Source organism: Chrysemys picta, chromosome 4 (genome assembly GCF_011386835.1).
Source record: "Chrysemys picta bellii isolate R12L10 chromosome 4, ASM1138683v2, whole genome shotgun sequence".
In the NCBI taxonomy this organism is placed as follows: domain Eukaryota; kingdom Metazoa; phylum Chordata; order Testudines; family Emydidae; genus Chrysemys; species Chrysemys picta.
In genome coordinates this window covers 63,531,682-63,635,829 of record NC_088794.1, presented here as the reverse complement: position 1 = coordinate 63,635,829, position 104,148 = coordinate 63,531,682, and the positions used below count along the sequence as shown (strand labels likewise).

At 52.0% G+C, this 104,148-nt stretch overlaps 2 long non-coding RNA genes and 1 pseudogene across 2 annotated transcripts; 1 reads left to right on the top strand and 2 right to left on the bottom strand.

Moving 5' to 3' along the window:
- Window positions 1-5,894: 5,894 nt before the first annotated feature.
- On the top strand, window positions 5,895-91,395 carry LOC135983070 (uncharacterized). Its single transcript, XR_010600551.1, has 2 exons — window positions 5,895-6,798; window positions 89,619-91,395. It is a non-coding gene; the product is annotated as an uncharacterized LOC135983070 (long non-coding RNA).
- LOC103307195 (zinc finger protein 850-like) lies at window positions 8,983-35,243 on the bottom strand (annotated as a pseudogene).
- Window positions 91,396-92,859: 1,464 nt separating the features above from the next.
- LOC135983071 (uncharacterized) lies at window positions 92,860-98,651 on the bottom strand. Its single transcript, XR_010600555.1, has 2 exons — window positions 97,692-98,651; window positions 92,860-94,245 (listed from the first exon to the last, which is right to left on the bottom strand). It is a non-coding gene; the product is annotated as an uncharacterized LOC135983071 (long non-coding RNA).
- Between the last annotated feature and the right edge of the window lie 5,497 nt (window positions 98,652-104,148).

Sequence of the window (104,148 nt, the reverse complement as noted above, 5' to 3'; positions counted from 1 at the left end):
CCTTCTTGTTACTCTTAACATCTCTTGCCAGCTGCAACTCCAAGTGTGATTTGGCCTTCCTGATTTCACTCCTGCATGCCTGAGCAATATTTTTATACATCTCCCTGGTCATTTGTCCAATCTTCCACTTCCTGTAAGCTTCTTTTTTGTGTTTAAGGTCAACAAAGATTTCGCTGTTAAGCCAAGCTGGTCGCCTGCCATATTTACTATTCTTTCTACACATCGGGATGGTTTGTTCCTGCAACCTCAATAAGGATTCTTTAAAATACAGCCAGCTCTCCTGGACTCCTTTCACCCTCATGTTATTCTCCTGGGGATCCTGCCCATCAGTTCCCTGAGGGAGTCAAAGTCTGCTTTTCTGAAGTCCAGGGTCTGTATTCTGCGGCTCTTCTTTCTTTCATGGTCACTGCCTCTCAGGTTCCCATCCACTTTTGCTTCCCCTACTAATTCTTACCTGTTCATGAGCAGCAGGTCAAGAAGAACTCTGCCCCTAGTTGGTTCCTCCAGCACTTGCACTAGGAAATTGTCCTCTACACTTTCCAAAAACTTCCTGGATTGGATTGAGAACTATATTGCTCCCCCAGCAGATATCGGGGTGATTGAAGTCCCCCATGAGAACCAGCGCCTGTCCTGTGATCTAGTAACTTCTGTTAGTTGCCTGAAGAAGGCCTCGTCCACCTTATCCCCCTGGTCTGGTAGCAGACTCCCACCACGACATCACCCTTGTTGCTCACACTTCTAAACTTAATCCAGAGACTCTCAGGTTTTTCTGCAGTTTCATACTGGAGCTCTAAGCAGTTATACTGCTCTCTTACATACAATGCAACTCCCCCACCTTTTCTGCCCTGCCTGTCCTTCCTGAACAGTTTATATCCATCCATGACAGTACTCCAGTCAGGTGAGTTATCCCACCAAGTCTCTGTTATTCCAATCACATCATAATTCCTTGACTGTGCCAGGACTTCCAGTTCTCCCTGCTTGTTTCCCAGGCTTCTTGCATTTGTGTATAGGCACTGAAGATAACTCGCTGATCGTCCTGCTTTCTCAGTATGAGACAGGAGTCCTCCCCTCTTGCGCTCTCCTGCTCATGCTTCGTCCTGGTATCCCACTTCCCCATTACCTCAGGGCTTCGGTCTCCTTCCCCCGGTGAACCTAATTTAAAGCCCTCCTCACTAGGTTAGCCAGCCTGCTTGCGAAGATGTTCTTCCCTCTCTTTGTTAGGTGGAGCCCGTCTCTGCCTAGCACTCCTTCTTCTTGGAACACCATCCCATGGTCAAAGAATCCAAAGCCTTCTCTCCGACACCACCTGCATAGCCATTCGTTGACTTCCACGATTCGATGATCTCTACCTGGGCCTTTTCCTTCCACAGGGAGGATGGACGAGAACATCATTTGCGCCTCAAACTCCTTTATCCTTCTTCCCAGAGCCACGTAGTCTGCAATCAAGTGTCAGGGGGTAGCCGTGTTAGTCTGTATCCACAAAAACAGAAGTTTGTAGTCTGCAGTGATCTGCTCAAGGTCATTCTTGACAGTATCATTGGTGCCCACATGGAGAAGCAGGATGGGGTAGCGATCCGAGAGTCTCGGCAGTCTCTCCGTCACATCGTGAATCCTAGCTCCTGGCAAGCAGCACGCTTCTCGGTTTTCCCGGTCGGGACGGCAGATAGATGAATGTAAATATGATGTAACCGGAATATGCTTTATGCAAAAGGTCTCTTGTAAGGTATCATAACAAAGGTTATAACCTACTGAATATATTCCTCCTATTTGTATGCATGTATCATTCTTATATCTGAAGCTAGAAATATGAAGTATAACTCAGAGGTCCTATTGTAATTATGCAAAGTGTGGGCCATTAATGGTGGTTTAGAATCGTGGTGACTCTCATTGACCCAGACAATTGGTTGTAAATGGTTTATTTACCTGCAAACCTTCCTGTGTATGTGTGGGCCAACCCAGGAAGAATGGAGACTAGGGGTCTTACAGTGACATGTGACCATGTCACATGATACTGGAATCCATCTTAATCCTTGTACTTTTCCATTGATGAGGCAGGGGTGGGGACAAGCACAGACAAAAGATTCCCACCTTGTGCCAAAGTTATAAAAGGTGGTGGAGCAGGACAAAGGAGGCTGACAGTCATGAGAAAACCCCAGCTTAACACCTGAGATGTCTGCTGGACCTAACAAAGACTGTACCGGGGAAAGGACTGGGCCCAGAGTAGGAAGGAGGCTGGTCTGTGAAAGAAACTTATTGGAACATCTTTGAGGGCGAGATATTACCTGTAATCAGTTTCTTAATGTATTAGGCTTAGACTTGCGAGTTTGTTTTATTTTGCTTTGTGACTTACTTTTTGTTCTGTCTGTTATTAATTGAAACCACTTAAATCCTACTTTTTATACTTAATAAAATCACTTTTGTTTATTAATAAACCCACAGTAAGTGATTAATACCTGGGGGAGCAAACAGCTATGCATATCTCTCTTCAATCAGTGTTATAGAGGGCAGACAATTTACGAATTTACCCTGTATTCGCTTTATACGGAGTAAAACAGATTTATTGGGGGGGCTGGGTGTCTAGGTGTGGGAGACAGGTAACTTGCTGAGCTGTTTTCAGTTAAGTCTGCAGCTTTGGGGGCATGGCCCAGACCCTGGGTCTGTGTTGCAGCAGGCTAGCGTGTCTGGCTCAACAAGACAGGGTTCTGGAGTCCCAAGCTGGCAGGGAAAATGGGCTCAGAGGTAATTTCAGCACATCAGGTGACAGTCCCAAGGGGGTCTCTGTGACCAAACCCCCATCACACCTCCCTACCCCCATCCCACACAGTGCAGATGTGTTTTACCATTTGTCTCTCTCCTCCGGTTGTTATTTTTTAATAAATAAATTTGTTTGGTTTGAAAGCAATCTTTATTACATTAAATGAAAGCAAACATAGCCATGCAAAGCAACAGGCATTTTTCTAAAGTTATCTCAGTGTATAGTACGGAACAATTGCAGTCACCTACTAGCATTACAAGCACTGCACTCCTGAGCACAGCAACAAATATTACTGGCTTTCAGCTGCTCCTTATGGCCCAGCGCTGCGCCCCTCTAATAGCCCTGGTTTTTGGCTGTTCAAATTCAGCCTCCAGGTGCTGAGCCTCCATGGTCCATCCCTGAGTGAACCTTTCACCCTTCCTGTCATAAATATTATGGAGGGTACAGCATGTGGCTATAAGCATAGGAATGTTGTCATCGGCCAGGTCCAGCTTCCCATACAGACAGCGCCAGTGGGCCTTTAAATGACAAAAATCACACTCAACAGTCATTCTGCACTTGCTCAGCCTGTTGCTGAACCGCTCCTTTCTGCTGTCAAGGCTCCCTGTGTATGGCTTCATGAGCCATGGCATTAAGGTGCAGGCGGGGTCTCCCAATGGGCATTTCGACTTCCCTTACGGTGATCTTCTGCCAGGAAGAAAGTCCCGGCTTGCAGCTTCCTGAACAGTCCAGTGTTCTGAAAGATGCGTGCATCATGCACCTTTCCGGATCAGCCTGCGTTAATGTCTGTGAAATGCCCACGGTGATCCATAAGCGTCTGGAGAATCATCGAGAAATACCCCTTGCGATTAATGTACTCGGAGGCTAGATGGTCTCGTGCCAGAATTGGAATAAGCATGCCATCTATCGCCTCTCCGCAGTTAGGGAAACCCATTTGTGCAAAGCCATCCACAATGTCACACACGTTGCCCAGAGCCATGGTTCTTTTAAGCAGGATGTGATTAATGGCCCTGCACACTTCCATCAACACAAGTTTAACGGTCGACTTTCCCACTCCGAACTGGTTAGCAATTGATTGGTAGCAATCTGGAGTAGCCAGCTTCCACAGTGCAATCGCCACGTGCTTCTCCATGGGCAGGGCAGCTCTCATTCTCGTGTCCTTGCGCCGCAGGGCTGGGGCAAGCTCATCATACAGACCCATGAAAGTGGCTTTCCTCATCTGAAAGTTCTGCAGCCACTGCTCATCATCCCAGACATACATGACGATGTGATCCCACCACTCAGTGCTTGTTTCCTGAACGCAAAAGCGGTGTTCCACTGTGGTCAGCACCTCTGTGACTGCCACAAGCAATCTCGTGTCGTAGCTACTATGCGTGGTGAGATCAACATCAAGTTCCTGTTCACTTCCCAAAACACTTAGCGGCAGAAGAGGAAGAGATGCTCCATGGGATAGCTACCCAAAGTGCACTGCTCCGAATGCCAATGCAAGTGCTGCAAGTGTGTTTGCACTATTGCACAGGCAGCTGACCATGTGAGCACACAACAGTGGTTTCCCTGCAGTGATCTCTGAGCGTCGCTGTAACTGCTGGCAATGGACATTTGCCAGTGTAGACAAAGCCTGAGGCCATGTCTACATGCGCAATTGAACAACAAAACTTTTGTAGTTAAGAGGTGTCAACTTCCCCCTCCCCTCAAAAGAGAAAAGTTTTGTCGCGGCAAGTGCCAGTGTAAACGGCATGTTGTTGGCAGAAGCACTCTCCTGCCGACAATGTGAACTCCGCTCATTGGGGATGGAAGTATTTTGTTGGCAAAAGAGCCGACAAACAGCGTCTAGGCTGCCCAACTTTTAGCGACATGGCAGTGTCGCCAAAACTTGTGTAGTGTACACATGGCCTTAGACGTTTTAGTGTTTTGTTTGATTTGCTTGGTAATCTGCTTTGTTCTGTTTGCTATCCCTTATAATCACGTAAAGCCTGCCTTTCATAGTTAATAAACTTGTTTTTTTTTAATTAAATCCAGTCTGTGCGATTCATAATGCGGCGGGGGGGGGGGGGGGGGAATTGTGCACATCTTCCTCCATATTGAGGGAGGGGGCGAATTTATGAGCTTATGTTGTACAGATTTCTCTACAGTGCAATACAGTATTTTGGGTGTACTTTCCAGAGGGGAGCTGCACTTGAGTGCTGAGTCTTCTCACAGAGCCCTGTTTGCAGACTGTGAGATTCTACAGCTGTGTGCTGCCAGAGGCTGCAGAGCCTAATTCAGCCAAACAGGGAGTGGGAACCCAGGCTAGTGGAGTAGGCAGGCTCAGGGAAATCCCAGTACACCAGGTGGCATCCCAGAAGGGGGGAGGGGGACAACCTGTCACATCATCTACTGGCTCATATCCGGTCAGTAACCTACCTCCACATGTTACTTTCCGTGGGCTCTCTGCCATGCGCTCGTTTGTTCAACTTTGCATGACTCCACGCTTTTTCCATCAGCACCCGTAGCGGTCTGCAGAAATGTCCATCTGGATGTTAGAACAGCATCGCTATAGAAAGTCTCTTCCCACGCCTGGATTTCTCTGTCCTTGGATAGTAATTCATCAGTCATATACAGTGATTTGACTCAATTGCGTGATCTGTGGCGAGGGTTGTCAGGTGTCTCATTTTTTTACCAGAAAGTCCAGTCAAAAGGGGATCTGCAGAGTTTCTTATCAGATCTACTGTCTGCACTCCAAAAGTCTGGTTACCATGGATGGGGGCACACGGAAGAGGGTCATCAACCCACGCCAGCCTTTGCACACTCAGGGCCACCTCCTATCTGTATCTTGTGGGCAGATAGTCTCCACGTCGGGGCTGCAGCTCCCATCTCATCCCCGGCATAGAGAGAGCTCTGATGGGGAAGAGTGATGATTGAGTGACAAGAAATGCGGTGGGAGGGGAGAGGGGAAAGTGCGGGGAAGGGTTGGGGCATCAATGAAAGAGGCAGACCAGGGGCCAGATCCTCAGGGGGAAGAGGTGGGGCAGGGGAAACTTCCAGCGCTCTTGCTGTAGTGTCGTTTTCAGAAATTAGAAAGTTGGCAACCACATGGCCAACAGGGGAGTACAGTTAATGAAAGAACCCTAACAGATCTACGCACCTCTGTGCCAGGGCTTGATTATTCCCTACATCTCATGGATAACACTGTTGGGGTCCACTAGGCATAGCTACCAGGTAACTCGGGAGAGTGGAAGGCCACAAGTGCCGATGAAGCTCTTTTGCTCTGGGCCTATCTGAACCACAGAACTCCATCTTGGGAACTCTCACCTACTTCTATGCTAACTGCTTACATGCTCTGAAGTAGGCTGAAGCAGAAATGTATTGGTCAGCGTTTTTAGCAGATGGCTGCAGTTTCACTCACACTAGCAGAAATAATAGAGATAAGAAGCGGGGTAGTTAGTTTGCAGGCGTCTAACTCAAGGTCGCAAAGATTGAGAAAGTTTTCTCACAAGCTTATGTAGAGCTTATTGTAACAGTTGTCTGGAAGGGAGGGGTAAGGGGGAACAGCCAAACAAAGAGATGTATGTAAACAGTTTGGAGTATAAAAGGTAAAAGTTATTTGTATTTGTTGCACTGGATTTGAGACATGCTGGTCTCCTAGTGCCATTTCAGAGCTCTGAAATAAACTTGGCTTGCTTTCTCCCCTCGGTGTCTTTATTGGTGCCAAGCACACCGGGCGACGGACCATTGTTGTCCCCTCGAGCCCTTTAGGGCAGGCAACAGTTTTGGCGTCCCTGGGTGGGCTCGAGGCTGAAATTTAGCCTTGCCCGGATCCCTCCTGGTGGCCGACGGATTACAGCAACGACCGACGCCCAGCGCGCACCGGTGACTTCATCGGGGGCCTCGGCGGAGACGTGGTTTGCTCGACCCCGGAGGGCACAACGGTGCAACGCACACAGACAGTGGAGAAGCAGCTGCGGGCGACGGTGAGGAACCGGTCCCGTTGATAGGGCGACGGTGGGGAACCGGTCCCGTTGATAGGGCGACGGTGACGGTGCAGAACCAGACCCTTGGATAAGGTAGGAACAGTCCAGTGGGGACTTGTCTGTTGTGACCTGGGGACGCCCAGAGTCTGCCTGTTGTGACCTGGGGACGCCCAGAGTCTCCCTTGGTATGGGGCAGGGACAGAGTACAGCCGGCAGGGTACAGTGTACACCTTTAGAATGCATTCTGGTGAACTGGAAGGTGTTTGGATCTGATCAGTTGATTAAAAGTAAATTGAAAAGGTTCTGTACAGTTGATTGGCCTCAGTACCAGCTAGAGTGCCAAGAAAGGTGGCCACCGGAAGGATCACTTAATTACAACACGATCCTTCAATTGCTTTTGTTTTGTCAGAGAACCGGTAAATGGAATGAACATCTCTATGCGTATACGTTTATGGTGTTAAGAAATAGGACTGATATTTTGCTCAAGTGCCATTTGACTCCGACAGGCTCGGTAGTAACGGCTGCTAAACCCCAGAACCCTCCCACTGTTGTAATGCCAGAATCGGTGTCCCCTTCGGCTCCTCCACCCCCACAGGCTTCAGAGAGTACCCCCCCCCCCCGTGGGATTGTATCCGTTGATTACTGAGAGTGTGGTAGCCCGTCCAGGAACTCAAGAACGGCCAGCACAGATAGTATCTGTCTACTCGCATGTACCTTTTAACCCTGTACATCTAGCTGCTTTTAAGGCAGAGGCAGGAGAATTCTCAACGAATCCAAGCAAGTTCATTTCTATCTTTGAAGGATGTCTAGCTAGTCATAAGCCTGACTGGGATGATTGTAATATACTTATGAGAACCCTGTTGTCTGAAGTGGAGCGGAATCAGGTTATAGCCAAGGCTAAGGATGAAGACAGAGAAGGCATTTAAGGTTTAAAGGGAAAGCTATTGGACACCAGAGGTTGTACAGAGTGGAATCCTCAGAAGTGAGTGTGCTCGTCCTGGTTTGTTGCTTCAAAGCTCTGCACAGAAGTTATGTTACGGGAAAGGTGTATGATGGCAATGTGTATGTGTTAATGGTTGGAGAAGAGGTGTATGAGTGAAGAGTGGAAGGTTCCTTTGGAAGTTAGAAGAAGCCGAGAAAGGGAGAAGGAAAGAGAACAGAATGAGTTAACTGAGAGGAAAATACAGCTAGCAGGCCATCCAAGGACATTGTTCACAGCCAAGACTTGGCTGACAACCAAGAGAAAGGGGGGCCTGAATGTGCCCAAGCAACTGTGAGATCTGCAAAATACTGCAAGGCATAAGGAAGACAAACGCAGGGTTAAAAAGCAGCTTTGTTGGACAGTATTGGCTCAAGGATTTAAAAATTCCCCCACTCTGTTTGGACAGGCTTTGGCCAGAGACTTGGAGGAGTGGGATAATTCAGACAGAGCCCTCCTGCTGCAATATGTAGATGACTTGTTGATTGCTGCTGTGGGTCTAATCCCTTGTCTCAGAGCTACTGTGAGTCTCCTAAACTTTATTGGACTGCGAGGATACAGGGTATCTCAAAGCAAAGCCCAAATTGCTCTTTCAGAGGTTCAATATCTGGGATTTCACATCAGGCAGGGAGAGAGACAGCTCTCAAACGAAAGGAAGGAGGCTATCTGCCAAGTTCCCATCCCCAGCAACCGTAAACGGCTTAGGGCATTCCTGGGCATGGCAGGTTTTTGCAGCATATGGATTCCAGAGTTTGGACTGTGGGCTAAACCTCTGTATGAATGTGTTAAGGGAGCGGATCATGACCCCTTTCACTGGTCCCCAGAAGCGGACAGGGCATTTAAAATCTTGAAAAGGAAGCTAATGGAAGCTCCAGCCCTGGGTTTGCCCGATATATCTAAGCCGTTCCAACTGTATGTGCATGAACGAAAAGGGGTAGCTTTGGGAATGCTTACCCAGCTATTAGGTGCCTGGAAACGTCCTGTGGCATACTTTTCTAAGCAACTGGATCAAGTTTCAAAGGGATGGCTAGCCTGTTTGAGGGCGGTCGCAGCTACTGCTCTAGTGCTTCGGGAAGCTGAGAAGCTGACACTGGGAGGAACTGTGCAAGTGTATGTTCCCCACATGGTCCGAGCCTTGCTGGACACTAAGGGTGGTCTTTGGCTCACACAGGCTCGGGTTGCTTGGTACCAGACGAAGCTGTTAGAGAATCCTGAAGTCACCCTGCAGACCTGTCCCTCCCTTAATCCAGCTACACTGCTACCAGAGACAGGAAAGCAGGAACATGACTGTTTAGAAATCATAGATGTTCAGTATTCTAGCCGCCCAGATCTAAAAGATCAGCCACTCCCAAATGCTGACTTGGAATGGTATACGGATGGCAGTAGTACTGTTGTGGATGGGCAAAGGAGGGCTGGTTATGCTATTGTGTCTCTTCATGATACCGTGGAAGCTGAGAGTTTACCGGCAGGAACATCTGCCCAGCTTGCTGAACTAGTGGCCCTGACTCGTGCACTCGAGCTGGCAAAAGACAAACGGGTTAATATCTTTACTGACTCAAAGTATGCTTTTGGGGTATTGCATGCTCACGCTGGTTTGTGGAAGCAAAGGGGAATGCTAACAGCCCAAGGCTCTCCTGTCAAGCATGGGGCTCAAATTCTCCGGCTGTTAGAAGCAGTACAACTCCCCTCAGCAGTAGCAGTGGTGCATTGCAAAGCCCATCAAAGGGAAGATCAAGATGTAACCAAGGGTAATGCCAGAGCAGACAGGGAAGCTAAGCGAGCTGCTACCCTGAAATCAGCAACTGAGGAGAATGCCCAAATGCATGCCCTCATCCCATCAGTGGGTGAGCTTGCAGCCCCTCAGTACTCCCAAGAGGACAGAAACCTGGCTGACAGTCTCGGTCTCCAGGAAAAAGAGGGATGGCTTTATTCCACAGAGGGAAAAATCCTCCTGCCCAAGGGCTTGATTCAACCAGTGTTGCAGAAACTGCATCAGACCACACACGCAGGCAGAGAGGCTCTTACCCAGCTCATGAATAAATATTTTCTAACCTCCGGACTTAAACCCCTAGTATCACAGGTACAAGCTGAATGTTTAATCTGCCAAAAGAATAACCCTCGACCAGGAGTAGCAGTGCCACCAGCCACCCTGGAACCTACCCCAGGCCCAGGATTGGTGTGGCAAATAGACTTTACTGAGTTTCCCAGAACCCAAAGGTACAGGTACCTTCTCGTCTTAGTGGATCGATTCAGCGGATGGCCTGAGGCCTTCCCATGTCGCAACAACACTGCCAAGACAGTGGCTCTTAAGTTTGTCAAGGAAATCATTCCTCGCTTCGGCCTTCCTCAGTGGATGGAATCTGATAATGGAACACACTTCACATCTCAAGTGGTTCAAAAGATATCAAGTGCTCTGCAAATCCCCTGGAAGCTCCACACACCCTGGCGACCACAAGCCAGTGGAGTAGTGTAACGCACAAATCAGACACTCAAGCGACACCTCTCAAAGGTCTGTCAGGAGGCCTCTCTTAAGTGGCCTGATGCCTTGCCCCTTGTGTTACTTCGCATTCGTGCTCTCCCTAAGGGTAGGATAGGGCTTAGTCCCTTCGAGATTATGTTTGGAAGAGTATGGCCTATGAATGGTACCCCAGTTCTGGCAGGGGAATGGGAAATGGGGTGTGGTTTCTTGTCTCAGTACATGTGCTCTCTGTCTGCTGTTCTTTCTTCTCTTCACAGGTATACCAAAGATTCACAGCCTCTTCTGCTGGATACTCCGGTCCACTCCCTGCAGCCTGGTGACTCCGTTCTCGTGCGAACCTGGAAGGACGAGCCTCTCCAAGAGAAGTGGAAAGGACCCCACACCGTCCTGCTTGTCACCCATACAGCGGCAAAGGTCGAAGGACACAAGAACTGGATTCATCACTCTCGACTGAAAGCAGTGCCCGCTCCTAAACAGTGGACTGTCCAGCCTGCAGAGAAGACTGCTAACGACGATTTGGGACTTAAGCTGTTATTCAAAAGACAGTAAGGGTCGCTGGGAATGCGTTGTGATCTTTCTGAACAGTCACAGCATACTCCCCACGAGAACCCTGAGCATTGGTTTTATTTTCTCACAGAAGGCCGACCTGGCCTATGTATTTGGTCTTGTTATTTTTTGACTTGTTTAGTGTCAACAATTCTTCTTATCTTCTGGGCATTTGAGTTGTTGTAATTGTATGTGCCCTTATTGGAGAAGAGTGTTGTACCTATGTCCCAGAGTTTTCACAGGACATTAACAAGCACATCTTGTCAGCTGAACGGGCCTTTAACCAGTGGAAGGCCCAGGAAGGAGAACCCACTATTTTGGATTCCCTTTGGGGTTGGATACCTGGTTTAGGAGAACTAGGGGATATAGGGGGAAACATTGTTCGCATCTTGCTCACAGGTGTTGTGGTATGTTTTGTTCTTGTTCTTTTGCTCATTTGCTGTAAAGTGCTCATACGTAAGATTTGTACCTCCCATACCCCAGAAGTTCCCTTATACCCTCTCATTGATAATCCTGATTGCATGAAGCTTAATCGCATTCTGTCTTTAGAGTATGAGAAAACTCTGACAAAGGTTTGTTGAGTGTTCTCAAAGGAGGGATTGTTGGGGTCCACTAGGCATAGCTACCAGGTAACTCGGGAGAGTGGAAGGCCACAAGTGCCGATGAAGCTCTTTTGCTCTGGGCCTATCTGAACCACAGAACTCCATCTTGGGAACTCTCACCTACTTCTATGCTAACTGCTTACATGCTCTGAAGTAGGCTGAAGCAGAAATGTATTGGTCAGCGTTTTTAGCAGATGGCTGCAGTTTCACTCACACTAGCAGAAATAATAGAGATAAGAAGCGGGGTAGTTAGTTTGCAGGCGTCTAACTCAAGGTCGCAAAGATTGAGAAAGTTTTCTCACAAGCTTATGTAGAGCTTATTGTAACAGTTGTCTGGAAGGGAGGGGTAAGGGGGAACAGCCAAACAAAGAGATGTATGTAAACAGTTTGGAGTATAAAAGGTAAAAGTTATTTGTATTTGTTGCACTGGATTTGAGACATGCTGGTCTCCTAGTGCCATTTCAGAGCTCTGAAATAAACTTGGCTTGCTTTCTCCCCTCGGTGTCTTTATTGGTGCCAAGCACACCGGGCGACGGACCATTGTTGTCCCCTCGAGCCCTTTAGGGCAGGCAACAACACCAATATTGTTGCTTCATATGCGATATTTCTGGAGGAATATCTGTCCTAGCTTAGAATTCATAGCCCCTTCAGATTTCTTTTCACCTCAGAATAATTGATTTCAATGGGGAAGCACTGTAATTACACCTTTTGCCCACTAGGGGCTGCTGTGGCACCAAAAGAGAGGGCAGCTGGCTCACAGCTGGAGAAAAGGGAGGTGGCTAGAGGCTGCATTCTTCACAGCATACTGCCCATGGGGCCAGGTGTGGAGGCAAGCGATGTGGGGGGGCAAGGAGGGGATGGACACAGTGAGGCATATGGGGCTGCTGGGGATGGGGGTGGTCACAGGAGCTAGTGGGGTGACATTGAGCCAGGGGCTGAATGCAAGTGGGGATGCAGAGACACATGGGGACAGGATCAGAGGTGTCTGACTGAATGGGTGAGGTCCAGGGTGTGACAAGGTCTCCATAAGGGAGGTTCTCCAACTCTCTAACAATCACCCTCTCCCTCACCCCCCCCCCCCCCATTACAAAACCCTGTTCCATACTTCTTCCCCCACACCCAACAATTCTCAAAGTTCACTCCAGGTTCCTTCCCAGCAATTACTTCCCTCTCCCTCAGCTTCTCCATGACCCCGGGCTCCCCCAAGCCTTTGCACTGCTTCTGAGGGGTGCGGGAAACACATTTCTACATTGTAGTTTAAATGAATTATTACTCAATGTTCTGTGTTAATAGGTCTAGTAAGGAATCTATTTGTGAAAAATCACTTCCTGAATCTTTTTTAGTTGTTTGTACTGTTATAGACACAGTTGCTGACAAGTATTTTGAAATAAATTAGAAAAATAATTGAAATTAGCTTAATTCTATTGTATTATTTTGACAAATAAAATATGCAGAATTTTACGTTTTTAATTTTTTTTAGCATAGAATGGGAAACTCTTTGTGCAGCTGCCAGTCACATGGTTCACGAGGCCTCGTGTTCAGTTAGGCCTTAGAACATTTTGGTTGGTTCATCTTAAAGATTTACACTTCACAGAGGCTTTTCCCCATGACATCTGAAAGCATCAGCTTCTTTAATAGCAAAGAAACACCGGGTTAGACAGACCTTTGTTACACATTAGGTACGTAGTTCTTCTTCATCCCATTTCTATTTAAAGTAGACGGCATGAGCAGTTCCTGAGTCTCCTTCCAATCACACGCACTGGGCTGTCCTGCCCCACTCCTCAGTCCAATCTATGCTGAGACAGGACTGCAAATCCCACCTCTAGATGTTGCCCAAAAGTCACCCCCAGCTGGAACCAGGGTAGGTGTGGTGGAAAGATCCTGGCTGGGTCCCATCTAGATGGGGAGGTGGGGTATGTGTCTTGGCTGCATCCTACTTAGATATGTGTGTGGAGAGAGACTTGGCTGGATCCCAGCGAGATGAGAGGAGGGGATATCCTAGGTGGATCCCAGCTAGATGCAGGGGTCCCTAATGCAGTAGGCTGTGACCATCTGCTCTAAAATCCCCCCACCTGTCTGCTCTTCCCCACACTGCTCAGCAAAGTCCTCTGCCCTGCCCCCACAGTCTCTCTGCTGGGCATCATGGGGACAGGACCACTCCCTGGTCTGCATCTGCTCGTGCTGGCCAGGCCCATCGGCTGCCAGAAGCCCCTCTGGCCCTGGCAGTTACACAAGGGTGTTGGTGTGAGTGACCTGGTGCCGGGTGAGATTGCCCAACTGAGAGAAGCATTTGCCACAGTCAGCACAGCTGTACGGCTGCTCCCCGGTATGAATGCGCTGATGTATTTTTAGGTATGAGCTATGTGCAAAGCTTTTGCCGCAGACATTGCACTGGAATGGCCGCTCCCCGGTGTGCGTGGTCTGATGTTTGGTCACTGCATGGGCGCTGCTGAGGCTCTTGCCACATTTGGGAAAGCTGTATGGCCGCTCCTTGGTGTGCACGCGCTGGTGTACTCTCAGGTTTGAGATATATTCAAAGCCCTTGCCGCAGTCAGCACAGCAGTGTGGCCGTTCCCCACCGGTGTGCGTGCGCTGGTGTCTTCTCAGGTATGAGATCTGTGAAAATCCCTTCCCGCAGTCAGCACAGCGGTGCGGCTGCTCCTCGGTGTGGGTGCGCTGGTGCTGGGTCAGCTTGTCAGTACTGCTGAACTTTTTACCACAGTTGCCACAGCGGTGTGGCCGCTCCACGGTGTGCGTGCGCTGGTGTACGGTCAGCACACTGGCACTGATGAAACTCTTGCCACACACATCACAGCTGTATGGCCGCTCCCCAGTGTGTGTGCGCTGATGTCCTCTCAGGTCTGCGAGCTGTGCAAAGCCCTTGCCGCAGTCGGTGCAGTGGTATGGCCGCTCCCCAGTGTGTGTGCGTTGATGTATTCTCAGGCTTGAGTTGTGTGCAAAGCTCTTGCCACAGTTGGTGCAGTGATACGGCCACTCCCCGGTGTGCGTGTGCTGGTGCATTCTCAGCTGTGCGATCTGTGCAAAGTCCTTGCCACAGTCAGCACAGCGGTGCGGACGCTCCCCGGTGTGCGTGCGCTGGTGCATTTTCAGCTGTGTGATCTGTGCAAAGCCCTTGCCGCAGTCAGCGCAGCAGTGCGGTCGCTCCCCAGTGTGTGTGCGCTGGTGTATGGTGAGCACACTGGCACTGGTGAAACTCTTGCCACAATCATCACAGCGGTATGGCCGCTCCCCAGTGTGTGTGCGCTGGTGTGTTCTCAGGTGTGTGAACTGTACAAAGCTCTTGCCGCAGTCGGTGCAGCGGTGTGGCCGCTCCCCGGTATGCGTGCGCTGATGGACTCTCAGGTATGAAATCTGTGCAAAGCCCTTGCCGCACTCAGCACAGTGGTGTGGCCGCTCCACGGTGTGTGTGCGCTGATGGACTCTCAGGTGTGAAATCTGTGCAAAGCCCTTGCCGCAGTCAGCGCAGCGGTATGGCCGCTCCCCGGTGTGTGTGCGCTGGTGTATTCTCAGCTTTGAGCTCGCTGCAAAGCTCTTGCCACAGTCAGCGCAGCGGTATGGCCGCTCCCTGGGGTGCATGCACCGATGCTGGGTCAGTGCGGAGGGGTTGCTGAACCTCTTGTTGCAATCGATGCAGTGATGGGGACGCCGGCCGATGGGGAGTCTCTGGTGTGTTGCCACATCTGGTCTCTGGCTGAGTTTACCCCGGGGATGGACTGCGTCCTGTGCATGGATCCTGCTGTGGGCCGTTGGATCCTGCGTTCCTGCCATGCTCTCCCCACACTCAGACTGTGTCCTCGTTCCCCCCAGGATCCCGAGCCCTGCTGGAGAGAGCAGAGGCAATCCCCGTGTTATCTCACGGTTAAGGCTACAGGTTTATCAAGGATGGGGAAAATGTCACAGATGGAGTGATTTCCCCATTTGCCCATGACTGTTTTTTAGATGGGTGCCTCACCCTGCAATGGTGGCACCTGTCCCACAGGGCGGGACCAAACGCCTCGCTCTGGGAATTGAGACCTGGTGTGCAGGGTTACAGCGCCACTCAGATTTGCCCCTCCTTCCTGTCATTATGGTAGGGGAATGAGGCCAAACTTCAGTGAATGGCCTTACCACTCAGATCCACTCTAGCCCACCCCAACCCCTCCGCACCAGGCTGGGGTCAGGGCTGCTGCGCTGGGGGACCTGCTGGGCGGTTGGTGCACCCTGGGCAGGGCGAGGAGGAGGAGATTTTATTAAAAATCATGGAGCCGTCTCAGTAAGTTTAGTGACCTGTGACTTTTACTACATTTACTGTAACTGCTCTAAGAAGCAACAGAGAGTCATGTGGCACCTTTAAGACTAACAGATGTATTGGAGCATAAGCTTTCGTGGGTGAATACCCACTTCGTCAGACGCATGTAATGGAAATTTCCAGAGGCAGGTATAAATATGCAGGCAAGGTAACTGCTCTGTAATTTCTGATACGAAATGCCGTAACAAATCTGCCGCCTGACTCAGGGTGGTTCTACCCTATGTTGTTTGTGCAGCACCTGGCACCTGTTCTCATGTGCGCCAAGCACCTCGTGAGTCTTGTTTTGTGCTTAAACTGTAGTCTGCCCAGGCAACGGGCAGGACCTGGAAAAAGGGGCCCTGATCCAGGACTTGGGCCCCTACGTGCTAACACAGTTGAAAATGTGTCCCTGGTTTATTTTCAATCAGAGGTTTTTATTTTCACAGAATCATAGAAGATTAGGGTTGGAAGAGACCTCAGGAGTTCATCTAGTCTAATGGTTTTTAAACTTCTTTTTTCATGGATCTCTTGAAAATTCCTGAGGGTCTTGGTGGACCACTTAATGATCTTTCCAAATGTTGTTTGTGCCATTAGCTAACTATTGTAAAGCACTTTGGATAAAAGCGCTATATTAAAAAAAACACCTTAATAATAATTAACTATCTCGCTTGCATGCATATGATCTGCACACATAGTTCAGCTTTAAGATGCTAAACAAATCTCTGAGTCAACTAGAAATATTCATGTTCTCATCGCAAATATTAATACAATATTTTCTGATACTGAAAAAGGGAGTAAAAGCCATTTGCTCAGGCTTATGCAATTTCTCTGAGATGTCCACTGTAAATTTGACTAATACATCACACGCACCGAACAGTAAAAATAAATAATGAAGTGACACAAACAGCAAAAACAAAACCACAAACAAACAAGTGACAACACTGAAAATACAAAGGGAAGTAAAATATCAAGTGTCTGGTTATGGGTATTTTAAATGAGTGTTTAGGACCCACGCTGTGCAAATGCAACAGAGCCTCGTAGAAACAGGCAAAGTTCTCCTGGTTTCACATTGTGTTGTGTGTGTCACCAACTCAAAAACTCTCAGTGCACTCGTTGAGTTTTTATAGGCTTTGGACCACATTAACACATGGCTTGGAGTTTGCACACAGATCCCTGCCTCAAAGAACTTGCAAATAAGGTCTTTATCATACAAAACACCAAGCAGTAACACCACCAAACCTAGTGCTGCTTACTACTTAAGAGTCAACGGGAATACTCTTAGGTTTAAAGGGAACTATCCACGGACCACCTGAATGGAGTTCGCGGACCACAGTTTGAGAACCTCTGATCTAGTCAAGTCCAACCCCCTAGTCAAAGCAGGGCCAACCCCAACTAAATTTTACATGTTGCTGGTTCTTCACTTTCTCCTCCTTTATAGCATGAGGCCTGGTTTACCAATTTTTGTGCTGTTTTAACTATATTGCTTTGAAACTACTTAGCTGAGGGGCTACAATCCACTCATGTGAATGCAGTGAGACCAGTTTAAAGCTGCTTAGAACAACGTAGTTTATTCCTCTGTGGGGAGTGAGTCCTTTTCTAGGAATTCCTTCTAAAGTCATTCACCTTGGGCCTGATGTTTCATTCTTTGTGCAAAACTAAAAGTAAACTAAAATCCTCAAGAAGGTGGGGGGTTTGGGGTGGTGGGAAAGGGGTTAAGGGCATGACAAGTCACTCAGGATTTGTGTGATGTAACAAGCAAAACATGTCTGTATTGTTTCACGACCCAATCAGTGACACTGCTGAGGTGGAAGGAGTGAATGGCTGCCACACAGTGGGCCTTTGATCTACAGAGAGTCACAGCATGTGTTAAGGCTGAGGGGTGTCTAAGCATTGACACTGAAGCAATGTAAGTGACAAACATTTCATGCCACTGAGACAGCAGGAGGAGAGGGGATGTGAGAAAGGCCATTCCATCACCCTCTCCCTCACACCCAGCCCATACACTACAGTACTCCAAGGGGTGGCCTGCAGGATGATTTAGTCTGGCCTGCAAATATGTTCATTGCCCCAGCAGCAGCTGCCTGGAAAGCGGGACAGTTTTAGAACATTACAGTGAAACGCCCATACCTACTATACAGAAAAATCTACAATATATCACCTTCTCATACCTACTATAGGGAAACCTACTATAAGGTGGTTGCACAACTGGTTGGAAAACCGCATTCAGAAAGTAATTGTTATGGTACACAAATGAGCTGAAAGGGCATATTGAGTGGGTTCCCTCAGGGATCTGTCCTGGGTCTGGTTCTACTCCATATCTTCAGAAATGATCTGGACAGTGACACAGAGAATACACTCAAAGTTTACAGAGGATACCAAACTGGGAGGGGTTGCAAGCCCTTTGGAGCACAGGATGAGAATTCAAAATGATCCTGACAAACTGGAAAAATGGTCGTAATTAAATAGGATGAAATTCAATAAGATCATACGCAAAGTACTACACTTAGGTAGGAATAAAGAATTACACAAATGCAGAAGGGGAAATAACTGCCTAGGAAGGAGTACTGCAGAAAACCATCCAAGGTTATAGTGGATCACAAACTAAATACGAGTCAATAATGGAACTTTATAAGGAAAAAAAAAGCAAATATCGTTCTGGGATGTATTAGCAGGAGTGTTGCAAGCAAGATGCGAGAAGTAATTCTTCCACTCTACTCAGCACTGGTAAGGCCTCAACTGGAGTATTGTGTCCAGTCAGGGCATCACATTTTGGGAAGGATGTGAACAAATTGGGGACGTCCACAGGAGAGCAACAAGAATTATTAAAGGTGTAGAAAACATGACCTATGAGGAAAGGTTGAAAAAATTGTGTTTGTTTAGTCTGGAGAAGAGAAGGGTGGAGGAGGCTGATAACAGTCTTCAAGTACGTAAAAGGTTGTTACAAAGAGGAGGGAGATAAATGGTTCCCTTTATCAACTGAAGTCGGGACAAGAAACAATGGGCTTAAATTGCAGCAAAGGAGATTTACATTTAGAGATTAGGAATAACTTCCTAAGTGTAAGGTAGTTAAACACCGGAACAAATTACCTAGGGAAGATGTGGACTCTCCATCATTGAAGGTTACTAAGAACAGGTTAGACCAGGGGTGGGCAAACTACGGCCCGCGGGCTGGATCCAGCCCCCCAGGGCTTTGGATCCGGCCCGCGGGATTGCCACGCCTGTGGCGCCGCGGGCCCCATGCTACTCCAGGAAGCGGCCAGCACCACGTCCCTGCGGCTCCTGGGGGGGGGGGGGCGGGGAGGGGTAGAGGCTCCGCGCGCTGCTCTTGCCTGTGGGTACCTCCCCCGAAGCTCCCATTGGCCGCAGTTCCCCATTCCCGGCCAATGGGAGCTTCAGGCGAGGTACCCACAGGCAAGAGCTGCACGTGTAGCCCTGTGCCCCCCCTCACTCAGGGGCTGCAGGGACGTGGTGCTGGCCACTTCCTGGAGCAGCGCCAGGCCAGGGACAGGGCAGGCGGGAGCTGCTGCCACCCCGGAGCCACTCCAGGTAAGCAGCGCCGAGCCGGAGCCCACACCCCGAACCCCTCCTGCACCCCGCACCCCAACCCCTTGCCCTGAGCCCCCCGCCGCACCCCGCACCCCTCCTGCATCCCAACCCCCTGCCCTGAGTCCCCTGCCACACCCCACACCCCTCCTGCACCCCAACCCCCTTCCCTGAGCCCCCTCATACGCCCCGCACCTCCTCCCACACTCCCTCCCACACCCCATCCCCCTGCCCCAGTCCTACATTCATGGCCCTGCATGCAATTTCCCCACCCAGATGTGGCCCTCGGGCCAAAAAGTTTGCCCACCCCTGGGTTGGACAGACACCTGTTAAGGATGATCTAGAAAGATAATACTTAGCCCTGCCTCACTTCAGGGGATTGGACTAGATGATCTACCAAGATCCCTTCTAGGCCTACAATTTTATGATTCATAGATATCAAGGCCAGACAAGCTCACTGTGACTCCAAACTCCATCTTGCTGCTGTGATTTTCCACAGTAAAAACAAAGGGGTCCTTCTACATGGCAGAGGGTATAAAAGACCCTGGAAACCTGGAAAGTAGGAATGCTTCCAATCCTTATCTCCGGAGTAACCTCTCTACAAGTGAAGTTTTGAACAAAGGACTGAATGACCCATCCATGCATTGGATGTAATTCCATCAAGCCTGAAATAAGCCTGAACCAAGCCTTTGCAATTGTTTTATGTATTTGATTCCATTTAACCAGTTTTAACTCTCATTTGTATTTCTTTCTTTTTATGAATAAACCTTCAGATTTTAAAGGATTGGCAACAGGGTGATTTGTGGGTGAAATCTGAATTGTATGTTGACCTGGGTCTGGGGCTTGGTCCCTTGGGATCAGGAGAACCTTTTTCTTTAACTGGGGATACTGGTTTTCATAACCATTGGTTCCTATATGGAGTGCTACTGGTGGTGATACAAGGGAACTGGGCTATCTGAGGGAACTGCTTGTATTTGTCTTGGAATTGTCTGGTTAGCCAGTGGGGTGAAACCAAAATCCTCTCTGTTTGGCTGGTTTGATGTGCCTTAGTAGTGAAGGACCCCCAGCCTTGGGCTGTGACTGCCCTGCTCCAAGCAGGTCGTCCTGAATTGATACTCTCAGTTGTGTCACCCAAGAGCACCCCTGGTTACACTTCTACATTAAGGAGCCCTCTGCTAACAGCTGTGTGAATCAGAAGGGACTGGATTATTATGACTCACCTGAGGAGGGGCTCTCAGGCCCTGAGCTTTCCCTGGAGCTCTCGGCATCCCTGATCCAGAGCACTGCCTCCCCTATCTCGATCCGGTGGATTAAGTCTGGTTTGGAATCTGAATGGCCTGTTTTGGGGGAAAGAATCCGTTTTTCACTAAAGTTTTAGGGGCAGGGATTCATTTATATGTTGGTGCAACCCAGCACAACAGGGCCTGGATCTCAGTCAAGGTGTGTCTGCGCAGCGCTGGGTGTGACAAGGCCCCGATGTCGGTCAGGGTGTGTTCGCACAGTACCTGGCACAGCGGGACACTGCACGCAGCGACAGAGGAAAGCCCAAGAGATCCCAAGCAGAAGAAAAATGATATAAACCTTCCTTAGAGGAGACTTCTTCCCCTCTCCCACCAGGCAAGTTTGGTTCATACTCTAAAGCTATGGAACCTTCTCAATTTGCTTTGGGGGCTGAGTCACGTGGCACAAGGTGGCTCCATTACACAGACCTATCAGTTCTTTTGCTTAGGATGCAGCATTGTTCAATTGTATGGTTGTTAAATTTACGATGTTCATTCTTTTTGGGGAGGTGTGAAGCTGTTACAAGCAGCAGGAGAGTTTTCTTCCTGCCTTATTTGTCTAACTAGAGTCAGTTCCTGAGGCAGAGTTGCTGCCCTCTGTGTCTGGGCTGGGATTCCTGGAAGCGGTTGTTGCTCATGTGCTGTTCACAACCACCTCTGTTGCAGGACTGAGGTACATAATGTTAGAGTAAGATTAAATCCGGGCTCTGTAGCCCTGATTTCTTCTTTAACAGGAAATCAGCCTGAAAGGGGCTGACATTTGCCACCACATGGCAGCTGAGGCATCAAGGAAACCTGCCAGAACTCAGAGCTGTGAGTAAAAAAAGGGAAATTAGTCCTTACCCAAGGAAACAAGGGCCTGGTAATTCCTCAGCATCTGGTCCCGGTACAGCTGTTTCTCTGGCTGGGATAAGAGCCCCCTCTCCTCCTGGGTGAAATACAGAGCGACGTCCTCGAACGCCACCTGGAGCTGCTGGCACAAGCGTTACACACTCAGCACCTTCCGCTCCAGCCCCCAGCCCGGAGTCTCAGCAGGGGACGCGGTTTCTAGGGGAGCGATTCCCAGGGACCCCCCGGTCCAGCAGCTGTGACCCAGGGAGACTCCCCCCCACCCCGCACAGCTCCCCGGGGACTCGGGGCCCTGCTGGCCGGGGACAGGAGTCGCTCTCGGCTCCCCACGGGGCTCTGGGGCGGGGCGCTGGGCGGGGCCCAAATCCCAGGGCCGGGAACAGGCTCCTCCCCCCCCGGGCGGAGTCCCGCCCCCGCCCCAGGCCTGTGCTCAGCCCCGCTCCCGCCCCAGCTCAGGCGCCTCCGGGCTCCTCTGCCCGGCCGGGGCCTCGCTCAGGGGAAGGGGCCGCACCCGGCTCCGCGTGTCCGCCCGGCCAGGGCCCCCCCGCCCCGGGGCCCCAGAGCCGCCCCCCGGCCCCAGCGCTCCGGCTGCTGCAGCCCCCAGCCCCGGGGTCACTAGCGCGGGAGGGACCCGGGTCCTGGCCCCCCTCAACCCCCAGCCGGGACCAGCCAGTGCCCGGCCGGGGAGTCCCTGCCCCGTGTCCTACCTGCGCCGGCCCCGCTGCAGCCATCGCCAGGCTCGGCCCCGGTCCCGGCCGCTTCCTCCGGGCAGCGACTTCCCGCCCCGCGGCTGGTGCCTCCCCGGGGCCGCCTCCAGCCCGCTCCCCACCCTGGGGCTGCAGCCGGGATCCGCCCTGCCTACGGGCCGGGCTGGGACCCAGGTGTCTGGGCTGGCCCCGCTCCGCTCCAGCCCTGCTGCGCCCCCACTTGGCCCCGCGCCTGCGCCGCCTTCTCCAGCAGCCGGGGGAGGCCTCAGCGCAGGGACCTTCCGGCCCAGCCCCCCGGACGCCTGGGTCCCGAGTCCGGCCGCCGGCGGGGTTCACTGCACGTGGTGCCCGGACGGCAGGAGCCCGTTACAGGACAACCCGGTCCACGCCCCTGGGTTGTGAGGGGGCGCTGCGCCGTGAGGAGCTGGCTGCGCGGGGTTGGGAGCCCGGACTCCTGGGTTCTCGCTCGGGGAGGGGAGGGGGAACTAGTGGGGCAGTGTATGCATAGAAAGACAAAGATCGGGGCTGTGTAGTGTGTGTTTGTTGCTAGGCTGTGTGATGTTGGTGCGTGTGTCACAGGAGATCACCCCCCCAGGCTGTGTATGGTGTGTGTGTGTCAGAGCAGCGCTCGCTCTGTGTCTGTGCGTGTTACAGGCAAGGTGCGGGAATTGAGCCCTTTGTATCGTGTGGGGTTCTGAGAGCCAGTGAAACAAACCGTAAACCCTGTATGGATTGGAAACCACTTCAAACCAGGGGGTCACACAGCACCCCTAATTCTAGCCCCTGTGGTTTCAGGAGCTCTCACATGGATGTATTGTGTGTGTGTTTCAGGAGAGTTGTGCTGTGCTCTGTGTGTGTGGGTGTGTTATAGGAGCTCTCACTCAGCCATGTAATGTGTGTGTGTTTCAGGAGCTCACACCCATGTCCCTGCCCAGCACCATGGGGAGGACATCTGCCCCATTCAGATGTTGTGTTCCGGCCTTGGTGCTCACACCCCGGCTGGCTACCTCTGGTCACCGCCCATTGGGCCATACCCTGCACACCACAGATGCTACTTATGCCGGCCACAAGTGGTCCAAGGTCAAATACATCAAGCGCCTTCCGGATGTCCAGCGTAGCCGGTTCTTCCAAAAGTTCACCCTGCTGTGCTTCGTTGTGAAAGCTACGGTGGAGAAAGAAGGGATGAACTGTGTGTGTGACACAGCCCCAGCCAGAGGGGACATTACAGAGCCCTGCCAGCCCTGCTCCAGCTACAGGGGGTGATGGAGAGACTGCTGGGACCCCCAGCACCCCATGGACCCAGACCCAACCAGAGGGGGCGCTATAGAGCCCTGCCACCCCAGCCTTGACCACTAGCACTGACTGCTGCCCCTAACCTCTGTTAGCCCAAGGCCAGCACCCTCCCTGGCTGCTGGAGCAGAGGATGCTGCTCTGTGGGGTAGTGTTTCCCCTTCTCATCCTTTCTCCACTGGACCTTTCCTCTGCCCCAGAGCACCTCCCTTAATGTGGCTGGGTATCTGCTTCCCGGGGGGGGGGGGGGGCAGCCCAGTCCCTGTGGTTCACGCAGCTGAAGAGGGGAAGGGCCTTGGGACTGGTGGTTTGCGATAGGGAGGGTCTCCAGGGGCCTCAGGGTTCTATCCCTGGCTCTGTGAGGGCAGGGGAGGCTGGTGGGTTATAGCAGTGGGGGCTGGGAGCCAGGACTGCCCTGGAATGGGATCCCAACCATGTCTCCCCCTCTCTGTCCTATTTCAAAGGAGGGACCCAACCCTGATCTGAACACCAACCAGGTCAGCATCATTGAGCAGTGCCCAAAGCGTCAACTGAGGTGGCCATCAAGGGAGGGGTAGCTGGGTCCTGTCAGCCCAACTCCTGGGGCAGAGAGGGTCATGGGCTGCAGCCTTGCTGCGTTCTCTGGGCCAGGCCAGACCATGCCGAGGGGCATTCGGAGCCTTGAATGAGAGAGCGAGGCTGAGCTTGTGGCTACGGGGCTGGGCTGGGCTACAGGATTCTTGTTTTCTATTCCTAGCTCTGCCACTTGCTCCCTCTGTGACTTTGGGCAAATCACTTAGGTCAGTGGTTCTCAACCAGGGGTACATGTACCCCTTGGGTATGCAGAGGTCTTCCAGGGGGTACACCATCTCATCTAGAGAGTGGCTTAGTTTTACAACAGGCTACATAAAAAGCACTCGCAAAGTCAGTACACCAGCCGGAGTGGACCCAGTTGTGCTGTCCGGCTGCAGGAGTACCGCACGGCCAGATCAGTCCCAGACACGGCACCCGGCCGGAGCAGCGCTGCCCGGCCGGAACAGCACCATCCAGCCAGAGAAGCCCCAGCCCGATGGACCCCAGATGCTTAAACAGTTAACCATTTAAATGACATTTTAATCATTTAAACGGTAACTTTTAAAACAGTATTTACATCCCTAGCAGAAATTTCCATCTAGAAGTTCCAACAATCTCTATGGAAAGTCTCTTTCCACTCCTGGATAGCTCTGTCCTTGGAGTAGTTCACCAGAGACACATACAGTGATTTGATTCATTTGCGCGGTCTGTGGGCATGGCTAAGAGGAGAGAACAGTTGATGAAAGAACACTAACAGCTCTACGCACCTCTGTACCAGAGCTTGATTTTTCCCCACACCTCAATGATTATGTCAGTGATGTCACTTCATATGTGATACTCATGGAGGAATTCTGCGCCACTCCACAAACACAAACTTCATGTGCTCCACATATTATTTTTCACCCCAGCCCAGAATAATTGATTTTGAAGAAGCACTGCAATTACACCTATTTCCCTCTAGGGGGTGCTGTGGCACCAGAAGAGAGGACACTGGCTTATATCTGGAGCAGCCAGCCAGAGAAAGAGGGAATCAGAGGATACTTCACAGTTCTCTGCCCATGGGGTCAGCTGTGGAGGGAAGGAATATGGGGGAGATGGACATGGGGCTCCATGTGTGTGTGTGTGTGTGTGTCAGGAGCTAGTGAGGTAACATTGAGCCAGGAACGGAATGCAAGTGGGGATGTGGGGACACATGGGTGTGAAAGGGGGGCAGGGACACACAGGGATGGAGGTGATGCAGGGATACACGGGGATAGAGAACAGATGTGCTTGACTCAATCGGAGAGGCCAAGGGTGAGCCAGGGTTCAATAGGGGAGGCTCCCCAAATCGCTAACAATCACTCTTCCCCTCTCCCTCGAAAACCGCCTCTTCCATACTTCTCTCACCCACACCCAACAACTCTCAAAGTTCACTTCAGGCTCCTTCCCAGCAATTACTTCCCTCTCCCTCAGCTCCTTCATTACCCCTGGCTCCCCCAAGCCTTTGCACTGCTTCTGAGGGGTGCGGGAAATACGTTTCAATATTGTAGTTTGAATGAATTATTACTCAAAGTTCTGTGTTTAAATGTCTAGTAAGGAGTCTATTTGTGAAAAATCACTTCCTGAATCTTTTTTGTTTGTATTGTTACAAACATAGTTGCTGATAGGTAATTTGAAATAAACTATCAAAATAATTGAAACTAGTGTGATTATATTGCATTATTTTGACAAATAAAATATGCAGAATTTTAAAATATGGTGTGCAGAATTTTTTTTTGGGGGGGGGCATAGAATTCCCCAAGGAGTAATACAAAACCCTCTGTGCGCACCTACCAATCACACAGTTCATCAGGCATCATGGTCAGTCAGGCCTTAGTACATTTGGGCTGGTTTATTTTAAAGATTTACACTTCACATTGGCTTCTCCACACACCATTCAAATGCATCAGCTTCTTTAATAGCAAAGAAACACCTGGTTAGACAGACCTTTGTTACGCATTAAGTACGTAGTTTTTCTTCATCACATTTCTATTTAAACTAGAAGGCATGAGCAGTTCCTGAGTCTTCTTTCAATCACACGCACTGGGCTCTCCCGCCCCTCGGACCAATCCATGCTGAGAAAGGACTGCAAATCCCATCTCCAGATGTCACCTAAGAGTCACCCCGTCTGAGAACGAGGTAGGTATGGGGGGGGAAGTTCCTGATTCAGTCCCATCTAGATGGGGGGTGGGGAGGGATTGTCCTGGCTGCCTCACAGCTTTATGTGTTGGGGGGAGTTTGACAGAAAGAGAGACCTGGCTGGATGCCACCTAGATGTAGGGGGACCCTAATGGAGTAGGCTGTGACCATCTACTCTAAAATCCCCCCATCTGTCTGCTTTTCCCCACACTGCTCAGTTAAGTCCCATTCCCTGCCCTTCAGTCTCTGCTGGGCATCATGGGGACAGGACCACTCCCTGGTATGATTCTGCTGGCACTGTGCCAGGCCCGCCAGCTGCCAGAAGCCCCTCGGGCACTGGTGGTGGCAGAAGGACGTGTAAACTGGTGAGTCAACTGGTTCCAGGTGAGGTTGCCCAAGTGAGCAAAGCATTTGCCACAGTCAGCACACCTGTACATCCGATCCCCGCCATGAATGCACTGGTGTATTCTCAGGTATTGGCTCTGTGCAAAGATTTTTCTGCAGACAGTGCATTGGAATGGCCGTTCCTTGGTGTGTGTGCGCTGATGTCTTCAGAGGTTTGAGCTGCGTGCAAAGCCCTTGCCACAGTCAGCGCAGCGATTCGGCTACTCCCCGGTTGTGCATGCACTGGAGCTGGGTGAGCTTGTTGGCATTGCTGAACCTGTTACAACAGTTGGCACAGCGATACAGCTGCTCCCCGGTGTGTGTGTGCGCTGATGTCTGGTCAGCGTACTGGCAATGCTGAAGCTTTTCTTGCAATCGCCACAGTGGTACGGCCGCTCCCCTGTGTGCGTGCGCTGGTGTATTCTCAGGGTTGAGCTCTGGGCAAAGCCCTTGCCGCAGTCGGTGCAGCAGTGCGGCCGCTCCCCGGTGTGCGTGCGCTGGTGTGTTCTTAGTCTTGAGCTCTGCGCAAAGCCCTTGCCGCAGTCAGTACAGTTGTACGGCTGTTCCCCCGTGTGCGTGCGCTGGTGTCTTTGCAGGTGTGCAAACTGTGCAAAGCCCTTGCCACAGTCAGCACAGCGATATGGCTGCTCCCCAGTGTGTGTGCGCTGATGTATTCTCAGCTTTGAGCTCTCTGCAAAGCTCTTGCCACAATCACTGCAGCAATATGGCCGTTCCCCGGTGTGCGTGCGCTGGTGAATTCTCAGCTTTGAGCTCTCTGCAAAGCTCTTGCCACAGTCACTGCAGCGGTATGACTGCTCCCCGGTGTGCATGCGCTGATGTTTTCTCAGAGTTGAGTTATGTGCAAATCCCTTTCCGCAGTCAGTGCAGCAATACGGCCGCTCCCCGGTGTGCACACGCTGGTGTATTCTCAGCGTTGAGCTCTCTGCAAAGCCCTTGCCACAGTCGGTGCAGCAGTACGGCCGCTCCCCCGTGTGTGTGCACTGATGTGTTCTCAGACTTGAGCTCTGGGCAAAGCCCTTGCCACAGTCAGTGCAGCTGTACGGCTGTTCCCCGGTGTGCGTGCGCTGGTGTCTTTTCAGGTGTGCAAACTGTACAAAGCCCTTTCCACAGTAAGCACAGCGGTGCGGCCTCTCCCCGGTGTGCGTGCGCTGATGTATTCTCAGATTTGAGCTCTCTGCAAAGCTCTTGCCACAGTGTGTGCAGTGATACGGCCGCTCCCCGGTGTGCCTGCGCTGATGTGTTCTCAGGGCTGAGTTCTTTGCAAAGCTCTTGCCACAGTCAGCGCAGCAGTACGGCCGCTCCCCGGTGCGCGTGCGCCGGTGCTGCGTCAGTGCAAAGGGGTTCCTGAACCTCTTGTCGCAGTCGACGCAGTGATGGGGACCTTGGCTCATGGGGAGTCTCTGGTGTGTAGCCAGGTCTGGTCTCTGGCTGAGTTTACCCCGGGGATGGACGGTGTTCTGTGCATGGATTCCCCTGTGGGATATGGGATCCTGCGTTCCTGCCATGTTCTCCCCACATTCAGACCGTGTCCTTGTTCTTCCCGGTACCCCATGCCCTGCTGGAGAGAGCAGAGACAATCCCGGTGTTAGCTCATGTTTAGGGCTGCAGGTTTGCCAAGGATGGAAAATGTCACAGATGGAGCGATTTCCCCATTTGTCTGTGACTGTTTTTGGCGGCTCCTGTCCGACAGGGCGGGACCCAACACCTTGCTCCGGGCACTGAGACCTGGCCTGCGGGGTTCCAGTGCCACTCAGATTTGCCGGCACCTACAGTCATGATGGTGGGGGACAGGGGGGTCAAATTTCAGTGTATGGCCTTGCCACCCAGATCTTCTCTACCCCAGGGGTTCTCAAACTTTTTCTTTCCGAGGCCCCCCTCAACATGCTATAAAAACGCCATGGCCCACCTGTGCCGCAATAATTGGTTTTCTGCATATAAAAGCCAGGGATGGCATTAGGGGGTAGCAAGCAGGTCAATTGCCTGGGCCCCCAGGCTATGGGGACCCCCACAAAGCTACATTGCTCAGGCTTCAGCTTCAGCCCTGAGTGGCAGGGCTCGGGGACCTGGGCTTCAGCCCCATGCGGTGGGGCTTGGGCTTTCTGCCATGGGCCCCAGCGACTCTAATGCTGGCCCTGCTTGGAGGCCCCCCTGAAACCTGCTCAAGGCCTCTTAGGGGACCCCAGACCCCTGGTTGAGAACCACTGCACTACCCCACACCAACCCCTCTGCACCAGGCCGGGGTTAGGGTTGCAGCTCTGGGAGAAGGGAGCTTCTTTGGGCAGCAAGTTCCCCCTGGGCAGGGCGAGGAGAAGGGCAGGTGTTGTATTTGGGGGGGGGGGCGGGGGGCGGTAGTACACCCAGCCAGTCAGCTATAAAAATCCTTAGTAGCTGTTCCCTTTGCCTCACCTGTAAAGGGTTAAGGAGTCTCACTGCTATACTTAGGTAAGACGAAGTGAGTGGGCATCTGGCCAAAAGAGCCAATGGGAAGGTTAGAAATTTTTAAAATTGAGTAAAAACTTCCCCTTTGTCTCTCTGTTGTTGTTCTCTCGGCTGGAGAGACAGGGCAGCAGCTGTGGTGTAAGAAGCTTGGGGCCAGGTATGAAAATCATCAATACCCATACCTAGACTTTCTCATTTGCAACTACAGCGATGTAAGTAGAACAGGAAATGTTTAGTTAGACGCGATCGGGTTTAACTCTTTATTTTGGGCTTGTGGAGGCGTCTGTGCTAACAGGTGCTTTTGTTTTGTTTTTGTAACCTTTAAGCTAGACCCCAAGAAAGCCATTCCTGGTGTTTAATCCTTGCAGTTGTTGTTTTTTTAAATATCTAACAGCAGCCTAATCTTCCAGATGTTTTTTCTTGCTTTTTTTTTCTTCAATAAAATTTACTTTTTTGTAGCTTATTCCTGTGGGGGAGTGAGTCTGTTTCTAGGAATTCCTTTTGAAAAAATCATTTACTGTCGGCCTAAGGTGTCAGTCTTTGTGCACAACTAAAACTAAACTAAAATCCTCAAGAAGGTGAGGATTTGGGGGGGAGGTGTGTGTGTGGGAAGGATTTGAGGGGATGAGCAGTCACTCAGGGTTTGTGGGATGTAACCTGGAAAACATGTCTGCATTGTGTCACAACCCGATCCGTGGCACTGCTGAGCTGGAAGGGGTGAATGGTGCCACCCAGCCTGTGGTCTACAGACAGTCACAGACGCATTAGGGCTGAGGGCTGTGCTAAGCACTGACACTGAAGCAATGTAAGTGACAAAGGTTTCATGCCTCAAAGAGCAGAAGGAGAAGGGATGTGACATAGGCCATCCCACCACCCTCTCCCTCACACCCAGCCCATACACCAGGGTACTCGAAGTCATGGCCCGCAGGACAATTTAATCTGGCCCCCAAATGTGTCCACTCCCCCCACAGCAACTGCCTGGCACGTGGGGCAGTTTTAGATTATTACAGTGAAACACTGCAAGTGCTAGAGATCTGCTCTACTCAATGGCATCCTCTGCGTGGCATCACCTTACACTAGTCATATGTGACTGATCCTGCCCTGTGTCATTCCCAGCTTTCTCCTTGGACAGGTTTCTCCAGTCTGAGAGGTCATGTGCGAAGTGAAGTGGCAGAGAGGGGGTGGGGTGGGAACCTGGAGAGGACAGCACCTTCTCTGCCAAGGGCCAGTGACTCTGGGATGCTCTTGCAGGGGGCAGAGGCATGAAAAGCCATCTGAAAAGTCTCTAGGGTGCCCCTTACGTTGGTATGATTTTCTGAGGTGTGAGAAGTCTAGAAGGTGTTGTGGTCTATGGCTGCACAGGCTTATCTTTCTACCCAGGTGCTTGTTTGCCCCCCAGCAGCCAGCTCACACAGTCTCTCTCTTTCTCCCCTCCTCCCCGCCACTAGTCCATGTACCCCGTCTCCTCAGAGTGAGGGCAGGGGAGACAGGGCTCAGGAGAGCTCTCAGTGAATGTCTTAGAGACAGCACACAGCGTCTCTCAGAAATTTCACCAGCAGCCAGCACACAGACTGACTCTGTGTGGTACACAGACACACACACACAGTCTCTGGCTCTTTCACACTCATCTCCGAACACATACTTGTTGTATTATTGTTACTTCTTGATACTTCCTATAATGCACATATATTCTCTGCAATTTTATTCTTCCTAAGTGTGTGTGACTTTAGTGTTTTGACTGATCTATGCATTTCATGGTTTTTATTTCTCTTGCACTTAAATTTAATTAAATTTAATTAGTGAGTTCTCAAATACCTAACGTCTCCTGGCTGGAGTAATTATCCCTATGGTAACTTTTAAAATATACACATTATATCTAGTTTTTTTCTTTCTACTGGTGGCGCACATACCTCGGTGCACATAACAAAATGTATTCTGCAGATGGATGGAAAAAATGAGAGGGAACATTGCTCACAGCCCCAATGCCCTTTCCATTACACAGCTGGGGAACCTGAGGCATGGTGGAGCTGTACTGATTCGCTTCTAGAACTGAAGCGAGATCTTCTGAATCTTACTGCACTGTCCTACCCACTAGATAAATGAGACCCCAAAAAACTTCTCCCCACCATGGAGATCTCTCTCGTTCCCTCAGCACCCCTCAAATGAGGCCCCATCATATGTAGGTCAGAGATTACCAATGCATAGAAGAAATAGGAAGTATTTTAAGAGGCTCCCCTGGCTTAACCAGGAGATTTTCAATGACCTGAAGTTCAAAAAAAGAGTCATACAAGAAGTGGAAAGTAGGTCAAATTACAAAATGAGTATTAAAAAACAACATACAAGCATGTACGGAGAAAATTAGAAAGGCCAAGGCAAAAAACAAAACTAAACTAGTAATGTAAAGGGAAAAAAACTAAGCATTTTACAAATACATGGGAAAGCAGAGGAAAACAAACATAGGCTAGGCCATTAGTGTGTCCAGTTCTGGGCCCCACACTTCAGGAAGTATGTGGACAAATTGGAGAGGGTCAGAGGAGAGCAACAATACTGATTAAATGTCTAGAAAACATGACTTATGAAGAAAGTGAAAAAACTGGGTTTGTTTAGTCTGGAGAAGAGAAGGTGGTGGGGGGGAAACCCCTGATAACACTCCTCCTGGACATAAAAGATTGTTACAGTGGAGGGTGATAAATTGTTCTCCTTATCCACAGAGAACAAGACAAGATGTTATGGACTTCCATTGCAGCAAGGGAAATAGAGGTTAGAGATTAGGAAAAACTTCCAACCTCTGAGGGTAGTTAAGCACTGGAACAAAATTATCTAGGCAGGCTGTGGAATCTCCATCATTGGAGGTTTTTAAGAACAGGTTAGACAGACACCTGTCAAGGATGGACTAGGTAATACTTAGTCCTGTCTCAGTGCAGAGATGATTTCTAAGATTCATAGCTATCAAGGCCAGACAGGCTCATTGTGCCCATCCAGCCTGGCTTCCTGCCTATCCCAGCCAGAAACTCTCCCCCAGTCATTCCTGACTCCGGCCCAGTAACTGCTGGTGGAACAAGAGTGAAGCTTTGAGAGAGAGTCGCCCCATCTCCACTGACAGACTCCCAATGAGGGAGAATCCACCCTGTCCTGAGGGGAGCTCTCCCAGTGGTTTATTCCCCCTCCCAGATAAACACTGGCCCCTAATTCCCAGCTTCAATTTGTCTCTCTTCAGTTCCCAGCCAGTGACTCTCGCTCTGCCTTTACCGTCTACATCAAGAAGCGCTCCGCTAGCAGGTGTGTAAATCAGAAGGAACTGGATTATTATGACTCACCTGAGGAGGGGCTCTCAGGCCCAGAGTCTACCCTGGAGCCCTCGGCATCCCGGATCCAGAGTTCTGCCTCCCCTATCTCGATCCGATAGATTAAGTCCGGTTTGGAACCCAAAGAGCCTGTTTGGGGGGAAAGTTTTATTACTTAAATTTTGGGGGCAGGGACTCATTTATATGTTTGTGCAGCACCTGGCACGACAGGACACCAACTCGCAGGCTGCTTTAGAGGAAAGCGCAAGAGATCCCAAGCAGGAGAGTAATGAAATAAACCTTCCTTAGAGGTTTCAGAGTAGCAGCCGTGTTAGTCTGTATCCGCAAAAAGAACAGGAGTACTTGTGGCACCTTAGGCCTTGGCTACACTTGCGAGTTACAGCGCTGTAAAGCCGCCCCCAGCGCTGTAACTCACTGACCAGCTACACTGGCAAGACACGTACAGCGCTGTATCTCCCTGGGTATACTGCTGCAGTTACTCCACCTCCCCAAGAAGCATAAGAGATACAGCGGAGTGGCTGCGACTCTCCCCTGCGAGTGTGTACCAGGAATCAACCTGCAGCGCTGTACTGATCACCTTGTCAAGTGGCCAATCCTCTCCATTGTTGTGACTGGCTGAAGGAAAATGGAAGTGCTGGTTTCAAAGCTCATACCACAGAGAAAAAGCAAACAGTTTGCTGTTTGCTTTGACTGAGTGAATGAATGAGCAGGGGGCTGGGCGTTTGGAACTTGCAAAATAGAGTGCTCCAAAAAGCACACTCTCTCCCCCCACACTCCCTGTCACACTCCACCCCCCTCTCCCCCCGTTTTGAAAAGCACGTTGCAGCCACATGAATGCTGGGATAGCTGCCCATAATGCACCGCTCCCAACACAGCTGCAAATGTTGCAAGTGTGGCCACGCCACAGCCACTGCGCTGGCAGCTGTCAGTGCCGACAGACTGCAGCGCTTTCCCTACTCAGCTGTAGGGAGACAGGTTTACCTCACAACGCTGTACAGCTGCAAGTGTAACCAAGGCCTTAGAGACTAAACTTTTTTTTCCCCCTCTTACTTAATTGGCCTCTCAGAGATGGTAAGACAACTCCCACCTTTGCTCTCTGTATGTGTATATATATCTCCTCATTATATGTTCCATTCTATGCATCCGATGAAGTGGGCTGTAGCCCACGAAAGGTTATGCTCAAATAAATTTGTTAGTCTCTAAGGTGCCACAAGTATTCCTGTTCTTCCTTAGAGGAGATTTCGTCCGGTCTCTCACTCGTACTCTGAATCAGCAACGTCTACAACCCCCGTCTCACGTTGCAGTGCGGGCCGAGTTTAAAGCCTTGCTGGGCTAACTCTAGCTGTTCCATAGAAATATCCCATTCTGCAAACACCTTGGCCTCTATGCTATCCTGTGTCACTATGTTCCATAGGACAACTGCGTGACATGGATTTCCTTTAACCCACAGAAACACCAGTGAACACCCATTCGTCTCAGATTAAGAGACAGAGTAAATTATTTCACTTACCCAACTGTCTCCTGAAACATTTCTCATGGGAAAGACTTTGGAAGAAGGGAACGTTGCTCCTTTGCCATCTTATGGCTGTTGAAACGTTTCGGGCATGTCATTAAGGCACATCAGCCACAACGTGTCATGGCAGGTGTCACCAGGCGGCGCCGTTACACAGACATTCCAGTTCTTTTGCATTGCTCAACTGTACAGTTGTTAAATTTACTATGTTCGTTCTTTTGGGGGAGGTGGGGAGCTGTTGCAGCAGCAGCGTTTTTTCCCTGCCTTATTTGTCTAACTAGAGTCAGGTCCTGAGGCAGAGTTGCTGCCCTCAATGTCTGGCTGGGATTCCTGGAAGAGATTGTTAGTCATGGGCTGTTTGCAAACACCACCGATGTGCCCTGACTGAGGTAGGTAATGCAAATAAACAAGTTACACTAAGATTAGCCCCAGGCTCTGTAGCCCTGAGTTCTCCTCCAACAGCGAGCTGACCTGAAAGGGGCTGGCATGTGCCACCACTCAGTGATAGGTGGCACATGGCAACCAAAGCCTCGAGGGAACCCAAATGTTTTACAGCTGTGAATAAATGAAGGGAAATCAGTCCTTACCCAGGGAAACGAGGGCCCAGTAATTCCTCAGCATCTGGTCCCGGTACAGATGCTTCTCTGGCTGGGATAAGAGCTCCCACTCCTCCCGGGTGAAATACAGAGCGATGTCCTCGAACGCCACCTGGAGCTGCTGGCACAAGCGTTACACACTCAGCACCTTCCGCTCCAGCCCCCAGCCCGGAGTCTCAGCAGGGGACGCGGTTTCTAGGGGAGCGACTCCCAGGGACCCCCCGGCCCAGCAGCTGTGACCCAGGGAGACTCCCCCCCACCCCGCACAGCTCCCCCGGGGACTCGGGGCCCTGCTGGCCGGGGACAGGAGTCGCCCTCGGCTCCCCACGGGGCTCTGGGGCGGCCCCCCCTCGGCCCCCAGCCGGGACCAGCCAGTGCATGGCCGGGGAGTCCCCACCCCGCGTCCTACCTGCGCCGGCCCCGCTGCAGCCATCGCCGGGCTCGGCTTCGGCTCCGGCCCCGGCCGCTTCCTCCAGGCAGCGACTTCCCGCCCCGCAGCTGGTGCTTCCCCGGGGTCGCCTCTCGCCCGCTCCCCATCCTGGGGCTGCAGCCGGGACCCGCCCTGATCCAGCCCCGCTGTGCTCCCCGCTCGGCCCCGCGCCTGCGCCGCCAGCTCCAGCAGCCGGGGGAGGCCCCGGACGCCTGGGTCCCGAGTCCGGCCGCCGGGGGCGCTCGCGGCACCTGGAGCCCGGGCGGAGGGGACCATTACAGGGCAGCCCGGTCCCTGCCCCTGGGCTGTGAATGGGGCACCGCTGCGCCGTGGGGAGCTGGGAGCCCGGACTCCTGGGTTCTCTCCCGGCTCTGGGAGGGGAGCGGGGACTAGTGGGTACAAGAGGGCCCGGCCAGGCTGTGCAGTGTGTGTGTGTGTGTCACAGTAAGACAAGGGTCTGGTTGTGTGGTATGTTTGTTGCTAAGCTGTGTGATGTTGGTGCGTTTGTTACAAGGGATCACAGCCTAGGGTGTGATCCCCTGTAATGTGTGTGTTAGCGGAGGGCTGTGTGTGTATGAGTGTTACAGGAGCTCATACATGGCTGTACTGTGTGTGTATGTGTTTCAGAAGCTCACACCCATGGCGAGGGCAGGTGCCCCATTCAGATGCCGTGATCTGGCCTCGGTGCTGGCACTGAATCAGCTGCCCCTGCCCCTGTCCCCCGCTCATTGTGCCGGGCCCTGCACACCTCAGGTGTCACCTCCGCTGGCCACAACAAATGGTCCAATGTCAAGCGCATCAAGGGCCTCCGGGTCGCCAAGCGCAGCCGTCTCTTCCAAAAGCTCACCGTGCTGCTGCGCTTCGCTGGGAAAGGTACCGGGTGGGGGGGGCGGGAGAGGTGGATTCTGTGTGTGATACAGCCCCAGCCAGAGGGAGCGCTACAGAGACCTGCCAGCTTCCCAGTGCCCCACAGGCCCGGTCACAGCCAGAGGGGGCACTACAGAGTTTTCCCAGCCTCCCAGTACCTGACAGGGCCCAGGCAGAGGTTGTGGCTACATAGCCCTGCCAGCCCAGCCTTGACCACTAGCACTGACCCTGTTGCCCCTAACCCCAGCACCTCCTAACCTCTGTTAACCCAAGGCCAGCACCGTCCCTGCCTTCTGGAGCAGAGGATGCTGGTCTGTGGGGTAGCATTTCCCCTTCTCATCCTTTCTCCACTGGACTTTTCCTCTGTCTCACAGCACCTCCCCTAAGGTGGCTGAGTCTCTGCCCATCTCTCACAGCTGTTTCACATAAAAGGCGGGCAAGCCCAGTCTCTGTGGTTCAGGCGGCCTAAGATAACAGCTAAAGATGGCTGAAGACGGGAAGGGCCTGGAACAGGTAGTTTGGGGCAGGGAGGGTCACCAGGGGCCTCAGGACTCCTGGGTCCCATCGCCAGCTCTGCAAGAGGGATAGTGGGTTATAGCAGGGAGGCTCAGAATCAGGATACCTTGATTCTATCCCTGGCTCTGGGAGGGGTGTGGATCATGGTGGGTTAAAGCAGTGGGGGCTCGGAGTCAGGACTGCCCTCGAGTGGGGTCCCAGCTGTCTCTCCCTTGTGACGCTCCATCTCTGTCCATTGCAGCAGGGGGACCCAACCTTGATTTCAACACCAACCTGGCCAACATCATTGAGCAGTATTGGAGCATGGTCTTGACCAAATCATCCACTGAGGTGGCCATCAAGGGAGGGGCACGTAGCTGCGTCCTGCCAGCCGGGCTCATGGGCTGCAGCCTTTTTGAATCTTCTGGGTCAGGCCAGACCATGCTGAGGTGTTACAGGGAAAAATTAAAACCATTATAAACCTATATGTTCCCCCTTCAGGGGAGGCAGGATCTTGTACCTGATATCAGGGTCTATCGCTGTGGAAGCAGCTGGAGATGTTGGTCCCACCCTCCTTCCAGTGTTGTGCAAGGAAAGAAGACAGAGACAGAAAGACGTTCCAGAACAAAAGGTAAGTGTATGAAGGCTGGTTTACAATAACTGGGATAACGGGGAAAAGGAAACAACTGTCATAAAACCTGAGCAAACTGGGATGACAAAACAAGGAGCTTGAAGCAAACTAAAATAATAAAATCCCCTAAAGTCCTGCTGCTGTCGGATGCTTTCTCTGGCCAGGCCGGGCGTTGGAGTGCGTCAGAGCCAGGACCTACTACCCCCAGACCTGGTGATGGCCTGAAGGGAGGAACGCTGGATCGTGCTGAAGGTGGACTCGGAGCCAATGGCAGGAGTACGGCCAGGAACCCTGGATGCGGCAGGTACGTCGATGGTATGGATGAGAATGAGCTGTCTTTCAGGATTCACTGACTTGTGATCTGAGGGGCTGGACAGTCACCTCCCAGCAGGGCTGGTGAGTGTGGCTGGGAGGCAGGGCGAGGGGAGGGGGTCTCTGGAGGGTCGGGGGGGGTGCTGGGCTGTTAGGGGGAGGGAGGATCTGTGTGTGCTGGGGCACTAGGGAGTGCGGGTTTGGGGGGGTGCTGGGCAGTTGTGGGGCTGTGGGCAGAGGGGCACTGGACAGGGGGTGCTGTGCATTTGTGGCAGAGTCTGGGGAGCGCTGGACATAGTGGGTCTGGGGGGCTCTGGCCATAGGGAACCAAGGGGGGTGTTGGATGGGAGGGGCTGTGTGGCGCAGCATGGCCTGCCCCAAGGGGAAGGGGCACGCTGACAGCACATGGCCAGGTGGGCCACTGTGTGTCTGGCAACTGCTGGTTTGTAAATAGTGCCCTCGCTCTGGGGACTGACCTCCCCATGCCATGCTCCATTGCCCCCACGGGGGCCCACAAATATGTTTTGCGCTGGGCCCACAAAAGGTTAATCCGGCACTGGATGGGCTCAGTGGTACCCCAGTGCATCAGGTGGCCCCCAGAGGGTGGGGTCGCAACCCGACACAATGACATCAAAAGTAGGTCTAGAAATCAAAACTCCTTTGTCGCTTGAGTACCTGCCCTGAACCCTGCAGCACACCACCAGAACCTTTCCATTGTGCCCTTCCCCGCCCTCCCACTATCAGCACTTACCAGTCACCTCTCACATCATCCATTTTAGTCGCCCAGAGGGTGTTAACTCAGATATGAAGCAATTAGCTTAACACAACTCAAAATGACTTTTTTGTACATATTGGTTGGAGCTGGCATGGAGGTGATTTCTCTAGCTCAGCTTCACCGTTACAGTGACTGGTTCTAGAGACAGCGAGGGAGTTCATTCAGGTGATTCACTCAAGGTGTGTGACAGCCATAAGCCTGTTCTCTGGGGGGATTTCTCAGCGGTTGCCCAAGACCGGACTTTAAAATCCAGAGTCAATAGGGTGCTTGACAGCAACCAGACTCAAGTTGTTACCCAGCAGGGGGTGCTCTCCCTGACCAAGCAATGCTGGTCCCACTCACGGCTCCTTCATGCAGACATTGTGACTTCAGGAAGCGACGTGCTGAACAACATGGGACATTTTATACCATTTCTGTTGGATCGTGCGGCCTGGTCACTCTGCTGGGCAAAGCTGGCCTGGGCCAAATCAGGAAATGACCCGTACTCATGGCAGAATCTTGGAACATTCAACCAGAATAGGAGTTGTGTCCATTCTCATTGTCCAACGAGACAATGAGGCTATCGCAATCCAGGGTGTAATCCCGAACATTGGGGGAGGGACAGTGTCAGCATCTGCCCTGTAACCTGGGGTGCCCAGTAATGCTTTGCTGCGTCGCTCCCAACCCGGACCACTCACAAACAGCCTCCAGCTTCCGGTCTTACCCCGAGTGTCTGTGTATAGCTCAGCTCACACTCTGGCTTTCACAGCCTGGGTTATTACTGCAGTGTGATCCCAATACACACACAGTCCCAGATTTCCCCCCAGAAATGTGTAGCCTGTATTGTCCAGCCCTCTCCTGGACCGTCCTGATACAATAGGTCCGTTCCCCCTCCAAGGGGAGCAATATACATACATTTTCCCACCCCAAATGGAGTTACCCACACAGTTCACTTCATTTCAATTAAAGAAGAAAACAAATTTATTTAATACAAAGGTAAGGTTTAAGTGGGTACAAGTGATGAGGCATCAAAGTCAGAAATGGTTTCAAGAAAAAGAGAGAGAAAAACAGTTCCTAGTACTAAACTGAACAATCTAGACATGGTGCAAAGTGAAGTCCTTTACCCAGTGATGAGCTCCCAAAATCCTAATAACCAGTTCCCTACCAGGTACTCGGCAGCACTTCGGCGGCGGGGGGGTCTTCACTTGCTCCGGGTTTTCGGCGGCGGGTCCTTCACCCGGAGGGAAGGACCCGCTGCCGAAGTGTCGCCGAAGACCAGGTAGGGAACGGCGCGGTGAGTACAAGCCTAACATGCCTGTTTCCCCCTCCCCCCCGCACCCATCCGACCCCAACCCATGTCCTGCCCCCGACTGCCCTCCTCAGAATCCGCAACCCATCAACCCCCCCCCACTCCTTATCCCCTGACCACGCCCTCCCAGGACCCCCCCCTACCCAACCTCCCCCCCCGTTCCCCGTCCCTGACCGCCCCCCCCAGAACCTCCACCCCTTCCAACCACTCCCTGCCCCTTATCCAACCCCTCCTCCCAGCCCCGGTCCAGCCCCCTTACCATGCTTGGGGCGGCACCTGGAGGGTGGCGAGCCCAGTCGCGGCCCCGCTCTCGGGCCGGGGCGCCGCCGCCCTCCAGGTGCCGCCCCAAGCACATGCTTGGTAGGCTGGTGCCTGGAGCCGGCCCTCCATACAGCACAGATTTGTCATGCCCTTTCTGTTTCCCCAGCAGGGGTTTCTTTTCAATAAATGAATTTTTTGGCTTTGAAAACATTCTTTATTGCATTAAGGAAAAGATACCATAACCCAGGAAAGCAACAGGTACTGCAAGTCAGTGCATCATACGTAGCAAACACAGATGCCTACTAGCACTGGAGCCACTGCACTTCACTCCCGTGCAGGGCACCAAACATTACTGGTGACTTTCAACATTGAATTGCTCTCTCGAGGCATTCCTAATCCTTACAGCCCCACGCTGGACCCCTCTAATAGCCCTGGTCTCTGGCTGTTCAAATTCAGCCTCCAGGTGTTGAACCTCCGAGTTCCATGCCTGAGTGAAGCTTTCACTCTTCTCTTCACAAATGTTATGGAGGGTACAGCACGTGGCTATAACCGTGGGGATGTTGTCATCCGCCAGGTCCAGCTTCCTATACAGACAGCACCAACGCCCTTTAAATGGCCAAAAGCACACTCAACAGTCATTCTGCACCGACTCAGCCTGTTGTTGAACCGCTCCTTGCTGCTGTCAAGGCTCCCTGTGTATGGTTTCACGAGCCACGGCATTAAAGGGTAAGCAGGGTCTCCAAGGATCACAATGGGCATTTCAACTTCCCCTACAGTGATCTTCTGGTCTAGAAAGAAAGTCCCATCTTGCAGCTTCCTGAACGGGCCTGTGTTCTGAAAGATGCGTGTGTCATGCACCTTTCCAGACCAGCCTGCGTTAATGTCCATGAAATGCCCACAGTGATCCACAAGCACCTGGAGAATCATAGAGAAATACCTCTTCCGATTTATGTACTCTGAGGCTAGGTGGTCTGGTGCCAGAATTGGAATATGCGTCCCATCTATCACCCCTCCACAGTTAGAGAAACCCATTTGTGCAAAGCCAGCCACAATGTCATACACGTTACCCAGAGTCACAGTTCTTCTGAGCAGGATGCGATGAATGGCCCTGCAAACTTGCATCAACACAATTCCAACGGTCAACTTTCCCACTCCAAACTGGTTAGCAACCGATCAGTAGCTGTCTGGAGTTACCAGATTGCAATAGCCACCCGCTCCTCCACCAGCAGGGCAGCTCTCAATCTCGTGTGCTTGAGCTGCAGGGTGGGGGCGAGCTCAGCACACAGTCCCATGAAAGTGGCTTTTCTCATCCGAAAGTTCTGCAGTCACTGCTCATCATCCCAGACTTGCATGACAATGTGATCCCACCACTCAGTGCTTGTTTCCCGAGCCCCAAAGCGGCGTTCCACTGTGGTGAGCATGTCCGTGAATGCCACAAGCAATCTCATGTCATATGCGTTATGCGAGTCGACATCGTTGGACTCCTCACTGTCAGTTTGTTGCTTAAGGAGTAACTCGACTGCAATTCGTGACATGCCTGCGAGACCCATCAGCATATTCCTCACAAGTTCAGGATCCATTCCCACAGACCGAAAGGGAAGACAGAGTGCGCAGTACAAAAAACGTTGAAAGATGGCGCCAAATGTGGATGGAAACACAGGGATTGCTGGGATGCGAAGCAATGCATCATGAGGCATTGGGACAGGACCCAGAATGCCCTGCACCTCCCTGCCCCCTTCCCACAAGCCACAGCGCCAGAATGGGAAGAGGTGCTCTGTGAGATAGCTGCCCATAATGCACCTCTCCCAATGCTGCTGCAAGTGCCGCAAATGTGGCCACGCCACTGCGCTTGAAGCCGACAGTTTGAACACATGGCAGTGTTTTCCCTGCTGTGCTCTACGAAGGCTGGTTTAACTCAAAGCGCTCTACATCTGCAAGTGTAGCCACGCCCTTACAAAAAGCAATGGAGAGGCAGTGAGACACACACCTAAACCCCTGGGATAAGGATGACAGGATTAAGGAAACATTTGCATCGAAGATGGGACAAGGAAGCATCTCTATTAGCATACAGAATGGAGAACAGAGATTCCAAGGCAAGAACCACATGGAACTCTGGGACCAGAAAAGCAGGGAAGCACTGCATCATGGGGGATCTCTGCTCCAGATGTTAATAAACTCACGCCTGCACACACCCAGCTCAGTAGTTATCAGACCAATTCTAGCAATAAATTCTTTATTGGTATCCAAAACAGTGAAGCTCCCTAATTGCATTGTGAGCTCCCTCCAAGGAACACCACCCATAGCCAGGAATGATCAGCTCCCATTGTCTAGCCTGAACAAAACAACTTTGGTATACTCCCTTGAGCCATCAGTTTACCCATAAACAAATCTAGTGTTCTCCCTTGAACCATTGTTCTTTCTCTACAAAAACCCCTACCCATGCTCAAGTAAGTGCTCTGATACCTGGATCTAAAAATCTGCGTCAGTTCCACTGGGACTTCATCTTCTCCTAACTGATCATGCTGGGGGCTCTGCCTGTCTCCAGCACTCCGGACCCTCAGGTACCACCACCCTCTGGGACCCCCGCTCGATTCAAGCTTCATGGAGTGGTGAGAACCCAGCTCTCTGTCTCCCCTCCCCCCCGTGGGTGTTTTGGCTTCCCCATTCGCTCTGCAGCAACGCTCCTTGTACCTAAGCTAAAAGATCTCTGCAGCACCCAAAAATCCTGTGGGGTTTGCTCATCAAGTGGGTTACTCCCAGAACAATTGTAATGTGAAAGTGGGGATAAAGACGTGCTGAACCTGGGACATATGAGGGTAGCAGCTTGGAAGTGCTTCTCAACCCAGTCTGCTGAGTCCAGGGGCATGTGAGGGTGTCAGATTGAAAGTGCTGCTCGACCCAGCCTGCTCAGGCGTGCTTTATTCCGGTGCGGTATCCAGGGCCTATGAGGGTGACAGCTTGGAGGTGCTGTTCGACCCAGCCTGCTGCATCCAGGGACATATAAGGGGTCAGCTTGCGAGTGCTGATTGACCCGGTCCTCTCAGACGTGTGTTTTGTGTGTGTCTGATTCTGGGGCTGGAGTAACCGAGCCCTGGGGAACTGAGGTCCTGCAGGATAGCTCCATTGGGAGGGAACTTACAGTAGGGAGAAGCAGAGCTCTGTATGAGAACACAAGTAACACATGCAGCACATTGATAGAATTACAGAACACACCCCGTCCCAGAAGAGTAACCCTAATAAATTAGCGTACCCCAAAGTTACAGGCAAAGCTGGTAACAAAACCACAAACTGGATTGCAAGCCAACCTAAATTCCACATCTAACCCTAAGTCAAGCTTTGAATCAGTTTCCAAACCAATCCCTACTGCACACTCGAACCATGAGACAAACCTCTCATGAAATCCCAAACTAACTCCTACTCCACACCCAAACCATCACCAAACCTTGAACCAGATCTGAACCCAACCCCTACTCCACACATGAATCAGCTGAACCTCAAATTAGATTCCAACCCAAATAAAACTCCACACCAGAACTATCAGCCAAACTTCAATCCAAACTGCAACCCAACCTATACTCCCCACCTGAACCGTCACCCAATCCTCAACCCAACCCCCACTCCCAGCCCAATCTCGAACTGAATCCCACCCCAACTCCTACTCCACATCTGAACCAGTAGCCAAACCTCAAACCTGACAAAACCCAACACCTACTCAGCACACAAATCATCAGCTAAACCTTGAACCAGATCCAAACTGAACTCTTACTCCACACCCACGCCATCAGCCAGACCTCAAACTGAGTCCCAACACAACCACTGCTTCTCACCCAAAACAGTAGCCAAACCTCAAAGCTGATCCCAACCAAACTTCTCCTGTACAACCAAACTGTCAGCCAAACCTCCAACTAGATTATAACCCAATCCCTATTTGTAGTGAGCCGGTGTGGCGCCCCTCCGTCTCTGACAGGGCCAAGCTCCCTCCAACCCCAGCGTGGGCGGAGCCACCGGGTCCGGGGCCCGCCCCTCCGAGGTCACGGCCCCAACCCGGAAGTAAAAGCCCGCCAGCAGAGCTCAGTGGGAGCCAGACCGCCAGAGAGAGCAGACGTCCCGGGCCGAGTTCCCGCTGGGGAGACAGCCGCAGGCCGCCTGCAGCCCCCCGCGCCGGTCAAGCCTACCTCTCGCCAGGTATCCCGAGGAGGACTGGCCCAGACTGCCCCGGACCCATTACCCCGAGGAGGACTGGCCCAGCCTGCCCCGGACCCGTTACCCCGAGGAGGACTGGCCCAGCCTGCCCCGGACCCGTTACCCCGAGGAGGACTGGCCAAGCCTGCCCCGGACCCGTTACCCCGAGGAGGACTGGCCAGGCCTGCCCCGGACCCATTACCTCGAGGAGGACTGGCCCAGCCTGCCCCGGACCCATTACCCCGAGGAGGACTGGCCCAGCCTGCCCCGGACCCGTTACCCAGAGGAGGACTGGCCAAGCCTGCCCCGGACCCGTTACTCCGAGGAGGACTGGCCAAGCCTGCTCCGGACCCGTTACCCCGAGGAGGACTGGCCAAGCCTGCCCCGTGCCAGCTACCCTGAGGAGGACTGGCCAGGCCTGCCCCGGACCAGCTGCCCCGAGGAGGAGGCAAGCCTGCCCCGTGCCAGTTACCCTGGGGGAGAGCTGCCGGACCGGCCCCCAAGCCCCGCACCCGAGGAACCGATGCTCCTGGACTGGCCCGAACCCGGCATCACCAATGAGGTAGGCCCCAAGGGGGAACATGGAAGTAGCCCAGGGGTAGCCGACCCCGGTCAGGCGGCAGAGGCCTGTGAGCCGATGTCAGTGTCTTTCGGTCAGGATACCCCACTGACCGGCAGCGGCAGTAACCGCTCCTAGGGCCCCGGGCTGGAACGCAGTGGAGTGGGTGTGTTGGGGTTACTATGCCTGCCTGAGCCAGAGTTCTTCCATGTTTAAACTCTGTCCTTCCATGTTTAACTCTAATCGACCTTAACAACCAAGGACAGGAATTGGAATGTGTAAATAGCCAGTTAGCAATTACGACCTTGTTCATTTCAGGTACCAAACAATAATGATGAGGTTTGCATGTTTCTAACTGGGGAAGGGGTAATAAACTAAGGGTAAACAGGACCAAATAACTGTTTAGGGAGAAGTTACTAACAAGCTAGATTTATAGCCCTAGAATGATTTAGTTGCTTAAATGTATACACCTGCCTTCGGTAGAGAGGGGAGGGGGAGAGAAGGGGGCTTAGTTGTAAAGTGTATAAAGAAGAGAGAAACTGTTTTTGCTGGTGTGCTCGATTTGAGACTTGCCTGTCTCCTTGCACCACTTTGAGATCTCAAATAAACTTTGATTGTTTCTCCACCCCGGTATGTTTATTGGCGTGAAGCACTCCGGGCAACGAACCTCACTGTTGCTGTTCTCGGGCCCCTGTGCCGGCAACAGTCTTGGCGTCCCTGGGTGGGCTCGAGGCTGAAATTTAGCCTTGCCCGGATCCCTCCTGGCGGCCGACGGATTACGACAACGACCGACGCCCAGCGCGCACCGGTGACTTCATCGGGGGCCTCGGCGGAGATGTGATTTGGTCGACCCCGGAGGGCACAACAGTGCAACGCACTTGATTAGTGGAGAAACAGCTGTGGGCGATGGTGCAGAACCGGACCCTTGGATAAGGTAGGAACAGTCCAGTGGGGACTTTACCTGTTTTGACCTGGGGACGCCCAGTGTCTCCCTAGAGTATGGGGCAGGGACAGAGTACTGCAGGCAGGACAAAGTGTACGCCCTTAGAATGCATTCTGGTGAACTGGAAAGTGTTTGGATCGGATCCGTTGACTAAAAGTAAATTAAAAAGATTCTGTACAGTAGACTGGCCTCAATATCAGCTAGAGGACCAGGAAAGGTGGCCACCGGAGGGATCACTTAATTATAATACGATCCTTCAATTGCTTTTGTTTTGTCAGCGTACGGGTAAATGGAATGAACATATGTATGTACAGTTGTTTATATTGTTAAGAGATAGATCAGATCTTTTGCAAAAGTGTAATTTGACTCCGACAGGTTCGGTAGTAACTATTGTTAGTCCTCAGAACCCTCCCCCGGTTGTAATGGCAGAGTCGGTGTCCCCTTCGGCTCCAATACCCCCACCAAAGATAGGTGCCTCAGGATAGGGTGCCTCAGGTCCCAGAGATTGCCCCCTTGGTGGGATTCTATCCATTGATTACTGAGACTCGGATAGCCCGTCCTGGAACAGACAATCGCCCAGCCACTACAATTCAGGTTTATACCCATGTGCCTTTTAACCCAGTGGACCTAGCAGCTTTTAAGGCACAGGCAGGGGAATTCTCTACGAATCCAAGCAAGTTTATCTCGGTCTTTGAAGGGTGTCTGGCTAGCCATAAGCCTGACTGGGATGACTGTAATGTTCTTATGCGGACCCTGCTGTCTGAGGTGGAGCGTAATCAGGTTGTGTCTAAGGCACGAGAGGAGGCACAGCTTAGACATGAGGCAAACGCAGCAAACGTTCCTGTTGCTGCAGTTCAGGTCCCTACAGCAGACCCCCGGTGGAATCCCAACGTGCCGGCAGATCTCACCTGTCTCACTGTATACAAGGAGCTCCTATTACATGGTCTCCGACACTCAGCTGTCCGACATAACAATTGGGCTAAGCCATATGAGTTAGTACAGGAGCCAAAAGAGAGTCCGGTTGCTTTTCTGCAGCGCATTCGGGATACCATCAGGCAAACTACTAATGCAAACCCCGATGATCAGGCTACTGAGGCAATTATGAAGGGTATCTTTACCAGCCGTGCCGCCCCTGATATTAAAAGGAAACTGCAGAAAAAGGAGGATTTGATGGGCATGACAATGGCACAGATTTTGGAAACTGCAAACAGGGCTTACAGCCTTAGGGAAGGAGAAAAGGAAAAGAGGCAAGTGAAAATGATGGTTGCCGCAGTACAGGCTGGTGGCAGGGGAAGATTTCAGGAAGGTGGAAGGGGCCGGGAATGAGAGGACGTGGGCGTGGGCGCCCTGGCTCACAGGAAAGGCGTCTGGGTCACAACCAGTGTGCCATATGCCGAAAGGAGGGAAATTGGAAAAATGAGTGCCCCGAAAGGGAAGGTACCCCTATGATGGCAGCGGAGGATCAAGAATAGGGGTGTCAGAGGAGACGGACTATCCTGCCCCCGGAACCCCGAGTAAAAATGCGGGTGGGAGATTCAGACATAGACTTTTTAATAGACTCTGGAGCTGCACGAACTGCTGTAAACCAACCCCTTCAGCTGCCTGTGGCAGATTCCCTCACTGTGGTGGGAGCCACAGGGAAAGGAACTAAGTGCCCAGTATATGCCCCAGCGGAATGTGCTTTGGGAAACAGAACTCTATCTCACAGACTGGTTTACCTCCCCGATTGTCCAACGCCACTATTGTCCACTATTAGGACGGGATCTGCTTTGTCGCTTAGGTGCCACCCTGCATTTCACTCAAGATGAAATAAGCCTCACCTTACCTCCAGAGAATGCCTGGATAATGACACTTGCAATTGAGCCCTCAGCCATGCAAGCCCCAGAGTGGAGTCAGTGGGAGAAGCGGGTTTTTCCTCTGGTATGGGCATCAGGGATCCCAGGAAAGGCAGCCCATCATACTCCTATTACTGTTCAGCTCTTGCCAGGAAAAGGTCCAGTGCGAATTAAGCAGTATCCGATCAAAAGGGAAGCCAGAGAGGGATTGCAGGAAACTATAGACCAGTTCCTAAAGTGCGGGGTACTTCGAGAATGCCAGTCAGCTTGGAACACTCCTATCTTGCCTGTACAAAAGCCCAATGGCACATACCGGCTGGTCCAGGACCTGAGAGCAGTTAATGAGCGGGTTAAGACTCTACACCCCCTTGTTCCAAATCCGTATACATTGTTGGCCTCTATAGGGGGGCAGTACACCCATTTTTCAGTCCTGGATTTAAAGGATGCTTTCTTCACGATTCCGGTTGACCTCCAGTCTCAGGAGATTTTCTCCTTCGAGTGGGAGGACAAAAGGAGGGTTAGAAAGCAGCTTTGCTGGACAGTGCTGGCACAGGGATTTAAAAATTCCCCCACCCTTTTCAGCCAGGCCCTGGCTAGAGACTTGGAGGAGTGGGACAACGAGGACAGAGCCCTCCTCCTGCAATATGTGGATGACTTGTTAATTGCTGCAGTGGGTCTAACCTCTTGCCTTAAAGCCACTGTGAGCCTCCTGAACTTTGTTGGACTCCGAGGATATTGAGTAGCACAGAGTAAGACTCAGATTGCCCTTCCAGAAGTTCACTACTTAGGGTTTTATATAAGGCAGGGGGAATGTCAGCTTTCAAACGAAAGAAAGGAAGCTATCTGCCAAATTCCTGTCCCAAGCAATCGTAAACGGCTCAGGGCATTTCTGGGTATGGCAGGCTTCTGTAGGATATGGATCCCAGAGTTTGGACTGTGGACTAAACCCTTGTATGAATGTGTTAAGGGAGCAGATCATGACCCCTTTTACTGGTCCTCAGAAGCCGACAAGGCATTTAAGGTTTTAAAAAGGAAACTGATGGAAGCTCCAGCCCTCGGTCTGCCAGACCTCTCTAAGCCATTCCAATTGTATGTCCATGAAAGGAAAGGAGTGGCCCTAGGAGTGCTTACTCAGTTATTAGGCACCTGGAAACGTCCCGTGGCATATTTCTCTAAACAACTGGATCAAGTTGCTAAGGGATGGCCAGCATGTTTGCGAGCGGTCGCAGCAACTGCCCTAATGCTTGGGGAAGCTGAGAAATTGACACTGGGAGGAGCTGTGCAAGTGTATACTCCCCACATGGTTCAAGCCCTGCTGGATACTAAAGGTGGTCTCTGGCTTACACAGGCTCGAGTTGCTCAGTATCAGGCAAAGCTTGTAGAAAATCCTGAAGTTACCTTACAGACCTGTCCCTCCCTTAATCCGGCTACCCTGTTACCAGAGACAGAGGAGCAGGAACATGACTGTTTGGAGGTCATAGATGCCCAATATTCTAGCTGCCCAGACTTACGGATGGCAGTAGTACAGTTGTAAATGGGCAAAGGAGGGCTGGCTATGCTATTGTATCTCTCCATGAAACTGTGGAAGCAGAGGGTTTACCTGCTGGGACATCAGCCCAGCTGGCTGAATTGGTAGCCTTAACTCGTGCACTTGAACTGTCAAAAGGGAAAAGAGTTAACATTTTTACTGATTCCAGATATGCCTTTGGAGAACTACATGCCCATGCTGGTCTATGGAAGCAACGAGGAATGTTGACAGCGCAAAGCTCTCCTGTCAAACATGGACCCCAGGTTCTCTGGCTTTTAGATGCGGTACAGCTCCCCACAGTGGTAGCAGTGGTACACTGCAAGGCTCATCAAAAGGGAGATCAAGATGTGGCCAGAGGTAATGCTAGGGCGGATAGGGAAGCTAGGCGAGCTGCTACCCTGGAACCACTGGAAGCTGAAGATGCCCATATGCATGCCCTCATCCCATCAGTGGGGGAGCTCCCGACTCCTCAGTACTCTGGCGAAGAAAGGGATCTGGCCGACAGATTCGGTCTCCAGGAAAAAGGGGGGTGGTTTCACTCCCTGGAAGGAAAGATCCTACTACCAAAGAGCCTAATTCGGTCAGTGCTGCAGAAACTACATCAAACCACTCATGCAGGGAGAGAGGCTCTCTCTCAGCTAATGGGTAAATATTTTTTAACCTCTGGACTTAGGCCTCTGGCCTCCCAGGTGCAGGCTGAATGTTTAGTCTGCCAAAAGAACAACCCTCGACCGGGAGTGTCAGTACTGCCAGCCACTCTGGAGCCTACCCCAGGCCCGGGACTGGTGTGGCAAATAGATTTTACTGAGTTTCCCCGGACCCAAGGATTCAGATACCTCCTCGTCTTGGTAGATCGATTCAGCGGATGGCCTGAAGCCTTCCCATGCCGTAATAACACTGCCAAAACAGTGGCTCTTAAATTTGTTAAAGAGATCATTCCTCGCTTCGGACTCACCCAGTGGATGGAATCTGACAACGGAACACACTTCACATCCCAAGTCGTTCAAAAGATATCGGATGCCCTACAGATCCCCTGGAAGCTTCACACGCCATGGCGACCGCAGGCCAGTGGGGTAGTGGAGCGTACAAATCAGACACTTAAGCGGCACCTCTCAAAGGTTTGCCAAGAGGCTTCCCTTAAGTGGCCTGATGCTTTGCCCCTTGTTCTGCTCCGCATTCGCGCTCTCCCTAAGGACAGGTTAGGGCTCAGTCCCTTTGAGATTATGTTTGGAAGGGCATGGCCAATGAATGGTACACCGGTTCTGGCAGGGGAGTGGGAAATGGGGTGTGGCTTCTTATCTCAGTACATGTGCTCTCTGTCTGCTGTTCTCTGTTCTCTCCACAGGTATACCAAAGATTTGCAACCTCTCCCGCTGGATGCCGCCCGATCCACTCCTTGCAGCCAGGCGATTCCGTACTCGTCCGGACCTGGAAGGACGAGCCTCTCCAAGAGAAGTGGAAGGGACCCTACACCGTCCTGCTGGTCTCCTATACAGCAGCAAAGGTTGAGGGACACAAAAACTGGATTCATCACTCTCGTCTGAAAGCAGTGCCTGCTCCTGAACGGTGGACCGTCCAGCCTGCAGAGAAGACTGCCAGCGACGATTTGGGACTTAAGCTGTTATTCAGACGACAAGTGTCTGCTGGGAATGCCCTGTGATCTCTTTGGACAGTCACAGCACACTCCCTGCGAGACCTCTGAGCGTTGGTTGTGTTTGTTTTCACAGGACCGGCCTAACCTGGTGGCCTGGTCCCTTTTGTTTTTAATCTGCTTACTATTGGTAATTGTTATTTTGTGGGTATTTGGGGAATTGTGATTGTTAGGCCCTAGGATCACCTGCCTAATATGAGTTTAGATCCAGGGTCTGCCATAGTGGTGCTCTTTGCCATAGGGACACTCCTCTTGTTAACTCCCGTTTCCGCCCAGGCACATGCGGGATGGAAAGGAATCCCTACTAACTTAGAGACAAACACATATGAGTCCCTGAAGGTTTGCTTTGCCCAAGAGTTTAACCTCTCCAACTGCTGGGTATGCTCCCAAATCCCACACCATGCTGCAGGGTTACCCTGGAGGGTGGTTCCCCAGAAATCCCAGCATACTCTCTCATTGAGAACCCCAGCTCCATGGCACTCAATCGTATCTTGTCTACAGAATATGAGAAAACTCAGCCAAAAGCTTGTTGAGTATTCTCAAAGGAGGGAACTGTTGGGGTTACTAGGCCTGCCTGAGCCAAAGTTCTTCCATGTTTAAACTTTGTCCTTCCATGTTTAACTCTAATCGACCTTAACAACCAAGGACAGGAATTGGAATGTGTAAATAGCCAGTTAGCAATTATGACCTTGTTCATTTCAGGTACCAAACAATAATGATGAGGTTTGCATGTTTCTAGCTGGGGAAGGGGTAATAAACTAAGGGTAAACAGGACCAAATAACTGTTTAGGGAGAAGTTACTATCAAGCTAGATTTATAGCCCTAGAATGATTTAGTTGCTTAAATGTATAAACCTGCCTTCGGTAGAGAGGGGAGGGGGAGTAGGGGGGGCGGTAGAGAGGGGGAGAGAGGGGGGCTTAGTTGTAAAATGTATAAAGAAGAGAGAAACTGTTTTTGCTGGTGTGCTCGATTTGAGACTTGCCTGTCTCCTTGCACCACTTTGAGATCTCAAATAAACTTTGATTGTTTCTCCACCCCGGTATGTTTATTGGCGTGAAGCACTCCGAGCAACGAACCTCACTGTTGCTGTCCTCGGGCCCCTGTGCCGGCAACAGGTGGGCCTGCGTTCCCCCCTGCCACCCCGCACGGGTGGCAGGCTTCCCCCTCACCCAACGCTCAGGTGGGAGCCTGGGCTTATCTTAACTGCTTGTTTGCTCAGCCCCTGCATCCAAGGGCCTGAGCTGTGATTGTTTGTGCCCCGCCCTGACCCAGGGCCTGGGCTCCTGAACTGCTTGTCTGCTCAGCCCCTGCACCAGAGGGCCTGAGCCCCTTAACTGCTTGTTTGCTCAAACCCTGCCCCAAAGGGCTTGAGCTGGGACTGTGTGTGCCCGCCCTGATCCAGGGCCTTGGCCTGCTTAAACTGTTAATTAGCGCTCAGCCCCTGCCTAAGGGCCTGAGCTCCTGAACTGTGGGCCACTCAGCCCCTGCGTAAAGGGACCTGAGCTTGGACTGCCTGCACTTTAGTGAGCCGGTGTGGCACCCCTCAGTCTCGGAGGGTAGAGCCCCGGCGCAACCATACTACATTACTCCATACCCGAACTGTCTGCCAAATGTCAAACATGTTCCCAATCCCATCACTGCTCCACACCAGAATCATCAGCCAAACCTCAAACCAGATTCCTACCCAATCACTACTCCACACCTGAACTGCCAGCCAAATCCTGAATAGAATCTAAAACTAACCCCTAGTCCACACCCGACCATGAGCCAACACTTAAACTCGATCCAAACCCAACCCCTACTCCAAACAGCCAGAAAAACCTTGAACTGCATCACAACCCCAAAGCCGAATCAGTGGCCAAACCTTGAACCTGATCCCCATCCAACACCTATCATACACCCAAGTCATCAGGTAAACCTTGAAAGTCATCCCAACCCAATCCCTATTCCACACCCAAACCGTCCACCAAACCTCAAACTAAATACCAAAACAACCCCTATTCTACAACTGGAACATCAGACAAACCCCAAACCACATCCCAATCCAATCCCTAAGCCACACCCAAACCATCTGCCAAAACTCAAACTGGATCTGCAACCAAACCCCTAATTCTCAACCAAAACATCAGTAAAAAATCCAATTATATCCGAATCCATGTCCTCAGTGGTGAGCTGGAACCGGTTGTTAAATTTAGAAGCCGGTGTAGAACTGGTTCCTAAAGGGGCAGACGGGTGAGCAAACTCCGCTCCGCAGGCCACATCCAGCCCGCGGGACCGTCCTGCCCGGCCCGCCTGACCTCCCGGTGGGGAGGCTCCCCCGGCCCCTCCCCCGCTTCCTCCCCCTTGCAGAGACCCAGCACGCTGTGCTGCCAGCACCAGCGCTCTGAACGGCATGGTAAGGGGGCTGGGGCTGTGAGCTCCAGCAGGCACGCGACATCCTTACACAGCAGCATGGTAAGGGGGCCTGGGCTGGGAGGAGGGGTTGGATAAGGGGCAGGGAGCGGTTGGAGGGGGCAGAGGCTCTGGGGGTGGTGGTCAGGGGACGGGGCACGGGGGGGGGTTGGGTAGGTGTGGGAGTTCCGGGGGGTCAGTTGGAGTGGTGGTAGATGGGGTCAGGGCAGTTGTTGTACTTAAAGTACTGCACAGGATCTTTTCAGGGGGAATAAGGCAAAACGCCACATTTATTAGTAATACATGTATTCATTAACCCTGTATTATATGCATATAATATATTACACTTACACTCACACACACACACACACACACACACACACACACAAACACACTCCGTCTTGTTGTTACCAATTAGTTGCTCCCCTTAACTTCACTGGCCAGGTGAGTTAGATGGGGGAGGGGGTGGAGCCGGGCTTCTGCCGATCCGGATCGATGCTCCCATGTTGACAAGACGAGACCCGGGGTCCTCTGCAAGACACCTCACTTTTATAGCAGCTTTCCTCTTATGCAAATCTATACCAGATTCAAACTCTGTGTCTGTGTCCATTGGTCCTTTGTGCTGCTTTCTTCTGGGTGTTGTCCCAATGCTGCAAAGAGGGTGTTTCCAAAAGAAGGTGCTTGCTTCTAACCCCCGAGGCCATCGGTATGTCTGCTTGTCTTTAATGAGCCCACTTGACACGTTTTATTGTCCTTGGGTCTGGCTCCCAGCCCTTCTCCAACAGTTGAGGCTGTCTGGAGGTGCTGCCTTCCATGCCTTGCTCATCCACATCTCATTCATTCAACAGGGCAATTGATTAAGAGTGGGGGGGGGAGAGCTCTTGTTCTACTGCTAGCAAACAGAAAATTTTCTTCTATCTTATTCTATCCTTAGGGGCTATAATATTATACCAAGGGCAATGCAAAGTTTCTAAATGAGGCTTTGATACAAAGTTCCATGAAAACAGATGTCACACGTGGGTAGACCCACCACAAGGTTATATGAAGAGGCACAATGTAAAGTCATATGAAAATTATCAGAGATTGATCTACACAGTCAGGGGACAGGGAGCGGGGTGAGTTGGGTAGGGGATGGGGTCCTGGAGGCAGTTAGGGTGGGGGGCTTCGGGAGGGGGTAGTCAGGGAACAAAGAGCAGGGGGGGGGTTGATGGGTTGCGGGTTCTGAGGGGGGCAGTTGGGGGAAGGACATGGGTTGGGGTTGGATGGGGAGGGGGGAAGACAGGCATGTGGGGCTTGTACTCACTGTGCGGTTCCCTACTGGGTCTTCGGCGGCACTTCAGCGGCGGGGGGGGGGGGGGGGGCAGCTTCACTCGCTCCGGGTGAAGTACCTGCTGCCGAAAACCTAGAGCGAGTGAAGACACACACACACACCCCACCGCTGCTGAAGTGCCGCCGAGGACACAGTAGGGAACCAGTTCTTAGGATTTTGGGAGCTCATCACTGCACGTCCTACTCCTCCCCAGAACCAGCAAAACTACAAGCCTGATCTCATTCCAACCCCTACTCCACAACCAAACCATCAGGCTAACCACGAATTGATCCCAACCTAAAAATTCTACTCCATAACCGAAATATCAGACAACCCCTCATACCAGATCCAAACCCTACCTCTAATCCACACCCAAACCATCAGTCAAACCTCGAACCAGATCCTAACAGAAGCCCCACTCGACATATGAACCGTCAACTAAACCTTGAACTGGATTCAAACGCAACCCCTACTCCACACACAAGCTGTCAGCCAAACCTCAAACTGGATCCCACCACAGCCAATACTTCTCAACTGCACTGGTATCCAAACCTTGACACTGCCCAGCCCCTAATCCACATGAAGCCATCAGGTAAAACCTAGAACCTGATCCCAATCTACCTCCTACTGCACAAACTGACATCCCAACCTCAGATTGGATCCCAACTCAACCACAAATCCACACTTGAACAGTTAGACAAACCTTGGATCCCAATCTAGCCCCTACTTAACACCCAAATCCTCAGTCAAGACTTCAACTACATCCAAACTCAAACCCTATTCCTCACCAAAACATCAGCCAAATCTCAAACTGAATCCGAACACAACCCTACTCCAAAGCAGAAGCATCAGTCAAACCTCAAACTTCAACCCCTACTCCAACATCTGAACTGTCAGTCATACCTCCAACCAGATCCCAATCCAACAACTATTTCACACTCAAACCATTAGCCAAACATCAAATCAGATTCCAGCCCAGATCGTATTCCACAGCAGATCAGCCAAATCTCAAACTGGATCCCCAACTCAAACCCTAATCCTCAACCAAAACATCAGAATAAACTCCAATTGTATCCCAACCCAACCCCTCCTTCTCCCTAGAACTGTCAGCAAAATCACAAACCTGATCCTATTCCAAGTCCTACCCCACAACTGAACCATCAGTCAAACGACAAACTGAATCCCAACCCAACCCTAACTCCACATCTGAACTGGCACAAAAACCTAAAACTGGATCCCAAACCAAATCCTACTACACACCCAAACCATCAGACAACCCTCAAACCACATCCCAACCAAATGTCTACTTCACATCCAAACTGTCAGTGAAATCTCAAACTGGATCTCAGCCCAAACTCTACTCCACAGCTGAACTGTCAACCAAACCTCATACCAGATGTGAGCACAACTCTTACTCCACACCCAAACTATCAGCCAAACTGAGAACCAGATCCCAAGCTAATCACTACTGCACACCGAAACCATGAGCCAAACCTCAAACCTGATCCCAATTTAGCACCTACTCCACACTCGAACTTTCAGCCAAACCTCGGCCCACATCCAACCCAATCTCTATTCCACACCCAATTTGTCCACCAAACATCAAGCTTCATCCCAACCCAATCACTTTTCCACACCGGAACCATCACCAAATCTTAAACCAGATTCCTACCAAAATCGCTACTCCACATCTGAACTGTCAGCGAAATCTCAAACTGGATCCCAACTGAAACCAATCTTGACACCCAAATCGTTGTCCAAACCTCGAATCTTATCCACATCCAGCCCCATCATACTCCGATGTTATCAGTCAAACCTCGAACCAGACCCCAACCCAAATCACTACTCCACACACGAACTGTCCAAATCTCAAACTAGATTCCTATCCAATTGCTACTGAACATGTGAACTGCCAGCCAAACCTCGAACTTAATCCACACCCAACACCTACACCACACCCAGATGTCAGGTAAACCTTGAACCTGATCCCAACTCTATCCATTTTCCACACCTGAACTGTCCAAACAACCTCAAACTGGATAGCAACAAAAATCCTAGTCCACATCCCGTCAGCCAAGCCTCAAACTACATCCCAACCCAACCCCATTCCATTCCCAGAATGGCAGCCAAATCTCAAACTGGATTCCCAATGCAACACAACCGAAATCTCAGAAAAAACTACAATTGTATCCCAATCCAATCCTACTACTCACCAGAACCATCTGCAAAATCTCATATCTGATCCAATTCCAACTCCTACCCCACAGCCAAACTGTCAGCCTAACCACAAACTGGATCCCAACCTAAATCCTACTCCATATCTGAACCGTCAGTCAAACTAAAACTGGATCCTAACCCAACCCCAATACCGTATCCAAAAGGTCAGAATAACCTCAAACGGAATCCCCAACCAACCTCTACTCCACACCCAACCATCAGATAACCCACAAACCAGATTCCAACCCAATATGGACTCCACACCCAAACCATCAGCGAAATTTAAAACAGTATCCCAACACAACCCCTAATCCACATCCTAACCATTAGCCAAACGTCAAACCAGAACCCAAACAAATTGCTATTCTATACCCAAACTAGCAGCCAAAGCTAAAACCAGATCCCAACCTAATCCCTAATCCACCCAAAACTGTCAGACAAACCATGAACCACATCCCCACCAAACCCCTACTCCACAACCGAACCAGTGATGGAAAGTGTTTTGTAATTACTGTAGTAAATCCACTGCCTCCAGAGAAATCTTCTGTTGACCTAGCTGCATCTACAGGTGGGGTCAGGTTGACCTAACTACATTACACGTGGTACAGAATTTTTCACAGCCCTGAGGGATTTAGCTAGGTCAACCTACATTGTAGGTTTAGAGTGTGCGAGACAGAACTTTCACAGGGGCTGGACTTGGACTGTCAGCCAAGCAGCACTACTAAAGATTCTGCTGCTTGGACTGACTGCCCCTAGAGATAAGATGATCACAGGCATCACCATGCTCATGAGCTTCGCAGCTGACTCTCATTTTGACTTAGCTTTCCCCCTTCATGAGTTGTATTCTCCCACTCACACGCACTTCAGCACCCACTCACGCACCACAGAGCACAGGATGACCCTATAAACTAACGAGGCTGCAGGAGGGGAGGCGAGAAAGGGGAAGATTGTTGCTGTTTCTTGCTGGGTGTGAGAGAAGGGCTCTGATCCTGTGGCCATGGGTGCTGGATTAGTGATTGACTGGCTGGCACAGACCTGCTCCAGCTTCCGGTGTCGTTTCCTCAGCTCCTCTTCCAGATCTGTCAGAGGCCTCTGTGACTCCTGCTGCTGCTTCAGCTGCTTGAATCTCCTGGTCTCCAGAACCTTCTGGAGCTCTGGTTTGTGTTCTGGCAACAGCCCCCTGTGGAGAGGGATCAAACAGGCTTTACTGAAGTGGGGGGCTTCCCTGTTTCTTCTGCACCTGCCCTCTCTCACTGCCTCCCTTCTCCCTCTCTCATTCAGTTGCCCACCCTGTTTCCTCCGCTCCCAGGCCCAGTCAGAGCCTGCGGGATGCCATGACAGTCCCCCCGGCAGCAGAGCTGGCCTGGTTGTATTCAGGGCCTTGCATTTGCTCTCCTGGGGATAATTTATTCATTTTCCAAGCTCCCTGCCCCCAGGCCTGGCACCATTCTGCTCACGTCCCTGCCCCCAGAGCAACCAGTACAGGACACACGTCCCTCTCAGTGTCCCCTTCCAGCGGACTCTAGGAAGCTGCCCAGGTCTGTGAGGCATCCATGCTGTCATGGGAGAGACTGACCTCAGGAGCATTCTCAGGGACTCCTGCTCCCGGCCCGCTGATCCAGGCCTGCGGAGGGAACCACAGCCCATAACTGGGGACACCAGCACTGTTTGGCAAATTCAGGCAGACTGCGGGAGGTGCCTGAGGATCAGGAGTGCCAAGGAGCTCCCACATAAAGTAGGAAAGGCCAAGGACCTGGCACTGCCTCATTGCTCCAGCTGGAGTAACTCTTCCCTTGGCCCCATTCCCTCTGGGCACCCAGCAGCATCACTCACCTCCTGTGGCTGAACAGCAGCTCCCGATGGAGCTCCTGGTGAGTTTTGGACTCTCTGACTGGGTTCGGCAGCTTCTTTGGCTCAATGAGGCCATTGTTGCTACCTGCTGCGAGGTAAGTGCCAGGGTCACAGCCCCTGCTGCCTGCCTCTGCAATGCAAAGATGGGGTGAGTGAGGCAAGCCATAGAGGGCAGGGACCGGGGTCCCACCATTCCTCACCGTGCTCCACTTCCATGTGGGCACCGCAAAGTGTCAGGCCCCTCCCCCTTGGAGGGGAGCACCACAGCCCCCCCCCCCCATTGCTCTCAGATGGCTTACATGTCCAAGTGGAGGGGGATTTCCTCCAAGATCCCTGTGGAAACCAAGCAGCTCCCTGCTGAGCATGGCACCCCCTCCATGGTGGGCTTCTCTCTCGCGGGTCCATGACTGTTCCACTGCAGATAAATATTTCAGCAGTCAGTGGGCCGAGAGAGAGAGAGAGAATGATTCTGTAGCCCAGTGCTTGGGCACCACCAGGAGGGAGCCCCGAGGTCCAGCCCCCTGCTCCAGTCACCCTTTCATTATTTACCCACCGTGGAACAGCTTCCACAGGAGAGCCTGCAGGAGCCCCTCATCTGACTGTCCCCTCACCCAGTGGTTAGAGCACGCTCCTGGTGGGGGGGGAGACCCCTGCACAAAGCCTCTCTCCCCTTGGGCAGAGCTGGGGGGTTGATCCTGGGTCCCCATCCCCGGGACGTGTTCTATCTCCTGGGCTTCCAGTCAGCAGGCGGGCTGCACAACCCCCTCCTCCACCAGCCATTCGGTGTGGAGCAAGAAGGCCCCTAACTCAGTCCCGCCAGGGACACCTTAGCTACTTACGCCACCTGGCTCCAGTAGCAGCTTCCCATTGGCCGATCACTAGGAGAGCGAGGCACCTCCCTGCAGCCCCGACTCGGGTGCCTATCTCGGGGGGGAGGGGCTTGGCACATTCCTGGCGTTGGCATCTCCCATTGGCTAGTTCAGGGGCTCCCCATTCAGCACACTGCCTTCTGACCAGACTAGGCCAGAGACAGGGACCCAGATGACACCAGCACCTCTATTGGCTCTGACTAAATCCCAAATACCATCTGGGATGTCAATCTGCCATTGCCTGCCCCGCCCCACCTCCCCGTGTGTGATCTTTGCCTTCCCCACCTTATTTCTTCTCTTTCCCCTAGCTAGAGACATGAAGGGTAACAAGAAAACATTCTACAAATACACTAGAAGCAAGAGGAAGACCAAGGACAGGGTGGGCCTGTTACTCAATGGGGGAGGGATAATAACAGAAAATGTGGAAATGGCAGAGCTGCTTCATGACTTTTTTGTTTTGGTTTTCACCAAGAAGCTTGATGATGATTGGACGTTTATGTGAATGTTTACAGTGAATGTCAGTGAAAATGAGGTAGGATCAGAGGCTAAAAGAGAGAAAGAACATGTTAAAAATTACTTAGACAAGTTAGATGTCTTCAAGTCACCAGGGTCTGATGAAATGCATCCTAGAATACTCAAGGAGCCAGGGCCGGCTCCAGGTTTTCTGCCGCCCCAAGCGGCGGCGGCAAAAAAAAAAAAAAAAAAAAGGCGCCACAGCAGCATGATCGCGCCGCTCCACTCTTCAGCGGCAGGTCCTTCACTCCGAGAGGGACTGAGGGACCCACCGCCAAATTGCCACCGAAGACCCGAACGTGCCGCCCCAATAGCGGCCGGAGTGCCGCCCATTGGTATTGGCTGCCCCAAGCACCTGCTTCTTTAGCTGGTGCCTGGAGCCGGTGCTGCAAGGAGCTGACTAGCCAATGAGGGTCTGGCTGGAGAATCTTGCCTACATGCTCGGGGTTCTACTGATCGCCATATTTGGGGTCGGGAAGGAATTTTCCTCCAGGGTAGATTGGCAAAGGCCCTGGAGGTTTTTCACCTTCCTCCGCAGCATGGGGCAGGGGTCGCTAGCAGGAGGGTTCTCTGCCAATTGAAGTCACTAAAACACAGGATTTGGGGACTTCAACAGCAGAGTCAAGGGAAGGGGTAGGGACGGCTTTGTGGCCTGCATCATGCGGGAGGTCAGACTAGATGATCATAATGGTCCCTTCTGACCTTAAAGTCTATGAGTCTATGAGACTGAGGAGATAGCTGAGCCATTAGCGATTATCTTTGAAAAGTCATGGAAGACAGGAGAGATCCCAGAGGACTGGAAAAGGGTAAATCTAGTGCCCATCTATAAAAAAGGAAATAAGGACAACCTGGGGAATTACAGATCACTCAGCTTAACTTCTGTACCTGGAAAGATAATGGAGCAAATTAAACAATCAATTTGCAAACATCTAGAAGATAATAAGGTGATAAGTAACAGTCAGCATGGATTGGTCAAGAACAAATCATGTCAAACCAACCTGACAGCTTTCTTTGACAAGGTAACAAGCCTTGTGGATAGGGGAGAATCGGTAGACATGGTATATCTTGACTTTAGTAAAGCTTTTGATACTGTCTCACATGACCTTCTCATAAACAAACTAGGGAAATGCAACCTAGATGGCGCTACTATAAGGTGGGTGCACAACTGGTTAGAAAACCATTCCCAGAGAGTAGTTATCAGTGGTTCACAGTCATGCTGGAAGGGCACATTGAGTGGGTCTGCAGGAATTGGTACTGGGTCTGGTTCTGTTCAGTATCTTTATCAGTGATTCAGATAATGGCATAGAGAGTACACTTATAAAGTTTGCAGACAATATCAAGCTGGGAGGGGTTGCAAGTGCTTTGGAGGACAGGATTAAAATTCAAAATGATCTGGACAAACTGGAGAAATGGTCTGAAGTAAATAGGATCAAATTCAATAAGGACAAATGCAAAGTACTCCATTTAGGAAAGAACAATCAGTTGCACATACACAAAATGGGCAATGACTGCCTAGGAAGAAGTACTGCGGAAAGGGATCTGGGGGTCATAGTGGACCATAAGCTAAATATGAGTCAACAGTGTAATGCTGTTGCAAAAAAAGCGAACATCATTCTGGGATGTATAAGCAGGAGTATTGTAAGCAAGACATGAGAAATAATTCTTCTGCTCTACTCTGCTCTGACTAGGCCTCAACTGGAGTATTGTGTCCAGCTCTGGGCACTACATTTCAGAAAAGGTGTGGACAAATTGGAGAAAGTCCAGAGAAGAGCAACAAAAATGATTAAAGGTCTAAAAAACATGACCTATGAGGGAAGATTGAAAAAAAATGGGTTTGTTTAGTCTGGAAAAGAGAAGACAGAGGGGACATGATAACAGTTTTCAAGTACATAAAAGGTTGTTACAAGGAGGTGGGAGAAGAATTGTTCTTAACCTCTGAGGATAAGACAAGAAGCAATGGGCTTAAATTGCAGCAAGGGTAGTTTAGGTTGGACATTAGGAAAAACTTCCTAACTGTCAGAGTGGTTAAGCACTGGAATAAGTTGCCTAGGGAGGTGGTGGAATCTCCATCATTGGAGATTTTTAAGAGCAAAGTTAGACAAACACCTGTCATGGATGGTCTAGATAATACTTAGTCCTGCCATGAGTGCAGGGGACTGGACTAGATGACCTCTCGAGGTCACTTCCAGTCCTATGATTCTTTCCTCTCTCTCTCCTTTTACCTTTCTATAATGAGAGTCTGGCTCAACTGGCCAAGACGTATATTTTACACCACTGCTGTGAGCCTGTGAGCAGAAAGAGGCAATGCCCTAAACAGCCCGATGCTGGCACAAGTTGCCAGGTCTCAGTGGGTATGTCTACACTGCAATTAGACACCAGCGGCTGGCCTGTGCCAGCTGACTTGGGCTCAGGCTGAGGGCTGTTTAAGTGGAGCATAGATATTCACGCTCAGACTGGAACCCAGGCTCTAGGACCCTGCGAGGTGGGAGGGTCCCAGAGTTCAGACTGCAGCCTAAGCCTGAATGTCTATGGCCTTGGCTACACTGGCGCTGTACAGCGCTGCAACTTGCTGCACTCAGGGGTGTGAAAATGCCCCCCCCCGAGTGCAGCGAATACAGCGCTGTAAAGCACCAGTGTAATCAGAGCCTGCAGCGCTGCACGCTCACTCGCAGCGCTGCAAGCTATTCCCCTCGGAGAGGTGGAGTACATACAGCACTGCGAGAGCTCTCTCGCAGTGCTGGTGGTGCGACTACACTCGTGCTTGAAGTCCCGAGTGTAGCCAAGGCCTATGCTGCAAATAAACAGCCCCTTAACCCCAGCCCGAGTCAGCTGGCACAGGCCATCCGCAGGTGTGTAATTGCAGTGTTCGTGTAGACGTAGCCAGAGTGGCTGATCAGAGCGTGTGCTGGGCCTGGGTTTTCCCAACACTGTTGTAGCAAGTAGGGCCTTGGCTACACTTGGGAAGCATGAGTGTAGTCGCGCCGCTGCAAGTACTCCACCTCTCCGAGGGGAATAGCTTGCAGCGCTGCGAGCGAGCGTGCAGCGCTGCAGGCGCTGATTACACTGGCGCTTTACAGCGCTGCACTCACTGCGCTTGGGTGGGGGGTGGCGTTTTCACACCCCTGAGCGCAACAAGTTGCAGCGCTGTACAGCGCCAGTGTAGCCAAGGCCTGAGAGTCAACCCCAGAGACAGAAGCTACATTTCCTCTCCTGGCGGTTCTGTTCTCCCCTCTTGTGGGTGTGTGTGGGGCTGGGTTTGTCTGCTAGGGAACAGGATCAGACTTTAACAACCACAGCAAAGACAGCTCCAGCCCAGCCCAGCTAACTTCTGCTCTTTGCCCCAAATGGATAATTAATACCAGCTCTGATACCATCTAAAATTGTCAAAGGGTGGCTTCTGTCTAAAGACTCTCCAGCTAAAGGCAGTGAGGGAGGTGTTACAATACTTTACATTGCAAATGATTTATCTGTCTTCCCTGTAGCTTTATTAAAGAATTAAAAGATGTTTAATGGTTGAATGCCACAGGTGCTGAGCAGGCTGAGGTCTCTGTATACTAAACCCCAAACCCGGCTTACCAGCCCTGTCACTGTGCAACATGTTAACACCTTCGGCTCTTTGGACTCACTGATTCCATCTAAATTAATGAAATAGCTTCCCCCCCTAAAATAGCCAATAGTCTGTTATTAGGGCACTCACCCAGGAGGGAGAAGACCAGGATGTGAGGCTCAACTCTGAATCAGGCAGAGTGGGGATTCAAACCTGGTTCTCCCACAGCCCAGGGCGTGCTCTGAGCCTGGGGTAGATGGAGACCATGTCTGCAGTGAGATTTTTTGCAAGAAAGGGCTGACCTGGCGTAGGCACTAGACAAAGGGGAGGGATAGGTCAGTGGTTTGAGCATTGGCCTGCTAAACTCAGAGTTGTGAGTTCAATCCTTGAGGGGGGCCATTTAGGGATCTGGGGCAAAATCAGTACTTGGTCCTGCTAGTGAAGGCAGGGGACTGGACTCAATGACCTTTCAAGGTCCCTTCCAGTTCTATAAGATAGGTATATCTCCATATATTATAAGGGTCCATGTAGGGTGACAAGCTAGCAAGTGTAAAAAAATCAGGGGCCTCGGGTGGAAGGGGTGGGACTGGGGCCTGACTCCCCCAGCCAGCCCTTCAGCACTGCCCAGCCCATGCCGCCTGGGACTACAGCAGCGATTTAAAGGGCCCGGGGCTCCGGCCACTGCCGGGAGCCCCGGGCCCTTTTAAATTACCGGGCCGCAGGGAAGCTGCCCCTTTCCCCCCCACCCCATCAGTGGCCCTACCGGCATGGTGCTTAAAGTGCTGCCATGGCAGCGCTTTAACATCAGCTGTGTACTGGCCCGTACCAGCGGCCACTTTCTTACCGGTACGCCTTATTTTCACCTCTGGCTGGGGGGACTGCAGGGACAGGTTAGCAAGGTTGGCAGCCCTTTGAAAAGGGGAGCCCGAGGGACCGCTCTCAGCTGGGGGCCACACAGCTTCTCCACGCAGTGGGAATGAGCCCCTCATCAGTGGCCCATGAGAAAACTTGCTGGCATGGAAAGAGGCAAAACTCAATCCCATGCCCAGTCCCATCCCCAAAACAATTGGCTCTCCTGGGTTCTCATTCCCTGGGCAGCAGGGCCTCCCTGCTCTCTACTCCAGGAGAAGGGACTCATACCTGGGCTCACGCTGCTCTGCTGGGCTTTGAAGTCACCCTGGAAAATGAAAAGTTTGGGTTCAGAGACAGGACAAAAAAAAGCATATGAAATAAAAATGCATTCCTGCCCCAAGGGCAAGGCTGGGCCTGGGTCCTACGAACCTAGGCTATGCTGCTGTGGCCCAGTGCGTGGAGTCCTGCCCAGAGCCTTGCGCTGTATTCCTAGCTCTGGTGCATGAGCCCCTTCCCCCTCTGTGCCCGTTGCCCCATGCGTCAGCCGAGGGTATTGACAGTGAGCTGCCTTTGTAAAACACTGAGCCCTCCCGGGGGAAAGTGCTCCAGAAAACCTGGGCATTTTACAAGTGGCAAAGGGGCTGCAGGGAAGCCAGCCATGCCATGCTCAGATGCCCAGATCTTAGCAGGGGATACAGAGAGGTCTGCAAAGACCCGAGCTGACTCTGACCTCCGAGTTTGGGGGTCTTCGGATGCAGGTTTTTAGTTCAGGCCCAATTCTGATTGGGGAACTCGGCTGCCAGCTGCGGAGTCAGTGCGCGACGTCCCCCAGCACTAACTCCAGCCCCGGCTTAGCCAGCAGGGTGAGGGAGATCAGGAATGAGCCAGGTTGTCACTGGACTTAAAGCGGCTACACTGGAGAGTAGGGTTACCATACGTCCGGATTTTCCCGGACATGTCCGGCTTTTGGGGGCTCAAATCCCCGTCCGGGGGGAAATCCCCAAAAGCCGGGCATGTCCAGGAAAATCGGGAGGCTCGGCCGGGGCCTCTTTGTGCGGGGCCGGGGTCGCGGGGCCGGGGGCATGGTGCCGGGCTGGGCGTGCGGTGCCGGGGGCCAGGCCGGGCCAGGGTCGCAGTGCCGGGCCGGTCCCGCGGGGCCGGGCCGGTCCCGCGGGGCCGGGAAGCCGGGCCCGCGGGGCTGGGAGCCGGGCCGGGGTCGGGGAGCCGGGCCCGCGGGGCTGGGAGCCGGGCCGGGGTCGGGGAGCCGGGCCCGCGGGGCTGGGAGCCGGGCCGGGCTCGGGGAGCCGGGCTCGGGGAGCCGGGCCGGGGTCGGGGGGCTGGGAGCCGGGCCCGCGGGGCTGGGATCCGGGCCGGGCCCGCGGGGCTGGGAGCCGGGCCGGGCTCGGGGAGCCGGGAGCCGGGCCGGGGTCGGCCGGGGCCACGCCTCCTCCCCCCCACGCCCCCCCCTTACCTGCTTCAGGCTTCCCGCGAATTAAATGTTCGCGGGAAGCAGGGGAGGGGGCGGAGACTTTGGGAGGGGGCGGAGTTGGGGCGGGGCTGGGGGCGGGGCCGGGGCCCCCGGGAGTGTCCTCCATTAGGAGGCACAAAATATGGTAACCCTACTGGAGAGCTTACAGTGGCACAGAGCCTTACAGTGCAAAGCACTTCCCCTCCCCCACCAGCTGGCTTGCGGGTGTGTGTGGTGAAGAGAGAGGCGAGGGGAGCAGGTTTGGAGACAGAGTGTTCCTGTCAGCCAGCACTGCCAGGGGAGCGCTCTGGCTGCAGCCACTTTTGGGAAGCTGTAGGCCGCATGCTGGAGTGGCACTGAGAGGCTAGGCAGGGGGTGCCAGGTGTGGTACACACAGCAAGACACTCCTGCCCTATAGTGCTGAACAGAGACTTCCCAAGTCACAGCAAGGCAGTGGCAGAACCAGGGACAGAACCAAGTTTGCCGAGTCCCCAGCTGTGGCTTATCTCATAGGCTGTATTGCCCTCCACAGCATGGCTTCAGTAGGGAGACTCCAGCCCGCTCTGCTGCAGCTCAGTCAGGCATGGCCACGGAGGGGTTCTCAGTTTTTCCCGTGAATGGGGTGACTGGTGCTCCGGAGGAGGCCCACATGAGCTAGCATTGAGACAGGTGACTGCCTGCAACCCTCCTGTTTCTGTCCCCGCAATGATATGTAGGACTTGTGGCTAGTGCAGAGGACTGGGAGTCAAGACTCCTAGGTTGGGTTGCCAGGCTGAGAGGGGAATGGGGTCTCGTGGTTAGATCAGGGAGGGGCTGGAGGCCTGGCTTCCAGCCCTAGCTCTGACAGAAGGTGGTTTGTGGTAAGAGCCGGATCAGAGTTCTCAGCCTTGGGCTCTAGTGCCAGCTTTTCAGCTGGCTCAGTCCTTGGCCCCGGTCTGTAAAACGGGGATACTGACCGACCTGTGTAAAGAGCATTAAGACACACAGCGGAAAGGGGCCAGATCAATGCAGCTCACTATTATGGGCCCTGCACTGTCTGCAGCGTGACACAGCAGTGACCAGTGCTGCCCATATTAGGCCCTGGGTGTCCCATCCCACTGTAGAACTGACCCTTCTGTGCCAACTGCCAGGAGTTAGAACAGCAACCAAAGTGAGGGACATCCCCCAAGAACAAGAGGTTGTCATCACAGCCAGGTCAAGGGCAGCCAGACCTATGGGTCTACGGTGACCACCCACCCGAATTGGGCAGGACAGTCGTGAAATGCAGACTTCAAGTCCCGTCCTGGACTGAATGACTCCAGGACAGCATTTGTCCCAGATTCCCTGAGGTGCCATTCTGCCTGCCTGAGGCTCAGGGGTGACGCCAGCCTCTTCCCATGAGGCCCTACCCCTGGTTCCTTCTCTTCCTCGCAAAACCCCATCTCCTAGCCCTGCCAGAAACCACAGCCCGTCTGTGGTAGGAGCCACACAGGGAGCCTGGGCTGCTGTGCTGAGCCCCGGACCCTCCACCTGCCCTTGGCAACACCCCCCCAGGACAGTAGGGACCCAGGCAGGGGTCTGCTCTCGGGCACCCAGGCCCAGGGGAGGTGGAGGGTCTGAGTCTCCCCACAGTGGCCAGGGCTCCCTGAGTGGCTCTTAGCACTGCCTGCAACACAGCTCCAGCTTCCGGCCTGGCCAGGGAGTGGGGCTTCAGGGGGAAAAAGAGGAACAGGGGGTTGAGGCCACAGAGTGTGGGAGGCTCCTGCATGTGTCCCACTTTTGCCTTTTGAAAAGGTGGTTGCCCTAGTCAGAGCCAGCGTCTGCAGTCATGAGCCAAAGTCAGGGCTCAGCTGGGTCAGGAGGATATCTGGAGGTCAGAAGCAGGAGACACGCTGGAGATCAGAACCACAAGTCAGGAACCAGAATCAGGCCAGGTCAGGAGACACATTGGAAATTGCAACCAAACGTCAGTTGCCAGGTCAGGAAGCCAGGGGAGCAGAGAGCACACAGTCCAGAGCATGGTGGAGCCCAGTTGTCCCGATAGCTTCCCATTCCTGGTTTAAGTAGGGCCAGCGGGCCCATCAGTTGCTCTGGGACTCCGCCAATAGGACTTCAGGGGCAGAGCCTCAAACTGGGGCTAGTCTTCATGGGTCCCAGGTAAGCAATCATCAGCAAGCTGCCAGGTGGAGGGTACACAGCCCAGTTGGCTGAGTTCTAGACTTGGATTTCACCAACCAAGTGTGACCTCCTCTACAACAGCAGCCTTATCAGGGAATCACAGGCAGGCCCCTGGGTACTCAAATTTATCTTGCCACCCAGGTGAGCCTGCCTGTGTGATGGAAGGCCCACCCTCCACCCGTCCCGGCTGCTACTGCAAAGGATCCCAACAAACCAAACTGTCTATTCTGCCAGTGGAATTGTGCATTCATCCCATACTGCCAGTTCTCCCCTGACCCTTTGGCACACACCCTGCATGCCAATCTGATAGGGAGACTGACTGAGACACTACAAGGATAGCGTTCCCCTCTGTCCATTCCTGAGTCCACATTCTGCTTTGCTAGTTCATAAGGCATCTCAGCTGGGAAGGTTGATTCTGGCTCCCTGCCATGCTTTGGAAGATCAGATTTTCTATCTCTGAGGAGATTTCCCTTCTAATCCTTCCCAGATTAGCCTGGAATCCTGTCCCCATTACATTAATGGGAATACAAAGGATCCCAAACTGCATACACACAAGAATTGCTAAAATGCAACCACCTCTGAACAGGGTCAGCTCTAGGCACCAGCAAAACAAGCTGGTGCTTGGGGCGGCACATTTTTAGGGGCGGCATGGCCGGCGCCAGAATGCCGCCCCTAAAAATGTGCCCCGGCCGCCCTAGCTCACTTCCACTGCTGCTGCCACGGCGCCCGAAACAGCTGATTCGCGCGCCGCTACTCGCCCTCCCTCCCAGGCTCTCAAACCTGGGCGGAAGGGGGAGATCCCGAGCGGCCGTTTCGCGCGCCGCTGCTCCCCCTCTGTCCCAGGCTTGAGAGCCTGGGGGGAGGAGGCAGGGCTGGGGATTTGGGGAAGGGGCGGAGTTGAGGCGGGGCCGGGGGTGGGGTAATTAAATAAGGGGGGGGCGGCCAAAATTGTTTTTGCTTTGGGCGGCAAAAATCCTAGAGTCGGCCCTGCCTCTAAAGCAAAATATGGCAGCTGTTTAATAGTCCCAGAGACAATGGGTGATTACTCAGCACCTGTGACACACTTTGAATCATCTCAGTACATAACACACATTCACAAGTCATCCCTCCCAGCACCCCAACCCTGTGCAAAGTAGGGAAGTCACCTTCTTTTTACAGGAGGAACCTGTGGTACAGAGAGGTGACAGTGGGGTTCAGTGAACACACAGAGACAAGGTGCTTGACAGCGATCTGCTTCAGTCAGTGTCTCAGTTCCAACTGCCTCCGGGTTGCAGAACATGAACCTCTTAAAGGTACAGTTCCCCACAGTTTCCTTTCCCAGCCAAACCTAACAAACAACAACATTTATCTAACACAGAATTCCAAATACCTAGGACCAACCTACTAACTCCGTTTACTCCCAATGAGAAGCCCTGCGCTGCTGCTTGGACTTGCAGGTCTCCCGTGCGATATCAGTACCACCGTTGTCGGGACAGTGAGGCCTTTGCTCCAATAATGCCACATCCTCAGGCTCATCTCGCTTAACCTGCTCTGTGGCCAGACAGGTTTTTCCTCAGATTGCTCCACTGCTCTTCTGGGAAATGCTCTAGACCAGTGGTTCTCAAACGTTTGTACTGGTGACCCCTTTCACATAGCAAGCCTCTGAGTGCGACCCCCCTTATAAATTAAAAACACATTTTTATATATTTAACACCATTATAAATGCTGGAGGCGAAGCGGGGTTTGAGGTGGAGGCTGACAGCTCGCGACACCTCCACCCCCCATGTAATAACCTCGTCACCCCTGAGTGGTCACAACCCCCAGTTTGAGAACCCCTGAACTAGACAGTGTCTCTGCGGAGTTTGGGGGATGTATGGGGGAATTGCCCCCCCCAAACTGCAAGCCTTGGGCAGCCTGAATGTGCAATGTAACCAGTTCTGCAGAGAAGACAGGAGACAGCTCCCAGTTTACACCCCTGAGGCAGGGAGTCAGAATTTTGTTTATAAAGAGTGATTAACAGGGGATTAAGATTAGAAAACATCCTACCAGCCTTTTCTTAAATTAAGTGATCTGTTCCAAGCTTCGTGAACTGCAAAAAGTGAATAACCTAAATGATAAAAAGTAATTGTAGATTTTTCTACAATCGTTTCAATTGTTGGATTTAAGAGGTAGTAAAAAATTTACTAATATCTTTCTTTGAGACGGTAACTGATTTTTTAGACAAAGGAAATGCAGTAGATCTAATCTCCCTGGATGTCAGTAAGGCATTTGATACAGAAGCTGGGAATGGGCAAAATAAGAACGGCCATACTGGGTCAGATCAAAGGTACATCTAGCCCAGTATCCTGTCTTCTGACAGTGGCCAATGCCAGGTGCCCCAGAGGGAATGACCAGAACAGGTTATCATCAAGTGATCCATTCCCTGTCGCCAGGGGACTCCTTTAGCAAAAATCCTCAACAGCTGGAGACAGGACACTAGATGGGGAGGGCTCTGAGGCCTGGTCTACACTACGAGTTTAGGTCGACTTTAGCAGCGTTAAATTTAATTAAGCCTGGACACGTTCACACGACGAAGCCCTTTCAACCGGTTTCTTTACTCCACCTCCGACAAGGGGATTAGCGATAAAATTGGCCTTAGCGGATCGGAATTGGGGTAGTGTGGATGGAATTCAACGTTATTGGCCTCCGGGAGCTATCCCACAGTGCTTCATTGTGACCGCTCTGGACAGCACTCTCAACTCAGATGCACTGACCAGGTAGACAGGAAAAGCCCCGCGAACGTTTGAATTTCATTTCCTGTTTGCCCAGCGTGGAGAGCACAGGTGACCACGCAGAGCTCATCAGCACAGGTAACCATGATGGAGTCCCAGGATCGCAAAAGAACTCCAGCATGGACCGAACGGGAGGTACGGGATCTGCTCGCCATATGAGGAGATGAATCAGTGCTAGCTGAACTCCGTAGCAGTAAACGAAATGGCAAAATATTAGAAAAGGTCCCAAAGGCCATGAAGGACAGAGGCCATAACAGGGATGCACAGCAGTGCCGCGTGAAAATTAAGGAGCTAAGGCAAGCCTACCACAAAGCCAGAGAGGCAAACAGAAGGTCCGGGGCAGAGCCGCAAACATGCCGCTTCTACGCAGAGCTGCATGCCATGCTAGGGGGTGCAGCCACCACTACCCAAACCGTGTGCTATGACTCCATCACTGGAGAAACACACAGGGAAGAGGGTTCGGGGTACGAGGAAGATGAGGATGAAGATAATGTAGATAGCTCACAGCAGCAAGGAAGCGGAGAAACCGGTTTCCCCAACAGCCAGGATATGTTTATCACCCTGGACCTGGAGCCAGTAACCCCCGAACTCACCCAAGGCGTGCTCCCAGACCCTGAGGGCACACAGGGGACCTCTGGTGAGTGTACCTTTGTAAATATTACACATGGTTTAAAAGCAAGCGTGTTTAATGATTAATGATTAATTTGCCCTGGCAATCGGGGCCAGTATAGCTACTGGAAAAGTCTGTTAACGTGTCTGGGGATGGAGTGAAAATCCTCCAGGGACATCTCCAGAAAGCTCTCCTTCATGTACTCCCAAAGCCTTTGCAAAAGGTTTCTGGGGAGGGCTGCCTTATCCCATCCGCCATGGTAGGACACTTTACCACGCCAGGCCAGTAGCACGTAGTCTGGAATCATTGCATAACAAAGCATGGCAGCGTATGGTCCCGGTGTTTGCTGGCATGCAGACAACATCCATTCCTTATCACTCTTTGTTATCCTCAGGAGAGTGATATCATTCATGGTCACCTGGTTGAAACGGGGCGATTTTATTAAGGGGACATTAAGAGGTGCCCCTTCCTGCTCTGCTGAACAGAAATGTTCCCCGCTGTTAGCCACGCGGTGCGGGGGAGGGGTGAAGTGATCATCCCCGATAATTGGGGGGGGGGGGAGGGGGGTTAGTTGGGTTTGTGCTGCATGTTAACCCGGAAACCCCAGCCCCTCCTTTTACATTGCAAACCCATTTTAAATGGCCAACCCAACAGGTGCTTGGTATGGGAAATGAGGGCGCTACTGTTTGAAACCATTCCCACATGTTATGAAGGTTAAAAAAGCCAAAAGACTGCGGCTTACCATGGCTGCCTGCAAGCCGAAATCTGTTGCCTGGCACTGTGTGAGTGATCTCTCACAGCAAACCGGCAGGTCCTCAATATAAGAGGAAAAATGCGACCTTGTAACGAAAGCACATGTGCTGTGTAATGTGAACAGCAAAATTTAATGTGAAAGAGTGTACCCATTGTTCTCTAAAATGTGTCTTTTTCAACCACCTCTCCCTTCTCCTCCACCAGCTGCAAATATTTCTCCTTCACAGAGGCTAGTGAAGATTAGAAGGAGAAAACGGCGGACTCGGGATGATATGTTCACGGAGCTCCAGATGTCCTCCCACGCTGAAAGAGCACAGCAGAATGCATGGAGGCAGTCAATGTCAGACTACAGAAAAGCACAGTATGAACGAGAGGAGAGGTGGCGGGCTGAATCGCGGGATGAACAGAGCAAGTGGCAGGCTGAAGATGATAGGTGGCGTCAACTTGCAGACAGAAGGCAAGAGTCGATGCTCCGGCTGCTGGAGCATCAAACTGATATGCTCCAGCGTATGGTTGAGCTGCAGGAAAGGCAGCAGGAGCAGAGACTGCCGCTACAGCCCCTGTGTAACCAACAGCCCTCCTCCCCAAGTTCCATTGCCTCCTCACCCAGACGCCCAAGAACACGGTGGGGAGGCCTCCGGACACCCAGTCACTCCACCCCAGATGATTGCCCGAGCATCAGAAGCCTTGCCTTCAATAAGAGTTAAAGTTTTAAACTGCAGTGTGTCCTTTTCCTTCCCTCCTCCCCCACCCATCCCGGGCTACATTGGCAATTATCTCCCTAGTTGTGTGATGAATTAATAAAGAATGCATGAATGTGAAGTAACAATGACTTTATTGCCTCTGCAAGCGGTGCTCGAAGGGGGGAGGGGAGGGTGGGGTGTCTGGTTTACAGGGAAGTAGAGTGAACCGGGTGGGGGGGGCGGAGGGTTCATCAAGGAGAAACAAACAGAAATTTCACGCCGTAGCCTGGCCAGTCACAAAACTCGTTTTCAAAGCTTCTGATGCGCACCGCGCCCTGCTGTGCTCTTCTAACTGCCCTGGTGTCTGGCTGCGCGTAATCAGAGGCCAGGCGATGTGTCTCAATCTCCCACCCTGCCATAAATGTCTCCCCCTTACTCTCACAGATATTGTGGAGCGCACAGCAAGCAGCAATAACAATGGGGATATTCTTTTCGCTGAGGTCTGAGCGAGTCAGTAAGCTGCGCCAGCGCGCTTTTAAACGTCCAAATGCACATTCCACCACCATTCGGCACTTGCTCAGCCTATAGTTGAACAGGTCCTGACTACTGTCCAGGCTGCCTGTGTATGGCTTCATGAGCCATGGCATTAAGGGGTAGGCTGGGTCCCCAAGGATCACGATAGGCATTTCAACATCCCCAACGGTTATTTTCTGGTCCGGGAAGAAAGTCCCTTCCTTCAGCTTTCGAAACAGACCAGAGTGCCTGAAGACGCGAGCATCATGTACCTTTCCCGGCCATCCCACGTTGATGTTGGTGAAACGTTCCTTGTGATCCACCAGGGCTTGCAGCAGCATTGAAAAGCACCTCTTGCGGTTTATGTACTCGGTGGCTTGGTGCTCAGGTGCCAAGATAGGGATATGGGTTCTGTTTATCGCCCCACCACAGTTTGGGAATCCCATTGCAGCAAAGCCATCCACGATGGCCTGCACGTTTCCCAGGGTCACTACCATTGATATCACCACGTCTTTGATTGCCCTGGCAACTTGGATCACAGCAGCCCCCACAGTAGATTTGCCCACTCCAAATTGATTCCTGACTGACCGGTAGCTGTCTGGCGTTGCAAGCTTCCACAGGGCTATTGCTGCTCGCTTCTCAACTGTGAGAGCTGCTCTCATCCTGGTATTCTGGCGCTTCAGGGCAGGGGAAAGCAAGTCACAAAGTTCCATGAAAGTGCCCTTACGCATGCGAAAGTTTCACAGCCACTGGGAATCGTCCCACACCTGCAGCACGATGCGGTCCCACCAGTCTGTGCTTGTTTCCGGGCCCAGAATCGGCGTTCCACGCCATGAACCTGCCCCAGTAACACCATGATTTGCACATTGCTGGGGCCTGTGCCTTGTGAGAGGTCTATGTCCATGTCAATTTCCTCATCATTCTCGTCGCCACGCTGCAATCGCCTCCTCGGCTGGTCCTGGTTTTGCTTTGGCATGTCCTGGCTCTGCATATACTCCAGGACAATGCGCGTGGTGTTCATAGTGCTCATCATTGCCGCGGTGATCTGAGCGGGCTCCATGATCCCAGTGCTATGGCGTCTGTTCTGAAAAAAGGCGCGAAACTAGTATCTGACGGACGGAGGGAGGGAGGGAGGGGCGAGTGACGACATGGCGTACAGGTACAGGGAATTAAAATCAACAAAGATGGCTGTGCATCAGGGAGAAACACAAACAACTGTCACACAGAATGGCCCCCTTCAAAGATTGAACTCAAAACCCTGGGTTTAGCAGGCCGTTGATTTCATGGAGGGAGGGGGAAGCAAATGAATACAGAACAAATCTATTTTTTACATCTTAAGCTGGCAGACGACGGTGCAGCATGACTGATAGCCCTCGGCATCTTCTGGGTGCTTGGCAAAAAATACTGGGCGCTTGGCAGAAGATTGATAGCCATCATCGTCGAGACTGTTTGATAGAACTGAGCATGTCTGCCCAGGTGCCCATGATTGACAGCCACTGCAGTACGATGACGACGGATATCAGTTGTAATATACCATCTTCTACCAAAAGGCAAGGGGCTGCTGTTGTGTGCAATGCAGCCCCATATCTGCCAGCCCCACATCTGCCAGCACTCAGATAGCCGATGAAGGCTACCAGTCATACTGCACCGTCTACTGCCAAAAGGCAATTAGCTGCTGCTGTGTAGCAATGCAGTACCACGTCTGCCGGCACCCAGATGACATATGGTGACGGTGAGCTGAGCTGAGCTGAGCGGGCTCCATGCTTGGCGTGGTATGTTGTCTGCACAGGTAACCCAGGTAAAAAGGCACGAATCGATTGTCTGCCGTTGCTCTGACGGAGGGGGAGGTGCCTGACGACATGTACCCAGAACCCCCCGCGACACTGTTTTGCATCATTCAGGCATTGGGATCTCAAGCCAGAATTCCAATGGGCGGCGGAGACTGCGGGAACTGTGGGATAGCTATCCACAGTGCAATGCTCCGGAAGTCGACGCTAGCCTCGGTACTGTGGACGCAGTCCGCCAACTTAATGCACTTAGAGCATTTTATGTGGGGACACACACAATCGGCTGTATACAACCGATTTCTATAAAACCGGCTTCTATAAATTCGACCTAATTTCGTAGTGTAGACATACCCTCAGTTACTACAGAGAATTCCTTCCCAGGTGTCTGGCTGGTGGGTCTTGCCCACATGCTCAGGGTCTAGCTGATCGCCATGTTTGTAGTCAGGAAGGAATTTCCCCCCAAGTCAGATTGGCAGAGATAATGGGGGGTTTTCACCTTCTTCTGCAGCATGGGGCATAGAGTCACTTGCAGGTTTAAACTAGTGTCAATGGTGAATTCTCTGTAACTTGAACTCTTTAAGCCATGATTTGAGGACTTCAGTAACTCAACCAGAGGTGAGGAGTTAGAATTTGGTACTGATGCATGTTACACATTTTTAAAGGATTTAGCATAATTTTGGGGGGAAACTTTTGAACATACTAGGAGTGATAACAAGGAAGTCCTATAAGAATACTGTAAAAAGCAACAAAGAGTCCTGTGGCACCTTATAGACTAACAGAAGTATTGGAGCATAAGCTTTCGTGGGTGAATACCCACTTCGTCATACGCATGTGGTGGAAATTTCCAGAGGCAGGTATAAATATGCAGGCAAGAATCAGTCTAGAGATAACGAAGTTAGCTCAATCAGGGAGGATGAGGCCCTCTTCTAGCAGTTGACGTGTGAACACCAAGGAAGGAGAAACTGCTTTTGTAGTTGGCTAGCCATTCACAGTCTTTATTTAATCCAGAGCTGATGGTGTCAAATTTGCAAATGAACTGAAGCTCAGCAGTTTCTCTTTGGAGTCTGGTCCTGAAGTTTTCTTGCTGCAGGATGGCTACCTTTAAATCTGCTATTGTGCGTCCAGGGAGGTTGAAGTGTTCTCCTACAGGTTTTTGCATATTGCCATTCCTAATATCTGACTTGTGTCCATTTATCCTTTTACATAGGGATTGTCCAGTTTGACTGATGTACATAGCAGAGGGGCATTGCTAGCACATGATGGCGTATATTACATTGGTGGACATGCAAGTGAATGAACCGGTGATGTTGTGGCTGATCTGATTAGATCCTGTGATGGTGTCGCTGGTGTAAATATGTGGGCAGAGTTGGCATCGAGGTTTGTTGCATGGATTGGTTCCTGAGTTAGAGTTACTATGGTGCAGTGTGTGGTTGCTGGTGAGAATATGCTTAAGGTTGGTGGGTTGTCTGTGGGTGAGCTAACACGGCTACCCCTCTGATACTATAAGAATACTGCTTCTCAGCTAATACCTGTAAACAGGCTTAGAGCTTGGCACAGCAGAAAAAGCATAACAAACCTAGACTTCTGCATGGAAGGGGAAACTGAGGCACACAATCTCATGGCATTGGTGGCTAAATGACAAGACACCTACACTCTAAAAGATATTGATATCTGCATTATGTTAACAATGCTGCACACTAGAATGCTTTCACACAACCTGGAAAGAGAAACCCAGAACTTTGTAAAAATACCTATGGATAACACTACAATGTTTGGTAACACTTGGAAGTTGTATAACCAAGACCTAAGGAGGACATTAGGCACACTGCCTTCGCATTAGTCAGTGACTAACTCTCTGGCAGTAATCTAATGGGGGAGGTGTGGCATTATGCCCCATATTCTTCATAGAGATATTGTTATGATGTATGGCATAACTAAGATGTATTTTATGTAAGATGGGTTATGTGAGATATCATTGGAAAGGTTATGATTTACTGAATATGATTATCCTATTTGTATGCATGTATCATCTTTGTGTCTGAAGTTAGAAATATGGTCCGTGCAGCTATTACAAATGTGTTTACACCTGGGAAACGCCCACTAGACAGAATGCAAACAGTCTAGATTGCTGGCCATTAGGAAAAATAATAGGTCTTAGAAGATGCTAATCTTTCACCATGAAAGCCTTCCTGGGGAAGCAGCAAACAGACCCGGAGTTATGGCTGCAGGGTCATGTGATCAAGTCACCAGATATTGGACACCATGATAATATTAGTATTTTTCCACTGACTGGGGTGGGGGTGGGAATCACACTGGAAGACAAAGGATTCTCACCTGTAGTGAAGTGAAACTCACCGGTACGGCGCCTCCTGCTGGTGCTCCTGGGAATTAGCTCAACTTCAGCCTGGAACACCCTCTGCAGGCCGGTGGCTCACCTATCTCAGGCCCCATGTCCCACCCAGACCCCAGTGCCCTTTACTTCATGGTTCTGCCCCTGCAGTACCCCCACTCTGGGTCTCCCCTCCCAGGGGAACCCCCAAGCCCCTATCCCCACCTGGCCTCAGTGGCTACTGCCAGTCATCACCTAGCCCCTGCTCACTGAGGCTGACTGCAGTCTGTAAACCACTCATCATTGGCAAAGGGGGTTTGGACCAGCTGCCTCTGCCTAACCCCTGTACCTCTCTTTAGGCCTTGCATAAGGCCTGCAGCCTGGGTGTTTACCAGCCTGGAGCTCCCCAGCACTGCTCCAGTTCAAGTACCCTTTTCTCCCAGACAGCCAAATCCTTCTCTCTCCACACTTAGAGAGAGACTGACTTAGCTCCGGGCTCACAGCCCTTTTATAGGGCCAGCTGTAGCCTGATTGGGGCATGGCCCCAGCTCTGGCTGCTTCCCCAATCAGCCTAGCCTTTTTCAGGAGCAGGGCAATTGCCTCGCTACACCACCATATGTAAAATCTATTTAAGGCAGGGTTGTGACATAATTACAGTTCGTTCTTCACTGAATCTCCGCCCAAGATGACTGCTGTAAACATCTAAGAAGCAAAGACTGAACGAGGGGAGAAGACTGAGCCCAGGCTGGAAGGCTATCTAGTCTGAGATAACTGGCCCTGTGGATGAGGGGAAAGCAGGGGATGTTATTCTTTGACTTTAGCAAAGCTTTTGATACGGTCTCCCACAGTATTCTTGCCAGCAAGTTAAACAAGTATGGGCTAGATGAATGGACTATAAGGTGGATAGAAAGCTGGCTAGATCATTGGGCTCAACAGGTAGTGATCAATGGCTCCATGTCTAGTTGGCAGCCGGTATCAAGCGGAGTGCCCCAAGGGTCAGTCCTGGGGCCCGTTCAGTTCAATATCTTCATTAATGATCTGGAGGATGGTGTGGACTGCACTCTCAGCAAGTTTGCAGATGACACTAAACTGGGAGGAGTGGTAGATATGCTGGAGGGTAGGGATAGGATACAGAGTGACCTAGACAAATTAGAGGATTGGGCCAAAAGAAATCTGATGAGGTTCAACAAGGACAAGTGCAGAGTCCTGCACTTAGGATGGAAGAATCCCATGCACTGCTACAGACTAGGGACCGAGTGGCTAGGCAGCAGTTCTGCAGAAAAGGACCTAGGGGTTATAGTGGATGAGAAGCTGGATATGAGTCAACAGTGTGCCCTTGTTGCCAAGAAGGCTAACGGCATTTTGCGCTGTATAAGTAGGAGCATTACCAACAGATCGAGGGATGTGATCATTCCCCTCTATTCGGCATTGGTGAGGCCTCATCTGGAGTACTATGTCCAGTTTTGGGTCCCACACTACAAGAAGGATGTGGAAAAATTTGAAAGGGTCCAGCGGAGGTCAACAAAAATGATTAGGGGGCTGGAGCACATGATTTATGAGGAGAGGCTGAGGGAACTGGGATTATTTAGTCTGCAGAAGAGAAGAATGAGGGGAGACTTGATAGCAGCTTTCAACTACCTGAAAGGGGGTTCCAAAGAGGATGGATCTAGGCTGTTCTCAGTGGTGGCAGATGACAGAACAAGGATCAATGGTCTCAAGTTGCAGTGGGGGAGGTTTAGGTTGGATATTAGGAAAAACTTTTTCACTAGGAGGGTGGTGAAGCACTGGAATGGGTTATCTAGGGAAGTGGTGGAATCTCCTTCCTTAGCAGTTTTTAAGGTCAGGCTTGACAAAGCCTGGCTGGGATGATTTAGTTGGGGATTGGTCCTGCTTTGAGCAGGGGGTGGAACTAGATGACCTCCTGAGGTCCCTTCCAACCCTGATATTCTATGATTCTATGATTCTAGTCTGTGAATGAAATATCTGAAGGTGTAAACTGCCGGAAAGTGCAGCTGGCCTTCAAGAATCTCTGCAATCTGCCTAATACAATATTTAGGGTGAGAACTTACTACTTGTAATCAGTTTCTTTCGTATCTTAATCTTAGATTGTGTTTTGTTTTATTTGCTGGGTAATCTGCTTTGATGTTTGCTATCCCTTATGATCACTTAAAATCTATCTGTTGTAGTTAAACTTGTTTTTGTTTTGTCTAAAACTCAGGTTTTGGAATTCATAACTGGGGGGCAAAAAGCTGTTGCATATCTCTCTCCACATTGAGGGAGGGGCAAATTTCATGAGTTTACACTGTACAGTTCTCTGTGCAGCGCAAGATGGTATAACTTTGGGTTTACACTCCAGAGGGGGGTGTACACTTGAGTATCTGGGCAGTTCCTTAGCTGAAGCCTTCCCATGCAAGGGCTAGTCAGAAAGTCTGTTTGCATGTTACCACAGCTGGATGTGTCCCTACCTGTATGTGTGCTGGTGAAAGTGTGCGACCGAGAGCGTGTCTGCAGCTTGTCACAGCAGGAAAGTTAAAGGAAGCCCAGACTTGTGGGTCAGGCGGGCTCAGTAGTACCCCAGTTCCAGGTGGCACCCTGGGGGGAACCCATCACACTGCCTCAGCAAGTCTTTGCCAGTAAGGGGTCAGGTGCACAAGCCAGTGCTCTGTTTTTCTAAGGGCACCTTCCAGACCCCTGCTGATGCATCCAGCGGAGAAAAATGTTTGGCATTCACCATCTCCTCAATATTTCTTCTCTTGTAGGGTAATGCTCCCTTTTTACACATTGCTTTAATTTGTTGGGGTCTAGACACAAGCGAAGAGATCCATCCTTTTTTCTACAGTGACCAATGAATGCACCCACTCTGTTGGCTCTTCTACTTGCCCTACGATTTCCTGAGCAATGAGTCCATCCAGCTCCTCTCATAGCCTCTGTCTCAGAGCAAGGGGAATGAATTGTGGGACAGCTTGGGCTCTTTCAGCTCTATTCTGTGCTCTGTTGACAGTTTCCCTCTCATCTGGGAGATGTCCTCAAACGTTGCCTCAGTTGTTTGGTTCCCTGTCCCTCCAATGAGTGCACCCTTTGGCTGAGACCAAGGGCCTAACATACTTCTGCCCCAATAACAGCGCTCTTTTCCTTGTACGATTACAAATCAGGTCTCTGCCAATTTTTATTGTTCACATCCTCCTTTAGTGGGGACCAGCTCACCACTGCAAGCCGAGTGTGACCTGTTCACCCTCTACTATCCGTGGCTTTTCTTTTAGCATTACCAACAGTGTTTCTGGGACACCGGTGCACAACTTCAATCCATAAATGTGCCATTTGCCTTCAGGGTGACAGTTCAATCATCTGGTGCCGCTGTGGTGAGCCAGGCCTGGGCTATGCTATGCTTACTGTGAGGAGAGGCAGAGACAAACCAGTACAATGGCGATAACCTCACATTTTAACCTTTATAAAGGAAAAACCCAGAACTTGGGCAGGAACAATAGAAATAATTGAATAACGATATAATGGAGTAACAGCAAATACCTGGTTAGGAAAATAATAAACTGTAAATCACCTGCCCAATAAAAGACGTTTTTTAACCCCACACTCTATCACCCTGAGGGAACCAAACAGCTCCTCCTCTTCCTGCCCGCAAAATCCAGCTTCACCCTGCTGTCCCGCCATCACCTCTCCGGCCTGGTGATGCAGGCAAAGAAAAGGAGCAATGACTGAACATTCCTAGCAGGTCCACCTGTGAATGACAGCTCCACACCCAGAGGGCCACTTCCCTTCCCCCAGGTGCCCGCTCTGTATTCCTGTCGGTGTCCCAGTGGGCAGCCTCAGCGGTCACATGTTCTGTGCCCCTTGCGTCTGGGCTCCTTGCACACGGCCCTGTTTCCTTTAACACTGCATCCTCGGCAAATCCCCTTGTCACCCTGGTGCAGGCTCCACCTCCCTCTTCTCTAACTGCCTTCCAACTGCCCCCTCCAGCTGCCCTCTCACTGGCCGTCTCTTTCTCCGGCACAGCGTTCTGGGCAGGGCCAGGGTCACTGCACTACAGCGTTGGCCATTGCCCTGATGAAGAATTCCTCTGGACTAGTCATCCTGTCTGTCCAGGAGCTGCCCCATGGTTATTACAGTGTTGGGGACGACAGACTCTACGTAAATATACCACAGTAAGAGACCAGCAGCAGGTCAGAGCCAGTGCTTTGGGCAGAAAGTGAAGGAGTGCCACAGGGGAAATGAGGTCAGCAGCTTATAGTAAATTACTCACCCCGATTATACTAATTACAAGCACTAAGGTCCTTTCTGCACTATGACTCCACCCACCCCAAGGCCCTGGGTACAGCCCAGTGAAGTCAGCGTGCAGGGAGGAGCTAGCCAGGGGCAGCCCATGCGAAAGAAAGCTGGCTAGATCGTCAGGCTCAACGGGTAGTGATCAATGGCTCCATGTTTAGTTGGCAGCCGGTTTCAAGCGGAGTGCCCCAAGGGTCGGTCCTGGGGCCGGTTTTGTTTAATATCTTTATTAATGATCTGGAGGATGGTGTGGACTGCACTCTCAGCAAGTTTGCAGATGACACTAAACTAGGAGGCGTGGTAGATACACTAGAGGGTAGGGATCGGATACAGAGAGACCTAGACAAATTAGAGGATTGGGCCGAAAAAAACCTGATGAGGTTCAACAAGGACAAGTGCAGAGTCCTGCACTTAGGACGGAAGAATCCCATGCACTGCTACAGACTAGGGACCGAATGGCTAGGTAGCAGTTCTGCAGAAAAGGACCTAGGGGTCACAGTGGATGAGAAGCTGGATATGAGTCAACAGTGTGCTCTTGTTGCCAAGAAGGCTAACGGCATTTTGGGCTGTATAAGTAGGGGCATTGCCGGCAGATCGAGGAATGTGATCGTTCCCCTTTATTCGACATTGGTGAGGCCTCATCTGGAATACTGTGTCCAGTTTTGGGCCCCACACTACAAGAAGGATGTGGAAAAATTGGAAAGAGTCCAGCGGAGAGCAACAAAAATGATTAGGGGTCTGGAGCACATGACTTATGAGGAGAGGCTGAGGGAACTGGGATTGTTTAGTCTCCAGAAGAGAAGAATGAGGGGGGATTTGATAGCAGCCTTCAACTACCTGAAGGGGGGTTCCAAAGAGGATGGAGCTCGGCTGTTCTCAGTGGTGGCAGATGACAGAACAAGGAGCAATGGTCTCAAGTTGCAGTGGGGGAGGTCCAGGTTGGATATCAGGAAAAACTATTTCACTAGGAGGGTGGTGAAACACTGGAATGTGTTACCTAGGGAGGTGGTGGAGTCTCCTTCCTTGGAGGTTTTTAAGGCCCGGCTTGACAAAGCCCTGGCTGGGATGATTTAGCTGGGAATTGGTCCTGCTTTGAGCAGGGGGTTGGACTAGATGACCTCTTGAGGTCTCTTCCAACTCTGATATTCTATGATTCTATGATTCTATGAATGGAAGACCCTGTACGGGACCAGCACGGCTGTGATTCCACAGCATGGACCCTGCATGGAGGAGTTGGACAGCAGCGGGCAGGGCTATGAAGAGGATTGACTGGTATATCCACCAATGCGTGGCTCCACAGGCCTAAATTGATACCTAGGGAACATGCGAGGGTCCAAGGAGCCATTTGCCGGTAGCAGTGGGACTGGGCTGGGGCAGCTCAGCAAAGCGCTGGAATGGGAGGAGGATTCTTTACCTCCAGCCCCTCTGCACAAAGCCCATTTACTGGGACTTGCAGCACCTGCTCCTAAGAGAGGCACTACGGCCTCCTTCACATGGAGCAGGTGTTAACACTGAAGCCCAGTGATGGGGATTTAAAGTCAGTATGGTTAACTCTTTCACTGCTGACCATCCAACTGCTCCAGGCTGTGGCGGAGTCTGGTGATGGGGTGCAGAGTTGGATTGTGGGGAGAGCTGGAGCAGAATATCACCTCTTTCTCCTCCCCAGGCAGCCCCCTCTTGCTGAGTATTATTATTTATTCGTATTATTGGACTGCTAAGGAAAACCAACTAGGAAGGGTCAGAGCCAAAGGCTCCTGGCCCTTCCTTCACCTCCTGCCCCCACATCAGACAGGGAACTCCCCTGGCACCACCGCAGGGATGAGGGCAAATGTGACAGGTCCATGGACCGCTGGGCAGAGTGAAACTGCACAAACCCAGCAGCGGATTAACCTTAATCCGTGGATCTATCCCGGCAGGAGGCTGTTATGTGGGGGCAGGGCAGTGCCTGAAGCACTCACCTTCCACCGTGGGAGACCTTGGCTCCAATTCCAGCCAGCATCCTGTGCAGGCCCCATGGGCACCAGCTTAAAGGTCAACATCTAGCACCCTTTAGAAATGGCTGCCCAGTGCGTGGTCCTCAATGAACACTCCTGGCCATCACAGCATGGTACAACAGGCAGAATCTCAGCTCAGGAGGATGCCCAGATTGGACCACAGAGCAGAGGGGCTGTGAGGGGAGACTGAGAGCGGGGTGCTGTAGGTCGAGACTAAGATGCATTGGCAGAGCGGGGCAGGAATGGGGAGGACTAAAATAATGGGGGGGGGGGTGAGGTGTGGGTCAGGATTGAGGGGCATCAGCAAAGCCAGACAGGGAGAAAGTTGCCTGTCCTGTAACTGACCAGCCTGCCAGGTTCAGGTTCACCACATTCAACTCCCCCAACCCCTCAAATATTTTAAAGCCATCAAACTTCATTTCCAAATGAATGGAAAGCCTGAGTCTGTGTGTGGTGTCCCCAGAGCGATGGGGTACCTCCCTGCGTACGCAGGCACTGGCACTAGAGGTGCTGGGGGGGGGCTGCTGCACCCCCTGTCTGGAAGAGGTTTCCATCCTATCCAGGGTTTGCAGTTTGGGTCAATGGCTCTCAGCATCCGCCCTATACACGCTGTTCCAGCCCCCTCCGCCTGTGTGGCTCTGGGCAGCATGGGTAGGGGCTGCTTTGCTCTGTCTTGCCCCTCACAGGTGTCCTGTAGTCACCCCACAAGGCCCCTGGGCGGTCGATATGCACTGTTCTCCCCAGAGGGCCAAGGAGGCACTTTAGGCGGTTCCCATGGGGGAGCTGAACTCTCCACCCTGCCTGGCAGTTCTTTGCATGGAAATACCAACTTGTGAACACAAGCTTAGCGAGAACGGCTGCCAGGGCCACTCAGTCTTGTGCGCCCCCCAGTGCTCAGCCAGCCAAGCACCTGAGCCCCCCCAAACCCATGGCACTCCTTGCGCCCTCTCTGAGCTCTCCAGCCCAGTCAGGACTTCGTGGTTTGAGAGCATCATTTTGGCAAACACTAGGGAGCAGCTTTAGATTTGTAGCAGAGCTGAGGAAAGGGGGCAGGGCAGGGGGTAGTGGTGGAGGAGCGGGAAGAGCGAGAGATGGAGGGGCAGAAAGAGGGGGTGAGAGCCCCCTCCAGGGCATGGCCCACCCGGCAGCATGGACGCATGATCCTTTACCGATCTCTGCCCCACAGTCCAGCCCTGTCCAGGGAGCCCCCGTCCAAACACACTGATAGGAGATCTACTCACCCGCTTGACCTGAGACAGGCCCATGCCTCCACGGGGGACTGTCCCCTTTTCTCTCTCTCTTTCACGCCTTTTTTCTCTCTTTCTCACACGTTTCTTTCTTTTGCTCTTTAACGTCTTTCTTTTTTCCTCTTGCTTTTTCTTCTCTCTCTCCCTCCTTCCCGCTGCCTGTCTCTGAAGCCTCTTACCAGACCTGCTTGCTGGGCCCGGAGAACCTAGCAGTGGGTTCCAGAAAGGCTGCAGGACTCTCGCCAGGGCAGGGCAAGCCCCTTGTGCACCAGCACCACGCTGGCCTTGTTTGTTTTCCTTCCCTGAAGAGACAGAGGATGACTCCTACTCCTATTAGCAAGCTCTTCGCAAAACCCATTAAGCCCTGGTGCTAATCCTGGGGAGGAGGGCGGGGATGGGGGAGGGTGCGGAGTCATGTGACCACCCCTCTAAGTGCCTTGGGCCATTTAAGCCAAAGGATCTAAAATGACAGTGTTTACCTGGAGAGCTGAAATGCTGCTCAGGGAGATGCACGTTGACCAGGCCGTGGCATGTGTTACAAACACTAGGGCTGGGATTTCCAAAGGAGCTTTAGGAGATCTGAGTGCCTAAGTCCCTTAGGTTCCATAGCCTTTTCCTCTGAAAATGTCCCCCTTGGGCAGCTCCGCTACTGATAAGCAACTATGAGAGGGCAGGAGTTGGCCAGAAAATCCCATTGTGTTAGGGGAGTAAGTAACAGTGCATGGGCAGACTGGGTGCCTCAGGCCGCCAAGGGGCACTGCTCTAGATGGCAGATATAGCTAAGGGTAGGGAGGATAATGGGCTTAGGCATTTTAAAAGCATGCCCTGGAAAAGAAATAGGAAAATGATACAAGTTGTTGACATCACTAGGCCTCACCCTAGGTAACTCGGGAGGGTGAAAGGCCACAAAGTGTCAATGAAGCCTTCCTGCACTAGGCCTAAGTGAACCAAACTCTATCCTTCCATGTTTAAACTCTAATCAACCTCAAAAGCCAGGTGCAATTGAAATATGTAAGCAACCAGTTATCTGTGTGCAACCCCCTGCTCAAGCAGTAATAATAAGGCCTGCATGTTTCTGGCTGAAGGAAAAAAAACCAAAATAACGGTTTAAAGAAGTTACTAACAAGCTAGGCTTATAGCTGCCAAGAATGACTTAACTATTACCAGGGATGGGAGGGGTAGAGGGAGGAAGGGGGAAAGAAAGGGAGGGCTAAAGGGGAAAGGGGGGGGGTGAGGCTTAACTGCAAAATGTATAAAAGAAGAAAAACTGTTCCTGTTAATGTGCTTGATCTGAGACGTGCCTGTCTCCTTGCACCGCTTTGGGATCCCAAATAAATTTTGTTTGCTTCTCCACCTGGTGTGTTTATTGACGTGAAGCACACCGGGCAACGAACCCGCTGTTGCTTTGCCTCGGGCACTCTGTGCTGGCAACAGTTTTGGCACCCAACGTGGGGCTCGAGGCTGAAATTTAGCCTTGCCCGGACCCCTCTCAGAGGTCGACAGATTGCGGTGACGACCGACGCCCAGCGCGCACCGGTGACTTTACCGGGGGCCTCGGCGGAGACGTGGTTTGGTCGACCCCGGAGGGCACAACGGTGCAACGCGCTCGAGTAGTGGAGAATCAGCTGCGGGCGACGGTGGGGAACCGGTCCCATGGATAGGGCGACAGTGCAGAACCGGACCCTTGGATAAGGTAGGAACAGTCCAGTGGGGACTTTATCTGTCTTGACCTGGGGACGCCCAGTGTCTACCTGTTATGACCTGGGGACGCCCAGTGTCTCCCTATGGGGCAGGGACAGAGTATGGCAGGCAGGGCAAGGTGTACACCCTTGGAATGCATTCTGGTGAACTGGAAAGTGTTTGGCACAAATCCAATAACTAAAAGTAAACTGAAAAGGTTCTGTACAGTAGACTGGCCTCAATATCAGCTAGAGGACCAGGAAAGGTGGCCACCGGAAGGATCACTTAATTATAACACGATCCTTCAATTACTTCTGTTTTGTCAGCAAACGGGTAAATGGAATGAACATATGTATGTACAGTTGTTTATGTTGCTAAGAAATAGGTTAGATATTTTGCAAAAGTGTAATTTGATTCCGACAGGTTCGGTAGTAGCTATTGTTAGTCCCCAGAACCCCCCCACAGCTGTAATGGCAGGTCCGGTGTCCCCTTCGGCTATCACACCCCCACCATATAAAGAAAAGGTGTCTCAGGTCCCAGAAATTGCCCCCTCAGTGGAATTTTATCCGTTGATCACTGAGACCGTGGTGTCCAGACATGACTCAGATAGGAATCAGGCCACTAATATGCAGGTTTACACCCATGTGCCTTTTAACCCAGTGGACCTAGCAGCCTTTAAGGCACAGGCAGGGGAATTCTCTACGAACCCAAGCAAGTTTATCTCGGTCTTTGAAGGGTGCCTGGCTAGCTGTAACCCTGACTGGGATGATTGTAATGTCCTTATGCGGACCCTGCTGTCTGAGATGGAGCGTAATCAGGTTGTGTCTAAAGAAAAGGAAAAGAGGCAAGTGAAAATGATGGTCGCAGCAGTACAGGCCGGTGGCAGGGGAAAATTCCAGGAAGGTGGAAGGGACCGGGGAATAAGAGAACGTGGGCGCCCTGGCTCACAGAAAAGGCGTCTGGGTCGCAACCAGTGTGCCATATGCCGAAAGGAGGGACATTGGAAAAATGAGTGCCCCGAAAGGGAAGCTACCCCTATAATGACAGCGAAGGATCAAGAATAGGGGTGTCAGGGAAGATGGACTATCCTGCCCCCGGAACCCTGAGTAAAAATGCGGGTGGGAGATTCGGACATAGACTTTTAAATAGACTCTGAAGCTGCACGAACCGCCGTAAACCAACCCCTGCAGCTGCCTGTGTCAGAGTCCCTCACTGTGGTGGGTGCCACAGGGAAAGAAACCAAATGCCCAGTATATGCCCCAGCGGAATGTGCTTTGGGAAACAAAACTCTATCTCACATACTGGTTTACCTCCCTGATTGTCCAACGCTTCTACTAGGACGGGACCTGCTTTGTCGCTTAGGAGCCACCCTGCATTTCACCCAAGATGAAATAACCCTCACCTTACCCCCAGAGAATGCCTGGATAATGACCCTTGCAACTGAGCCCTCAGCCATGCAAGCCTCAGAGTGGAGCCAGTGGGAGGACAAAAGGAGGGTTAAAAAGCAGCTTTGCTGGACAGTGTTGGCCCAGGGATTTAAAAATTCCCCCACTCTATTTGGCCAGGCCCTGGCCAGAGACTTGGAGGAGTGGGACAATGAGGACAGGGTCCTCCTCCTGCAATATGTGGATGACTTGTTAATTTCTGCTGTGGGTCTCATCCCTTGCCTTAAAGTAGGGTTACCATATTTTGTGCCTCCAAATGGAGGACACTCCACGGGGCCCCGGCCCCGCCCCCAGCCCCACCCCCGCCCCCTCCCCAAAGTCTCCGCCCCCTCCCCTGCTTCCCGCGAACATTTGATTCGCGGGAAGCCTGAAGCAGATAAGGGGGGTGTGGGGGGGAGGAGGCGCGACCCCGGCCGACCACCCCCGGCCCGCCCAGCACTGCCGGCCCCCGGCGGCCCAGCGCACCCCCGCTATCCCGGACCGGCTCCCGGCCCCGCGGCCCAGCGCACCCCCCGGCGGCCCGGCCCCGCGACCCCGGACCGGCTCCCGGCTCCGCGGCCCAGCGCACCCCCCGGCGGCCCGGCCCCGCGACCCCGGACCGGCTCCCGGCTCCGCGACCCAGCGCACCCCCCCCCCCGCTACCCCGGACCGGCCCGCGGCCCCGCGCACCCCCGGCTCCCCGCCCGGCCCCGCGGCCCGGCGCACCCCCCCCGCTACTCCGGACCGGCTCCCCGCCCGGCCCCGCGGCCCGGCGCACCCCCCCCCGCTACCCCGGACCGGCTCCCCGCCCGGCCCCGCGGCCCGGCGCATCCCCCCCGCTACCCCGGACCGGCTCCCCGCCCGGCCCCGCGGCCCGGCGCACCCCCCCCCCCCCAGCTACCCCGGCCCGGCTCGCGGCCCCCGCGGCCCGGCGCACCCCCCCGCTACCCCGGCCCGCGGCCTGGCTCCCGGCCCGGCCCCGCGCCCGGCCCGGCACCATGCCCGCGACCCCCGGCCCCGGCCAAAGAGGCCCCGGCCGAGCCCTCCATCCCTCCCTCCCGATTTTCCCGGACATGCCCGGCTTTTGGGGATTTCCCCCCGGACGGGGATTTGAACCCCCAAAAGCCGGACATGTCCGGGAAAATCCGGACGTATGGTAACCCTACTTAAAGCCACTGTGAGCCTCCTGAACTGTTGGACTCCTCAAAAGTGGGTGTGCTCGTCCTGGTTTGTTGCTCCAAAGCTCTGTATAGAAGTTATTTTACTGAAAGAGTTCATAATGGCAATGTGTATGTGTTCATTGTTGGGAAAAGGTGTATGAGTGAAGAATGAAAGTTTCCTTTGTACGTTAAAAAAAGCCAAGAAGGAAAGAAGAAAAAAGAACAGAACGAGTTAACTAAGGGAAAAAATATAGCTAGCAAGCTCAGTCCAAAGATAAGATGCTGGCACCATCCAAGGACACTGCCCAGAGCTAAGACTTGGCCGACAGCCAAGAAAAGGGGGGGCCTGAATGTGCTCAAGCAACTATGAAATCTGCAAAACACTGTCAGGCATTAATGAAATGTGTTAGGTTTCTTTTCTCACAGATAAAAGAAGTGCTACCCAAAGACCCTAGCAGCCCTGCCATTCATTGAAACAAGGAGACCGAGTCTACGTAAAGTCCATCAACAAAAAACTGCTTTGGCTCCACACTGGAAAGGCCCTTTCCAAGTCCTGTTAACCACCAACACTGCTGTGAAGTACCAAGGACTGCCCACCTAAACCCAGGCTTCTCACTGTAAAAAGACCCCTCCACCTCGGGAGGACTCTCCGACTAATGATAAGCCTATTTAAAGACAGGGTGATGTGCTAGTAACCTCTCCCCTGTATGATGCTGAACAGGAAAAAAGAAGAAGGAACACTTGCTTCATTGAAACCACAAAGTCCAGGAATTCCTGACTACAAAAGACATTAAAAACTGACTCTGGTGAAGAAACAAAGAATTATACGCTGGCAGGGAGGCTCTTAGACCCCTGGCCTCCCAGGTACAGGCTGAATGTCTGGTCTGCCAAAAAAACAACCCTCGACCAGGAGTGTCAGTGCCACCAGCCACTCTGAAACCTACCCCAGGTCTGGGGCTGGTTTGGCAAATAGACTTTACTGAGTTCCCCCTGACCCAAGGATTCAAATACCTTTTCGTTTTGGTGGATCGATTCAGCGGATGGCCTGATGCCTTACCCCTTGTTTTGCTCCGCATTCGCGCTCTCCCAAAGGGCAGGTTAGGGCTCAGTCCCTTCAAGATTATGTTTGGAAGGGCATGGCCTATGAATGGTACACCGGTTCTGGCAGGGGAGTGGGAAATGGGGTGTGGCTTTTTATCTCAGTACATGTGCTCTCTGTCTGCTGTTCTCTGTTCTCTCCACAGGTATACCAGAGATTTGCAGCCTCTCCCGCTGGATGCCCCTGTCCATTCCTTGCAGCCAGGCGATTCCGTTCTTGTTCGGACCTGGAAGGACAAGCCTCTCTAAGAGAAGTGGAAGGGACCCCACACCGTCCTGCTGGTCTCCCACACAGCAGCAAAGGTCAAGGGACACAAGAACTGGATTCAATCACTCCCGTCTGAAGGCAGTGCCCGCTCCTGAATGGTGGACCGTCCAGCCTACGGAAAAGGACTACCAGCGACGACCTGAGACTTAAACTGTTATTCAAAAGGCAATAAGGCCTGCTGGGAATGCCCTGTGGTCTCTTTGAACAGTCGCAGCGCACTCCCTGTGAAAACTCTAAGCGTTGGTTGTGTTTACTCTCACAGGGCCGGCCTAACCTGGTGGCCTGGTCCTTTTGTTTTTAATCTGCCTACTATTGGTAATTGATATTTTGTGGGTATTTGGGAAATTGTAATTGTTAGGCCCTAGGGTCACCTGCCCAGCATAAGTTCAGGTCCAGGGTCTGCCACAGTGGTACTCTTTGCCATAGGGACACTCCTTTCGTTACCTCCCGTTTCCCCCAGGCACATGTGGGATGAAAAGGGATCCCTACTAACTTGGAAACAAAAACACATATGAGTCCTTGAAGGTTTGCTTTGCCCAAGAGTTTAACCTCTCTAACTGCTAAGTATGCTCCCAAATCCCGCACCACGCAGCAGGGTTACCCTGGAGGGTGGTCCCCCTAAATTGGTCAAATATCTGTTAGGGATGGTTCAGTAGGGGAAGAAATACCTCGGGTACCCCCTTGTCACAAAACTGTACCATTGAATCCCAGTATGCATTAAGGGACAACCCCTGGCGGCCCCAGGCAGCGTTAATCTTTGTATGCCACCTCAAAGCCCATTAAGGAAGAAGCTTATGTCCCAGAAAACTCACAGGACATTAACAAGCACGTCCTGTCGGCCAAACAGGCTTTCAAGCAGTGGAAGGCCCAGGAAAGAAAACCCACAGTTTTCAATTCCCTTTGAAGTTGGTTGCCCGACCTAGGGGGGTGGCCTTGTGCGCCTCCTCCTCACCAGTGTGGTATTGTGCCTGGTCACCCTCCTCCTAATTGCTTGTTTTAAAATGCTCCTCCGTAAGCTTTGTGCCCCCCGTTCCTCAAAAATCCCGGCATACCCTCTCATTGAAAACCCCAGCTTCATAGCACTTAATCATATCTTGTCCACAGAATATGAGAAAACTCAGCCAAAAGCTTGTTGAGTATTCTCAAAGGAGGGAGTTGTTGACATCACTAGGCCTCACCCTAGGTAACTCGGGAGGGTGAAAGGCCACAAAGTGTCAATGAAGCCTTCCTGCACTAGGCCTAAGTGAACCAAACTCTATCCTTCCATGTTTAAACTCTAATCAACCTCAAAAGCCAGGTGCAATTGAAATATGTAAGCAACCAGTTATCTGTGTGCAACCCCCTGCTCAAGCAGTAATAATAAGGCCTGCATGTTTCTGGCTGAAGGAAAAAAAACCAAAATAACGGTTTAAAGAAGTTACTAACAAGCTAGGCTTATAGCTGCCAAGAATGACTTAACTATTACCAGGGATGGGAGGGGTAGAGGGAGGAAGGGGGAAAAAAAGGAAGGGCTAAAGGGGAAAGGGGGGGGGGGGTGAGGCTTAACTGCAAAATGTATAAAAGAAGAAAAACTGTTCCTGTTAATGTGCTTGATCTGAGACGTGCCTGTCTCCTTGCACCGCTTTGGGATCCCAAATAAATTTTGTTTGCTTCTCCACCTGGTGTGTTTATTGACGCGAAGCACACCGGGCAACGAACCCGCTGTTGCTTTGCCTCGGGCACTCTGTGCTGGCAACAATATCTTAACAGCACCCCCAGCAACAGCGGTGACTTCAGAATGGCCTCCAGTCCCCAGCCTGATTCTCAGTTACTCTGTTCCTGCTCTTCCTGCCCCCACCCCTTCCCCCAAGCCTCAGTGCTGCAAAATCCTTTTATTTCCGAGACCAGTCAAGGTTCTTAATGCCAGCAATGTACTGACCTGTCACAAGACTTACAAACCTGAGAGTGAAAAGTTACGGAGATCCTAAATCTTACACTGGTTGCCCATATCATAAGTACCTAGACTGTTCTTTTCAGCTCTATAGAAATGCATTGTTCCTTGCAAACCAAAAACTTTACCTCTGACCCATGGATTGTTTATGCCTTATTTTGGTTACTTTGATTTCCTTTGAAGAGGACATTGAGCTTCAGAGATGCTGGAACTAGGGATGTCTTGAAATGCTTTCCATCATATACAGAGTTTGCAGTTTTGTTCAACGGCTTGTAACCCCCCCCCCCCCACACACACACACGTCCCCCCGCCTCATAAAAATTGTTACAGTGCCACTGCTGAGCTTGGTAAGTTTAGGGCGGGGATGGTATACTGAGGTTGTTTACAATGGCATGTGGCCCACTGGCAACTGCCGGTAGCAAAAACGCCCAAGGGCTGTAGACGGGACACTAGATGGGGAGGGCTCTGCGTTACTACAGCGAATTCTTTCCCAGGTGTCTGGCTGATGGGTCTTTCCCACATGCTGAGGGTCTAACTCATAAGTGGTGGGTATTGTAGACTTGGGGATGCTTTGCTTCCCCAAACAGCCTGGCGTGGCCCTACCCACACTCCTCCAATAGTGCTTCTCCTGCCATTCCCGGAATTCTGCCCAGCCGCCTGGCGCACCGGGCCTGGGGAGCTGTGGTCATGCTGCCCGGCCACCTGGCGCTGGGGCCGGGGGCCGCAGTGGAGGTGCTCTGGGCTCCTGCGGGGGAGGGTGCCGGAGGGGAAGGGGAGGGGCAGGTTCACCAGCTGCCCATAGTCTAACTGATCGCCATATTTGGGGTCAGGAAGGAATTTTCCTGCGGGTCAGATTGGCAGAGACGCTGGGGGGTTTTCACCTTCCTCTGCAGCATGGGGCACGGGTCATTTGCAGGTTTAAACTACTATCAGTGGTGGATTCTCTGTAACTTGAAGTCTTTAAACCCTGATTTGAGGATGTCCGTAACTCAGCCAGAGGTTATGGGTCTATTATAGGAGAGGGTGGGTGACGTTCTATGGCCTGTGTTGTGTAGGAGGTCAGACTAGATGATCATGATGGTCCCTTCTGACCTTAAAGTCTATGAGTCTGTTGCCCGCCCTAAAGGGCTCGAGGGGACAACAATGGTCCGTCGCCCGGTGTGCTTGGCACCAATAAAGACACCGAGGGGAGAAAGCAAGCCAAGTTTATTTCAGAGCTCTGAAATGGCACTAGGAGACCAGCAGGTCTCAAATCCAGTGCAACAAATACAAACAACTTTTACCTTTTATACTCCAAACTGTTTGCATACATCTCTTTGTCTGGCTGTTCCCCCTTACCCCTCCCTTCCAGACAACTGTTACAATAAGCTCTACATAAGCTTGTGAGAAAACTTTCTCAGTCTTTGCGACCTTGAGTTAGACACCTGCACACTAACTACCTCGCTTCTTATCTCTATTATTTCTGCTAGTGTGAGTGAAACTGCAGCCATCTGCTAGAAACGCTGACCAATACATTTCTGCTTCAGCCTACTTCAGAGCATGTAAGCAGTTAGCATAGAAGTAGGTGAGAGTTCCCAAGATGGAGTTTGGGGGTTCAGATAGGCCCAGAGCAAAAGAGCTTCATCGGCACTTGTGGCCTTCCACTCTCCCGAGTTACCTGGTAGCTATGCCTAGTGGACCCCAACAATCCCTCCTTTGAGAACACTCAACAAACCTTTGTCAGAGTTTTCTCATACTCTAAAGACAGAATGCGATTAAGCTCCATGCAATCAGGATTATCAATGAGAGGGTATAAGGGAACTTCTGGGGTATGGGAGGTACAAATCTTACGTATGAGCACCTTACAGCAAATGAGCAAAAGAACAAGAACAAAACATATCACCACACCTGTGAGCAAGATGCGAACAATGTTTCCCCCTATATCCCCTAGTTCTCCTAAACCAGGTATCCAACCCCAAAGGGAATCCAAAATAGTGGGTTCTCTTTCCTGGGCCTTCCACTGGTTAAAGGCCCGTTCAGCTGACAAGATGTGCTTGTTAATGTCCTGTGAAAACTCTGGGACATAGGTACAACACTCTTCTCCAATAAGGGCACATACAACTACAACAACCCAAATGCCCAGAAGATAAGAAGAATTGTTGACACTAAACAAGTCAAAAAATAACAAGACCAAATACATAGGCCAGGTCGGCCTTCTGTGAGAAAATAAAACCAATGCTCAGGGTTCTCGCGGGGAGTATGCTGTGACTGTTCAGAAAGATCACAACGCATTCCCAGTGACCCTTACTGTCTTTTGAATAACAGCTTAAGTCCCAACTCGTCGCTAGCAGTCTTCTCCGCAGGTTGGACAGTCCACTGTTTAGGAGTGGGCACTGCTTTCAGTCGAGAGTGATGAATCCAGTTCTTGTGTCCTTCGACCTTTGCCGCTGTATGGGTGACAAGCAGGACGATGTGGGGTCCCTTCCACTTCCCTTGAAGAGGCTCGTCCTTCCAGGTTCGCACGAGAATGGAGTCACCAGGCTGCAGGGAGTGGACCGGAGTATCCAGCAGAAGAGGCTGTGAATCTTTGGTATACCTGTGAAGAGAAGAAAGAACAGCAGACAGAGAGCACATGTACTGAGACAAGAAACCACATCCCACTTCCCACTCCCCTGCCAGAACCGGGGTACCATTCATAGGCCATGCTCTTCCAAACATAATCTCGAAGGGACTAAGCCCTATCCTACCCTTAGGGAGAGCACGAATGCGAAGTAACACAAGGGGCAAGGCATCAGGTCACTTAAGAGAGGCCTCCTGACAGACCTTTGAGAGGTGTCGCTTGAGTGTCTGAGTTGTGCGTTCCACTACTCCACTGGCTTGTGGTCGCCAGGGTGTGTGGAGCTTCCAGGGGATTTGCAGAGCACTTGATATCTTTTGAACCACTTGAGATGTGAAGTGTGTTCCATTATCAGATTCCATCCACTGAGGAAGGCCGAAGCGAGGAATGATCTCCTTGACAAACTTAAGAGCCACTGTTTTGGCAGTGTTGTTGCGACATGGGAAGGCTTCAGGCCATCCGCTGAATCGATCCACTAAGACGAGAAGGTACCCGTACCCTTGGGTTCTGGGAAACTCAGTAAAGTCTATTTGCCACACTAATCCTGGGCCTGGGGTAGGTTCCAGGGTGGCTGGTGGCACTGCTACTCCTGGTCGAGGGTTATTCTTTTGGCAGATTAAACATTCAGCTTGTACCTGTGATGCTAGGGGTTTAAGTCCAGAGGTTAGAAAATATTTATTCATGAGCTGGGTAAGAGCCTCTCTGCCTGCGTGTGTGGTCTGATGCAGTTTTTGCAACACTGGTCAAATCAAGCCCTTGGGCAGGAGGATTTTTCCCTCTGTGGAATAAAGCCATCCCTCCTTTTCCTGGAGACCGAGACTGTCAGCCAGGTTTCTGTCCTCTTGGGAGTAGTGAGGGGCTGCAAGCTCACCCACTGATGGGATGAGGGCATGCATTTGGGCATTCTCCTCAGTTGCTGATTTCAGGGTAGCAGCGCGCTTAGCTTCCCTGTCTGCTCTGGCATTACCCTTGGATACATCTTGATCTTCCCTTTGATGGGCTTTGCAATGCACCACTGCTACTGCTGAGGGGAGTTGTACTGCTTCTAAAAGCCGGAGAATTTGAGACCCATGCTAGACTGGAGAGCCTTGGGCTGTTAGCATTCCCCTTTGCTTCCACAAACCAGCGTGAGCATGCAATACCCCAAAAGCATACTTTGAGTCAGTAAAGATATTAACCCGTTTGTCTTTTGCCAGCTCGAGTGCATGAGTCAGGGCCACTAGTTCAGCAAGCTGGGCAGATGTTCCTGCCGGTAAACTCTCAGCTTCCACGGTATCATGAAGAGACACAATAGCATAACCCGCCCTCCTTCGCCCATCCACAACAGTACTACTGCCATCCGTATACCATTCCAAGTCAACATTTGGGAGTGGCTGATCTTTTAGATCTGGGCGGCTAGAGTACTGAACATCTATGATTTCTAAACAGTCATGTTCCTGCTTCTCTGTCTCTGGTATCAGGGTAGCTGGATTAAGGGAGGGACAGATCTGCAGGGTGACTTCAGGATTCTCTAACAGCTTCGCCTGGTACCGAGCAACCCGAGCCTGTGTGAGCCAAAGACCACCCTTAGTGTTCAGCAAGGCTCGGACCATATGGGGAACATACACTTGCACAGTTCCTCCCAGTGTCAGCTTCTCAGCTTCCCCAAGCACTAGAGCAGTAGCTGCGACCGCCCTCAAACAGGCTAGCCATCCCTTTGAAACTTGATCCAGTTGTCTAGAAAAGTATGCCACAGGACGTTTCCAGGCACCTAATAGCTGGGTAAGCATTCCCAAAGCTACCCCTTTTCGTTCATGCACATACAGTTGGAACGGCTTAAATATATCGAGCAAACCCAGGGCTGGAGCTTCCATTAGCTTCCTTTTCAAGATTTTAAATGCCCTGTCCGCTTCTGGGGACCAGTGAAAGGGGTCATGATCCGCTGCCTTAACACATTCATACAGAGGTTTAGCCCACAGTCCACTACCCTGTATCCTCGGAGTCCGATAAAATTCAGGAGACTCACAGTAGCTCTAAGACAAGGGATTAGACCCACAGCAGCAATCAACAAGTCATCTACATATTGCAGCAGGAGGGCTCTGTCTGAATTATCCCACTCCTCCAAGTCTCTGGCCAAAGCCTGTCCAAACAGAGTGGGGGAATTTTTAAATCCTTGAGCCAGTACTGTCCAACAAAGCTGCCTTTTAACCCTTCGTTTGTCCTCATTATGCCTTGCAGTATTTTGCAGATCTCACAGTTGCTTGGGCACATTCAGGCCCCCCTTTCTCTTGGTTGTCAGCCAAGTCTTGGCCTTGGACACTGTCCTTTGATAGCCTTGCTAGCTGTATTTTCCTCTCAGTTAACTCATTCTGTTCTCTTTTTCCTTCTTCCTTTCTCGGCTTCTTCTAACTTCCAAAGGAACTTTCCACTCTTCACTCATACACCTCTTCTCCAACCATTAACACATACTCATTGCCATCATACATCTGTCCCGTAACATAACTTCTGTACAGAGCTTTGAAGCAACAAACCAGGACGAGCACACTCTCTTCTGAGGATTCCACTCTGTACAACCTCTGGTATCCAATAGCTTTCCCTTTAAACCTTAAATGCCTTCTCTGTCTTCATCCTTAGCCTTGGCTATAAACTGATTCCGCTCCACTTCAGACAACAGGTATATTACATAAGTATATTACAATCATCCCAGTCAGGCTTATGGCTAGCTAGACATCCTTCAAAGATAGAAATGAACTTGCTTGGATTCGTTGAGAATTCTCCTGCCTCTGCCTTAAAAGCAGCTAGATGTACAGGGTTAAAAGGTACATGCGAGTATACTGACACTATCTGTGCTGGACGTTCTTGTGTTCCTGGACGGGCTACCACGCTCTCCGTAATCAATGGATACAATCCCACGGGGGGGGGGGGGGGGGGTACTCTCTGAAGCCTGTGGGGGTGGAGGAGCCGAAGGGGACACCGATTCTGGCATTACAACAGTGGGAGGGTTCTGGGGTTTAGCAGCCGTCACTACCGAGGCTGTCGGAGTCAAATGGCACTTGAGCAAAATATCAGTCCTATTTCTTAACACCATAAACGTATACGCATAGAGATGTTCATTCCATTTACCTGTTCTTTGACAGAACAAGAGCAATTGAAGGATCGTGTTGTAATTAAGTGATCCTTCCGGTGGCCACCTTTCTTGGCACTCTAGCTGGTACTGAGGCCAATCAACTGTACAGAACCTTTTCAATTTACTTTTAATCAACTGATCAGATCCAAACACCTTCCAGTTCACCAGAATGCATTCTAAAGGTGTACACTGTACCCTGCCGGCTGTACTCTGTCCCTGCCCCATACCAAGGGAGACTCTGGGCGTCCCCAGGTCACAACAGGCAGACACTGGGCGTCCCCAGGTCACAACAGATAAGTCCCCACTGGACTGTTCCTACCTTATCCAAGGGTCCGGTTCTGCACCGTCACCATCGCCCTATCAACGGGATCGGTTCCCCACCGTCGCCCGCAGCTGCTTCTCCACTGTCTGTGTGCGTTGCACCGTTGTGCCCTCCGGGGTCGAGCAAATCACGTCTCTGCCGAGGACCCCGATGAAGTCACCGGTGAGCTCTGGGCGTCGGTCGTCGTCGTAATCCGTCGGCCACCAGGAGGGATCCGGGCAAGGCTAAATTTCAGCCTCGAGCCCACCCAGGGACGCCAAAACTGTTGCCCGCCCTAAAGGGCTCGAGGGGACAACAATGGTCCGTCGCCCGGTGTGCTTGGCACCAATAAAGACACCGAGGGGAGAAAGCAAGCCAAGTTTATTTCAGAGCTCTGAAATGGCACTAGGAGACCAGCATGTCTCAAATCCAGTGCAACAAATACAAACAACTTTTACCTTTTATACTCCAAACTGTTTGCATACATCTCTTTGTCTGGCTGTTCCCCCTTACCCCTCCCTTCCAGACAACTGTTACAATAAGCTCTACATAAGCTTGTGAGAAAACTTTCTCAGTCTTTGCGACCTTGAGTTAGACACCTGCACACTAACTACCCCTCCTTTCCCTCGCTCCTTATCTCTATTATTTCTGCTAGTGTGAGTGAAACTGCAGCCATCTGCTAGAAACGCTGACCAATACATTTCTGCTTCAGCCTACTTCAGAGCATGTAAGCAGTTAGCATAGAAGTAGGTGAGAGTTCCCAAGATGGAGTTTGGGGGTTCAGATAGGCCCAGAGCAAAAGAGCTTCATCGGCACTTGTGGCCTTCCACTCTCCCGAGTTACCTGGTAGCTATGCCTAGTGGACCCCAACAAGTCTATGGGTCTATAACAGGGGTGGGCAAACTTTTTGGCCTGAGGGCCACATCGGAGTTCCGAAATTGTATGGAGGGCCGGGTAGGGAAGGCTGAGCCTCCCCAAACAGCCTGGCCACCGCCCCCTACCACCTCCTCCCACTTCCTGCCCCCTGACTGCTCCCCTCAGGACCCCCGACCCATCCAACCCCCCCTCCTCCCGCTCCTTGTCCCCTGGAATATCAATTAGTATATTTAAGACCTGAAAGTAGACCTTTTTGGTAAAGTAGGTATAACTGTTATTTCTGAATAGTAATGTTCTGCATATAGTTTAATAGAAACATGTATAATGTTATTGCTTTCTGGTGAAATTGCATGGCACCTGCTATGTAAGGCAGATTAACAGGTGTTGTTATGATGGTGCTGTTGCAAAAGGATTTTCTGTTGCATTTAATATTTTCAAAGTGCTTGTGAAAAATGAGTATTTATTTTAGGTCAGAGTCACGGTTGTTTTGTGGTGATGAACAGCCCATTTCTACTTAAGTTGATGGAGATAATATGCTTTATTTATAATGTGGGCAATTAAATATTTAAAATGTCCTTAACTGTTAAATTCCTGGCTTTTAAAATGTGTGGGTTTTGTAAATTATGTGATAGGTGGCGAGTGTTGTCACTTATCCCCCTTGCCTGGTGTGACGTTCTTGATATAATCTGGGACCATATAGATCATTGTTGCAACCAAGGTCCTGTAGTGGCATGCAAATCTTGTATAAAGGGGGTCAAATGGGGTGTCTAAGACAAGGTTATGGTTTACTGGTTATGATTATGCTGTCTGTATGTGTGTATCAGTGATGTAGTTGAAGTTATGAATATTGGCTCTATACTGCCTGTATTTCAAACTTATTCTATGCTTCTGGGTGACATCCCAGACAAGCTGAGATTAGCTCTGCCTAGCCTGATTGATGGCCCTTTAAGGACCATCAGCTATACAATGGACCCATTGAGAGAAGGCAAATATGCCTGGAGACTCAGCAAAGTATGCAGGAACTTGCCCATGTGACTCCAGACTCCATTTTGCTGTAATTTTCCACAGTAAGAACAAAGAGGTGTTCTTACACCTGGAAAAGACTATATAAGGCTAATGCCTCATCTCCATCTTGTCTTCAATCCTGCTTCATACCTCTGGAGGAACTTTGCTACAAGCTGAAGCTTTGAACAAAGGACTGAGGACCCATCCCAGCGGGGGATGTATTCCAGAGACTTGATTTGAACCTGCAGTTTATTCCATTGCTGCTGCAAGCCTGAACCAATAACTTTGCCATCACTGTATGTAATTGATTCCATTTAACCAATTCTAACTCTCATCTCTATCTTTTTCCTTTTATGAATAAACCTTTAGATTTTAGATTCTGAAGGATTGGCAACAGCATGATTTGTGGGTAAGATCTGATTTGTATATTGACCTGGGTCTGGGGCTTGGTCCTTTGGGATCAGGAGAACCTTTTTCTTTTACTGGGGTATTGGTTTTCATAACCATTTGTCCCCATAACGAGTGGCACTGGTGGTAATACTGGGAAACTGGAGTGTCTAAGGAGATTGCTTGTGAGACTTGCGGTTAGCCAGTGGGGTGAGACCGAAGTCCTCTTAGTCTGGCTGGTTTGGTTTGCCTTAGAGGTGGAAAAAACCCCAGCCTTGAGCTGTAACTGCCCTATTTGAGCAATTTGTCCTGAGTTGGCACTCTCAGTTGGGTTCCGCCAGAACCGCATTGTCACACCTGGTTTTCTTAAATGGTTCACAGGTTGAAAATGAAAATAGCTCCCCATCACTGTGATTTTTTCTCTGTTGGTTGCAGTGATGGGGGAATGTGTCTGGTTTTCACATAATAGGGCCATTTCTTTAATATTTTATTATTTCACCCCATGGAAAACTATCCATGAACCATTGGGGTGGGGGATTCAGGAAATTCAGAGTTCAAGTAACACTTCAAACCAGTCTAAACCTGTTAAAGTGAGAAAGGACCAGTTACGGCACCCAGAGACTCTTAACTCTGCCCAGTGGTGGCACCCTGCAGTCCCCACGACTGGGATTTGGGGTGGTAGCGTTTGGACCTCAAAAGAAGAGTACCTTCAGCATTGGGGCAGCCCTGAAAATTGTGGGAATGGAGAAGTGTCATCACAAAATTGTCCCCAGCCCCCGGGTCTGGTGCCAAAATCCCAAGACTTGCCATTAATTCGCAAGAGTTCGCCATGATTGGGGGATAAATGGAGCAGCCTTAGGCCAGCCTAAAAGTGATTTCTCCTGATCAGATCTGATAAGCAATAAAACCTATGTAACCTATAGAACTGAACAGCAAGGTTCTCTGCCATGCCATGGGTCCTAGCCCATTGTGATTTCAGAGGTAACTCAACCAAACACCACCTGCACTCTACCGTTAATTTGCATGCAACAATTTAATTGATGGTAATGAGTCAGTGACAGGCGGGAGACTGCACGGATGGTGGATTACTTGGCCCAACTACCACATTTCTTCAAAGGCTGATTCTCCCCACACACACACACACTATTGCCAGCTCTTGCAATTTTATTGCAATTCTAGGGATTTGGGGGTGGTTTTTACCTGTCTCATGAAAACATGCTGAAAGGCACCACCTCACAAACTTCCCCTTATTCAGAGTGGCCACCATCTCCCATTACTGTCCGTGGGGCTGAATCCAGCATGCTGGGCTCTGTTTCCCTGCAGTCTATTTACAGTGGGCAGCCACCTCCTCCAGTTTTCAGTGAGATGGAAGCCATGTCCACTCTACAGCTCAGGGGCTAGAGGAGAGGGGGCAGCGGAGACCCTGTGATTGGTGATGGATAGAGTGAGGGGGAGCAGGGCACTGAGAGCAGAAGGCGGATTTAGGGGGTGCAGGGGATGGGATGTAGGAAGATGCAGAGGGCAGGAGGAAGGGAATGTCCAGAACAGAGGGAGGCAGATCAGGTGTAGCTAGCAGGGGGAGGGGAGGTGTCTAGAGTAACCAGTTGGAGGTGGGATCAAACCCGCATTTTTTTTTCCTGTGATACTAGTAGCTGAAAGCCGGTGTTACCACAGGGGTGTAATGTCAGCTAATTTGCATTCAACAATTTCATTGGTTGTACTGGGGGATTGGCTTTGATTTCTGCAGGTGGCGAATGAGGGCTGTGTGTGTGCTGGTTGTGTTGGTGTGTGGGTGGTTTTAAAGAAATGTGATAGTTGGGCCAATTTATCTACCATCTGAGCCATCTCCCTCATCTGACCAATGAAACTGTTGCATGCAAATTAGCTGTACAGTAAGGTTGGTGATTGGTTGAGTTACCCATGATATCACAATAGTCTACGGCTCTTGGCATGGCATCAGGGCCGGCTTTAGGCCGATTCAGCCGATTCGGCTGAATTGGGCCCCGCGCCAAGAGGGCCCCGCGCTGCAGCTGTCTGCCCTGCCCCCAGCTCACTTCCCCCTCCTCCCCTCCCCTGAACGCTCCGCCCCCTCCCCTGCTTCCCGCGAATCAGAGATTCGCGGGAAGTCTGAGAGGAAGCAGGGGCAGGCCAGCAGCACGAGGTAAGCTGGGGTGGGGGCGGGAGAAGGGCTCCGGGGAGGCGTGGCCCGTTCCCGCAGGCCCCAGCGGCTCTGGCCCGGCTTGGCTCCAGCCCGGCCCCCGGGGCCCGGCTCCGGCCCGGCCCGGTCCCCGCGGCTCGGGTCCCCCCCCCCCCCGGCGCGGCTTCCGTGGCGCGGCTCGGATCCCCCCCGGCGCAGCCCCCGCGGCGCGGCTCAGGTCCCCCCGTCCCCGTCCCGGCGCGGCTCGGGTCCCCCCGTCCCCGTCCCCCCCGCGGCGTGGCGGGGCTCGGGTCCCCCGTCTCCCCCCGTCCCCGCGGCGCGGCTCGGCTCCCCCCCCCCGTCCCCGTGGCGCGGCTCGGCTCCCCCCCGTCCCCCCCGTGGCGCGGCAGGGCTCGGCTCCCCCCGTCCCCCCCCGCGGTGCAGCGCGGCTCGGGTCGTCCCCGCGGCGCGGCTCGGGTCCCCCCGTCTTCCCCCCCCCCGCGGCGCGGCTCGGGTCCCCCCGTCTTCCCCCCCCCCCGCAGCGCGGCTTGGATCCCCCCGTCCCGTCCCCCCCCGCGGCGCAGCCCGGCCCAGTCCCTGCGGCTCGGGTCCCCCCCCCGGCATGGCTTCCGCGGCGCAGCTCGGATCCCCCCCGGCGCAGCCCCACGGCGCGGCTCGGGTCGTTCCCCCCCCCCCCCGCGCAGCCCCCGCGGCGCGGCTCAGGTCCCCCCGTCCCCCCCGCGGCGCGGCGCAGCGGGGCTCGGGTCCCCCGTCTCCCCCCGTCCCCGCGGCGCGGCTCGGCTCCCCGTCCCCGTCCCCCCCGCGGCGCGGCTCGGGTCCCCCCGTCCCCCCCCGCAGCTCGGGTCCCCCCGTGTCGCGGTGCGTCTCGGGTCATCCCCGCGGCGCGTCTCGGGTCGTCCCGTCTCCCCCCCGCAGCGCGGCTTGGGTCCCCCCGTCCCGCGGCGCGGCTCGGGTCCTGGGGGCGGCTCGGGTCCCCCCGTCCCCCCCCCCGCGGCGCGGCTCGGGTCCCCCCCCGCGGCGGGGCTCGGGTCCCCCGTCTCCCCCCGTCCCCGCGGCGGGGCTCGGCTCCCCGTCCCCCCGTCCCCCGTCCCCCCCCGCGGCTCGGGTCCCCCCGTCCCCCCCCGCGGCGCGGCGCATCTCGGGTCGTCTCCGCGACGCGGCTCAGGTCCCCCCGTCTCCCCCCCCGCAGCGCGGCTTGGGTCCCCCCGTCCTGCGGCGCGGCTCGGGTCCTGGGGGCGGCTCGGGTCCCCCCCCGCGGCGCGGCGTGGCTCGGGTCCCCCCGTCTCCCCCCCGCGGCACGGCTCGGGTCCCCCCGTCTCCCCCCCGCGGCGCGGCTCGGGTCCCCCGTCCCGTCCCCCCCCCGCGGCGCGGCTCGGGTCCTGGGGGCGGCTCGGGTCCCCCCGTCTCCCCCTCCGCAGCGCGGCTTGGGTCCCCCGTCCCGTCCCCCCCCGCGGCGCGGCTCGGGTCCTGGGGGCGGCTCGGGTCCCCCCCCCCGCGGCTCGGGTCCCCCCATCCCCGCGGCGCGGCTCGGGTCCCCCGTCTCCCCCCCCCCGCGGCGCGGCTCGGGTCCTGGGGGCGGGGCTTGCAGCAAGCCCCGTCCCCAGGAATCGGGCCCCGCTCTTGCTAAAGCCGGCCCTGCATGGCATAGCTACCTGCCTTGCTGTAGCTGTACACTGCACTGGCGTATTTCCTAAAGTCAAAATGGCTGAGACCATAAAAAGGTGGATGCTAAGAAACCACAAAACCGAGTGATAATTCAACCTGGTGATATTCTGAACAAAAAGGGCCTTCAGCCATGCTTGTAGCCATGTCCACTGCTTCACGCTGACGTTTTAGGCTTCAGAGTAATGTTCTTGGAGTCTCATTATATAGATTATCGCTGATATGAATAATTGATATAAGTGTGACATTGCAGTCTATATGGTTTTATAAAAATATGATAGTGAGTGAATATAATGTAACTGGAATATGCTTCATGCAAAAGGTCTCTTGTAAAGCATCATTACAAAGCTTATAATCTAATGAGTGTGATCATCCTATTTGTATAAA